Here is a 104,253-nt window from a genome sequence, read left to right as displayed (position 1 = left end):
GCGAATAACCGACGGTCTATTTGTAATAAAAACCTTGTTTCCTTTTTTCTTACATTTGCGATCGCTTTTTGCCAAAGCTTTTGTCGAAAGCAGAACAACTTGTTTCTTTTGGGACTTTTTTAGGCGGCTACCAAGCATAAACATGAATTCTTTTCTGCAGTACTTGTTAGTACCAACATTTAGTTTTTGTTTCATTTTTGCTGGTATGCCTTTTCGGTTCAGACGTATAGTACCAGTCATATTTGTCTGTTTTGAATACAATTCTCTGGCAAGGGGGATGGACGTAAAATAATTATCAATAAAAACGTGAAACTCCTTTTTTAATAAATTGCCCATTTCTAACAGTTTCATAACAACATTATGGCCTAGCCCTTTTGCAGTCTCTTTGTTTCCATTACCCTTCGCTCCCTTGTAACAAAATAATTGTAAGCAGTAATTCGATACACTATCGCAAAGGAGCCACAATTTTATCCCCCATTTATGATGATGTTTATTGGGCATGTATTGCAATAACTGAGTATGATTTTTTGTATCCACCAAGCTCTCGTCAACTGATATATGTTTCATGCGGTGTATAATATAGCTTGAACACTTTATTTGCATGGTCAATAATAGGGATGAATCTACTGCAAGGATCATAGCCAGGCTGTTTAGGTTTTGGTAAATTTTTTACATCTACCAGATGAAAAAACCTTAGAATTGCCTCAAAACGATTCCGTGCAAACATTTTACTAAACCAGGGAACATGTTGGGAGTCAGATTTTGACCAATACATGTCAATGGTTGGTTTTCTGTTCAATCCCATATTGATAAGTACTGCCAAAAATCCTTTTATTTCTAGATAACTGACCGGTCTCCAAAGTCGATTTCTGGCTTGGGGACCCAGTCTGTTGTTATTCTGTTGAATGAAGTTTCTAGCGTAATTATTTGTATGAGTAACTATCAGATCTAAAAACGCTAAGGGGAAAAACAGATCGAAGTATGAGATGGGAGGAGAATTTCGATGTGGGCAATGTTTTGGACCGGGATTCTCTTGGTAGCTAAATATATGAGCGAATCCGGGGTCATTGTTCTCCAAAATATCGGCCCACCCGTCACTTTCGTGATTAGAATCTGAAGACGACTCACTCAAACGATGATCGTCAGGAAGATGGCCTCGTCCTCGTCTTTGCCCACGTCCTCTTCCACGTCCTCCAGTAGCCCGTAAAGTAACTGCAGGAGAGCCGTTGTTCTCAGCCAAGTCATCATCCTCATCAGAAGACGATAAAACTGACCTATTGACTTCACGACTTGTAGCTACATAACCAAGGAAACGTCTAGGCCTACGATCGCTATTTGGGTCGAATGAAGGGTCCTGGTCCGTATCATCGGCCTCACTCACACTTGAATAGTCAGTTGATTGATCCGGAAGCTCGGTTGCTGAGATATTTACATTGGAATTATTTACAGATCTATTTACACTATTGGTTACACTTGAGGTAAAATCCCCAATTCTCAAAACCGATTCATTTTCATCACTGTCATTTTCTGATGCCGAACTCGGGATGACGTTCAACTCACTATCACTAATATAGTTAGGGTCGTGAAGGATAACGTTTATAGTACCTTCACTTAATGGTGATCGACTCATAATGGAAAAAGCACAAAAAAACACGACGCAACTAGAAGCAGCGACAGAGCATGACTAACAGGTTAGGCGGAAGGAGGCGCGCGCAGTGTAGCCACCAAGTGTGTCAAATCAGCTGAGTCCCGCCAAATAATCAGCTGCACATCAGTAGACATTTTTACCAACTGACTAATGTAACTGAACACTACTACTTTAGTTCCTCATAAAACTATTTTATAGTTTAAATAGTATCTAAATGTTTATTTTCACCGTTTAAACATACTTTTTCTTGACGTCCGATGTAACGGACGTTGGCCTTTTTAGCGTGGTTTTCAGACGTCCGATGTAACGGACGTTGGCCTTTTTAGCGTGGTTTTCGGACGTCCGATGTAACGGACGTTGGCCGCAAAAGGGTTAAAATTCATATTTGATAAGTATTTTACTAAACTATTTTGACAAGACAAGCTTTTAAACCTTCAAAACATTAAGTTCAAACATCTTAAAAGTTTTTATTAGTTACAAAATATTATTTTTAAGCAAATCGAATAGCCAATATAATTCCTAATTTTACATTTTCATTATAATCGGCGACCGATGTACTTTTAACGTCAACTTTCATTATATTGAGATAAAATTACTCTAGTAGCGGAGTAACGAAATAATTCCACGTTCGGCTCACCACTGAGCACCGCTTGCGCTTATGACGGCTGTCACAGAAAGAGCTTGCAATATGTGTACGAGTGTGCCGAACCTGGAATTATTTCGTTATTGCTAGTTGCTACAAACAGAAAGTACTCGGTACAGGTACTCGGTAATGTTTCAAATATTTTTACGATGTAGATGATTTACACGTCTAACGCCGTTCCTGGTACAAGGTACTCGGTTAGCAGTAACTGTATGTATTCATGGCATGATTATACACCACGCTACTTTTTGTACTCGGTTACTGAAAGTACTGGGTACAGTTAGAATTCATAAGAAATAGCTAGAACTAACCTCTTTCGTGGTCACTGCTTGACGGTGAAATTAAAATATGTAATGTTTTGAATAAAATTAAACTGTTCTAGGTGCAGAGTTGTGTATTTTGTAATTTAATATTGTTATACAGTTTGAATGTTTATATTATTTGAATATGATTGAGTTCAAAGTTATAAATCATAAATATTATTTTTAGTCGAGATTAAACTACTAAGCTATCGAATAATTTAAAATAAAATGTCCTGGTATGAGGGGGGGGGCAGGTCCCGATCGTCACCGCCGTCGGTGCACTACTGCGTATAATTACGAGTGAATACTGGTGCTCGATAATATGCATATCCTGAACTCAGGGATTACAGGATTGAAGTTTTTGGGAGAACTAGAGTGCGAAAACAGTGACATTCTAATGAATATATCATATTTTTGCGGTGTTTAAGAACAAGGCAACACCATCGTGTTTTTGCCAATCCAACAGTTGGAACCGTAATGGGCGTATTGGCCATGAGTTTTAGTTGGACGTGTTGTTTTTTTTATTTCGAGCGTAAATAGTTTAATCACAGTTGAAAAGGGCAAAACAGATTTTTTCCCGTGCATCAACGTAAAATTTTTCTCCTCTGAAACCCTAGGGAAGATGCAATGGAAGTGGATATAAAGTATATTATTACAAGTGTATCTTGTTCATGTCATTACTTTGGAATACTCCATTAGGTCCTCATGAATTTTATACTCCAAAAACATGTTTTCATTCCTACAATAGCCTCCCTCTAAACCGACCATGACCAAGCAAAAATGGGATAACCCAAAAGTCGATTAAACCGTAGTCAGCAAAAAGCATCCCCAGAAAGGTTAAAACCATAGCAGCAATTCAATTGATTGTATAAAAATGCAATATCAATTATTATATTTATAAACAAACTTAGTGTATGTCGTTGCCGGGGCGGAAGTCAAATCCAGTATGTCTTCCTGCAAAAAGTTGATTGATCCGAGGGCGGTAAGAGGAAGCCTACTAAAAGCGAATATTGGTAGTAAATAAAAATTTAGCGTGCCTGTTAAAGCAAGAAACTCTATTAAATCGGTTTCAAGGTTTTCAAAATTATTCATTTCCGATGATTTTGTTTTACTAACGGGGCTGACATCGACAAGGTCTCTGAAACCACTTAGATTATTTTCTAACCAATCATAGAAAATATCAAAGTATGACTGAAAGTGACAATTTTATTATTGATGTTAATGATTGTATCCTTTAGTAGTGAAATTTCGTTTTTCCCTCTTAAATTCATCTTTCACTACATCAGGTGACTCTTTTGCAACCAACTTTAAAGTTGAACTGGTCTGCAAACTCTAATGAGCTTAAAGATCTTATTACTACATCAATGTTGCGTCAGCAAAGTAATTTTTTAAACTTCAACACCCATATGAAATAAATGCTGTGTCATATCCCATATCCTAATTTTAGTTATAAATAAATAGGAATGAGAGTTTGAAGGACATTGCTCTGTCCAATCCAAAGTACTGATGTTGTAGGCACATAATAAACAGCATTTTCAGTATTTCCGAGATTGTAAAAATTTCAAACTTAGATCATTGCATTTTAAACACTCAACATATTTTGTTTGTATCTCCTTTAAAAATGAGAAAATTGTAAATTTTAAGTGACAAAAAATGGAGGTTTTTGCCAATCACAGACCACTGTGCGCCGCTGATATGCCACGGTGGTTAAGCTCGATCTAGGAAGCCCAACCTTGGCAGTATTCATTAGGACTCTTACATTTGAGTGATGGTTCAGAGTTCAGGCAGTGCGGATCGCTCAGCTCTTATCTCTCTCTGTGTCCCTTTGCAGGGTTTTAAGTTCGCGATACTGGAGTTGTGTGTGCGTTAACTATCGTAGTTAGTGGATCACTTGGTGGAGTTTTAATTTCGGCAATTTGTCTATATTTTTATTAATTTGTTTGTTTATTTGTTAATTATGTCGAGTTGTGGCGTTTGTGTGAAGGCCGTCACCGGTAAACACCTAAAGTTGTTGTGTGCTGACTGTGGGGGCGTTTGTTTCATGGAAACTGTGTTAACATGAGCAAAGTGGATATCGAGACTCTCACTAATGAGGACATCGCCTGGAGGTGCAACCCATGTGCTGCAATCCGACTCGCAGTATGAGACTGGAAGTACAGGCTGAGCAAGGTAAACTGTCACTTGAAGATGTCATGCAGGCAATCAATGAAATAAAATCTGACCAGAAAAGTAATAATTGCTGACTTCAATAAATCACATAAGAGCCTTGACACCAAGCTCGCCGAAACTGCTGCTATTTTGAGGAGCCAGGTGGATGAAATGAAGAAGTATATAGGGAAGGGATGGAGAAGTTGGAGGCGGAGAATAAAGCGTTGAGGAATGAGATTGCTGCTTTGGAGACAAGAGGAACCGCGTAGAGGAACAAGAGATGTACTCCAGGAGGAACTGCATCGAGATCCAGGGCATCCCCTGAGGAGCCTACCGAGACTGTCGACGACGTGGTTGACATCGTGTTAAAGTTGGGAAAGCGGTTAACATGGACATCAACGCCACGATAATCGACGCTTGTCACCGTCTGGGGAAGAAGAATGATGCGGCTCGCAGAGGACCCCGTGGCATCATTGTGAAGTTTGTCCGTCGGCTTGACAAGGAGGAACTCCAGAAGAGGAAGCATCAGAAGAGGGATCTCTCAACGCGGCATCTTGGAATGGCTATGGGACTCCACAATCTACCTCAAACGAGTCACTGACACCTTCAAGGAGGAGGTTGTATGCGCTCGCTCGTCAGGCGAAAAAGGACAAAGGGTACAAGTATGTGTGGCACCGGGGAGGAAAAGTTTTCCTAAGAAAAGAGGACAATGCACCTGTCATACAAGTATGTAACCAGGCTGACCTTGAAAGGCTTTAGTACTATTCTTGTATTGTAAGTATGTATTTAATTATTGATTCCATAACTTTAATTTGCTGTGTAATTGATGAAATTAATTATGAATTTTTTTGTGACATGTATTGTAATATTTTAGTTTTAATTTTTCTCTAAAGGCAGTCCAAAAATTTTATTAATAATAAAAAAAATTGAACTTAATTAATGATACTAGTTTGTGAAGAGATACATTGTTTCGATAGAACTTTTATGGTTATTCATCAAAATATTCGCAGCATGAGGCATAAATTTGATAGCCTGCTAGTACACCTAGCTTCTTATAAAAGACGACCCGATTTTATATTCCTTTCCGAGATATGGATTAAAGATTCCGAAGCGAATCTGTACCAAAATTAAATGGCTATACGCTATTTTTAAAATGTAATAATAAATATAGAGCTGGTGGAGTCCGCTGTCTATGTTCATGACTCGTTTTGTTAAAAGTGTAAATTTTATTTCAACTACTAAAGTATTTTCAAACAGCAGATGTCTTATCGTTCTCCGTTAAAAATTGATTCATATGAATGGTTTTTTATGGCTATATACAGGTTGCAACATTATTCTATTCCTGCGTTTTTATCTGAGCTACAAACATTTTTAGAAAATGAACTAAAATTAAAAAGAAGTGCTTGAATAATTGGTGACATGAACATTAATTTACTAATCAATAGTAGTGCAGTAGACGATTACGAAATGTTGATGGCTAGTCATGGATTTGAGCTCGATGATCAATGAGCCTACAAGAATTGCAGAGCGTTCTGAGACATGCATTGATCATGTTTATGTTAAACTTGCCTGCAAAGACAAGACAATGATCAGTGCTGCGGTAGAGCATGCTCACATAACCGACCACTCGCTGACAGCCGTGTGGGGGGTGGGTTGAGGGGGGGCGCCCCTCCTCACACCCGGTCCTCGAACAGCTGATAGCACAAGTAAACAATACCGCATCAACTATAAATATCTTAACGATGTTTCTCGACCAAACTGACTGGGCACAAGTGTATGGAACGGAAAACGCGTCTGATGCTTTTTGATAAGTTTTATGATTTGTTGCAAGTTGCGATTAGTGCAAGTAAAGCTGAAATTGAACTAAAGAAATAAATGTGTTAAGTTGAAACCTTGGATCAACGATGGAATCTGTAAGCGTATCATATTTAGAAATAAACTGTTTAAGAGATTTAAAAAGCACAGAAACCAACAAGGTGACAGGTTTAATATTTTTTTCATTCGCTTTCGAAATAAACTGAACAAAGACATAAAAGAGCTAAAAAATGCTTATTATAAAAATCTGTTTGAAAAAGCAAAGGTAACCCAAAACAAAACTTGGAATATTTTTAAATGAAATAACTGGTCAAAAAAAGTAAAACAAAATGGATTATTCATTGGAAATAGGACAAAATGAAATTACTAGAGATCCTAAAATAATAGCTGATAAATTCAACAACTATTTCCTAACGTTGTTGATAGCTTAGCCGACAGTATTGAAGAACCGACAAATTGTGAATTTTTGCCTTATGCCGGGTCATTCCCTAAGAATTACGAAATGCGTTCTATGTTTCTGGAACCTGTACTCTTACAGGACCTGCAAGACGCTGTCAACTCATTAAAGAATGGCAAGTCTCCCGGATTAGACGGAATTAGTTCAACTTTAATTAAACACACATTTCCTAAAATTTGTTATGTTCTTTTATTTATAGTAAATTTAAGTTTTTCAAACAGGAGTTTTTTCCGGAAAAATTGAAGTCAGCAGTTGTTATTCCGATTCACAAGAAAGGCCCCTCAACAATTTGTAGCAACTTCCGCCCTATCTCTTGGTTTTCTACCATATCTAAAGGTCTTAGAGAAAATTATGAAGCGAAAATTGATTAATTTACCTCACTTTGACGGAGTTTTTTAGTCGCAATCAGTATGGGTTCAGAGAGGGCGTGAGCACCGAAACTACACTTTTAAATTTCATTGGATTGATATCTGAGGGACTTGACCAAAACAAACATGTTAGTGGGCTGTTTTTGGACATAAAAAAAAAGCCTTTGACACTGTTGATCACGGAATATTATTGGGAAAAATGTTTGACTGTGGGATAAGGGGAGTTGTTTTAAATTGGTTTCAAGATTATTTAAAATCTAGAAGACAGTGTGTAAAAATTAATGGAGTTTTCAGTGCAATGGGTGAAATTAAGTGTGGTGTACCTCAAGGATCAGTTTTAGAGGCCCTACTCTTTTCTTAATTTACATCAATGATCTTTGTAATGCTAGTCTTCAGGGTAGTATAACTTGTTTTGCTGACGACACCTGCTTTGTGTTATTCCAGCTCCAGCTGGGGTGATATAGAGCTTGCTATGAATGTTGATCTCAAAGCGCTAAAGTGGTGGTTTTGTAAAAAAACAGAATGGTTCTTAGCCCTGAGAAGACAAGTTTATATTAATTTTAGTTTAAGAGGTCAAGTGCCTTTTGACGCCGGTGCAATTATTTATAAATGTTTTAATTGTTTTTGCAATAATTCTATTTGCAATCTATCTTGTAAAACCGGTTGCAGAAGCAAGTGAAGTTAAATATCTAGGCGTAGTGTTAGACAGAGAATTAAACTGGAATAACCACATATTAGTATTGAAATCTAAATTAAAAAATTATTTACGAGTTTTTTTATTTTCTGAGGAATTTTTGTGACAAAGAGATATACGTCTTTTTTTATTTTTCAATTGGTAAACAGTCGGTTAGACTATGGTATTTCGTGTTGGGGAGGCACTTACAAGACAAAGCTACAGCCTATTTTGAAACTTCAAAAACATTTTATTAGAATTATAGTAAACAAACCTAAAACTGAAACCTCATTCCCTCTATTTGTCAGCCTTAATATATTACCTCTAAGATTTATGTTTGTGTACAAAACTTTAAAGTTGTTCTACGATAAGAGTGGAAACCTAACGGATGTTGACATTAATGAGTATAGGTTTAAAACTTCGCAATGCAAATAACTTTAGAACACCTAAACCACAAAAAACATTTTTTTACTAAAACTTACTTTTTTTAGCCCCAAGAATATTTAAACAAAATTCCTAATGAAATAAAATTTAAAAAGTCAAAATTCTGTTTTTTGAAGACATTAAAACAATGGTTGTTTTCTTTCTGCGACATTGAGGTTTTAATTGAGGTTCAGGAATAAATGAATTAAATTTTCATTAATTTCCAAGCATGGTCCACAAAATTTACCCTGAAATAGATTCCAGTAGCATGTATTATCTTACACATGATTACAAAAATTTCAATAAAATACTTATAGGGACTTTTTTCTTTTTAAATTTAACTGTCTGAACTTTTTATTTTTTTATAGTTTTTAATAATATAATTACACAGTGTCCTCTAAACAGGCTTGCCTTGGAGGCCCTAAAATTTTCTCAGGATTAAAAATATTGTTTTATATGTACATATTAAAAATGTTATTAGTTTTTTTCTTCCTCTAGTTGTGTATTTTGTTAGCTTTTATCTGATGTATACTTTAATTAACATTCATATTGTAGTTGCTGTAATGTACATAGTAGTTAAGACTTAAACAATTTGGACAAAGGTTTTTTTTTTAGTTTGTATAATTTGATATTTTTTTTTCTTCATTAAGGTCAGACCTGGGAGAAGTTTTTTGTTTGTTTTTTTTTTTTTTTCACGCTCTGTAACTACTGTATGTATTTATGTTATCCTGAGAAAATAAATTTATTCTTATTCTTCTTATTTACTTATTCGGTTATGATTCAATTTCTTTTCGTTATAAACATGTTTGCCAATGCCATAGAATCTTCTAGAAATAAAATTAAACATTGATTTTAATATGGCAATATTCATTACCTGATTGGTTGGTATAACTTTCTTGTGTTACGATTGGGAATTTCATTAGAGGTGGAACTCAATTTGGGAGTATTCCTGGAACAGACTGTCACTTATTGGCAGAGTATTAGCGAAGCTTATCACTTGAGGGGTGGACAAATTTTCTCTTCTGTCTTCCACAGAATATCTTGAGAACAAAATGAGCCATAGATTTGGTATTTTATAAGAAACTTCATATCTACACGAACAGAAGATCAAGTTAAATTAGGGTGCATGTATCTACATGGGATTTGACTCAGAGTTAACAAAACCTAACATTTTAAAGGATATATTGAGAAACAACTGAGGGTTGAACTATAAATTTGAAATTTTGCATGAATATAAACTTCAGTGAACCCTTTTAGGTGACTTACTCAAACGTATAATACAGTATTAAGGAAAGTAAACATATTCATTAGTGCACATTCTCCATAGCTGCATGCACTTTATTAAATCGTGACAAATGCTTTTATAATAATTTAAGAAGTTGTTTTTTTTCTGTGCAGTGTCTGGCTAATAAAATCTGTTTGCCAATTTGTAGAAGTTTTGGTTCACATTTCTGGACATACTTTTTTAACACACAATATTTAGTTGATAATCCAACCCTCCTCATAAAATATGAGTTAATTTGTTTAGTCTCCAGATGAATCTACTGTGCATCTGCATACGATATCAACTCTCTCCACTCATAACAAATACTTATACTAAACTATGAACAAGTGTTAGGAAGTTTGGAGGTGTCGTTGTTACAAAGCAGATATTTATTAGAAAAATAAAGATTAAAAAAAAAAGCAGAATGGACGTGTTATACACGGTGAATTGGGATGAGGGGGGGTGTTTCACCAAAATATGGTCTTTCATGGGTTGCTTCTATCTCGGGTTGTGCTTTTTATAATCAATTGCAGATATAAAAAAGGAAACCTAGGAAATTTTGTGTTCATGTTATACCTCTAGATTGAAAAAAAAAACAAAAACCTGTGAACTCTTAGTGTTACATGGATCCCAAAATAGGGCAAAATCTCAAAATGTTTTAATATGATTCTCGTAAGACTGATAAAATAAAATCTACAAGTTCCAAAAAGGATAAAATTGGGTATTTGCATATTCTGTCTCAAAACAGTTTGAAATGAAAATATTAAAAGTGTTGGTGAAATGTCTGCTGTGTTGATAACCCACATCAAGCACTGCTTGGTCTAGCAGCACATTAACTCTTTCCTGGCAGAATTACTGTAATGCACTACCAAATAATTAATTCGGCAGGTCTGCCACATACAAAAAAATCATTCAAATTTTTTAATGGTTTACTTGTCATATATTGTTGAAAACCTTAATAAATTATCTATGATATTGTGGAACTATAAAATTTATTAGACTTATGAGGTTACAGTAAAATAAATTGTAGATTTTTATTTTTATATAAAATTGAAGTTAATAGCTTTGAATATACGATAATTGTACTGTAATTGTACTGTAATTGTATTCTTTGTATTAATTGTAATGTTCTAAGTTTGTTATTATTGATCTATGATTTTAAAAAGTTTATAGGAATTTGGACATTTGTCGTCGTTATAACAACTATTTTGTCATACATTGTTACAAGGGTTTTAAATTATGTATAACAATATTATAGATAACGGTGACGAATGTCAGAAATCCTGTGATTGTATGCTAGTTTAAGTTCAAGATATAAATGTAAACTATTTGTAAAATCTTCACTAATATTTCTGCACGATGGCCCAGGAGCCAGTGGTTTTGTAAAAATGAATGTCACACTGTCAGTAGAATACTGTACTAAACCTTCAATATATTACTCCTAGGTAGCAGCATAAAAATTTAGTGAAAAAGAAAAACAATACTGTGAACTTATTATTTAATTTGAAGTGTAAAACCAGCATATGATTGCAGCACAAAGGGAGTGATGATCAAGTAAAGTAAGGGGATTCCAGACTACTGAACCACCAGGCTCTCCGGCAAGACCGGGAGAGGGTTAAAATGAAACATTACATTCAACAGTAGACAAGTAATGCCCCAATTACGAACGCTCGTACAAAACTTTCTTGTGTTTAATGAACTGTCATGTTGCCTTCAATGAGAACTTCTCTAAGTAATCATAACAAAACTGAAATGTTTGTATTGCAAATATCACCATAATCAAGTCCAATAATACGCACATTCTACCAGCTTCTTCTTATTGGAATATAATACTTAATTTATAAACAAACACTCCAATAATTATTAATTATTTTCGTGAGGCCTTTTGTGTGCAAGGAACACATCATCAGACCCACATAACCACTTTTATTTCAGTTATGTGGGTCTGATGAGTGTTCCTTGAACAAGAAAGGCCTCACAAAATTAAATTTAATAATTATTAGAGTATTTATAAATTAAGTCCAATAACACGGGTTAAGTGAAAAAATGAGGCGAATCACTGATAGTAAAATTTAATTTCCATTTCTTTAAACATAAAAAATTACTTTTCAGACACCTGCAGTTTTATTTTAGTACACAAAAGATGTTTGAAGTATATAGTGATGCGAAAATACATGTTTATGTAACTGTAACCATAACAACAACAACACGTAAATAAGTATTTTATCAATGTAACCGAATACAACACATTGTTTTTAAAGTTAAGTTACAATAGCGGGAAATTCAGTAATTAAGTCTAAGTTAGAACTTTTGTAGTGTACGCACATATTTAAAGTTACGCTAACTTAGTGAATTATTTACATAACTGATTTAAGAACTTTAGCACTAAATTATACGAGTACTGATAACCTCATACATTTACACAATATCGAAATCTAACAACCAATTCCATCTTTACAAGAGAGATAAATTAATGACATCAGGAAGGAAATGTAACACCAACAACTAGCAAAGGATTTTCACAATCTAAAGTACAAAGTACATTATACATATAATCAATCTATTTCTTTGAAAATTATTATTTCAAATAAAACACCTGTTCACCCATTGCGGATCCAGTTAATCTAGCCAAATGCCTTAGCTGGACTTTACGTTGCTTTGAGTTTGATTGTCGAGGCCGTGAACACAGAGATGGTGCAACAGAGTTTAGGAGGAACAAAAAATGTGATTCAGAGTCTATGGAAGCAAGGCCAAGTCTTATGATATTCAAGGGAGACAACCAGCTAAAGATTTGCAAGCAGGAGGCAGTGCAGACATTGAATCCGGATATGGATCAACACGGTTTAAATCAACACAAGGTTTTGTTGAGTGAAGTTAGTGCAGGGATGAAGAATTAAATACTCATGAGGTGACATGGCAAGAGAGATGGTGGCTCTAATACGGGGAAGTTGATATAGGACTTTAGGAGGCACAGACACAAGGACAAAGAAAATTAAGTTAGTACTGTAAGAAGGTTACAAAATAAGAACAGAAAAGGTGGACAATAGTGATGGTGACACAACCTTAATGTTTATTATGAGATATAAATATATTGTTTTAGTGACTTTCTCATACGTCTGAATTGAATAATATATGGGAGATAGGGCAAAAATAATAATAATAATAAAATTGGTAGAGACTTAAATTATTCAAAACGCGACCTCATTTTAATAAATATTAATTATTTTTTACAAAAAAAATTATTTGGTATGCATTTTTCAAAAGGCATGCATATTTGTGAAAATTTATTTTCAAAGAAAATGAAACACAATACGTGTTTATGGAACTAAAGTGCATAATTTGGGTAAACATTCCGAACATACTTTATAATATACATGAAGACGCTTTTAAGTATGTGGACTACAACATGAGGACAAAAAGGTAAAACAGGTTATTATTCATTTAGTGGGAAGGCAGTGTGGAGGGGGGAAGGTAGACTAGATTCAGAAAAGAATAAAAATGAGGAAGGGGAGTAGAGTTGGAAAAAGTGAGATCAATAAGTTTAAGAACACTATATATTTACATGTAAATACTATATATTTGCTATTTATTTACATGGCCTATCTCAGTATGACAGAAATCTTGCCAGCACAATCTATTAGAGAAATATGGGAATAGTTGAGTAGATGAAACACAGACTGTTCGATGCACGAATATTACGTTATTGAACACCTAGTTGTTCTACTCAGCACAAGAAACTGGTTAATCATCCGCAATGGGTTAATTTGTAATTATTTAAAAGCAAATATTTGCCAATCTTTAAACAATATTTGAAAAGTCAATTTTTTATCGACTCGTATGTGATTTCCATAACATTTCAAACTGGATATAGCTTATAACAAAATAAGGTTCATTTGTTAACCCTTCGACCACTGTAGACGAGAATACTCACAAGCAGAGCACTTGCCATCATCTCTACTCTTGAGTATTCTCGCATGCACTATCGGTGTTCTGGCATAGTCACGTGAGCTATCTTGTTCTGCTATTCAGCTATCTGATGTGTGTACCGAAAGTTCAAGCGAGATCTTGTGTGGCAGGGGGGGGGGGCTGGTAGGTAGGAGGGGGAGGGGGTTATCGGGAGGGGAAATACTTGAGTAATACCAAAGTGATATCATGAAAGTACTAGAACAACTTGATGGTGTGTATAAAGTTATTTGTTCATATATTTGATTTGGCTTTGATGAATACTCATACTATATTTCTTTGTGTGACCGTGAAAAAACACGCATTTCTACTTGAAGAGAACATGGATGTATGTTGCAAAAAGAAATTGTATCCTAATCAAAATAAATAGGCCAATAGTTTCAAAAATCGTTTAACTTTTTTGAGGTTAATTAAAAATAGACTAGAAAATAACTAACCAAATAGTTATATACAACATATATGGTTACCAAATGTGAATGGATGAAACGATCGCGGCGCCACAACCATTTAAAGCTAGTTTGGCTATGAAAAACTCAGCGCAACTGGCTCGGCTGGCTGCACAATCTACAGTGGTGAAAGGGTTAATAAACCTCTTAATTCCTATATAAATTTAAAATTTTTCATTTTCAATTTTAACAAAAAAATTCAACATACTTTCCCATATAGAAATTAATATATATTTACAGAGATTCATATACAAACTATACAACTAGAAGTTCGGAAAACAGTAGAACTGTCGATTTGCGTTAGAAAAGTGTTTAACTTTTCAGGAAATTAGGACAGAAAAGAGAAGGAACTATAAACCTAATTAACAAAACACACCATCTAAATAATTTTACAACATATTTTAAAAGTTAATAATTTTATACTATAACATGAGCTTTTCAAGCTTAGTTCTGTACAGTTGTGCTATTAACCAGCACAGATTCTCTTTGTATCACACAAACCTTACAATACTGTGCGTCTTTTCTGTAGCCTTGAAATTAATGTTCTCTATTATCTGACAATAAGAATAACAGATATATGAAAAAATTTTGAGTGCTAGGCCGATTTCAACAAAGAGTATTAGATACTCAATTGTGTCGTTCATCTCTCTAGAAATGTGTTGTACAGCTATTGGACAAGGAATATTGTTGGATGACCAGTAATACCCATCAAGGAAGTTAATACAAGTGGGAAAATGTATATATTGACAAGCCTATATACCAATAAGTAATTATATCACTTTTCAACGGAACTTGCAAAATATCATCCTCTTTATAGCTTCTATATCTCATTTGCTGACTGCAGACTATTTTTGCGTACCGGTTTTATCGCTTACAACTTTGCCAAACTAGAAAGGGTTTTACTTCTCCAAAAGAGGTCAATAAGAAAATTGACTGGATTGGAGATATGTGATAGCTGCAGAAAAACTTTTCAAAGGGCATGTAATAAATGAGAAGTTATTTGATTTTGGAGACAGAAAGTTTTGTTCTTTCCTTTAATGTTAGATCTTTAGTTAGTTGATTTTCTATGATTCTAAACCCACTTTCAAATGCTGTATTCTATTGTTTGCAATTTATGTGGTGGCAAATGTCCATATAAATTTTGTTACCTAGACCTGCCATTCAAAAATCTTATCCGGATGATTGGAAATCTAATGTATGTTTAACTTTATCTGTTCTTCAAGAGAATTTCTCTTCTGTGACAGATAAGGCTGTTCATTTAATACACTGTCTAATATAAACATCAAATTAAGTTCCAAAAGATATTTCCTACAATGTTGTCCTACTCTCCTTTGTCAGGTGTAATACATGGTAGATAAATTTCCAGGACTCCATGCTATTAACTTAACACCATGGTACATCTCTATAACTCTCTGGATAGAGGAAGCTACGCCAAAGTCAGAGGTTTTAGATTTTAAATATGAGGACATTTGAATTACAACATATGGTGATGGAATGTGAACCAAAATTGTGAGAAATCATGAATTTAGGATAAATTGAATACTCAAACGCATCTTTCATCTACAGAATAAATTTTCAAAAATTTTAATTAGGCAATGGCATTTATTACTCCGCTGGAAAATTTTGAGCTACAGCTAGTTAAAATCCATCTGTTCTCAGATTACGCTTTGCTACTTTTAACCCTGTATTTTAATACATAAGAAACAAGATAGCTGCTTGAATTTGTTGTGATATGTAATAATAATTAATGTCTATACGGTAATGAACATATTATAGTGAGTTTCAAATTATTCTTAGATTATTACAAAATTCAAGTTAATAATAAAAATGTGAAATTAAACCAAAGCTGTGGTTTTTAGAAGAGAATCTGTTACTTTATAAATTTATTATAAGTAAACATTTTAATTACAATTGTATCACAAATTTTAATTACTTATTTCATACTCATGGGTGATCAGTATTACCAATTACCACAGTTTCTATATATCAATATCACTCTGTTGCCTAGGCAGAATTCAAGGACTGAACAACTATGGAGGTATTCAATAGGCCTGAAAATGATTACTTGGGGAGACTATATGTATTTACTATGCAGAGTATTGTATAAACCAGTGATCTCACATGATTACATAAAGTAGGATAAATTACTCCAACTTCTGCGATAAATAGTAATGACGGGTTGTCAGACTGTGATACAACAGTGATCACACACCAACACATAGTAGTTAAGGATTAAATACACAAACTGTAACATTTAACATGGAAACAAGTTTACTTCAAACATATACAAAACAACAGGAATAAAACACAAAAGAAGCTTAAATTAAAGTAATGATCTAAACCTATTTCAAGGTTTCAGTGGCAGGATGAATTTTACGGCTAAACTTACAAAAGCAAAACTTTGCTTATCATGTCATGAAACTAATAAATGCGTAGTTAAAGTTAAAGTTTTAGGAATATCCAATGGGAATTTCTTTACAGCAAATGCTGGACTAATATTCCACTATTTTCAATTAATTACTTGATTTTTTCAATTGCAAAATAACATGTTTGAGATTAATTTTTGATTATATATTAATTATAACACTAACAGCGAATTTGGTGCCTCAAATATTTATGCTGCATAGCCCGTGTGATCGGCATGTTATGCCATGCACAGGAGGGCCTCGACCAGCTGTTTAAACGAATGTTTGGTTCTCCTTTAATGCTGTGTGCAGACAGATAATATGCCTGCAACCTTCCATTCAATTTATCCACAAATTTTTCTAGAAGTGGTCAGAAATGAATGTGAATTTTGTTCGATAATCAGTGATACAGCAAACCTCTGCAGATTCAATTGAAGATTCTGCCAGTCGATACTCGTTTTAGATATTGTTTTAAGGTTTCGGTGGATTTGCAATTCGGCATTGATATAACACCAATGTAGAAATTTTTTGTTTTAGAATATTTAATAAATGTAAGCCATATTATTTTATACTTGGTGTTTATTAAAAACAAAAATAAATTTAATGCAGTGAGAACTAAAAAAACTATTTAACAAGTAAGAAAAGAGGCCCTTGAAATACTCTATAAGAAACTTTAATGTGATATATCAATATTTATTCACAATATCGTTCTTTATTTTTCAAAACTTTTAATTGATATTAAATTGACATGAGTTTACGCTTCCGCTTTGTTGGACGTTGTCCTTTGCCGTTGGCAGTTCTCAAAATTGTTTCAAGTCTCATGTTGGTTCGCATAGTTTGTTTTGAGAGTTTAGCCATATCAAATTTTGAAAACTGTGCTATGCCTCAGCTCAAATGGTCCATATGTGTAAAATTTGGTTTTTGTGGTTAAGCTTATAGTTCTACATACTCAAAGTCAGCAACATTTTGTTTTTAAAATGCCACCTCCTTAAAACTACAGGACTTGAAAATGCATGTTTAACACAACTTGCACAAAAATTATTTGAATGGGAGAAAAAACTATGATAAATACGGTTAAAATCTAGATACTTTTACGAACCAAGTCACACATGTCCACATTTCAAACTGTAGAAAAAGTTCTGAGGTCAGTGTCAGCGATGTGAACTGAAACGGATCTGAACTGTGGTGGTGGATGTAAATATTGTGTGAGGTTTGATTGAAAATGAGCTGAGCAGGGCACAGCTGTAGGTTCAGGAAGTCCCATTATTTTTATCACACCATACGTTTAATTAGATTTACATTTTAATTACTGTTGTAAACTTCACTTTAAATACAATGTGGTAAGACAATTTAACTCAACTCTTATAACGTATTAACAAAACAATAAAACTATTTCTATAAACTGAAATTTAACTATAAAACCATTACGATTTCATAAATAAATGAATGTGATAATTTATTTAATACAGTAGAAATTAAATTAAACAAGATTGGGGGTTCTGCGTACATAATGCTGGGTCCACTGATATTTATTTACATACAAAGCTTGTTTCCTTTCAAGCTCCTTTTTCAGACGGAGAAGAGAAAAACAACAATTTAATCAACATCCTGAATCTGTTATGCTATCTATGTTTTTATGAATCCAATCTAACTTTCTCTATCTCCTGTATCTTTGCTACATGTATTTGAATTTCTACTTTAGTTAAATGATCAAAGTGGTCCATATCACTTCAAGTCAGATAAAAATACATTCTGTACTCTCATTGGTTCTTTTAGTTATAAAAATCTCAAAGAGTACATTTTGTTGTTTTTTTCTTTTAAAATTTACATTTGTGGACAATCTACATATCATATTGTATGTACATAGAAATGAACAGGATACAAAAAATTGTTAAATGAATGTAGATTCAAAACCCAGAAAACTAATTAGAAATTTGAAAAATATGAAAGATAAATCCGTTGACAATCTGACATTATGAAGTTCTAGAATAATTTGATTGTGGGAGTCATCAGGTTCTCACTCACTTGGGAACTGTTGATGGTTTAGACCAAGTTCCTGGCAGTATTTCTGAAGTAATAAGCATAACACAAAATAAAAAAGTACAAAATTTTATACAATTTTTATACACATACTTACTATACAACTTAAAAAAACTCATTGGATTAACAAAACAATACTTAAGTAATTTCACCGTAATGGTTTTCCTTCAGGTTGGAAGCTGGGCGTCTTTATCATTACCAGTTTGATGACACGATGACTTACCAAAAGTGATAAAAATTGCCTCTTAAGAAAACCAATAAAAGAATAACTCCTACAGTCTTCATGTGACTATCTTTAAAGGTATAAAAATAAGATATTTGTGAATGGTTCAGATTTAAGTATGGTGTTTTATTACACCAAGTGATGGGTCGTTTTGAACTTTTTCAAAACAAAACCTTCTAAAAAAGGTGATTCTTTGGCTTAGTAGGGAGTGATGGAATTATTGATGATGCATGGCTTTAGTGCTTTTAACTATAAATATTGCACTATTTACAAAAATAATTGACAAAATTAACTGTAAGGGTATTTGGATTTTATAGGATGGGAAGAGCAAGCTTACCTTCACCAGATTGGAAGGATATTCCTTTTCTTCTTTATAGAGACAACGAAATTAGATGTTTCCTGCCCACCGGCCCCTTTATAAACTCCAGAAAGATTCAATTTGGTTTCCAATGAAGTGTTCAATTGAATCTCTCTGTGGTTGTCCAATGATCACAAAATATCCCATTTTGTGTTTTCTATTTAATCTCTCTATGAAGAAGAAGAGAAAAATCCCTCCAACCTGGTAAAGGTAAGTCTGCTCTTCCTATCCTATAAACAATCTAAACCAGGCTTTATGCTCTATTTAATCATAAAAACCTGTAAAGGGTATTCATCTATCGACCATTCTTAGTAAGCAACAGTGTTCCTTGCAGAACTCAGAATATCCAAGAAAACATTCAGGTAATGCAACAAACAATGAGCTTATACAAGAATAGAAGGGTGAGGCAAGAGAACAAATATCAAATAACTGGTTAACGACCCATCACCACGATTAATTTCAGTCTGCAGATAAACACGAATAAGAGAACCATTAATGAAAAACTCCTATATCAAGTACAGAAATAGAACGTCACTTTAAGTGTCTGTAGCAGCATAAAAATATCACACATCAAGAAAGTTCTACTGTGTAAAATTTCTGTACAAAATTGCTTAGCATTAACGGCAGGGCATACACTGCTAGAGCTAGTGGTACATTTTGTGGATTTTCAAAATTTTCCCCAGTCTTTGCTTTGCTGTCGCCATGCCTTTCTTTGGTTTCCGATCTGAAACAGAAAACTGATGTCAAACTGTGCTCTTTTGCTGATTTTTTAATACGTTAGTTTTATTTGTTGTCACTTAACATAAAGTACGTCACTATACACATCTTCCTACTAGGTTGATTTCAAAGGCAATGGCATCAAGAATCAAGAATCAAGAATCATTTTATTGTCGTCCCACATTACAATGCCATGACAAAGTCAAAGAAATTAGATAATACTAGAATACTAGGTTTAGCACTTATGGTCATAAGTACATGTCAGAAAACATAAAAAACTAAATTAAAATACAATGTCAATACTGCCTGATAACATCTCATCAACAGAATAAAAAGCTTTTTTCTTAAGCCATCTTAAAACAACATTTTTAAAAACTTTACACGTAATATCTCTACAGCCTAATGGTAACTTATTGAAGAGCTTTTTCCCAATATACAAATACATTTGCTGGGTTTTGGTGAGTCTAACATATCTTAAATCTAGAAGATCTTGGTACCTTGTATTATATGAGTGACACTTCTCAGGTTAAAAACATCTAGATTTTCCTTTACATATACCAAACATTGAAAGATAAAAATACACGGCAAAGTAAGTATACCGTGTTCTACAAAAATAGGCCTACAAGAATCACTAGTACTGACATCAAAAACTGTGCGTAAGGCCTTCTTTTGACATAAAAAAACCTCATTGGCACCACTTGAATTGCCCCAAAGTAGGGCACCATACAAAAGGTGGGAATGAAACAGCGCAAAATATGCCTTAGTAACTATGGTAGAGCTAGTACAAATTTTAAGTCTTTTCAGTAAAAAAATTACTCGAGACAGGCGAGAACAAAGAGCATCAGTATGACTTTTCCAAGTAAGCCTAGAATCTAAATTAATTCCCAGTAACTTTATTGATTTATTGTCAGAGTATTTCCTTAAACTAAAAACAATATGCTCCGTCTTATCCTCGTTAACATATAGGCAGTTGGCATCAAACCAGAGGTAAGACCTTTCCCTCATATAATTTATTACTACAGAATTAATGTCAGATAGCTTATTAGAACACATTAGTGTGGTGTCGTCAGCATAAAGAACACTCTTATTAGGTACAAAATTGGGAAGGTCGTTGATAAAAACTATAAGCAGAAAGGGACCCAGGACAGAACCCTGGGGAACCCCACTTTCAACCCTTCTAAGATCAGATCTTTGATCACCAACTTTGACCAACTGGGATCTATCTAAAAGATATGAGGACAACAGTGACAACTCGTTGCCTCCAAAACCATAGTAGCTCAATTTCTCAAGCAATACCTGATGGGGCACAGTATCGAAAGCTTTGCTTAGATCTAGTAATAAAGTGCTGGCTTCCTCACTATTTTCAAAGCTATTCAAGATAAAGGATACAACACTTTCAACAGCTTTAACAGTAGACAGATTTTCTCTAAAACCAAATTGGGCAGATGAGAGCAGATGATTCTGCTCAAAATAACATTCCATCTGAGACTTAATGATACTTTCGACCACTTTAGATACAACAGGAACCAGCGCTATAGGTCGATAATTACTAATATTAGATCTATCCCCTTTTTTATATACAGGCACAGTTAGAGTAAGTTTCAAACAATGTGGGAAAACACCAACTGCGAGTATCCAATTAATAAGAAAAGTGAGGGGATACAAGATTACATCTATTATTTTCTTTAACACAAAGTTGGAAAGACCAAAAATATCTTCAGATTTTGAATTACTGAGCCCAATAACAGTTTTAAAAACATCATCAGAATTCACAAAATTCCATTTAAATGGCAGTAATTGAGGATTCTTTATAACACTAGACTCTAAGATATCGATGGCACCAGCTAAATTCAAGTTAACGGCATTATTACCTTTTACATTATTAGAAATATTTACAAAAAAATCATTGAAATCACTAGCAGATATAGGAAGCTCTGTCTGTAAGTTTTTCTTAGGTGTACGCCCTGTTTCCAGATTAATGACGTTCCAGGCAGCTTTACAGAGGTTACGTGATTCCACGATATAAGCATCGTTGGCATTTTTCTTAGCTAGATCTATTTGTTCCCTATAGAACTTCTTAACCCTTCTGTGGATTTCACATAAGGCAGGATTGCTCTTACATCTACTATGACTAATATCTAAAAATAGCCTAATCTGCTTTAAAACAGGAGTATACCAGTTTTTAAGTTTGCGATTATTATTTACAGTATTTTTGGCCACTTTAGTTTTAGTAGGACAACAATCATTAAAATTATGTTGAAGGACCTGCATGAAACAATCAAAAGCCACTTCAAGGTCATTTGAAACTATCACTTCAGACCAGTCAATGTTACCCAATCTGTACTTAAATCTATTAATACTAACATCATTTAAAACTCTAAAACTATACACATTTTTTTCACACTTATCAGCTGGTAAAGCGGTACACGGTGACAAATAAGATAAATCAATATTTAACAACAAACCAAGATGATCGGAGATGTGAGGTTGAACAGTTTTACATGTATATGAAGAAGGGTGGAGATTGGAAATGAAATTATCCAGACAAGACTCCAGCCTGGTGGGAGACAGATTAAGACAAAAACAATCATAAGATTTTAGTGCATTAAGAAACTTAGCTGTATTTAAGGTACTCCTATTGGGGTCAATATTTATGTCCCAGCGATAACGACCTTATATTTAAAGAACTTAGGACTATTGCAGACAAATTCAAGAAGTTGAGACAATCTATCAGTAAAAGTTACAATACAAGAGTCAGGTGTGCGATAAACAGATAAAATCAACAAATTAATAACACTAAAAGAGATCATAACCGCTTCAAATTGTTTCTCTTCACAGAACGAATCAATATTTACAACAGAAAAAGAATATTTAAATGAACTTCTTACAAAAATTGCAGCTCCGCCATATGGAGTAGATCTACAGAAGCTAGCCGCAAGTAGATAGTCCATAGGTGTATAAAGTTGTATTTCGTCTTCTATGCACCAGTGTTCATTGACACAAAGAACGTCACAAAGTATGCGACTGTTAAAAACTTCAAGTAAATTCACCTTGTTCTTTATACATTGCATGTTAATATGCGCAAGCACAGTCTCAGAACGTGATTCAACCACCTGAGTAGCGGCACTCAGGCTAGGCCTATGACAATTAACTAGGCCGACTGAGGATTGGGTGACTATAACCCCGGGTTCGTTAACTGTCCTGACTCTAAAAAAGAGGGTTCCACTAAAGAACTTTTACGAGAGAATCTAAACTTACTTACATACGTCCCTGTGGGCCAGAAGTCCGGATCATACATTTTATCCCAAAGGGATAGGGGCACTCCAACTTTAAAAGAACTGTACCCAGGATACCTATTCTTCAGTTTAATAACCTCATAGTTACAAACAGCATAGTCATTCAAATACTGTCTCAAAGCATCACATTCCACGTCTTCAGCAAATCTAGATACAAACATATGTTTACATTTTTCTACAACTTTTAATTTATCATTAGTCACCACAGCACGTCCCGTAATAAACATTGATTTGTTCCCCTCAGATCTACGCTGTTGTTTCTTATATTTCTTGGACCTAACCTCAATAAAGTCATTATTTACACCCTGATTCACGGTTTCATTTTCATTGTCCCCATCCAAGTCGATCGCGTTAGCCGGTATGACAGAGGCAGAGACAGCAGAACTAGATGCAGAATTACCTTGCACAGCGAAAGGCTGTACAATTTCATCATGTAGCCCCTTCGGCGAGTTCCTTTTTTTTTCTCCGATTGGTAAGCTCCACAGCCTTTTTGAGAACGTTTTTTTCCCTTCTGACTGGCATTCTATTACTAGAAGCCAGTGGCCGTGAAAAGTCTGAAATTTCCAAGTTTCGACTAGCAGACAACACGTCAGAGTGAACTACTGCATTGGTCAAATTGCGGTTAGCGACATACATAACCTTACTAGTTACAGAGTTATTGTTGTCAATACCACTTGTTATAGAGGATGAGGAATCGGCATTCTCATTTATAGATTTTAAAACACTTGAATAAGAGGCACGATTATTTAACAGAATGTCACCAATAACCTCAGAATGATTATTCACGGTAGAGGCTAGCTTAGTATTTTCGGTTTTCACCATGTCTAACTGCTTGCTAATTTCACTTAAATTGTTAGTCAGATCAAAAATCTGATCAGTCAATATCTTGATATGAATAAAACATTCACAAGGCCCATTTTCTTTTTCAGAATCACTAGGCGGTATACTCACGTTACTAGCACACTGTACCGGTTGAGGCTTACACTTGTCACACGTAAAATTGGACTTCTCACCTTTAGAAAAGGAAAAATCTTTTTTAGATTTTCCCACACACTCAAAATGATACCAATTTTTACAATTACCCTCACACATAATTTCTCCAGTGTTTCTAGTAACATTTTTCGAACAGACATCACATAACGTATTCTTATTCACCGGCGCCATCTTGATCACATATGTCATAACCTCATCCTCCCAAACTTAATATTTACACAATTCTAATCACTTTCAATAATTTAGAGTTATATTCACAGGATCATAACATTTGCGTACTAACTGGTACAAATATTGGTATAGTTAAATTTAGATTTATAGAGACAATTAAAAACAAACCTTTAATCATAATCTGTTTAAATTACATGAATAATTCTTAGACACAAAAATCCAAATATACAAATATAAAAGTTGTATTTTTTTCCTATTGATTTGACCATACTACATTTTAAAATGTTTTCTCAAACACACTATTACAGTATTACATAGTACATTATTAATCTGAACTTAAAAACACATGTCATAATCACTACAAGTGAAACAAACCATTTTAATATTCCAAGTAAAAGGATATATTGCACTGCATGTAAAGAAAGTGGCTATTAAAAAAAGAGTGTCCCGAGTTAAAGCAGGTCCAGTCTGAAAAATGATGTTCGAACCACAGAACAAAGTTGAAATTAAAATATTTTGTAGCTTTAATTTCTTGTCGTAGAAATATGGCACACTCAAACGCATTTGAATTTTTCTTGTAAAAAGTATACTTTTTGAATTTCAAACAATGGATTATAAAAAAGGTTTATGATTCTTTCTGAATAACTAATAAAATATTGAATAATAAGCATTTGGATGTGTATTATTAGCACCTTTAAATGAAAAAAACAAGGTTTTAGGAAGAATATATAAAGAAATAAAGTTTATTGACCAATCCCCAAGTAAACTTAAAAAGGTAAGAAAATTTATAGCTATTCTAGTTTCTATGGGTGCTAAAAAGTGAATGTACACCAAACTTCTTATCTTTTGGACTAATAGTTGCTAATTTCTATGAGCATTATTTCTTCAATTGACACTAAATTTAAGGGTTTCCTTGGTAAGCTAAGCATAAGTTCGAGACTACATTCAGTTCACCCCATTGTGATCATGGTTATGAAACTAAAAATTTATTTTCAGTTCTACGTTGAAATATTAATTATGAAACAAATTAAATTCTTAAGATTAATATTTATGATTAAATACCTCTCTTCATCTTTCAATACTTATTGCTATAGAAGTCCAAATGAGTAACCAGATTATGACGAAATATATTATAAATGTTACTTATTAATAAATTTGAAAATTGTTTGTTTTTTGAAGGTTTTCATGTTGCTTTTAAATATTATTAAAGGCATTTTGTTACAAAAATGCATCCATCAGAAAAATTTAACATTTGAACAAACAACAATCAATAATGTTTTCAATTTTATTCAATGCTACAAATGATGATGCTTGGACTTACTTTTAAGATCTATTGTTACTGGTCTGACGGAAGGAGAAGGCACGGCACTGTGCGATGACGACGAGGATGGCTGTTCTATGGCGACGGGCAAAAGCTTGGGCTTCTTTCTGTGGTATGGCCTCTTGGGTGACTGCAACATGACAACAATTGTCATAAGAACCTTGCATGGAACATTTCCATTTGAATTACCTAAAATCTAGATGCGAATATTTAAGCTTTAATAAATTATTATATTTAGTTTTTGCTTAATTTAGGCATCGTTTGAAAAAAATACTAAATATTTGCAAGACATTTGAACACATATTAAACAAAAATTGTGACATTAATCTTCATCAACAGAGGGACCACTCTAAAAGAGAAGTATAGAGATATAAATATACCTTACATTAGTGATATGGTAAAGCTGAATCCCATAACTCGAATCCAACGAATCTTCAACAAAGATTTGGATTCAAGAATTGATCAAAGAGATTTGACAATCGAACCTTCAAAGATTCACCGCAATATTAATAATTGGCTGATTGGCAGTTTGCAAATTGCTGATTGCAAAAATGGGTTTTTTTGTAATACTTTGTGTTTAAAACCCATAGATAGATAACCTAATTAACAATATGAATGAAGAGTTTAGCTCCAGTTCCACTTCCTCTTAAAACAGCGTCTGGAATCAGACTCTAGTCTGATTAAGAACTCTACTCACCTGCATTAAGAATAAGGTGAACTGGAGCTAAAATAAACATTCACATTAAATCAACCCTTTCCACCCTTCCTACATTGTGTCTAATTAGCAAATTATCGTACTTTTGTAAAAATCTTTTGCTTGTAGGTAGTATTTTTTATATATTTATAATTATGAGCTGCTCAACGAGAAACAGACTATCAATAATTTTTGTTTACTACATAATTTGTGTAATTGTATGAATATTTCTTCTAAAAAGTATATGTATGTTTATATCTCAACATTATTTTATTATGGCTAGAGGTGGTATGAAACTTATCTAACATTTTAAGTTAAAAATGTGTTTTACAAGTGATACAAATACATGCCCATATGTTTGCAGACATTCTGGAAGCCTTATGTAATCTATCGAAATTACAGCAGAGGGTAGGACACATTTATTTCATAATTTTTGTACTTGTGTAAAACATGTCCTCTAAAAGAGTATTGTATGTGTGTTTATATCTTTTTTATCAACATTTTATATCATGGGTGAGGGTTGTTTGAAATTCTTGGCTGACCACTTTTACTGGCTAGATTTGTTCAACGATACCAAAACAAAACCATTCAGCGTATTATTATATTCTTACTTACAAATAATAAAAGAAGTAGTATCAAATTAACAATCAATACACAAGACAATTTGATAAAAGTATTGGAATTCGAATTGAATTATTTTGTATGGATCCATTCCTAATTCTTTCATTTGGAGCATCCTGTTTTCTAGGTTCGGAATTTCAGCAACTCTGTTACTCAGGTGTCAGGTTACCTTAAAAGTGGAGAGCAAGGCATAAACAACCTTAGTTAATGAACAATATCCCCATAACAACGACAAACACCAATTTGAGATCTATTTATTTAAAAAAGTTATTTTTCTCTTCTGATACAAATGAAACAACTTGCTTCCTAGAGACACAACAGATTAAACAATAAAAAGACAGTAAAAATTATATAAGTGACATTACTGAGTGAGGTTCTTTGCCCGGTTTTTTCTTGATGGATAAGTATTTTTACATTGTCAGAAATAGTTTTTTGATATAGTTTTGATTATATTTGTGAACATGAAGTTTTTTTATATAAATATATTAACATTTACTAATTCAGCATAAAAAAAACTGAACATTTTTCATATTTTAGATGTTATAAAAAGTTTTGTCTTCTCTGTGCGTAACAGTCAAAAACAGTTTTTAGAATATTAATTTTAAAAATTTCTTAACACTTTACATTCTTTGTACGTATAAGAATGGACTATGTAGTCTTAACTTCACCTAGTAGAATAAAGAGTTCATTCCATCACCGTGTATAGGTAAAGCTAATTTTAATTCATTTTATGTAGTACAATATATGCTTCTTACTAAAATGCATAATACATACTGACCTGCTTAGTAAATGGTTGTACAATTATCTATTATACATATTATAATCTAATATAATATGCCCGGTTATGGCTGAAATGCGTGTCAGTTGGAGGGTTCAATTATTACCGGAAGGCCAGCTCGCTTGGCGGCTGCTGCTTCAAGTCCTTTTTCTACCGATTGCTTCTTAGCTCCTTCTCGGCAAGGTCGATCAGTCTTGGGAGTCACGTGGCCAACCCTGGCTTTGGGGTTCCATGCCTCGTCTACCTTCCGCTTACCATTCCGTGATGTCCTCTCTACCTCTTCATCATCTGACAAGTCTAGTGATGGGTATACTATAAACAATCACATACAACCAAATTTAAAGAGAAATCTATATGAATTAATATACATTTTTATATAACATGCTCAAAGTAAAGTCTGGGATGATATAACAGTAATTGACGAAGACTTTAATCACAGAATTAGTTATTATTTGAGTTCTAAATCTGTGCTGACACCGATGACTACTCACTGAAATCATCATCTTGGTGGACTTTCTCCATGTCTTCCACTTCCTCTACAGTAGGAAGATGGTGTTTCTTTTTCTTGGAGCGTGGTGTGCTGGAGAGACTGGAACTGCTCTCCCCACCACCGCCCAGGTACATCCTGCTGATAGATAACATGCCTGCGATGGCTTCTCTCGTAGACGGTGATGTTCTCCCAGTCCTGAGTCATATATAATTAGTTAGAAGTCTCCCCTTGAAGCACTTTTGTACGAATATCACAGCTAGAGTTTTGCACCTGCTTTTATGAGTGATACAGAAGAAAGCAATAAAGGGGTTATGGAAGACTAAATTTCATTGTGCCATTTACGAGTATATAAATTTATTGTGATAGATTGGATGTTTCTTTAAATTTGAACTTAACATCCTGTCTTTCTTCATTGATATGTACTAGTAGACTGCACACAAATGATGAGGCCTATATACATTTTTTTTTATTTAAACAGATATTAATTCTTATATTTTGGGATGGTTCAGTAGCTAGGGTTTAGCTAGGTGAGGTTTATCATTAGTTATGGTATGTCTTAGTCTGGATCTAAAAGATGGAGTACAAGCCTACATTTGATAAAAACCAAGCTTTTCTTTAAGATTTAAGATGCTTTTTTGTCCTAAGATACACAAGGGTGTAATAGACATAGCCAGAAATGTAATAATACACTTTTAAAATACCAATAATGACTATAAAGGACAACAATGTAAACCTAATCTAACTTTAGTCCGTCAATTGGTTGAGTATTTGTGTCATACGCTTGTTAAAAGCCTACTAGAAACACACCAGAACTCACCTTTACTAACAAACAAAATGCTGTTTCACAAAATAAAAGATTAAAGATTTTACAACCCTGTAAAAATTATTTTTGCCAGAGCAAACTACAAGTCCTGGAAGGTCACCATATTTTTCCACACAATACTTTCATAATTTATTAGTTTATGATCTTTACCATTAACATTAAATTTTATTTTTACTGTTTTACACATGATTTCTGTTTACATTAACTGACGTAAAATCTGATCAGTTGTACATGCCTAGTGGAAATGATGTAAACTTCTAAGTTTTGTTCATATTGATGATCCAGAACTACATAATTTTTGCATATACATGTCAATTTGACAGTCATGCTCATCGAGTTAATCTTAAATACTGACATTTTCCAATATAGAGTTTAATATGAACTAATGTTATAATGTTATATAATGTTAACTTCACCAAGCTGTATCGTTATACCCAGGATAAATTTTTTCAAGACCTTTTTTCCAGTATTGTGCCACAACTCGTCTTAACTCAATTTCCAACATGTTGACTAAGCAGATATCAGAAACAATAATTTAATTTAAGAGTTTGTCCATCTGAAGACAAATACTCACTCTAAATCTTCTATTCTTGGACTCTCATCCCTTGTGTAACCAGAAGCTTTCAAGAGTTCATCGATGCCATTTTTTGGTAAATCTGATGTGACGTCCACAGAATTCAGGTCTTCTGTCTTGATTCCCTTTAGGTTCATCAGTAAATTGTCTGAAATGTTACCAAAAAAATCATTATAATCATTTACTTCAGTTGTCATAAAAATGTTTTAAACGTTGTTTTAACCAAACTTTGAACTAATGTGAAAGATTTATTGGCATTTTATTTCTTAACGTACTCATGAACATTTTCTTTATACCTCATTAAACAGCACCAGGTTACAATTAAGCTCTAGTTTGTCAAAACACAGCATAATTATTGTTTTGAAATCTCAATCTCCTCAGGTAACAAAACCTTAATATTTTTTCTTCAGGGACAATAATTTGGAAAATGATGTGCACATGACAGATTTTGTATGCAGTGATGTAATTCTAACTTTCTGGAGTTTTTCAAAATTTAGGATGAAAAGGAAAGTATAATTTTAACTTTATGCCACTCTCACTATGAAAGTGGACTTGTTTGCACGGTATCTGCCAATAAAAATGAAGGAGATTACTTCCCAGGTTAGCCGACATCCTTTGCTACTGTAATGTTTCTATGCACTGCACCATTAATGTTATTAATTTTAAAAGGAGTGAAATAAGACTTGAACAGACTTTGCAATTTACACCGGCGGAGCGGACACAAAAATACGTGGTGTTACATGGTTGCTGGAAGAGCATGGAGTGAAAGAGAAAGGCTTTAGTTTGTTGGAGAGGGATGATGTTTTTATGTGATTGGTTAGTAGGCTCGTGTGACTTGCTCCGCCAATGTAACGTTTATTAAATAACCAACCAACATAATTGATGAACCAGAAATATAAATGTTAATAAGAAAAATATTAATACATATAACAATACATTACATTTCCTCCCTCTCAAGTTTATAAAATATTTTTACATGATACAAAATTTTAAGTGCATTTGAAAATTCTCCGATGAATTTACTGCAAAGTACATTGTACACAAACACACAATTTTATAACATTTTATAGTCTAATATTTTAACATAACAAAAAAAATTTGACTTTACTGCAAGTTACTTTTACTTTAACACACATTTGTTTTTTAAACATAAAGGCTTTTATTTAAACATGAGTATGAAATTAAACAAAATAATACTAAAGCATATAAGTAACAAAACATTTGAGTAACTTATGAAATATTGACAAATTAAATAAAATCATGAATATTTTCAAATTCAGCTTTGATACGGGTCGACGATCTCGTACTGGGTATCCTTGTTCCGTATTTTGGTGTTGTCGAACAGCTGATGGTGATGTCATGGACTGACGTAGTGGAGAGGAAATAGCCTGACGGGAAGAATGAGATATTCTAGGACTGTGGAGAGGGGTGGGGGAAGGAGAGGTACCAGCTGTTTCAACCATGTGATCACTGTCACGACCACCTTGACATTTGGGTAACAACAAGTCATGAGGATTAATGTTACTGTTTACCTTACTACTGACAATTGATTCATTTGGCAAGGCTATCAATTGATCAATATGTTGTTTCCGGATAAAGCCATTTTGTAATTTAACCAGATAGGAAACAAAATAATGATGACCTGTTATAAACTCCTAGCTAATCTCAAATGTATATGTAATTGACTCAAAGGTATCTGTGACTTAATCAAATGTATCTGTGACTTACTCAAATGTATCTGTGTATGGTTAGCCTGGGCCCACTTTACTTTGATGCCTGCAGTAGACTGCTCAACAGCACCTGAACCCTTACTCCATCTTCTCTTCTTGGGGGATTCATCTATTGTCAAACAGTCCTCATCGTCATCACCAGCGTAGTCACTGTCATCATGAAAGTCGTAAATAGACTCGGTCTGGGGTGGCTTTGTTTCTCTGAAAAGAGAACATTTGAAATAATTTAATTGTACTATATAATCAACTATAATTATACTACAACACAATAGAAGTTTACGAGCCTCCAGTTGTTAAAGACACTTGAAATTTGTCATGCTTAGTAGTTTAAGTAAGTGAATTCAGAAACTTTACCACAATGTTAGATAAAAAAATGTATGTTCTAATAAAGTTTTTGAATTTTGCTGCAATGTTTGACTTGTGGATTTAAAATATATAGAATCATTAGGAATTAAAAGTACAGCAATGAAAATGGTTAGTATTATATTGTTCGTGTTTATGGAAAAAACTTATTTTACATCACTTTGTGAATCTTCATTCTGAATTTTGGGTGGCATAAAGAATTAGCATGTTGGCTCTCTCTTTCTAATATTGGCAAGAATATTTGTAGGGGAAGGTCTGATGGGAATTTCATAATGGAACGATATTGCCACAGTTATTACTATGAGAACTCTTTAGACACAGTAGTTGCTTGATCGACTCATGGTGAAACTACTGACCAGTCAATGAGAATGTTCTCGCTCTAGCCACAAAGAAGATCGAAATCATCCTTCCCATTAGACAGAAGATGGAGACCGTTACTTAGGTCTGGTACACAGGAAAATTATGAGACAAAGAGCACTGGAAGTATTTCAGCTTGAAGGTAATCCAAGTTCACGTTTTGGAGAGTTTTATGACCTAGTAGAACAAGCAGTGAAAATCACTGTTTCTTTAAGCCGCCTTAAAAACATTGGGATGACTGAGGCAAGCAAGCGCGTGTCTATTAAGCTTTCCTTGCTCCTGTATGGATGCAAATATTCTGTTCCCCCAGAGATCTATGATGTTCTTCGGACAGATAGCGCTAACTGGATAGTATCTGAACCAGTTGTGTTTGTAACCTGTAGAGGCTATTCACACAGATCCGATTGCTATCAAGAGAAAACAAGTTTGTAAGGAAACCTTGAAGCCCAACTATACACAATGGAGGATTTGCAAGAAAGTAAGAAAGATAGTGATAAGACATGAGAGATGGATGAACTGGCAGATTGGTCAGTAACCTGTAAGAGAGGGTGGTTTGGGAACTGAATTCTTACATGCCTACCAGCCATGGCTATTTTTGCCCACCTAATCGAGATTTTTTATTATTTCTTTATTCAACCAACATTTACAAATTTGCAATTCGCCTGAAACTCCTTCATCAGAATCTTTCGTTAAGAAAATTGTCTCTGAACTCTGTATATGTACAGAGGGCTCTGATAACAAATAAAGCAGAAGAAAAATACTGAAGTGTTGGTGTTTACCAACCTGATAGAACAAATAGCAACAGCATTCTTCTGAGAACACATAGTACCACCCTCCTGAAGTAATGCAAAAAGCAGTGCCAAAAGAGAGCAATGAATTGACTGTTAGGAGTTTTAGTGAGCACCTACCCATTCACCAGTGCTATAATAAGAATGCTGACTGTGGATTAGCATTTCCCCTATAGAGAAAATAAGCATTTAAATTACTTTTCCTTCATTTTTCTAAAATACAAAACATAATGTAATAATAATTTAATGAGGGGTTTAACGAAGTTAGTTTAAATTATGAATTAACACACATTTTGGGAATTTGAAACTTGTTGTATGAACATTCCAAACAAAAGCAAGCTTAAAATGTAAAATAACCTTAACCCTTTCCACTCGGATTTTTTTCACCAGTCTGCCCCCTCAGCTCGTATTTATTTTAGCATATTTTCAGTAAAAACCCATTTTTAGCAAACTGGAAGTCAATAAAGTATATAGATTATTATATTGTTATTGTTATTATTATTATTAATAATTTTATTTTATTTGTAATTTATAGCATAGAGATATAAAATTTGATACTTACACTAATAATTTTATATTTTAGCACGGTATGGTATCGTTCAAAACACTCTGCAGGATGAAGACCAGTATTTTTTGAACAGGTTTTACAATAGTAAAGTGTTTCCTTTCTTCCTCTGGCACCTTTCTATTGCTACAAACAGCACAGTCTTTAGATTTTTTTTTGTTGGATGAGCTGGGTGTTTGTTTAGCCTTTCTTCTTTTTGTACTGATATTGAATAAGGACGACCCCGCTTCAAACTCATAGGGTTACGGACATGGCCTACAAGTTCAGTGATGAGGATTTATCTGAAATTCCTGTGTTGAATAGTTTTTTCTCCATGGTTTTGTTCATTCGTGTTTAACAAGAGAAAGCTATTTACTATTCCCACTTCCAACATCCAGAAAAATAGCTTTCTCCACCATTTCAGAGATTTACGGGAAAATTTGTAGGAAGCAATATAGTGGTCTGCTTGGTCCAAGCCACCCATATATTTGTTATACTGACAGATAACTGTTGGCTTTTGTATGTTTATTTGATGTTCCTTGCCTCTTCATTCTAATTCAGCAATAACTTCTGAATCAGAAAGAAAAGATGTACTTGTTAACGACATATCGAGTCACTAATGCGACCACGTTTGAAAATTGGTTAGGAAACGTGACTACAATGACAAAGCAAAATAAATCAGCAGCCGACAAATCGTAGTTCAGCTGTCATTTATTAGTTCCTGAGAAGTGAGAATGCCGTGCGATCACAGCACAAATCGGAAACATCGTAGTCCGCCTACAATAAAGTAAAGCTGACGTCATTGCAATGTCGGATGGCGTCCGACATACGAGTGGAACGGTAAAATAGCAATGTCGGACGACGTCCGACGCATGAGTGGAAAGGGTTAATTAAAAAACAATATGAGTGAAAAATATTGAAAACGGTTAACATATTGAGATACAGGTATTATTTTATATACTAATATTTCATCTGAATCATGCAAGAGAAAATCCTAACATAATTAGAAACCTAAATGCCTTATAATAAATAGTATCAAATTACAACGGAAACAGGTTATGACACATCTCATAGTAGAAAAAATAGACTTACGGGACGTTGTCAAAGGGGGTATGAACCGGTGGGCTAGTCGACGGGACGTCCATAAAGGGATGTTTAACTTTTTTGGCGAGTTTCACTTTCAACCCGCTGATCTCAGACTTCATCTTGACATGCGGTGAATGATCCATGGCGATGATCCAGGACTTATTCTCTGTGCCCAACTGTGCGGGTTGCTCACTGCTTTCTTCTTGCTTCAGCTTGTTCTCACACAGTGGAGTCGAGTACGGGTACATCACGGGCTTTGGCAAAGTCAGCTTCAAAGGTGGCCTCGATATTGGTTCTGTCTTCAGCTGGATCTTTTTATTCAGCATTTTCAGATTCAGTTTGATAGGTTCCTTGGGTTCCATTTTCATCTAAAAGAGATAAAATGTTCTATCAGTACTCTGAAACAATTTTTGCTCTGACCAAGCGTGACAATTTGTAATCAATTTTAACCCATTGACCAAGACTAATGAGATATTTTCTTTATAGCATTGTTTGTAAACGATTTTTTCAAAATAATTTTTTAATAGTGTTTGCTTTTTTTCTACCAATATGTTTTCTGTAGACTTTTTCAGTAGGCAACTGTGAATGGAAAAGATTATACTTTCAATTAGCTATATTCAATTAGAAATTATTTTGTTATAACGTTACTTACATTGAGTTAAATCTGAAAATACTTAAGTTGTTACTATATATAATACTGCAAGTTTCTAAACTTGGTTTTATGAATTATTTTGATTAATGTAAACTCAATTTGTTTTGTTAGAAGTCTTTTGATTGAGCAACAAGTAACTTATATTCTTTTGTGAAATGGTGTTTCATTGTTTTACTATAATGATAAGTTAGGTTATAATGATATTAATAAAGAGCAAAATTGTATCAATCCATATATTTTTTATAAGACAGTTCATTCAACAATAATAGAGCCACGTGAAGTGATAAAAAGAAATCACTTGGTGATTAATTTGTTTACGTCACATATTGAAATAAATTGTTAAACAGACAATTTTTGAGCAAATTTATAGATAAATAATTTGAATTAAAAATAATTCTTCTTTTGTAAAGCGTTATATTATGTCAAGTTACAATAAATTAATATATGATTAATAATGAATTTTTAAAGTAAAAGATAATATTTGTAAACCATACATTTTGTTTTAAAACCGTTTCAATTAGATTCTTAGCCACAGACAAAATCAACTAGGCCAATGGGTAAATAAGAGTAAATATACTACTTAACAATAAGGAACACTAGTACAAGTGCTGAACATTTTCTTTCGTTGAACAGGATCTCTCCACCAAATTTCACACTAACTAGAAAAAAGAACAACTTAGAAGAAAAAGCAAATGTACAACGACTAAATAATAAAACTGTTACGATAGGAGCAGGAAAACTAGTGATAGTGTAACAAAATAAAGCCAAACCAGACTTAGCCCATGTTACAACGGCAACATGCACATATTCTGCTTAGTTTACCTGCTCTAAAAGAATGCTGTTTTGAGGTTGAGAATAGTCCACAAAGTCTTTGTTTACCGGTTTTTTCTTTTTGCGTTTTGATTCTCGCTCGGGTTTGGGCGGGTTCAGGGAGTTCAGATACCTCTCGGCGTGACGAATCTCTTTACTCAGATCTTTCAACAGTTTTGGTGCATCGATGATGGATGGAATCTCTTCTTTACGGCTCTTGTTAGTCTGAAAATAAAAAAATATCGATTCATGATACTTACTCTGATATTTCAACTCGTTACACTAATAAAGACTCGATTTTAGTCTAAAATTCTGAAGATGCAATAATTTATAATATCGACATTGATATTACAGTAGAACCCCTCATATCCGGCCTCGGTTTTACCGCACCTCGGTTTATATCCGGCCACTTCCCGGAAGCCAATATCGAAATTTATTTACCACGGCTTGCAGACGCGCAGTTGCACGCACTAGTCTCCCACGACTCTTGCGTTATTTTGGTGTATCTATTTGTTTACATTTTCCTGTGTTGTCCTCAGTTGAGCTAATAGGTTTAACCTGTAAACAGTTCGTTGATTATTTCCAGTGCGGTTAGTACAGTACAGTACAATTGTTTTGTTTCATCAAGTGCTGTGTACTGTAGGTTGGTTTATCCGGCCGAATCGTTATCCGGCCAGGGGCTCGGTCCCGTGGTGGCCGGATATGAGGGGTTCTACTGTACAACTAAAAACACTTTTTAACAATAAACATAATAATATTGTATCCAAAAATCTTCTCTATTCTAATCACATACAGTACTAGAGTTCTATTACTTTTTATTTTAACTACTGTAGTTTAGAAATAACAGATTTTAAATTTATCTAATCCAATTAATATGAGTCAAATTTAAAACAGAAGCATTCAAACTCTTATCAAATAAATAACTCTTCACAAACTATTAATTTCTACACACAGGTAAAAACACATAAGACCACCAAATAATTTCCAGTTATGACATCAAATTGATGAATACAATTTATTTGACTCTAGAACTTACAACTACCACAGTTGTATCTATTTAATGTAGACTCTATAAATGGTCACAACTACATAATTATGAATATCCTTCCTGATGTTCTTCAATATTGTGACGTTACAACTTGTTTCATAACAATGTGACATCTACAGGTAATCACGCATTAGCGTTTCGTTGTAGGTTAAAATAAAAAACACATATAAAGTAGTAACACAGTTAGAATAGGATTTTATGCTACAGGTTGTCACTACTGACCGATTTCTATACAGAAATCTGTCTCTCTCAGTATCACACACACAAAGGCAGAGTTTGTGCTGAGCGCTGCGTGTATAATCATCTTGTGAAAGTGTACGTTATAAATTGTTGTGATTATGTGTTTAGTTTACATAACTAGTCTACTGATAAAACAATTTGTTATAGATTTATTTGGAAAGCCGTTGTTCTGTTGAAGCAATTGCTAACCCTAGATTGTGACACTGCAACATTCATTTTGCTTCAGTGTGATAACTATAATTCATCATGATTCATTATTTAAAATTCATAACTTTACCAAATAATTGGCATGATATTGTGTAGAACGAGGCCTGTCCAAAAAGTATCCGACCGCCGACCAGTAGGCGGCCGCGGCGTAACCGATTGGTTTGAACCGGTTATTAGAGGGGAGGGGTGAGCCTACTCCTTCCCATATTAGGCATTGAATACGATCCGGTCACTCAGTGAGTCACAGCACTCTGTTCCGTACAGTACTGCCGTGTGTGTGCGTCGCATTTCAATATGACTGAACATGTTGAGCAGCGCATTTGCATTAAATTTTGCCAAAAACTTGGCCATTCAGCATCAGAGACGATTACTATGATACAGAAAGTTTATGGTGACGTGTCTATGGGCGATACACAAATAAAAGAGTGGTTTAGGCGGTTTAAAAATGGCCGCATATCTGTGGAGAGTGATGACCGATCTGGCAGGCCTTCAACGGCCAGAAACGCTGAAAATGTTGAACGTGTTCATGCAGCAATCAATGAAAATCGTTGATTGACTGTCCGAGAGCTGGAAGAAGATTTAGGAATACCAAAATCGTCAGTTTGTAACATTTTACACGAAGATTTAAAAATGAACCGTGTTTTGGCAAAATTTGTTCCTCGGCTGCTGACAGAAGACCAAAAGAACTGTCGACTTGAAATTGCACAGGACAATCTGGATTTGATAAAAAGTGACCCAGGGCTATTTAAAAAAGTTAATACTGGTGACGAGTCATGGGTTTATGGCTACGACTCTGAAACAAAGGCTCAATCTTCACAGTGGAAAACTCGCAAAGAGCAACGGCCGAAAAAAACAAGACAAAGTCGAAGCAATGTCAAGACAATGCTGACAGTTTTTTTTTACCAGGACGGTGTTGTTCATCACGAATATGCTCCAAGAGGCCAGACAGTGAATAAGGAGTATTATCTTGAGGTCCTAAGGCGGCTACGAGATGCAGTGCGAAGGAAACAACCTGAACTGTGGACAAGCCGTGACTGGATCCTGCACCACGACAACGCACCAGCTCATTCCTCAAATCTTATTCAGTGTTTTTTGGTCAAACACGACATCAACCAACTACGACAGCCTCCCTACAGTCTTGATATAGCTCCTTGTGACTTCTGGCTATTTCCGAAATTAAAAATTCCTTTGAAAGGAAAAAGATTTGAAGATGTTAAACAAATAAAACAAAATGCGACAAAGGACCTGTTAGCCATTTCGCAACATGAATTTAAGGAGTGTTTCCGGAATTGGGAGGAGTGTTGGAATAAGGTAGTGGCTTGTGGAGGGGAGTACTTTGAAGGAGACAGATTGCCGTTGCCGCAGAGTAACGTCAGTTCATGCCAGACGTAAAGGTCGGATACTTTTTGGACACACCTCGTACATAGTTATAATTTACTATGCTATTTATGGCCTAATTAGATTAGATATAACAAAATTTCCAAACATGTTTTTATAGTGACTCAATTCTTTATACTAAGGATTTTTAGTTTTCCACAAAACTTTTGTGTTATTTCATTTTTGTATTTTTTATGATTTTTTAATAAAGGCCGGAAAATTGCCTGAAATGGGTACACCAATAATGGATGTTTGCATGGCCAGAGCACTAGTATTAATATTTCTTGGAACTCACTTAGAATGATTATCTATGGCGGTGAAGGTGTGGAGAGTGATAAAGAGGGGATGGGGCAAAAGAAGTTTTTGAAAAACACAAAAATGGGGTTAAATGTACACATAACTACCTACACTATGAAAACAGCAGAAAATCAATTCAAGGTCAATGACATGCTTGTTTACAATGCAGTAACAGAATGAGTGACTCATGAGTCACGACACAGAGAGCGGTAGCAGATGGCGCATGGCGGAACAGTAACAAAGGGCTAGTTGACATAAAACAAATGGAAAAAGATGTTAGAACCACCTCGTAGATCAAGCACAACAATACAATCTTCGATTTAACCGGAAAAACACGAGTAGCATATATACGCCTATAGCACTTGAGGAACTGAAGAAACAAAATTATGGACCACTCACATCTCTATCTTGACTCCATTGCTTTAAAGTTATAAGCAGAGCCTTGACTCCCACCAGCAAGTAGGCTGGAACCTTGGAGGCTTCATCATTAATCATCTTTAGCTCCTCGCACAGACGTTTGGCTGCATACCAGTTGATTGTCTCAAACGCAGGAAACCTGAATCTCTCAGGTGTGCGAATCTTCTTTTCAATTTCATATATTCTGAAACAAATCGTTATGAATGAATGCACTTTATTTATAAAATATTAGTTGAACTAAAACCAATATAAGAGCACATTCTTTCAAAACTAGTAAAACACAAAAATGTTTGTGACATTCATCAGGAAAACTTTTACGATCTTCAACATCCGGTCTACTGCTGAGGTATGACGAAAATCAGTGACTTTTAGTAACATTACGGTGCCTTTTATAACAAATTTGGTGACATTTAACAGCATTTTTGAAAAAAAAAACCAACATCTTTATAGAGTGGTATTTCAGGACATATTTCATTAACCCTTTTAGGACCAGACCAAAATTTGACATGTGCAAAGAAAATTTTTGCGTTTTTCTGGCCATGCTCCAAGAACTGTGCACATTAAAAATGTGTGATTTTTCAAGCGTTTGAGAGAAAAATCATATCTTCAGAACTAATTACTGTACAGATTTGTTTTTAGGCTTAAAATGTTTATAATTAAATTGTTCATTGTGAAAAAATAAATTTAAGTCATTATACAGCAAAAAACAGTTTGATTTATCTGTTTATCAAATAAAAAAAAGAAAAAAAAGAAAAAAAATTGAGTTTGATCTTCAATAACAACCAAAAATAAGAATAAATTATCTGTGGGAAATGGTATTTATTAGTTCTACATATAATTCTCTATAACTGTACAAAATTTGAAAGCCCTGGAATAAAAAATAAAAAGTTTGTAAATGAATTAAATTTTTCTGTAACACTGGTTAAAACACACTTTTCAGCATTAGCCTAACATACAAAACCTTACAGGCTACTAAGGATATTATTCGGTACTTTGGGATTATACCGACCACACCATTATGAAGAACACAAAAATATACATTTATAGAAACAAACATGATAGAACGAAAAAACAACTCTTTAATTACAAAATTACAAACTTACAACGATTATCAATTGTTAATGGGGTCAGATTCCATTATATGCCCCCAACGCTTAAACTTTTTTCAATGAACTTAGAACGTTATAAAACGATGTAGTTGAGTAACATAACTAACATTCCATCAATCAACAAGCATTTCCAGGTATTGTGATCGGTATTGTTGTCGCTGTTATCTTATCTTTCTCGAGAATCCCGATTACGGCAGGCCGCGCGGCATCACATGATTAAGTTTTTTGCACGGTACATAAAAACAAGTTTAGTGTGTTTTTTTCACGGAAGTACAACAAAGCGACGCACCAGCTGAACGGGCGGTGAGACTCTGTAATCATAATCCTACTAGACCGCTCGACTTTGACCTCTGTCTGAGGATGGGGAGGGGATTGCAATAAGACTATTCCTGTTTTATATTGACAAAATATTGTTCTACGCTAATCTAGTAATCAGTAGAAGCAAAATGTCAAATAACGATTCATGTCTGGGTGTGGCCGGTATAATCCCAAAGTACCCTGACAACATTAAGATGCAACATGGCAGTAAAATATTTTTTTTTCACCAAGCTGATGATTCCAAAGACGTTTAAAATTTGATATCTTAGTAAAAAACATACATGGAATAGAAAAATAGTATATTTATTCCATATAGAAGATTAAAATATCTCTTAAAAAATATGAAAAGTCTGCCGGCGATAAATCAGACGACTGGTCCTTTTCGCATAGTACGCCGCCGGCGATAAATCAGACGGTTGGTCCTTAAAGGGTTAATTAAAGTGGGGCATATGCATAGATTGAAAAAACATTTTTTACAACAAAAGTCTTATCTTAATGTGTGTGTAGGCCTAGTGTTCAGCAGACCAAGTAATTTCAATACATAGCAATACTTCATTTCATAAATTCAAGACATATACCAACTAAAAGCAAAATATTATTGACAAAAGTAAAACCATTCTTTAATCTGGTAATCGATCTATGCCTTTTCATACATAAACTACAAATAGTCTACAAAACATTTTATTTTCATAAAAAAAGGAATTAATATCCTTTACAACTTTTTAATTAGTTATAGAATAGATTTGAATGTTATTTGTAATTGCCATTAAATAATAAGAAATTTCTATAACCCCATAATATTCACCTCATATCAAAGAATTATGAGTTGAACTTTTTTTAATATAGGGTTTCTTATACAAGAAATTTAGATAACTAGATATAAGTCACCTAGTAAAATAGGATATCTTTACTTTACTTTCCTTTTTAGTTTAAATCACATTAAATAAACAGTACCTAATGTTAAAATAATAATTATATTTACATGATTCCATACCAAACCAAATAACTAAAAACTGATAGTCTGAGGTATTTCTTTCAGCACGGGATCATATTTAACAAACCTCCAAGACAGGCAAACAATAAAAACGCAATAAGGAAATCCATAGCAAGGTGTACCCCATCGGGCGCATGATGCTCTTTAAAAACCCAGTATGTACCTGATGGGGTACATGTCATCGTGAACGTGTTAAAACCTCATATTGATAAAACAAATTCATTTTATCTACAAAACATATAAACCACACAATGAAACAAAATTAAAGCATTGAGTGTGATGGATTACGGAGCTCATTTATTTTATTATGAAATTAATTGATTTTAGAATTGGTGGTAGAAACAAGAACTAAATAGATGGAACTGAATCGACATTAGTTTTAGGATTAACAAGTGTAACTGAATAACAAAATATTGAATGTAGCATTTGAAAACCTGTTGAAATAGTTGAGACACTCACTGTAACTGCATGGGGATGTTGAGGCTGTGCAGGAAGTTGCCACCAAACACCAGAGTGTCCACGGGTGTGAGCACTGCGTGTATCCAGCCTGTGGGGATCAGCATGGTGTGGCCGGCCTGGACGATGCAGCGATAACAGCAGTCCACCTTGCATAAACACATGTGTTCAACAGGTGCATAACAGGTGTTTTCAAACCTTTTTTACTCAAATAAGTGGAATAATATTGTATCTCTATCATGTACGGGGTGGGCCATAAGTCAGTTGTCACTAGCAATCCTTAGACTTTGTTTTTCCTAGCGTAGTAGTTGTGAACTTGACTAAGTCAAACACTAGCAGTTTGAGGTTATGTTTGTTTATTGTCGATATCTGAGAAAGTATGAATAGGAAATTAACAACAGAACAGCGTGTGTTTGTTTTGCAAACATGGTGGAAACATGATCATAATTATAGTGATGTTCGTGATTTGTTTGTGGAACGTTTTCCAAATATCCAGCCTCCATCTCGACAAGGTATGATTAAATTTAATGTTGAGCATTTGAAGGAACGAATCCAATCAGAGTTTGAAAACTTACAGTCCAGGAACATTTGCGACAAAATTTGTAAATCTGTGTTAAAAAGATGCAATCTTTGCTTAGAACAGCATGGAGACCACTTTGAGCATCTTTTATAGGTTCATTGAATACTACATGTTTTCCTGTATTAATAAATTGTATTTGTACTACATAGTAAAATAAATGTATTTGTATTTTCGCTTGTTTGGTATATTATTGCACCAAATGCATTTTTGACAACTGACTTATGGCCCACCCTGTATTCTAAACTTTGACAAAATTATTGATACAAGTACATTAATGTAAATTGTGAACTTTGTTAAGACAAAAAATTATTGTATCTGTTTTCAAATTTGTTTTTTATTTATAAATATGTTTCAGCGGTAATTTTAATTGTTTGAATTTTAAATGTTAGTATTGAAGGTCTTTTGTCACACTGTTGGTACTTAACTTAATTGCTTTTTTCTTCCTGTTTTGTGTATTTCTATTTGATAAATTGTGTATTTTATTTGATCACTTTTCAATTTTTAACATTAGAATAATGTCCATCTTCAGATCACAAATATATGAACCACTTAAAGGAAAATAATTTTATTGTAATATAGTTTTTATTCATAGTACATGTTTACTATGTTCATGAAAATTTCTATTGTACACTTGTGTATTTAATGACAATAACGCTTCTTGATTTTATAATATTTTCAAAAATGTTCGAATAAGTGAAAATCTACAGGGTGAATAAAATTTATTGATACCTTTTATTAACTTATAAACTCAGTATACATCTGTGGGGTACAAGACTGCACTTTTCGGTTAGTATCACAAGATTGCCCCTGCCTCCAAAATACCTAATTTTGGGCCCAACTCAAAAATTTTTTAATGTAAACCCCTGTCAAGATATATATTGTTGTAAAGGTCTTTATGAAAGAAGATATTAACAGTGACACTTAGAGGTTCCTACCTCAAGCCAGTACAAAATGGCAGCTAATTCAAATTTTTAATATTTTGAATCGGAAAAACAATCAGTATCAATATTCATTGTTTAATGGCAAACAAAACCCACAGTAACATTCCTAGCAAGATTTGACCTGTCTCCAGACTTATTAGCTAGTTTAATTCAAGAGAATGTGTATAGTATTCACAAAGTTAAGAAGTTAAATTTACAAACATTTCCACCTGTAATTCCTATTTGTTTCAATTTTATAATTAAAAAAACAAATAATAGATTCAAACGAGCAAATGGCATAATTTTGTTTATAATTTGTCATTTTAAACAATTTTAGGCATCAGGTTATTTTAAATTTGAATTCTTTACCACTTTACACTAGATTGTAGTAGCAACTTCTTAGTTTCACTGTTAATTTTCTTTCATGAAGACCTTTAAAACGATGAGTAACTTGATAGGGGTTTACATTTAAAATTGTTAAGGAGGGCTCAAAAATATTTTATTTTGGGGGCAGGGGCTGATACTAATGATACTATGCGTCTGGGACACAGGTGCAATTACAGTTGATTTATCTTCCTTTTTGTGTTCAATATGGCCATTTAAAACAATCAATTTTGCCACCTCTGAGATTCAGTCTGGAAACGCCCCGTATGAAAATGACTGCTATAAACAGCGTTTACTGCATAATTATTCACTTACTTTTATTTTAATGATTTCCTATATAGTATTACCAGGGTGCAATAATTATTTTACATTACAGTCAGAGGAAAATGTAAATAAATCACCTGGTCACCAAAGAAGGTTTCGTGCTGTGTACTGGAAGTCATCCACCGTTGATACAAAGAGAGGTTGGCCAATGTTGGTTTGATTAGGTAAAATATTTTTTCACCCTAAAAAACAAAAATTATAATCCTATGAATTTAAAATGCTTCATATCAAAAGACAGGCATAATAAGTTGGAAACTAATAGGAAGACACTCATACCGGGCAGAACACAAACTACATTCAGTTGCTTACATGTAATTAAATTGTTGATAACCTGCCATCACTTGCACACTGATCTGTTCACACTGGACCAGATTAGTCTATTCTCAACACGCGGTTTGATTTGGCATTTTCCCCTTTTAATTTGTTTGCCACATTGTAAGGAGTTGATATACCTCTCCCACAAGCTTTAAGGGAAGGTAATGTTTAAACTATTTTAGCTTAGGTTTTATAACAGCCATAAAGCTAATATTAAGACAGCATGTACAATTCTTATATCAATTATCTTATTGAAAAGTCAATATTTATTAATTATGGATTAGTTCATGTACGTTATTACTACGTACCGTGTAATTAGTAAATTATCTTTAAGTAAATCCTTTTATTGTATTTATAATTTTTGTTAAATTTTATAAATTTTGGTATACATAAAAATACAATAGCTGTTTTATTAGATGTCTTCTTGTGACAGTCAATCTAAAAAGCACTATAAATTGAAAACATGGATGAATAAAAGGCATTTAGTTTTATTTTTAAGAAATAGGGGATTTTTTGTATCATATTACCATACATAATATTCCCTCAATGGTTGTAACTCAAACAAGCATTTTAATCCGTTCTAAAGCACTCAGAACACTCTTTCAGGCCTACTTTTTACTTTTTGTAGAAGATGTAATCAAAAACCTCATCAAATCTTGAATCCATTATTAATTTTTTGGGGGGTGACGGGAAAGACCCTAATTTCCCTCAGATACCTTAACACCGAAGAATGGCCCTGTTTTGCTCTTTAAGCTGGTATCTAAGGTTTACAGAAGTTCGGTTCATATATAAATCAATCATGGATATTAATAACTGTTTCTGTGCTGCAAAAAGAAGAATGGCCCTGTTTTGCTCTTTAAGCTGGTATCTAAGGTTTACAGAAGTTCGGTTCATATATAAATCAATCATGGATATTAATAACTGTTTCTGTGCTGCAAAAAGAAGAATGGCCCTGTTTTGCTCTTTAAGCTGGTATCTAAGGTTTACAGAAGTTCGGTTCATATATAAATCAATCATGGATATTAATAACTGTTTCTGTGCTGCAAAAAGAAGAATGGCCCTGTTTTGCTCTTTAAGCTGGTATCTAAGGTTTACAGAAGTTCGGTTCATATATAAATCAATCATGGATATTAATAACTGTTTCTGTGCTGCAAAAAGAAGAATGGCCCTGTTTTGCTCTTTAAGCTGGTATCTAAGGTTTACAGAAGTTCGGTTCATATATAAATCAATCATGGATATTAATAACTGTTTCTGTGCTGCAAAAAGAAGAATGGCCCTGTTTTGCTCTTTAAGCTGGTATCTAAGGTTTACAGAAGTTCGGTTCATATATAAATCAATCATGGATATTAATAACTGTTTCTGAGCTGCAAAAAATGTTAAAATTGTCAAAAATTAATAACATGTACAAGCTATGATTGTTATGAATTGTGCAATTTTATTTTTCATAGATATTTAATTTGACAGCTAGTATTTTTTTAAATTTTATATTATAGCATAGTAATTTTTAAAATAGCTTATATACAATAATTTTATAATCAACAACTCCGATGAACCCATCATTTTAAAACTCACTAGGTGTAAATAATTTATAGGTTTTTCTTTTATATCATATGTAATGGAAAGACCAAACAATACTCTGATCTTTGGGAATTTTCTTTTTCACCAAACTTTGGTCTATAATCAGATAAAAACCTCTTGCCAATTCAGAGAGGTACGCCATAAGGCTCGGTTTTAGAACCAGTCCTATTTATTTTATTTATACATTATATGCCGCAACACATACAAGGTGGCTGTACCTCCCTAATGTATGCAGACGACAACACTCTGATGTTGCTTGAGAAATCAGAAAACATGCTAGCAGTGGCCTCTTACAAAGCTCTCAACACAGTGTATGAATTCTGTTATGGAAATGGTAAATCCATCAAAAACCAGCCAGGTAGCATTTGGGAAAAAAACAGCTGAAGTACCAGTCATCCCATGTTAAGATAGCATTATTTCTGGGTATTAAAATAGATTAGGATATGACCTTGGCACTACATGTTGACAACATCAGCAAAAAAACTCAATACAACTCTGTATGTCATAAACAAATAAAATAATTAAGTAGCAAGGAAACAGCAAATACAGCATATTTCTCAGTTTTTCAACCTCATCTGAAGTATAGATTAGTTGTCTGGGGTGGTACATCAGCAAAAACCTCGGATTTATGCTATTAATAAGCTATTAGTCTTGGCTGGACTTCCAATGCCTAGAGAGCTGCAGAAGAGCTTTCAAGAACCTAAAAATTCTTGCAGTTGCTTCGTTGTACATCCTAGAAGTAATAATGTATATTGATAGTGAAGATTTACCAAGAAATAAACACATACACCATCTCTACAACCTAACAAACCACCACCTAACTTTGTATGAGAAGAAACCATCATACATCGGAAGGAAATTTTTCAACCACCTTCCACCAGAGCTGCAATCAAAAACAGGCAAAGCACTGAAGACAGCATCGACCGATTGGCCGGTTACCTGCCCATTTTTCACCCTGGAAGAATTCCTGAGAAGATCCCTATTATAGATATGATAAAAAACATGTAACATTACTTTAAATTATGACACCATCTAAAACATTTCAAATTAGTAAAATCAATGTCGATCTAAAACCTATAGTTTTAGTAAACATTTTGTATAATTTTTATGTCACCATTTATAAGCTCTATGCTTATAGAATAAAAAAGATCTCTATATCTCTGAAAATTTCATGATTTGACACCAAAGGGATCCATCTTGGAAGTTTATATCAGTTTTTACATCTATTACAGTCTAATAGTTATGTTGGTTCAGAGTTGCCAGAACAATTAATAAGTCTTGAGTATTCTCTTTCCAACGATCATTTTCAATATTTAAAATAAATGATGAACCTCCATCCAAGATATTCATTCTAGAACCTAGTCTTTGCATGCAAGAAACTATGCAAGCTGAACTTTGTACTTAGTTATGTTGAAAACGGAATAGTACATAATTTAGAGTGAAATTCAAACAGTAGGAAAAGAATAATCAGCCAAAGAACTGTATTGCTCCTCAACAGTAAGGGCAAAATTAACCCTCTCCCGCTCGCATTGTTTCCAGGCGCTCACGGTGCTTCTAACCTCAATTAATTCGCTCTAACGGTCGCACTCGGTCAAAATACGCGGCACCTCTACTTACACACGTTCTGTCATTGTAATTAACTATAATTATATATATTAATTGTTTTACTATATATTGGTTCAATGAAGTTGATTGTACGAGACCAGGGAGGGGGCACACGGACAGCTGGGCGCCGGTGGCACGGGGTTGTTTGTTGCGCAGTTACTTGGTGAAGGTCATTGTCTGGCTCGCCGTCACTGCCACTGCCACTGTTATCACTCCGAACTACATCCTCAATGCCACCAACCACTTCACAAGGCTCTGGTACATCACTACACTCACTTGAATCGTCGCAATCAGTACTAATAACGAGATCGATTTCATTGTCACAAAGTGTACGACTACAACCCGCCATTGATTCCGCACAACTAATATAAATAGCAAAATAATGGAATAAATCTATTGTAAAAGTAAAGTAAATGGTCTCCTGATAGCTAACAACTCGTAGTAGTACAAAATATTGCTACTCGAGAGCAGCACTTATCGGCTCTAGAGGGTTAAGCAGTGCGTGCCGATCTGTGCCGTTTAAGCTGCAGTGGCTATGTGGTGGCCGTGCCGATTCATGCCTTGCAAGCGGGAGAGGGTTAAAACACTGAAGTTATAGCTGACAACATAACTGGTGAGATGTTTCCTTGAGGAAGATTTGGACAAGTTTGCCCGCCCACAACATAAGGAGTCTAAATATTGCTTGAAACTATGTTGAAAATTAGTTTATATTATATTTTCTCATGTGAAAATAATTTTATGTTAATAGCACTTACTTTCTGGATATACTTTGTAAATTTTATTAATATTTTTATTTGTTACTAGTTGATGGAAAAACCAGCAGGCCTACCTTGAAAACTACTTTCTAGAGACCACTGATTGAAAAGACACATGAAAGTAAACATTTGTTCACATAATTAGAAATTTTCGATTGCACTGCAATCTTTCAAACCAAGTAGAGAGCATTCAAGTTGTCTGCTCACTTTGGGTGAACAGACAACTTGTACGTAGTTTTCAAGGTAGGCTTGCTTGCTGTTTTGTTATCCCTGGTTTTCAGCCCTGTTAATTAAATATTTTTATTTTAGCGGTACTAAGCTGCACATATTAGATGCATTGAAAACTTACCCTCAGGACATGGTACCATACCGAAGTTCCTCCAAAATCAATGTGGAAGTCTGTGTAGGAGTCTTTTACTCCAATGAGACAATACTTCTGTACCTCTGGACGTTTGCACACCGTCTGTAGAGTGCCAATGGACATGGGCCACACCGTGTTCACCCAGTCTAACTTGCGCGCCACTAAAGGAGCTTCCACCAGCTCACTCAACCTGCAGTTTAATAGCTCAATCAAGAGATGAATACGGTAAAAGTGTTGATTCAAAAAAAAAAAAAAAAAAAAAACATCATGAGCGTCTTTATTCAAATGAATATATCAGGGACTGGATTATACTAGACACTTCACTGTCATTTAGTATTAGGACTCGTCATCATGGTTTCCCATACAATTAATGCTAAAGTATTCGCTAATGCTCAGCCAAATCCCATGGAGTGACATGCACTATCATAAACCTCAGTGCTGCCAATATACAAATTAAGATTTCTGGATAATTTCAAGTCTATAGGTCAATTTGTTTTCGCGATATTGTGCGGACAGACAGACAGAAATTACATTTTTCCAGCCCCACGAGTGAATGAGCTTTAGCCAAGAATATGTGAACTATATTTTAGTTGCTGCCTTAAGAAACAAAAAATGTCACAATAGTTAATAACATTCTTGCAAGTAATATATTTAACACATTCACTGCTGAAAAATATATTGAGACTCATCAGGAGTGCTAAATTTTTATTGCTTAAAAACATACCTTATCATGATGTAATAAATTCCAGAAACAGCACCAAAAATAATTTTAGACATCATATTTTTGGAAAAACTACGTCATCTTTTGTGTCTGATTTTTATGTAAATATTAATAAAAAATATAACAAACACAACTCTATTATATATAACCTATTCTAAATTTTGAGTCAAATTATTTATTTTCAATTTTAACAACTGTGTAAAAACCTACATAAAAATATAAAACATCTAAAAATACCAAAATAGATAAAAATTACGTTTCACTATAGTCAAAATAGTTGTAAGTAACTATTATTATATTGGTTTGGTTTTTATTCATTAAAAAAAATTATCAAATAAAAAGTAGCATCTTGATTTGTTAAAAACTTTTAAAAGCTGTCAGAGTAAATTGAGGTATTAGTATACTTCATTGTATTGTCCTCCCAATAAAGGCTATGTTGATCCTGTATTTTCCTCCCAATAAAGGCTATGTTGATCCTGTATTTTCCTCCCACTATAGGCTATGTTGATCCTGTAGACACTTGAGCATGTTAAAAAGAATGTAGGCAACAGTCAAGCTTATTTTAACTGTTCAAAACCAAATCACTTTGAATAACATAGCTAAGTAGTAGTAGGTTAGCAAAATTGCAACCTACTTGGTAGTGGAGAACTCCAGGCTGATGAGATTCAACACTCTTTGTCTCATTGGATTGTTGAAGTAATTGACAAAGTCACATACTCTCATTCGGATGTCGGCTTGGCGAGCGACATCAATCACATCCACTTCTCTGTCCGATCCTGGAGTGAAACAAAGAAATGGATGAACAAACGTTTTAATTAATGTACGTTTTGACAGATGATATCACAATAATATCATTGTTCTGTTCAGGTTATTCCATAGATGTGTCGGTCGAATGAATTGAATTGGACCATTGCATATGGCAGCATTCTAGAAAACTTGAAGTTTATTCCAACCAACTTTCGGAAATACATGAACCAGTTTCAGGATTCTCCCTCAGTTCCAGCTGTCAGTATTAGTAATATTTTATAATAAGTAATATTGTTACTGGTGTTACTTTACTGTGCTGTGCACAAAATTTGGAGAGTGTTTAACATACATATATTTTGATAAAGACCAGTAGCACAAGAAATCTGAGATGGTAAACACATATAAACATAGGAGTTTGTAACTCCTCTCAAATTGGGTAATATCATTCAGTCAGCCATTAAGAACCTAAAAAGTTAAGTTTGTGGGTGACAGTATTTCTTTGCTTAACATCAAAGGTATATCAATATCATTGCTCCTATGCTTACGTCATTTTTCACCTAGAGTTTATTAATATGAAAATTTCTTTCCATCTAGAAAAATGTGATAAAAATGTACATTACAAACAAGTGCCACTGAACTCTAATTTTAACACTTTTAGTGCCGGAGAATAATAAAAAAGTTTGTTTGAAAAATACCAGAGATTTCTCTCAAGGTACTGCTGAAAAAAGCCCAAACTATTTTAGTATTCTATAAATTTTAATACAACATCCATAAAATAAAAACGGTTTTAGATAGGCTCTTAACTTCTATTTTATTTTCTTTGCAGCTAAATTGTTTAGTTAAAATATGCTTATACTGCTAATTTATTATACAAAAAAACACGAACGGTACATACAAAAAGTTTTGTGGAAAATGTTTCCAGTTTCATATGCAAAATAGCTCTTGAAAAAAATCTTTCCTCAAAACAACTGATACTATGTACAAAAACTAAAATTGTAAACAAAAACAAACCACAAATTATTTTACTATCCACAAAACTGTAAAAATAACACTACTTTTTTTGTAAATTGAGTTTTTACTTCTTCTCGTAAGCCTGATCTATACACCCCCTACACAGGCAAAACTTAAAGCTCTGTTATAGGAAGAAAATATCCTAAAATTTGGTAAGGAATACCAAAGAAATGTATTGAAAAATATGGGATTTAAATGGCTCAGAACTCAGTCAAAGCGTAAAATAGTAATTGAACAGACTCATGTAGTAGGTTGGTGAGCAAACTATTTACGCGATATCCAAAAACTGAGACATGAGAAGAAAAATATAGTGTACATAGACGAAACATACGTTAACAAGTCGCATGTTAGTGTTGGCAGTCTCAATCCGAAATCAGAATAACGAAAGATGTTTGAAAGGGCCCAAGATTATAATAATTCACGCTGGAGGTGAAGCAGGATTTTTTCCAAATGCCTTAAGAATATGGCAACCTGCCAGTAAGGAGAAAAAAATCAATGTGTCTCTAGTCTATCACAATTATATGGACCATAACAATTTTTCAAAGTGGGTCAACGAACGCTTAATTCCAAATCTCCCTGAAAAAAGTGCGTTTGTTATTGACAATGCAAGCTACCATAACAAGGAAGACTACATATAAACCAAAAAGTGCGACGTTACAGGCCGAAATCCAAAACTATTCACCTGGCACGGTATTGAGTACCCACGACTATGACCAAGGCTTAGTGTTAGTCAAATCTGCTTGTGTGACAAAAAAATATTCTGTTTATACATTTGTTATTGATGCTGGACACACTGTAGTTTGTCTGCCTACCTACCATGCAGATCTGAGTCCAATTGAGTTAGTGTGGGGTGATATTAAGGACAGAGTCGCTGAAAACTTTACCAAGTTCAGAAAAGACAGTTATTTAGTGAATATCCAGTTGTGAAATGGTGGAAGTGTTGTGAGCACGTCTATAAGATAGACGATGCATAAAAGCAGACAGAAGATGTCATAGATGAAGCAGTGGATACATTTATCATCTCTGTCAACAACGACTCATCGAGTTCCGATGACGGCACCGGCAGTGATGGTCGATTGCATTTTACAATTCCACCAATATTGATCACAGCGCAACGGGTAACCATCTTTTATTTAACAAATATAGAAGTAGATATACATATTATTTTTACCTTTCACATTGAGTTAATTTTTCAATGTTTTTATTTTTTGACTCAGTTCATTAATAATAAGGAATTTTTTTCTCTAATCAGTGAAGGCCATAGGAAAAGATCCACATTACTTTGATTAGTCCTACCCTGTCTACATAATCTGTTTAGAATGTTTGTGTGCTTTTTATGTGTATGTGTGTGATTTTTTTATACAGGATTGTGTTTGTTGTAAATGTATGAGTATATGGGCAGTAATGAGCAATAACCTTAATTTAATGTATCAGGAACCAGGAGTCCTTATCTTTTAACATAATAAGTGTATGGACACATGTATTTACATTTATGTGTCTTTTGTTTTAAAAATTTGTTGTGTGTAATTATTTTCTATTACTATGTTTAAGAGGAAATAGGAAAAGAAATACCTTTGTACTATTATTAATTAATTTCATTCTTAAAATAAGCCATCATTAAAATTATAAACAAACATAAATAGATTATAAACCCGGCAATCTCACAAATGTATAATCACAGCCATTGCAACGGTAACTTACCAACAGAGAAAGTAAATTTTGTGCTACAGCTGATTTGATTTTCATTAAAAAATGTTTATAGATAAAATATTAGGAAAATATCATAATATTTGTAAATTTAACAAATTATCTTAGTAAAACAATGCAAAACAACTAAAATAGGCCTGGCATCCTTCAATAATATTGGGTAGAAAATTCCTGGGATTATTGGAAATGACTTAATTTTTGGCCTAGCGCTAAAAGGGTTAAATAGACAAAGGTTGGCTAAATTGTTTTTATAAACATTTAACACATTGAACAGGCCAAAAACCACAAATTGATGTTTATAACTAATAACTTTTATAGAAACAAATGTGGGCACTAGCTTGGAATTTTAAAATATAAATTATGTTAGCATATAAGTATCATTTTTGTTGATCAGCTAGTTCAATAAAAAATGTTCTCAGAACATCTTTTCCGTCATCAGACTACATAGTACTATAGTAGGATTTTGTTTTGGTCAATTTATTTCTTTTATTAATTTTTGAGCTTACCGACTAGAGCTTCTACATCTTGCACAGTGAAGTATTCTGAGGGAACTCTTATGTCCAGGCCATCTTTTTCTTCAACCATTATTGGCTGTTCAAAACCATTTTGGTACAGGTGTGCCACTGTCAACTGGGAACCCGTCAAACGGGTTACAACAGGATCTGCACTGCAAGTGTAAACATACAGTTTAATACACAACACTCAATAGCTTTGCGTGTGTGAATGAAATCACCTTTAAGTGAGAGTGAGACACTTTATAGTTACATCACAAAGTATTGTAATTTCTTCAGAATTATAGAGGATAACTTAAGATATTAGATTTATTTTTTATTTGTGGGCTTTTCGTCTCTAATATCCTTTGGGCTCAGGAAATAAGACCCTCAGCAGTTTTTCCTGATGTTAAAATAACAGGACAGTTCAGCCAAATGTGCTTCGCTGATTCTTCTGCTTCTCCATAGAATCTGTACTCAGTAGTCTGGCTCTTGAATCTATCGTCATCAGAGGCTTCCGAAGAGAACTATGTTCTGTTAGCATTCATTACAACTAGGTCATGAATTGGCTAAGAGGACTTAATTTGGACTTAATAATTCATAGCTCCAGGCCATCAATTATTCTAACAGGAAAACTGTCATTCAACTGGGAAGAAGTTTTTTTTATCATCCAGTCTTACAATGTAAATGTTGAGTTTACACCTTCTTCTTATTGCAAAAAATTGTAGTCCAGTCTTATATTTGAACCAAAATTGAATAAAAAAGAATAAATTGCTTCATACCCTGTATAGTAGATTTATTAAAATTTTATTAAGTGAAATAAGGAGAGATGATGAGGTCAAAGCAGTAGGATAACAGACTTCATGAAAATAGAAAGATAACAATTGTAATAAAACTAATTTTTTGGTAGTTTTACCTGGGAAAGTGCCTTGTCTTCAACTCTTGGATGAACACAGGTGTTCCAGTCTGAACAGGCTTACTATCAGCATCTTTATCTGTGTAGTTGTGCCGGTGCCAGTTGTTTTGTTTTTTAACTGAAAAGCAACACAAAGATCTAATGAGCTACCAAATTAAACTATTTGTATTTTTCAACTATTAAACACATAAATGAAAGTAAACATCTACTCATGGCTATTTATTAATTATTGACAAATTCACCATTTACGATAGTCTCGGAAGGTTGTCCTCTCAGCTCACCAGGCCACGCGCAGTGCCTGGATGTGTTCTGCGTCACTAGTTGACGCTTGCGTAACCATGTAAGCCACTTTAACTCGGATTTAAATGGCAGTATTTGTCCTTCGGCTCTTTAAATGACTGATGTTTAAATTAAATTCCCAAATAACTTATAAAATTTATTAGCTTCACGGTTTAAACTTTATGGATTGTTTATTAATTATTTGCTTTTAAACAATCCAAGTAATATGTAACTTAAGTTATAGCTTGAAATGTTTTAAAAGTTCTTTTTTTTGCAGGATAAAATACAATCAATCAATCAAGCATTTATTGTCAAAACACAAAGGGTATAACAACATCATCAGTTAAAGGATAACAACAATCTACACTAGCCTATAATTATTAAATACAAATACATTTAAAAAATTCATAAACTCTTTAAATAGCCTACATGTTTTCTTTATAATATCAAGAGTAAAGTTTTTGTCATTTTGCAAGACATAAATAAAACAGTGAATATTTTGTTTAATAGGCCTAGGCCTAATTTAAAATTACAGTTTAGTGGTCCAGGTGTAAAATCAACTAAAAATGTATAAAATAGTGATGCCAAAGGACTACAATCAGGTTAAAAGTTACCCTATACATCAAAGTACTCACACTATATAATAATTTTTCAGTTAACCATTACTTAATAGTGGTTTTAAACCTGTTTAGGGACCTGACTCTGACGTCCTTAGGTAATACATTGAATAACTTAATGCCCTGATATACAAAGCTGCATTGAGTGCTAGAGTAATTACATCTATTTGTAAAAATATTTAGCCTATTCCTTGTTTCAAAGCTATGAACATCAGCTATATGTTGAAAAGCATAGAGGCTTTCTTATAATGTACATCAGTGTAGAAAAAATGTACATCAGTCTCAAGTAGGTCTCCAGTATCAACAGAATAAAAGCTTGTTTCCATATTTTGAGCTTCATCTCCACCAAATGCACTAAAATTTTATTACATTGATAGATACACTATAGCAGCTACAGTGACACTGACACTCAGATAAAAAAAAATTCTGAAGGATGTTTACTATGGTATGTGCTGCAAATAGAGAAATACTGACATAGTTACTTATTTGGCCAGTCACAACTGGAATAGGATTAAGTGTTTTAAACTACGTAATACAGTGAGCCATAGGTAGTGGCCTGACAAATTGAATAGTGGACTATTAGGTGTAGCCCACCGAGCTGAGGGACAGGACTTGGTCATAAATCAACAACTTGACTGGCCTGAGGCAGAGAACAGCGATGGGCACCTTTATGACCAGGCGAAGTGAGAACCCAATCATATGAATTTAATGCCAATACCAAAGGGTTAAATAAATAGTTATATATAGTTATAATGTTTATAAATAATGTATGAAAGGAACATATTATGAGTAAAGACAGCCTTTGATAATAGACGTGCAGTGTAATTCATAGGAACATAATGTAACAAAAATAACCTATGTAATCCAAAACAGAAAAAACTTAACAATAACAAAGGCAGCAAATCAAATTAACATTTATAAGGAGCAATAACAATAACAGTAATTGACGCAGTGGTAATAAGTCAACAGCACAAGACGGACAAGTATAACCAGTGCAACTTATAGGTTAATTACAGTAGAAGGATCTTGCAAGAACTTATGCAGAAAAAAACAAAAAGGAGAAAAAAAAGAAGACACAAAAACCAATGTGATCCTCTAGACCAGTGGTTTCTCAACCTTTTCAACGCTGCGACCCCTTTTTTAGGTTGAGAATTTTGGCGACCCCCTTCTTGTAACATCGTAAAGTTAAGCCTTTGTATGCAAAAAGACAGCAATAATTAGTTTTAAAAAACATAAAAAAACACTATTCAAAACTATATAAAACGTTAGTGAGCACTAATTTCTTAATAATTAATAAACGATCCGGTAATAAATGTAACGAAAGTAATTTTAATCATTTTCAATTCTTCAATATCAAAGCAGGCAAAGACTAATGCGCAGTGTATTTACAGAACTGATGCGTAGTGTATTTAAAGCCGCGGAGACAGCCTGACATGGAGCTGCGCGCGCAGCCATCGCACGGCGCAATTCGTCCTCCGACAAGCCACTGTGCCAGTCGACTGCCTCGACGTCTTGAGAAATAGTGCGTACTTTGATCTTCAAATTGAACACTCAAGTTTTAGTATTGATAATGGATAAGTTTTAAAAAAAAAAGCTTCATGTAGCATAAGTAGTTCCGAAGTCTCAAAACCAAAATGCCGAAAGTATGATAATGCATATCTACAGTTTGGTTTTACTGAACTTGAAAACAAACCTCAGTGTGTTATTTGTAGTGAAGTTCTATCAGTTGAAAGCATGAAACCTTAAAAAAATGAAGCGTCATCTTGAACCTAAGCATTCTGCGCTGAAAAAAACAAACCAGTCGAGTTTTTCCAGAGAAAAACTGCTGTCCCTTCGCAGTGAACAGGTAAATATTAAAAGTCATACTGATGTTAGCAAAAATGCCCTCAAAGCTTTCGTACGAGGTAGCGCTAAAGATTGCTAAAGTGGGGAAGCCACATACCATTGCTGAGGAATTAATTATTCCTGCCGCAATCGATATGGTTTCAAATATGATTAATCCTCAAGAAGCTGACAAGCTAAAAAAAATCCCACTATCAAATGACACTGTGTCACGACGAATATCAGACATGGTGAAAGATGTTCAGAACTAGCTAAAGATGCAAATAAAAGAACGCACGTTTTTTCGATTCAATGCGACGAATCAACTGACATTGCTAACTGTGCTCAGTTTTTTGTGTTTTATTAGGTATGATTGCGGTCACTCTATTAAGGAAAATGTATTATTTTGCAAAATCTTTGCCAGACCATGCCACAGGTGAAAGTCTTTTTAAAGTGTTCAATGAGGCAACTGAACCATTTGAAAATTGATTGGAACAAATGTGTTTCAATTTGTAGTGATGGTGCAAGAGCCCTTTCGGGTTAAAAACAGCGGATTGATTGCCAGGTTGAAAACGTTAATGCCAAATGCAAACTGGGTGCATTGTTTTTTTACATAGACAAGCTTTGGCAGCTAAAGGAATGCCGGATGACTTGCGTCAAGTTTTTGGCTGAGGCTATCAAAGTTGTTAACTACGTCAAGAGTCGACCATTGCAGAGTAAATTACTTGAAAACTTATGTGAAGAGGTTAGGAGCCCAGCACAAACATTTGCTATTCCACATCGAAGTGAGATGGCTGTCCCGGGTAACGTGTTGAGTAGGCTGTTTTCATTGAGATCAGAAATGTTGCTTTTTTAATGGACAGTAAACATGAACTTTCCCATTTTTTTCAGCGATGAAAAATGGTTAATAAAGCTTGCTTACTTAGCTGATATTTTTTCTCATCTCAACATTTTTAACTCATCCCCACAAGGACCAGAAACAACTATTTTGTATGCTCAAGACCGAGTAAATGCATTTGTAAGAAAACTTACTCTTTGGAATACAAGAATAAAAGATGAAGACTTTGAAAATTTCCAACTTACTCAAGAATTCAAGGAGTATGTCTCAAGTATTGGTGACACATCCATTGACACATCATCTCTCTCATTACTCATATCATCACAACTTGAAGCCTTGATAAAGCAGTTGAATGATTATATTCCTGTTAAAGATACAAGTGGATCTGTGTGGATAACAAAACCATTTTCCCGAAAAAGGTGTTCAAAAAGCTGAATTGAATTGCTGGCCTCCAAGATGAACTGATAGATATATCAAGTGATCAGTCATTGAAACTAAACTTTTGACGATGTTTGTCCCGACAAGTTTTGGCTAAGTATAAAGAAGGAACACCCAGAATTGACCAAAGTAGCATTGAAGATTTTTATACCTTTTTCTACTTCTTACAATTGTGGAAAAAGGATTTTCCACAATGGTGAATTTAAAAACCAAATCAAGAAATCGTTTGGCACTGGAAAATGATATTATTTTGTGTTTGACAAAAATCAACCCAGACATTCTACAGTTAGTTAATACAAAGCAAGCTCAAGTTTCTCATTAGGTCATTCTGCTGGACTTTAAAAAAAATGTATTTTTTTGCAATGTATTTTGTGTAGTGTGCCTTTTTTTAGAATAAACAAATTTTGTCTCACAACAATAAGGCCTACGTTTACGATACAAGCGGCGCGGCAGGCACCCATCATTTTTAGCAGCGATGTTGAGTCATTTATACCTCCATTTGTTCCTTTTTGTTAATTATAGTTGTATTTTAAAATACTATTGATTAATTGTAAATTGATTAAATATACTTATTGTATTTAACAAGCGGACTCAACTCAGTTTCTAAATAAGTACATTGGTCGCTTCATTTGATATTCGCCGCTCATATGGTATATATGGCCTGAGTTTTTTTCGTTTTTTTTCGTTTATCACTTATCTCGCGGGGACCCCCCCCCCCAGACCCGTCCCGCGACCCCCATAGGGGTCGCGACCCACCGGTTTGAGAACCCCTGCTCTAGACATACCACCAAAGCAACACATGCTGTCAAACACATATGAGCCTTCAAAGGCATGTTAATGTGTGTGTAAAGTGCTTCGTCATAGAGTACAATTTGATAGCGAAGATTCAAGATTTTATTCATCATTAAACATACAGTGATGCAATAGATTTCGTCAATAGCAATATAACACAATTTTACTTTTTCATTGTTTGTTGCATTCTGTTTGTAACTACTATATTTAAGTGCTATATGTTCTACTATATTACATCAACATTTATGAAAATATAAACATTTAACTACCTAATCTGAATTTAGCCTCCAATTCAAAATTAGTAAAAGATTTTGTTAATTTACCATAATCAGTAGCTAGATAGTCGTCAACCTTGTAAAAAACTTGTCGCTTTAACCATTTTTTCAAGCAATTTGTGAATGTATTAAAAGTGACAGTGTGGGCGGATTGTGGAAATTTATTGAATAATGTTTCATGCAAAATATGCTGTTATTTTTGTGTGTAAGTCTAGCAGGTGGTAAATCTAGGGCATAGTTATTTCTAGTGTTATAATTATGTATGTCACATCTAATTTTATATTTATGCAAATTTTCTTTTATGTTTATTAGACAGAAATATATATATATATGAACATGGGAGTGTCATCATTATTAATTCTTTGAAAACGGGAAAACAAGATTCACGATTGTCCAACCCTTTTATGATCCGTAGAGCATATTTTTGCCATCTAAAAACTTGTTCCATATAAGTACTATTTCCCCATAAAGTAATACCTTATACAATCTGAGAGTGAAAAAAAACATAATACGCATTAATCAATATATCACCACTAACACACAGTTTAAGTTTTCTTAGAAAATAAGTGATTCTAGATAGCTTCTGCATAGATATTGTATATACAGTATACATCCAATTTCAAACTGCTGTCTAAGTATAGGCCAAGTAGTTTAATACTCTGCCTCAGTTAATTTAGTTACTGACAAAATAATTGATTCTGTCTTTTTTATTTATACTTAAATGATTTTTACTGAACCAGCTCTCTGCAATATTCATTGATACATTCTGATATACTTGCAATTTTCCAGTATCTTTTCCATTCCAAACTAAAGTAGTATCCTCTGCATATAATACTGATTTGCATGGTATATTACTTGGGAAATCATGTATATGGTCATATCAAACTTAGGAAATAAAAAAATAGGAATGGTCTCAAGACAGATCACTGGGAAAACCAGATTTAATTAATAGAAAATTAGATCCATCATTATTTTGATATACCATTTGTTTCCTGCTACACAAGTAGGATGTCATCAAGCCAAGTTCTTTACCCCCCAAACATTGGAATTTAAAAAAATAATATTTCATGAGAGACACAATCAAAAGCTTCGGTCAGGTTAATCAGAGTAGCACATTTCAATATTTATCTTCAAAACCGCTCAAAACATAATTAACAACACATTCAATGGACTTAATTGTATTCAAGCCTGGTATAACACAAAGCAAATTATTATTTACAAAGAAATTTTATAATTGATCTTTAATACATGCTCCTAAAACTTTACTTATTACGAGGACTAATGATATTGGTCTGTAACTTGTTGGATCAGACTTTTTTCCTTTCTTATAGATTGGTATTACCTTTGTAAATTTTAACACATCTGGATACACACCTTCAGCTAAAGCTCTATTGAACAAGAAAAACAAATGGCTTAAATAGTAAACTATGATTCAAGTAGAAGTATGATTCAAGTGACAATACTTCTTTAGAAGAAGTCAGGGTTGTCATGGGAAAAGGCGACTGCAGCAGCAACTTCAACTTCACTTCTCAGTATGTTAAGTATAGGATGTTGGTCTAAAATGTTGCTGAAATGCTGATCTGGAATGGGTTCTGGGAACAGTGATGTTGTCACCCAGAAGTGAGAGATAGCCTACATACTCAGTGACCAACTTGAACAGAAACACAAGATCAGAGATCTTCCTTCTAGAACTCACGACACTGCAGACCACAGGGAAGTAGAACCTATCCAACCAGCTTCCTGAGATACATATATCCCAATAACACTCTAAGCACTCTTGTGAGTAAGTATGCACGTTTTCTAACTTCCTAATGTGATCATTTTGGTAGAGTGACCAAATCAATGAAGTCATACTCAAGGATGAAGCGAACAATGAACATACAGCGTTGTACATACTTGTACATACAGCGTTTAAGGAGAATGGAGTTTCCTCATTTTAAAAATGAAATCCAAACCTCACCATCCCACTTGGTAGCATGTATAATGTGTTCCTTATGGGCTCAAGGATAAAGTTATTGTGCTCCATAATTTTCATCAATGACATAAGAAAATTACAGTTTTTTATTGCCTCGACTGAAAGTTTATACATGACATTTACACAGATTGAGGTCCATTGTCAATTATTACGCATCAATTAACATTGAATTCTGGGAATGTCATTTATAAAAATACTGAAAAGGAGAGGACAGATGACTGGAAAAGGCTTAACCCTTTGAACGCCGATTTAAATTTAGCATTTTTTCAGATTACGCTCATTTAAGGTGAAAAAATGAAAATGAAAATTCCTTAAAGCTAATTTTTTTATTCATTCATAATGACTAATAACACACACAAAATTTTACAATAATGTAATACTTGCATTAAAATAATTATATTTTTTCATAACAATGGAATATATAAATAAAAATCAAATTCAGGTTACAGAGTAATCATAAATGTGATGAAGAACATGAAAACATCCTCATTATCGTCACTGTCAGTATAATTGTTTAAAAGAATATCACTAATATCATCTTCATCCACATCATTATAAGCACTAGAAAACGTAGCATTCAAAACTTTAGCAACAAAATCGTCATAATCAGAATCGTCTGGGTGATCAGCCATAATTACACAACAGAAAAGAAACAATAAAAACTTGATTATAACACCGAAAACATGGTAACAATAACTTTTTACAACTGTTTGTATAAGGAATGACAACGCAAGAGCACTTCCCAAAGGCACAATGCGTGCTCCATTGACAGTCGGTAATGGCGGATAGTATCGTCATTGGCGTACAGACGGGAGTGGGAGAACAGCTGCCAGCAACAAAACAATTTATTGCTTACCTACTGCGGCCAGCTGACAGCTGCAACTGGATTATTTGGTCAAGCCAGTACATTACTTAGTATTGTGGCTTATATATTGAGCTTATAAAGTTCAAAAACAGTAATTAAATATATTTTTATCGATCGGCGGATTATTTCGTCTTTGGCGTTATAAGACCTAAAAACATCGCGGATTATTCCGTCTACGGCGTGCTAAGGGTTAAATTTTGTACCAAGAATCTTCACGCCAGTTCTTATTAGACAAATAGATGTTAAGTCAATTATACGGTACTCCCCAAACTCCATAATACTAAAGTTTGGCCATCAGCAGTTTATAATTGACTCTATCAAAAGCTTTAGAGTAATCAAGATTGATACAATCAACCTGAAAATATTGTATAAAGGCAGATACAACAAACTCATTTATATGAAGAAGGTTTGTCACAGTTGAACACACACAAAAAACACTGTTGTTTCGTGTTGTTTTGGAACCATAGTATCATTGAAGTGAAAGATAAGCAAATAAATCCAGGACAAGCCTTTCAAACACTTTTGCCAAGCTAGCTTGGACTATTATAGCTCTATAATTAGTAGCCTCTTCTCTATTGCCATTTATAAAAATTGGCACAACAAAGCTTTTTTTAATGTATGGGGGAAAACATCTGCTGTTAACAGCACCATGAGTAGCAATGCAGAGGAGTACAATATTTTAGTATCATTGATGGGATATAATCAGATAAGCAGTTTCTTATTAACTGTACAGCCGATATTGTGTAGCAAAAGACACTCTGATCGACGCCAAAGTCAAAGACAGGGATCAGCATACCAGTACTTCTGAAGACTAAAGAAAAAACTTTGTACTTATCAGATGAGTTGATAGCCACAATGCCATTAAAAATAATTTAGAAAGCGATTAAGTGGAACTTTTAAAGAATTAACGTGAGATTAGAAAGAATTTATGTTGTTTGAAATACTACTCCTTGAACTTTTTCAAGTAATTGAAATGGCTACAAAGTGTTATAAAAAGTGTTATACCAAAATAATATTAACATTTTACAGTTAATATTAATTTAGTAGGAGATATAAAGATTGTTTAGGTATGATATTGCCAAATTCCCAATATTTTACAAGCTAAATAAAGCGCTACTGTTGTATCATCACAAGAGATCTCAAACTCTCGGCAGCGCTTACAAGCTAAAAGTCTACTGGTTAGAGTACTCAATTAACAGTCTTTATACTTCAAAATAATAAGCTATAATTTTGAAACTACACTTTGTAACAGAAAACGAAATGAAGATTCTGATGAAATTTTTCATAATACAATATTTTTTAATATTTTATTTTAACTTCTAGTATAAGAAACTAACACACAATTTTAATCTGGAATATTATGTGAGTTATGAATAATAAGTTAAATAAAAAGTTTTTGCTAAAGCATATTATTTACTTAATATATTACAATTAATGCAGGATTCTGGTTGGGATCCTTGCAGCTAGTAGTAACAGACTCGTGCAACACACTAGTATATTAGAACCTATAGCGTCTTTTACTTAATCCTTTTAATGGCATAACAGGATATTATTTCATTAAAGGACACTCTTGTTTAATCTTAAATTATAAAAAAGTGCACGTCTCATTGGAACAGTGGATTATAATCTATTTTTTGGCCAAGTAAAGGGTGAGTGCAGGGTTTGCCCAAGGACGAGTGTAACTGAGGTAAACATTGCAGTCCAAAATTTCATTGAAGAAAATCAGCGCATAACTCTGTTTGAAATCATTGAGCAACTCAATATCAGCTACAGGAGTATCCAACGTATAAGGACAGAAGACTTGTGATATCACAAAGGGTTCGCTAGATGAGTTTCACATCTTTCACCAGAGGATCACAAGATTTCACCGGAGGTTTTGCAGTAGCTTCTCGATCGATTTCAACAAAAAGGTGAGACTTTTTTTAATCCCATCGTTGCCAGTGATGAAACTTGGATGGAACATTGCACACCAGAGTCAAAATAGGTGAGTACATAATGAGAGAATAGACAGTTAGAAGACACCGGCAAAGGCAAAGACAAGGTTGTTTGCTGGAAAGGTTATGGCACAACATTTTTTTAATGGTAAGGTGCCTTTAAATAGTGATTTTCTCCATGATCAACAATTAATGCAAAATATTATTTTGAAGTACTGGATGCCATGCAAAATTATCATTTTGAAGTAAAGGGAAGCAGCAATCAGCCAGAAGGGTCATTCTTCTACTTGACAAAGCCATGAGGCAAAAATTGGTTGCATTAGGATGAGAAACACTGAAACATCCACTCTGCAGCCCAGACTTGTCATCTTGTAACTTCCATCTTTTCGACTCCTCAAAGAAGTGCTTGGAGGCTAGTAAAGGAAACAAAGCGGTGGAAGCGTTTCTGCTCCAATAGCTAAGAGAACACACAAGGAACTTTTACGATGATGAAATAAAAAAGCTTCCAGTCAAATGAAAAAATGTACTTCAAGGGTGGGTGAATATGTAGAAAAATAGTATATTTTAGTTTGAGTCAAATAGACTTTTAATTAATAACAAAAGTCCTGTTTTATATTTTATACACCCTCACATTTATGTCATAAGCAAAAATAACTTAAAGCAAACATATGCTACTGAATACTAAAGTAACTCACACAGTGAAGGTCCGCAAGTAACTTCACACTGTGGGCAGTGGTATTTGTCCAGATCGTATGAGACATATTCATAGACTCCGACACAGCTGTAACAAAAGTTTTACTTCTTTCAAAATTCTTCAAGTAACATCATAAACTCTTTTATACATATGTTTTAAAAACAAAAGGCGGTACAGGAACTGGAAATGTGGGGGTGAGACCATGCAGGGAGCTGGTGGTCGTTATGGGTCCTTACTAGTTTTTCAGGCGGAGGTCTCAGCCATTATGGAATATGCTCGTGAGAATCTTCGCCTGCGATATACAAGTAAGAAGATCAATATTTTCACGGATAGTCAGGCAGCACTGATGGTGCTGGACTCTTGTGTATTCAAATACAAACTTGTCTGGCATTGCTATCAAGTCGTTTCTTCCCTTGCCAGAATCAACAATGTAACTCTTTGTTAGGTTCCTGGTCATAAGGGGATCCCTGGGAATGAAAGAGTTGATACCCTGACCAACTGGGGCTCAGCATCAATTATGACAGGCCCTCAACCGTTCTGCGGTATTCCAAGGTGTGAATCCTTTGGGGCTGTCTCGAAATGGGTTCGCGCTTAACATGATAGAAGGTGGAGGTTGCATTCGGGCATGAGAATGAGCAGAATGGTACTACAGTCACCTTCCTCTAGAGTGGCGTCTGACCTGCTCTCACTAAATAGATCAATGTATTCTCAGGTTATAGGTCACCTGAGGAAGCATCTTCACAGAGTCGGCATCCTTCAGGAGAATCCGCTCTGTAGAATGTGTGATGAACAGGATGAAACTGCCGAACACTTGCTCTTTGATTGTCTTTCAATAGCAAGGGAGCGGTATGCCATCTTTGGTAGTTTGGAAAAGGGTGGTGAATTTCCCCAGGAGGACCTGATAGGTTGTTTTCTGCGGTTTATGGAACTGCTGAAATCATAGACTGGTAGGCATCATGGTGTGCTTCTGGGGTGCGCAAAAGGTCCTCGAGGCCTAAGCGCATGGCAGTTGGCCGCCCCATAGAAGAGAATGCACAAAAAGATTATCATTGCCCGAGAGTGAGAATTGACACTTACTCCTACAATAGTAGTGCCAATCTATCAGATTGTTAGATGTTTGAGAGCTACCAAGGTATCCATAACAATGAAAGACTGCTTAATCATAAATATGAAAATATCATTAAAGGACAACATGAACACAACATGCATAACATAACGCTTAATCACTAGTTATCAACTAGGAGGGACTGTATAGGGGTCCATCCTAATTAACAATAATTAGTAATATATCAAAACACAACAAATAGACTACACAATAAATAACAAAACAATAGATTACGTCATTTAAATAACAAAGATAAGTAAACAGGTCATTAATTAACAAATTACTGTATTCAAATTTGCTGTACCAAAGATGTATTCTTAAAAAAAAGAGAAAAGTTAAGTTAAGTCAGTTAATTGAAATTACTGAATTCTCAAAAAAATAAAAATTATCTTTGTTTTAAATTATTTGAAATAACCAAACAGCCTAATGAAATTCAGTAGTTTGCGCTTTAAAACAAAATTTACAACTAGCATATACATTCTCAATTGTATAAAACTCAAGATCAATTGGTCTCAAAAACTACAATAGATCCCCTAATCAAGTTTACACAACGTTTATAGTTTCTTAGTGAAAAAGTATGACCCAAGAATTTAAATGAATCATAATTTATTTTCAAATGTGTTACATGCATACAGTGTAAAAACTTAAATTCAAACTCCTGAAAACATTAAATAAATGTTACAAAAATCCAAATTAATTAGTAATTACATAAGTATAGTTAATAACATACAACTATGGAATTGTATATTATTAATGTACAAGAGTACTTTTATATTTGAGTAAAATATTCTCCATATTTCAAGTATATTTACCCAATATTGTTTAAGATATTTTGATGAGGTAATATAATGTACTATCCAGGTTTTTCACAAATTCTCGCGGTTGGTTATGAAAACATAATAAGAAAGTTGTCTTGAACGTATAAGACTCATGTAGGACAATAATTGTAATTTGAATCTTTTAACGATTCAGAATGCGATTAAAATTGACATTAAAAGTATCGTAGTTTTTCATAGATATTCATGATTAGGCCATGAATGGTACAGTGATTGGTCCATATGGTAAATAGGTTCGAACATACATGTAACTATCAGGTGGTTAGATCAGACAAGTTTTTGTTCTTTTTCTCTCAAGATCAACAACATAGTTGCCGTAAATAGCATAAGTACAAGTATGATAAATTAAGATACAGGATGGGTAGGTTAAAAATAAGATAGGTTATAAACGTGCAACAGTTATGGTTAGGTAAGTTTTTGCTATTTTTAAACGGAAAAACATAAAAAGTATGGAAGATATAATGCACAAGCACCTAGATTTGTCACGTTTTAATAGTTTTTAACTGATACAGTACAAATAATTTTATCATTAATTGAATTCCATTGTGATACAGTAATTGTTCAAAATTTGCACAATAGCAGAAACAATTAGCATGTCCTCAACACAAATATGCACCGTTTTAACACGTTCACTGCAGCCAGCACTAAGTTGGGCCACTCAGTTTATTGCTAAAGATTGCTTCATTATGAGCCCAACTTCTGGCAGCAGGGAATTTATTGCTATTGTGATACCCAGCTTGTTCATTAAATTTTTGTCTTCAGTTTGTAATTATTTCATTTTCCTAGTATTTTCCATGCAGATTTTGACTATGTTCCATAGCATGATGTAACAACTATTATTTATTTGGCAGTGTTTATATATATATATATATATATATATAAAAAAAAGACTAAAAAGCGATAACAAAAGGAAGCGATAACAGCAAGAAGGAGGCCACTTTGTCCTTATCTACTTTTTGTTATTAGGCTATACATAACTATGTATTATAAATAAAAAAAGTTAAAGTCGACATTTATGAGCGCTCACATGGTCTGAGCTTGAATTTAGGCGCTATCTTGAGGAACGCATTTCTTTTTTGCTGAAGGCACCACCGAAGCTGACATCTGAGCTTATTTCGGATGCAGGGACCCCAGCGTGCTCCATTCTGAACTTTGACATTTTGTTTCCGGGTCATACTGGAGCACCCACATTTCATAGCTGGTAATAACGTTGTCAATAAAATCATCTTCCTGGACGAAGTCCAAAATTTCTTGCGATATTTCCAACCGCGACAGTTGTTCCTCGCTTAAGATTTTCGGCACCAGCTTTGCACAAACTTCGCCTCATCGCAAGACCCTCTTGTTATAATGGTGTGGACGGTTCCCACTGAACGGCCGGTTTCCTCAGTAATGAGCCTGATGGTTAAACGCCTGTCAGAGTCCAAAACTGTTTTCACTTTGGCCACCTGAGCATCAGTTCAAGCAGTTGTCGGGCATCCGACGCAGTGGTAGTCTTTGACCCGGCCTTTCTTAAACATTTTGTACCACTCAAAAACTCTTGTGCAGCTTAAGACATCATCCCCATAAGCCTGTTTATTGAGTTCAAGGGGCTTAGACGCGGATTTCCCGAGTTTAAAGCAAAACCTCACAACTTATTGTTGCTAGATGGTTCGCTCCATGCTGGTGCGATGACACCATAAAAAATCACACGTCACCTTCTGTCTAAATGCAAGCCCGCAGGCGACTGAATTATAGTATGCCTGAGTGGTGGGGGACCCCTCTGCCGAGGCCAAACGGTCGAACCGCCCTTCCCTGCTCCATAGAGGATACAATGAACCAGTTCCGATACTTATTTTATTTGATTTACATGCTATAAAACAGGATTTACCCTAATAATATTATAGCAGTTCACGAAAAATTAAAAAACAGACATCAGTGGCTTGAGTTATAGCTCAAGTCCATAGCACAATTCTTCACTTTTGGCTTTACTTTACTTTTCTTACGGTAACTAGTGTAATATCATAAATATACTATAATAATAATTTAATAAATATAATATAATAACAATGTAATAAAAATAATATAACAATGTAATAAATATAATATAATAACAATGCAATAAATATAATATAATAGTAATAAATAAATAATTAAACACCAACCCACATAGAGAACAAAACAGCCCGGGGCGAAACCTATGGAGAACGTTGACCTACGGATCTCATGACAACAATGGCTGAATCTTTTTTTTGAAAACATTCAAGCTGTCATGGTGAATGTCAATGTCGGACCCATCCAAGAGTATTGTATTATAAGACCTCATCCTCAACAGAGGAAAGAATGCACGCGTCGCAATGCGTGAATAGGGCAAATGAAACAAACATTTGTTCCTGCTGTTGAAGTTGGGCACTCGATAACTGAGGACTCCCAAACAGTTCGCGTCGTCCACCCGACCCCGCACCAGGCCCCAGAGATACACTTGCGCCAGGACCTGTCTCCTCCGACTCAGACTCTCCAGCCCAAACATTTCTAACAACTCAATGTATGGCACTAAATATGTATATATATTAAAGCATTTATAATATAAATATCTCAAAAATCTTTTTTGAACTTCTTCAATCAGTTCTTCGTGAATTAAATAAATTTAAATCGGATTCCATACAATGACGGCGTTCTCAAGTCTTTATCTGACTAAAGATGTGTATAATGTGATAAAAGACCTGATGTTTTTAAAATTGACCCCATGTCTTATTATAAACCGCAACATACGACTAGCTGAATTGACACAATTTTCTATGTGACTGGAAAATGATAAATCACTACTAATTACAACACCTAAATCTTTTATTGAATTAACTCTTGCAATTACTTCGCCATTTAAGTTATAATTTTTTATTGTACAGTTTTTTGACCTGGTAAATGCCATCACATGACATTTAGAGACATTAAATCTCAATTTATTAAGAACGCTCCAGTTATTAACATTATCTAGGTCAGATTGTAATTTTTCCGTGTCATTTACTGAGGATATATGATAAAAAAGTTTCAAATCGTCCGCAAATAACAGAGCATTTACAGATTTTACAAAGTCACACAGATCATTGATCATTATTGTAAATAATATTGATCATTATTGAACAAACACTGTATATGAATATTTATAACATAGGCTAACTGTAATATAAAATAAAAATATGATTATAATCATTGCCTGAAATGAACTAAAATAACCATAAGGCCTATAATCCAGATTAGACAGGCAATAACAAAATATGGATATTTCCTCATAAAATCAAAAATATATTATTGAAAACGATCAACTACAAAATAATATAAAATTCAGATAGCCTACTGGTAAAAAATATATTGCTATGTCAACTAATTATATACTTTTACAGTTAAAATGAAACATTTAAATTAAGATGTAATCAAGACAAACAACTCAGCCAAGTAATAATTTCACTACGAACAGATATTTGTTAGTTTATAAACAGGTAGGCTTATTGTCATAAAAACTGTACACCAAAATATATAGTCTACTCATGAAATCAGTTTAACTCCTTTGAATGTAGTGATATATGAATTGTGATGATGTGTCAATTTATCCAAAATAAAAAATGTAACTAAACATGTGTGCATCACATCAATATTATTTAGGCGATTGCCACTTGAAAGGTTATAAATAACTTCTTTTAAACGTCACCATGAAAGACGGGATCTATTGATAGATTTAATGATTTTAAATAGGACTTGCTACGAACATGCAAACTAAATTAATATAAAACCCCATGATCGAGACTCAAGTCATCAGAAAGCAACAAAATGAAGGAAGTAAAGTTAAAGTTATAACTACCAATAAATTTATAACAATACCAATTAGCTACTTGAAAAAAATACCTAACAAGCTAGGTCTAAAGTCCTAGATGTTCAAAGGCTCTATTGATAATCATGTGACAAGTGAGAAGTGTCATGGCTAACCATCAATAGGCTATACATAAAGGTGACAGTGAATTGGCGGGAAAGATAGATAGCTCGTGTATCTGATTAGTGATTCCCACAATAGGAGCAATAATAACTGTGGTTATAAAACAGAATAACTGGTCACTATATCATGGGTGGAGAATAATTGATTTTAGGATAAATTTAAATAAAAGTAATAAATGTTGCCTAACTAGTTCACATCCAGTATTATATATTTTACATGTAAATGCAAATCATCATACAAACATTAACTGGTAAAGACTACCCTATTGAAAGCAAATAAGAGTATACATTGGTTCTCTTTATTAATGACAGATTTCAGTTGGGCTTGGCATGCCCTAATAGTCATGCTGGCCATGATCATTATGACCAAGTCTTCAATTCTATCATAATGATTTTAATATTGTACTTAGTTATACAGAGACAATGTAAAGACATTCAATCTTTAATATTAATGAACCATCATCATTTAGGTCACAGGTATGATATTAATACATATATCAATCAACACCTAGGCTATAGATCCAAGGGTAGCTTAAATACAAGGTAATTTCAAACACACAAAACCAACCTGCCATGATACCATTCCCTGCAGTTGTCACATTGTATCATAAATCTTCGTTCATCGTAGGGCTGTCCACATATACAGTATACAACTTTTGAGCTATCCATTTTCCTAAATTAAACTGGTTGTACACCTAATCCGATGTAAACACACCAGACTCAAGACTGACGGACGACAAATTGATGAACGAGTCGGCAGTTAACAATCATTCCATACCTCTATGCAAATTGGTGACACAACAGAATATATCGTATAACTATAATACCTGTTGTACAGAGTGATCAACTACTGATTATTAAACGATAACGCCCAAACATAAGACACTTGAGGAAGATATATAAGTCAATGGAACATACTTTTAAGATAATTAAAAAGAGTTAGGTGATAAGGAATTGCCCCAACTTGAAATGCCAATTTGTTATTAAAACCAACTTTGACTAGTTTTCATAGGAGTTAAAGTCTAAAAGAGGGTTTCTTCTGTATTTGTATTTAATATTACTTGTAATGGTAGGTGTTAATTGTATTTTTTTCGATTTTTCAATATGATATATGTATTTGTACACGTATAATTGAATGTTTGATATAAAATATCGAATAAAGATCTCAATATTGTGTTAAAATAATTATTTATGAATCCCAAAGTATTACAATTCAATCTATCAGATCGTGAAATACAGTGGATATCAATCGGTCGCAGCCTTTCCTGCACCGTTTAGAAGTCACAGGATTGTTTGGGGTCCGTGTTGTTTGCCATTTTTATTATTGATTGAATTCTCTCATAAAACACTCAAAGATTTTACTTTTTCAGATAACACTAACATTTATAATAATGTGACTTCCTAACTTTATTGCAAATATCTAGAGTCCGAGCATGGTACTTTCATAACAAAGTAGACCTGAGCGTGATTAAACGTACCGTGCTTTCTTTCACCCACGACAGGCTGACATGGTGACTTTCAAGTATTCACTTAGAAGCGAACCATCCAGAAAATCTTCAGTGATTAACGCTATTGATGTAATAACGTCATCAACATTGAACCATAGTAGCCACCTGGATTCTATCTGCCGTAGACCAAACTCAACTCTTGGTTTTATCACCAGAACTTCGAAGGATGGGGTTTCTCCTGAAGTATTGAGGACTGTCAGATTGATCGACAAGAGAAGTTTCCTCAAAATCCTTCCAAGGCATGCGGCTTCCGGCATGTTGATGTGACTGTGGACGAAATCAGACAACTCTTTAGAGTTAAACTTCTGAGTGCAAAATTTCCGGTTTTTTTTGCTATATCTCAGATGGGTTTGAAAAAATCTTATGAAATACTTTTCATAGTAAAGTTTGTGTAACTGCAAAGGTTCAAACAATTACACGCGCACTCACCTGTGCACAAACTCATATACTTGTATTTTACTAATCTAGGGTCAGATTCCGTTATATGCCCCCAACGCTTAAACTTTTTTCAATGAACTTATAACGTTATAAAACGATGTAGTTGAGTAACAGAACTAACATTATGCCCCCAACGCTAATTTTTCATTTACGGATGATTATAATGAATTACAATCGGTTACTAGCTAAGAAAAAAGGGTACTTACGTATTATATCGACCACACCTCTACATTTCTCCAAACACGAAAATTCAACAAAAACAAACATTACCAAACAAAAACTAAACTCTATTGAAAAAAAAACACAAAAACTTGTTTTTATTCATGATCACACTCCGCCAAAAAATACGAGTGCCTCCGGCCATCGAAAGAAAACATCCCTCGAGATAGTACCTATCAGTAAAATATCAAATTCTAGAGGGGCTGATCAGAAATATAAATTGAATTGTAATGGAAAGGAAATAATTATGTACCGTGCAAAACACTTAAATAATCAAGTGATGCCGCCCGGCCTGCCGTAATCGGGATTCTCGAGAAAGATAAGATAACAGCGACAACAATACCGATGGCAATACCTGGAAATGCTTGTTGATTGGTGGAATGTTAGTTCTGTTACTCAACTACATCGTTTTATAACATTCTAAGTTCATTGAAAAAAGTTTAAGCGTTGGAGGCATATAACGGAATCTGAACTAATCAAGAATTTGGTACAGTATCCTGATTCGATTGTGGTGGTGGCCGCTCACTATACTGCAGCTGATAAATATTTTAACTGGAGGATTAATTAGTAGTTGAACGGGCTAACATTTATGCCTCCGACCATCAGCGCAAGCAGCAGTTCTGTCCCGCGGTGATGAGACAAATGAGAGACATCGCTCAAGTTAAAAACTATCAGTAAAATATCAAAATTCTAGAGTGTCTAATCAGTTATGTATGGGTCTCTTGAGAATCTCATAAACTGATGGACTCTTTGGCGTATATGTAACCTGATTTTAAAATATTTATGAACATTATATGGTTTGTGAGCGCTTAAAAAATTGTTGTGAAAATGAACAAAAGTCTAAATGAAATCGTAAAAATTTGTTTTAGATTACTTTTGTAGCGTGTTAAACTAAATATAATTCAATGTTATTTATTTTTATACTGTGGATGGGCCGAAGCTCTTGCTTGGAATTGATTATCATATTGGAACTTTTTAAGCTTGACTCGAGTATTATTTGTTGGAACGTGAAAATCTTATACTCATTGTATAATCCAAACCTGCAGTGTTAGCTCAGCGACCAAGACATACGATAGACTGGCAATCCCTATACATAACACATTATGAGAGTTAGGGCCGATCCACACCCACTCATAGATCCCATCGGCGGAACCTGTGTTCTCCGCTGGCATAAATTATAATTCGCGCCGTTTTATTAATACTGTTTCAACATACAGTTAGAGTTGAGATACAATTTTGCACTATTAAATATCACGATATGACCACGGCGATGGTATAAACAAAAGTAGATAGTTATTTAATAGCTTAGTAGAAAAATATAAAACCAAGAAAATACATTTACATTTAAATGTTGATCATGAAAACGATAGTCACATATTAATTTTTTATTTATTGGTCAGGTGAGTTTTATCAGCGGGAAATTTTGAGATGATAAACTATATTTTATGACACCGATTTTTTATAATTTTAGGAATGATTTGTTTGCTCAGAATGGAAGTGGAAAAGAACCGCAATTTAAGGGATGACGCCCTTTATTGATATATTTTAATAGTTTAGTCTCACACTAATAAAACATGCGGTTTTCAAGGATTTAAGGAAGTTGAATTAAAATCTAAAATCATATTTATTCAGTCGTTAACATGTACCGTTATTATAGTACATATATTAAATTTATATGGAGCTAATACTTCGTAAATCAAAACAACTTTTCGGAAATACTTGATTTATTCCGCGATTAAAGTTCACTCAAAATTTGACAAAGTTTACAAAACTTTAGATTCGATTTTCTTCAAAACTTCACACAATCGAACAAATATAATTAAGAGTCTGATCAAAAAAGAATTAAAATTAAAATGAAACTAAAAATGTATACTTCTTCAAAAATGGTTTAAATTAACAAAATAAAATAAAAAGTTCTCTTCTCAAAATATTCAAAAAATCAATATAACACAAAACTTGATACTAACTTTACGACCAAAATTTAATTCACAATACTTCAAAAAATTAATTAATTCTCAGACTCTGTAAGATGGGAAACTTTAGAAATTTTAATTACAACAGTATAAAAATAAAAGATATTAACTAAACGCTGGTACGGTACTTACTACTTTGAAGATTACGGAGGCTGATAGGGATTTAATACGCACTGAAGAAAAATTAAATACTTGAATTAAATTTACACGCGATAAAAGAATTACTCTAAATCCCAAACTATAGGGTTAGAGGAAGAGCTGCCGCTTCTCAACAGGACGTGTGCACCTTCTCGTGGAAACTCCAAGACTGCGCTCCCTCTCTCCACCCAATAGGTTCGGAACGTATCACCGTAGATAACACGATCAGCTGATTGACCGGTCTCGAACCAACAAACAATGTCCACGCACCGCGTCTAGTTAACAAAGAGCCTACCTCCTACCGCGATTCAGCATAAATAATTACGACTACGGTACAAACGTATGATTTTCATATGACAATATGCAGCTTTTCATAGTTGGTAGTTTGACAGTTCTATCACAAACATAGAGTCGTAGACAAATTATTTTCAAGTGTTATTATTCAAGTGCTAGTATAATAATATAACAAATATTTAACCCCAAATATTTATTGTTTAAAGCTACGTCAGAAAATAAAATGTCACCTATAATCACAAAAACCTTCTTGTATATTATAAAACTACAATTTAAGCTGAAGTCAAATTCACGGCAAGGTTAGAAACTATAATTTTTCTCCAAAAAATACATATTTATTCATTGATATGTAATAGGTTATTAATAATATAGTAATTTTGCAAGCTATAATACATTAAATATACTACAAAGTGATTACCTCTCAATATAAAATATCGAGTAGAGTACGTTAAATTGTGATATAAAGCTTTGTGAACGTTTAATTTTAAATAAACAGTATTGTGTTATGTATATGTGTTCAAATTACCATATATTCGTGTTTAAAGTAAGTGCTTGGAAGCGCTATTAGGCTATATTATGATCTAAATAGCCGTTTTTCCTATTTTGCGGCGCGGCTTCCGAAATTCAACACTCAAGCCACAGCTGATAACACACACAAGTTCTATTTTTATTGACTCCTGCATTTTATAAATAAACACGCCATAGCTAAAAATACATTTTGGTTTGAGGCTAAGCACTACTGCTTTTCTCAGAATAAGGTTTCAAAAACAATGCGAAAGTGGTTTGATGTTTCTATGGCTCTACTAAATTCAATTTAATGTTTTATTGCATAAAAGAACATATAAATTGCATCGCAATCGTCATGACATTTAAAAGTTAAAATTTTGCATTTATCGCTACAGAGGGTCTTATTCAGACTTACAGTTTTTCATTCACCCAAATTCTCGTTCATTACATAATTTTCCCACTCTAATGACTTGGTCAGCAAATTAGGTGGTCCACTAATCGTTTCCCATAAACTCGTTTGTTCTATAAAATTCTTTCGAGATCAGCGCGGTTTTCAGACGAGTTTTAAATGACTTAGGCATTATAGCATTTTAATTGGATTTGGCAATTTGTTGACAGAATGAACTCCTGCCTGCAAAGGCAATCGTTCATAAGCCACCGTCCTGTGTCTTCCAGTACGGTAGTTATTCCTGCCTCTAGTGTCATCAGAGTGTACGTCACTACCTCTTATGACCTCGCATTTTGATTTGAAAAAAGAGATGCTTCCAGAATACAAAGGCAGGGAAACGTCAACAGTTTGAGATTTTTGAATACTGGTCTGCACGACTCTCTCTGTTGAAGTTTTGCAATTATTCTAACTGCTTTTTTCTGCAGGGTGAACGTTCAATGAAAATGTATGTTTGCACAACCTTCCCACAAGATCACTCTGTACGAGAGATGTAGGTAGATTATTCCATATACGCAGTCATCAGTACCTGAATTGGGCAGTATTTGGAAAGCTGTCTCAAAACATAAAAGCCTGAAGACAGTTTTGAACGGTCATTGTCGACGTGAGAATTCCATGTCAGCCCTCTATCGAGGTATATCCCAAGGAATGTAGTCGAGAGGACGTGTTCGACTTCAGTTTCATCCAGCATGACTGTTGGATTCCAATGTGAGTCTGTATTTCGCAAACAAAATTTTATGAAAGATGACTTTGATGGGTTTGTTTTAAGATTGAGCTCGTTGAAGAGCTAGATTGTATTGTTGATCTCTGTGAATGTCACAATTTCCAGTTTTGGGATTGATTTTGAGTTGAAACAGAGTCGTGTCATCTGTGTATTGGACTATTTCCCCTTGATTAAGCGATGAGCCAGCGTCATTGACATACAATAAGAAGAGAAGCAGACCAAGTATGGAACCTTGAGGGGCTCCACAGCTCAGGCACTCCTTCCCCCGATTGCATATTTGAAATTTTGCCGAATTGTTTTCTATTACTAAGATACGATTTGAGCCAATCAAGAGGCCCTCCCCGTATCACGTAATATTTTTTTAGCCAAGGTGTAATGATAAACGTAGTCAAAAGCCTTCGTTAAGTCTAGAAACACTCTTATTGTGCCTCTTTGACCTTATGTCCATTTACTATCGAGTCAACTAGACGCACAACTGCGTCTAATGGTGGCTTCCTACTTCGGAATCCAAACTAGTTTATTGATAGCAGTTTGTGACTCTCCAAAAAATTCTCGATCCGAATTAAAAAGGCCTTTTCAAATATTTGCTGAATGACAGCAAGATTGAAATGCGGTAATTTTGAATGGAACACGAGTCACCTTTTTTGAAAATTAGGGTGACTTTGGATGTTTTGAGGGAAAAGTTTCAGAGCGTTAATTAAGTAGGTCTTAGAGTGGCTTCAGCAAATGATTTGAGCACTGTTTTAGAAGCCAAGTTGACACATGATTCAAATAATTCGACTTTTTGGATGGAAAATCTCTTATTACTCTGGTAATTTCCTCCTCTGTGACCGTAGGCAAAGCCATGGAGGCTGGTGGGCTCCGTACTAATGGGGAGGGGAACGACTGGGTCTGACGCGGAGTCCTTGGTCACCTCCAACCGAACAAAAAAGAATTTGTTGAATTCATCAGCGACCCCGGTGGAATCAATAACTCCCTCCTTTCATATGTGTCATATGCTTTAACAGCTCTGATCACCTTTCTGTAAATTCGTTTTTAATTTTTTTTTTATTCTAGGTTTGCTGAGTGCTTGGAAATTTCTGAGAAACAATAATTTCCTTCGCGAAATTAATATACCTTTGGAAATCCATACGCACTTTAGTGTTCTCGGATTTTGTTGTGTTATTTTTAAGGAACGGCTCACGTTCAGGTGAAAATTAAACGTTTATTCAAAAGATTCAAATTGCTGTTCTACGGGGTCATCGAAATTTATAAACTCCCAACTCTCCCGCGAAAGCAGAGAGTTTAGAAGCGCGATGTTTGTGGGCCTAATGTTTCTGATTGTCTTTTTGTTGATTGGATCCCGTTTTAACTCGTGACCTTTGTCTATGGTTTGTTGGCCGTGATGGTCCGAGATGGCTGTGTTGATCACTAACACCTTACATTCAGTTATGTTGGTGACGATGTTATCGATAGCTGTCGCCGAAGTGGCGGTTACTCTTGTCGGTTCCTCTATTGGCCAGACGAGACCGAAATATCTCAACAAGTCTGCGAAGCGTTTTGTCATAGGGGCGTCCACATTTAAAATGTCGATATTGAAGTCGTTTATGATAATGAAATTTTGTTCTTTTCTTGTCATGTCTGTCAATACATCTTCAAATTTAGAAAAAAACCTTCGAGTCCGTATGGGGTACACTCCAATTATGAACAATTGAGTGGTGTTTGTTTGTACGTTTACCCCAGTAATTTCTAAGTGTTTGTATGTTGTCTCGTCAAAGTTGTAAGAGGCAAACGAAAAGTTATTCCGCACAAAAACTGCAACCCCTTCTCCTTTGCCTAAGGTTCGGCAATACATAACTACAACACAGAATTAAACTACACAAAAGATATTGCTATTTTAACGGTTACAACAAACAACTTATTGACAACATACTCCACAAATCAATCAAAAGAAAAGTAAGAAAATCTAGAACAACATTACTACCCCATGAAGATAACAAACAAGAATTCATCTGTACATTATACAGTAACGTTTCAAATCAATTACAGAAAACTTTTGAAAAGTATACAAACAAATCTGTCACTTATAAAACAAACAACAAATTATCACATATACTATTAGGAAATCCCAAGGACAAAACCACGTTCTAAAACAAATTAGAAATGTATGAAATTAAATGCAACGACTGTGATAAATTGTACATTGGTCAAACAAAAAGGAACATTACGACACTATTCAAAGAACACTTTACATTTTACAGTAGAAATGAAAAATCTGCTATTGCGAATCACTGTATTGAATCTGGACACACCATCTCTATTAAAAAATTTAAGATTATTGAAAGAAGTTACTAACGCAATATACTTAAATGCTTGGGAATCATTTTACATTAACACAAATCAAGAAAAACTTATGAATAATGAAGGCGGACCAATTCAAAATTCAATTCTACTCTCATCTTAATTTATAAGAATATTAAAATGTAATTCAGTTTAAATATTTTATACTGCCTAATCATATATCCAAATCTTTTACCACATGTTTTTATAATATCTATTATTTAGAAAAATGTAAAAAAAATTAATTTATGAAGTTCCTGATGATGGAATCATTGATTCCGTAAGACCTTGGTCAAAAATAAAAGTTATATTGGAAAATGTGTTACTCATTTATACCAGTGATAGTAAAGATAAGCCTTTTACCAATGCTCCAAGGTTCTACATTTAATTGCAACTTTAATATTGTACAGCGAACAATTTGGAGTATAAATCAGAAAATGCTTAGAGTATCTCCTTCGAACTAGGAGAACTTCAAAATGAAATCTAATTTTCTAATTTTTGCTTTGCGATCAGTAGACAGGCATGACGAGCCAGCTGTTATGTTGGCTGACACAATGCTGGAAGAAGTCTACTGCTCGAAATTCCTGGGAATATACCTAGATCTAGGGTTGACTTGGAATAATCACATCGATCACGTTTGCTCCAAATTGGCCTCAGGCATTTATGTTTTGAGGTCTCTAGCCAAATACTGCCCTATTCAGGTTCTAATGATGGCGTATTATGGCTTGATTTACCCCCACCTCACTTACGGGTTGGTGTTGTGGGGAGCTTGTGCAAACAATCAATTTATGACAGTGTTCAAGCTGCAAAAACAAGCGATCCGCATTATCACTCTGTTGAAATTTAGAGAGTCGTGCAAGGAAGCCTTCAAAAATGTACAACTGTTGACGCTGCCCAGTCTCTACATCTTGGAAACAACTCTGTTTTGTATGTCTAAATGTACCATGACGAATGACCGAGACATACCGAACTGGTAGACACAGAACGGTGGTTTATGAACGCTTGCCTTCACAGGCAGGTGTTCATTTCGTCAACAAATTACCAAATTCAATACAAAAACGCTCCAACGCCCAAGGTGTTAAAAACTCGTTTGAAACGCTTTTTAGTGTCACAAGCATTTTATAATGTAGACGAGTTTTTAGCATATGATTGGGAGACCACCAATTAAAAAGACTGACTGAATTCGTCGCTGGAAGCAGTCGCGTAGTGAGGATTTTGGCGCCATGGAGCGACTCAGTCCCTGGCGCCCCTTCCCCAACTTTTTTACCTACATGATCAATCAGTGCCGACAGTTCACCTCACTACCGTAACAAACGTCTCTTGGCCATCATTTCATCAGCAATGTAAGGCGTCTTTGACCAAACATCATTTTTTTTATAATAACTTACATTCTACTATTCTTTATAAAGTTTTGTTCCTTGTAAGAGACCTAGTTTACGTGTATAGCAATATGTATTTAAATCTCAATTCAATTCCATAGGCTTTGGAATGAAAGTACAAATTTCAATATATTTAATATATATGTATTGAAAACCCTAGTTTAAATTTGAGTACATTATCTAAAACGTGAACATAGTAGTTAAATAGTTACAAAACCAACTCGCATATTACTATCTTAACTAATCTTCTTTCGTGACTTCATGCTAGCAAACTGTGTTATTGTGTCGTCCAAGTTGATGTGCCTGGCTCTGCTGCGCTCTATAGATATGGTTGCTAAGGCACTCAGACGTTCTTGGGACATGGTGCTGCGAAGATAGTTCTTTATCAGTTTAAGTTTTGAAAATGATCTCTCTGCACTTGCAGTTGTAACAGGTAGTGTAAAAAAAATCAAACAAGCATTCACAACATCTGGAAAGCTGGAACCAACTTGAGCACGCACTATTAAAGTATCTGCAAGATCCCTTATACTTCTGAGTTTTTCCACGTGACTTAAAAAACAAGTTTTTAGCCTTACAAGCTGTGGACCTAAGTTAAGGGAGACGTCATCTTGGTAGTTTAATATCAAAATTTTGCTTGATTCTAAGATTTCTTCATCACTTGCTCCAACTAAAAAAGAAGGCTTCAGACATTGGAAACTACTAGTAATGTGAGTAACAGCCTCAAAACGCTCTGTCAGCTGTGTTGTGATTATGTCAAGGCTACGGTTGAACACCTCAACCCGGAAACGTTTCTCATTATCTTTAATAGGGTCATCAACTTGCACTTCATCAAACATTCTTGTCTTCTTTTTTGTTCTTGAGTCAGTGAAATGTGGTACAACTTTCCATTGCAAACAAAGCTTAGTTGCATCTGCTTTAACTGTTTGCCACTCATTCCTAAGTTTGTTAATTTTTGTTTTGAGATTTAAGAGCATTTGTGTTGCGTGTTCCAAGTCTTCTTCGGTATTTTGAAGTTTTTTAGAAATTATGTCCATAGTTTCAAGCAACACACTTTCAATAACTATCAATATTACTGTAGGAAACTGCTCAAAATATTTCAAAAGTAATTTAGCTTGGTTTACTTCTTCTTGGTCTTTACCTTCTAACGTAAGGAAAGTCAGTACTTTCATTATGTCAAAATAACCACATCGAAGAGCGTCGACGGCTTGATTTCTTGAAGTCCACCTTGTTGGACACACTTTCTTTAAGGTTTTTTGTAACATAGCCGACTTAGTCAACAGTGCCCCATCTTGATATAGGTTTAAAAAATACATACTAAAGACTTTGAACATTATCAAAAAAGGTTCTGATTTCAGGAATGTTTGATACTGAATCGTTGATTACCAAGTTAAGGGCATGAGCACAACAGTGAATATACTTAGCTGCAGGATTTTTTTTTTATTCTTGCTTGAAGGCCTGAATATATACCACTCATATTAGCGGCTCCATCGTAGCCTTGCCCTCGAACTTTAGATATATATGAATATTTTTCTATGATATTGAAAACAACATTTGATAAGTATTCTGATTTCTGGCTTTCCACTTCCAAAAAGCCCCCGAACGCTTCTTCTATGACTAGTTGTACTGGCCTGTCGCCTTCGTCAGTTTTTATCTTTATATAACGAAACACTGTACTCAGCTGGTCGGTTTTCGCTATATCTTGAGTTGTATCAAAGATAATAGACACATAGGGGCTTTTTTCATTTCTTCCTTGATTTCTTTTTTTATCTCTTTGGAAATGAGGTTGATCAGCTCATTTTGAATCTGAGGACTAAGGTAGTTAACACTACGTTTTGGTAACTTAATTAAATCTGCAAGGACCTGGTCATATCTTGATAGCATATGTATTATATCAAGGAAATTTCCTTTCGATTTAGTTGCATCTTCATCGTCATTACACAATCTGTGCTCTCTCAGTGGTAAGTCGTTTGTAGCTAACGTAATAATGACGTCCACCACTCGCCTTAAAACTTGTCTCCAGTAATCAATGGTTTTTTTAATCTCCTCCAGATTCTCACTATCAACTGTTAGGCCTAACTGCCAGCGATAGTATATTTCACACGCAATTGCATGACTTCGAATCTTCTTCATGGTCTTTTATGTTTCGACCTAAATGTGCTCAATCAGACGTACCTTCCGAAAATCTTACATCAGTATAGGCCATATTGAAAAGCCAGCATGGCTGACAATAGCAAACATTGAGGATGTTTGAATAGCATAACCAATTACGTTTTATTCTCAATTGGTTTTCTTTATTCTTTTGAAAATACCATTTCTCGTCAAATCCCCTATTTTTATTTCTCCCTTCTGATTCTTTTGGAAATGGCCCTTTAGGCTGATGAGGGCCTAATTTTAGTATTAATTGCCGTTTTTGTTCGGCTGTAAGAGTGTTTTCAAAATTACCCTTATCAGAAGAACTTATAACAGCTGTTACATTTTCTTTAAGGTTCAACTCGCAATCGGTACCTTCAGCTTTAACTAGGCCTACCTTAGAAAAAGGTTCCTGAAGAAGGACGTGGTCTTCTGCATCTTCAGGTAAGCCTACAGGTGTTTGCTCCAAGTCCTCATCGCTTGTAGGTACTTGTGAGCTACAAGTGGGTTCTTGAGAAACTGCAACTACTGAAGTGTCCCTCGAAAAGTAAGTAGATAACTTCTTTACATTCTTAAGTTCAAGATTTTCTGCGTGACTTTTCTCTAACCTTCGTTTCCGATACTCAGCACCACTTAGTTTTTTTGACATTATATACCAAAGGTACCGTAATAAATAAACACCACACAAATCACATCACAACAAAATAAATAATATAATCAATACTTTGCACTAACGCTAAATCTGCAATCACTACGCAAAGGTAAATTGAAGTAAGTCAATCACTCGGTGGGTCTGTACGGACGCCTTTTGTCTCAGCCAAGGTCAATGACAGACTGACTGACACAAAGACACTGCGCGGCCGTGATGCGCGTGGAAGGGGCGCCCGTTTTATCTTCCATTATAGAATGTTTCGGCAATAAAAATTTGATTTGATTTTATTCAACTGGCACATCGTCATAGTCACAAATATTTAGCTTAGACTACCCGTTTTATACCAATAGCGCAGAGACGGATTTCCCACTACACACATTAGGCCAGTGCCTAAGAGCGCCCACTTTGTGTTTGGTATATTTCGCACATTAATGCCAAACAAACGCTAAAAATAGCTAAACAAACTATTGCACTGGTTATTGGCGTATTTTCGCTAATAGGTGTGAAGCTAGCGGCACCCACTTTGTTATTTGCATATTTCTCACATTAATGCCAAACAAACGCTAAAAATAGCTAACCAAACAATTCCACTAGTTTTGGCATATTTTCGTTAATGGCTGCATTACCATTTTTTGAGTTTCTTCTGTCAACAATTTACTATTATTACAGGAACTTATAAATAAGTAAGTGTGTGTTCATTTAATTTATCGTCACGTTCTGGTTTAGAGGTTTGTATGTATTTAAATGATGTTTCAATGGTTTGAGTTCCTTGATGGATGAATATTTTACCCGGGTTATTCGCGGATTTAATGTGATTTGCAGGAAACATTTCGGTTGTTTATTTAAGTAGACGCTGATCAGACTCTATGGAATGGTCTAGAATTATTTTTAACCGTTCTTGAAATTACTTTATTACTTCTTTTAGTACTTCATTCCCCTTCATGATATTAGATCTGGACGGTGTTGTAGGCAGTGATGGTGTCGGTGTCGAGTGAGGCCGCAGCGCAGTGTGAAGGTGTGGTATCGGGGCAGACGCCGGCGACAAGGCGGTAGCAGTCTGGAGGTGCGAGGCCGGGGCAGACGCCGGCGACAAGGCGGTAGCAGTCTGGAGGTGCGAGGCCGGGGCAGACGCCGGCGACAAGGCGGTAGCAGTCTGGAGGTGCGAGCCGGGGCAGACGCTGGCGGTGACGAGGCAGCAACTGGAGATGAGTAGGCGGACGGCGATCGCAGCGTATTTGTAGTCATAGGGCTGAAGTAGTGTGTTTTATATTTGTGGTCGTGTTTCTTCTGTTTTTGTCAGTATAATAATAAATAACAATGTTACACGAATTAAAATTCCCAAGCAAAAAGTATTGTGTACAAAAAGTAAATCCTTAAGAAACATTTATATATAAATAATTCTTCATTTTTGTTTACTGTACACAACTTTCAGTGTTATTTTCAGTGTATGATTTTTGTAATCGAGGTCATCATAATTAATAATACTACTACCATTCCGAATCCGTTCACTACAATCTCTATTCAATATGATGTTGTTCTTGCCCATTTATTTTGAGTCGTGCTCACTTTTGCTACCCATATTTTATATAAAAACATTAGGTGTTCAAATTAAACCGTGTGAATGTACTCCATAGTTATCAAAATGAATATCTGACGGTGAACGATTTTTGGCTGTCAGGGAGCTTAAGAGATTAATATTAACAGGTTTAGTTAGGCCTTTAACTACTAGGACACCAGATTCCAGGAATCAATACGTACACAACAACAGATTAAAATACATTTACTGAATAAATTTTAATAGCGATGCAGAGTTAATTACAGTTCCGTATATTCATGCCCACTCACACTAATTTTGAAAGAAATTCAGAAGGGATAGATTGGAAATTAAATAAAAAGTCAACAAAAATTAAGTTAATGATTATAGTAGTATATTAATTGTGTAGTGCTACAGTTTTTTTTTACATTTATTATTTATTTAAAAATTATCCTTAATCTTAAATGTTGAAATATTAATCTTTGCGCGGTCTCTGACTCACTTTAAACATCATAAATCTCGTATTTGTCAATACTTCACTTTTAAGTAAAAAGAAGTAAAATTACACACGACCATTTTATAAAGCTATAGCCCATTTTTTACTCCTAAAGATAATATTGGGCAAAAATTAATGGTTAATTATTTATACCTAGAAAATACCAATTATACTTACTCTGGAACTAAATGGAACACATTAAAACTGTTCCTCTGTATATTCCCCCAATAATAAGTGACACCTCGTAGAGTTCGTCGTTTAATATTACTACGGGCAGTTGCTCCTTACGTAGTAATTTCAACCTCCTATTTGAAGGTTAATTAAGGTATAGCGAGCTGCCATCTGCATCCAACTAGGGATGAAAGGAAAGCAGCTTCCAAATAATATAAACGAGCGATTACTCAGTCATTCTAACCTGAATATCACTACATAGTGTCAGCAAGAATATATAGTTTGCCACACGACGTTTTTAGTATGAGAACGATTTTTCAAACGCTTAAATTCAAAACTTTTCTTACATAATATATTTAAAATTGATACAGAAATACATGTTAGTATATTTTATTGTGTCATATTGATCTATACTGTGATGAAATTCATAATTTTCATGTATTTAAAATACGATTAACAACTCAGCCGTTGGCTACTATGGGCGCTGATGTCGGGCCCCGTCACAATGTCTCGTGCACGTTTCCATGGGTACAAACCTTCACTTTTACATTCGTCAGTGAAGAAGTTTCAACCTAAGGCAACTTTCAAAATATCAGTTTTTTGCATTTTCTACAATTACCGATGGTTGTTTGTTTGAAAGGTCAGAACAATCTGAAAATCAATCAGCTATTATGAAAAAATATGTTTAGTAGTTTACTTTTAAGTCTGTCAATTATAACGTAAAATGTTTTCACTTTAAAATTGTCTCTCCCTGTAAGGTGACACGTTCCTAAATGTAGTTTCTAGTCTGTACGTGCCATTAAAAATACCAGAAGGTCCATTTCGTGCCAAAGATTTTTAACACGGGTAATTCTGATAAAAACGCAGGACTTACATTTCAGTTTCCCAGTGTTCACACATGCTTCTGCAAACATCTGCACGATATTCCACATTTAATCAGATACAATCTTTACAGTTTTACTTGTATGTTACACGGTTAACAGTGTAACATACATCGTGCTGCAGTGAAGCACATTCACCCGGGTTCCAGTATTGGCGTAGTAAGTACTTTTTCACTCAGTCTTTATTGAAATTAAATCATGCTATTGCTATTTAAACAAATGTAATGAATATATGATTAACATATGAACAACTATCGTGCAGATGTTCGACATCAAAATTTACTTAGAGCCGTATCTCCACACTCTAATCAGAGAAACAACTATGTTTTTCAACACAATGAGTGTTGGTAGTAAAATTTAATTTTAAAAACTATTATTTAATTGTAATATGCCTTATTGTACTTAATTTTCTTCAGTATTACATTTTCTACAAGTTTCTCTGTAAAAATGTATGGTTTTACTACCTATTTAAAACATTAATTGTACGTTAAACATGAAAATCGTTTTTCGAATGCTCTTTTTTGTGCTTTACATAGTACATCTTAAACAATAAGAGGGATACAGTTATGGAACAAATTGTATTCAGTTTATCATATAAATAAACCGTTAGAAAAACTGCATTCGATCCTCTTCCCAAACTCCCAGCAAATGATCATTTAACCTCGTGTACTAAATTGTTGGTGAAATCTTTTGTTGGCCATTACTCAGTAACAAAGCAACCTATGCTTATATAAACTTTGTTCATTTATTTTATAGTACAATAAGCTGAGAAAGTGCCGGTAACACTACCCGAAGCACCATGTATACTACTAAATTAAAAAACCGTGCATGCCTTCTGCAGTTAGCAGCATATGTGATCACTAAACTCAAGTTGAATGAATTTGCACCACATAGAACATGTATATTCACTGGATTTTGTATGGATATTTAGCATATCCACCAGATATCCATTCTATACATATCCACTGTATCCATTGGTGTATTAGTCTTCAACAAAAAATACACAGGATACGTATTTACCCAGCTATATGATTCTTTATATACAGTAAAACTATCCACCGTGTACGCAATTTCTAGAATCGGGTTTCCACAATAGTGTGATATACAGCAAGAGATTCAGCAAAATGATATTACAGTACAAGCTATATAGCTTACTAGTATATAGTGTAACGGATATGACATTATTAGAAAATCTAAATTCATGCGGATACCAAAATATTGGTAATTTTTTAGTATGGTTAACACGTACTCACCTACCTTTAACGTGGCACTCTAGTAAGTCGGAAAGGAAAGTGTAAGAGTAAATGTGAGTACGAGTAGGCAGCCAAGGGGGACGGCTCGATTACTCCACTGATCGTTGGCCCAACGACCCTATTTGTTTCATTTGTGTTAAGTGTAAATAAAGGGTCGTTGGCCCAACGAACCTTATATTTTTATTTACTGGTATAGGTCGTTGGGCCAACGATCAGTGGTGTAATTGGACCATGAATTAATATTAAGCAATAATATTTAAAGGGGGTCGTTGGGCCAACGAACCTAAGTGAAATGAATCGTACGATGTTCAAAAGAGGGCCGATTACACCACCAGGCGTTGGCCCACGACCCACGCCGCTACATTAGCTCACTTCAGCGGCCAGAGGGTCGATTAGTCCACTGCTTCATTCTCCTTCTCCTTATAAGTCCCCTTGCAAGGCAATGTTTTACTTTTTTAGCACTCCAGTTAATATGTAGTTTTAGTGTTGTTCTCGAGATACTAATATATGTAGAAAATATGTCATAACTAATAAAGTAACCACATATATATTAAATACTAAAAATCAAATATATACATATTAGTAGGAGTATGTACTATTATATTAGTATTAGTACTCGCAAATGCTATTATGAGATGACATTTTGTTTTTATCATTACCTGTTTAATATTTATATAACAAGGTTGATATAAAGTATAAGTAAGTGGTTTCATATTTAACCAAATATTATATTATTAAATTTCGTTGATAGTTATATTTTGAATGGTTAATAAGAAGTCGGTAAAATGTATTGAAATCCCGTAAACGTAGTTAGACGCATATGTTTTACAAGTTTAGGAATAATTATAATAGTAATATCATATAACATCTTAACGCTATTTCAAACCCGATTATTTTTCATAACAAAATGTATTGAGGATTATTTTGCATCTTAAAAACCTATTATTGTAAGATTTCTCAGGGTTCATAATCCTTAATATCATGTGAAAATTAATAACAGTTATAACTACAGTTAGAAGCGTTATTTACATATTTTATGGTGTTTGACATTTGACACAGGTTATTAACATATTATTACACAAGAATGCAATTTTAAACGAACGTTATGTATAGTTCGATAGATTAACCACTTTCACTTAAAAATATTTTGTAATCATTTAAATTTGAAATCTTAAATCTTTGGAATAAAAAATTATAAAATACAAATAGCATAACAAGACATACAATGGAAAAATATAACACAAGATTTATACATATAGAAGAAAATATAGTATTTGTCGATTACTACATTGCCTGTGACATAATAATTAAGGCTGACTAAGGTTTTGAGTAGGACGTTATGGTGTTAGCTGAATTATTCAATTAATACAATTTAAATAATTTCGATAAGACAGATATTCTTTTGAAATAATCTATAATGAATAACTTTTATAAACTATATCAGGACTCCTCCTAGTCCGGTCAATTTAGACATTGACCCTTGCAAAAACTCCCAGAAAGCTGAAATTTTGCATAGGTGTTAGAGACACCATTGTTATGAAATTGTAAAAAGTCCCCATCCATCCCATGTCTGCAAATTTTTTTATTCAAGGTCAAATTTCACAAAAATAGGTTTTTTAATGTGTCAGTGAAACGGTTAGTTTTATGAAAAAACTTGTCAAACAAAAATTGTACATCATACAATTATTTATAAAAAGCTCCTTATGCTTTTTTTCATAAACCTAACCATTTTTTAGATAAAACAATTACAAAATTTTCTTACGCTGTATTGTCTATAATATGAACACGTTTCCACGCCACCCATGAGGTAGTGTACCTAGCGCGATTTTTTTAATGTGGTTTCCCCGGTAGGCCTATTCCACAGTCTATTCCAGTAAAATTTAATTAATGTTTGGTTATTATTCTTCTTTTTAGTCGTTGCACTCTTGTTGGTGTGGTCGTTGTCGATCAGGTACATGGTTAGTGTTATGAAAAAAAGTATAAGGAGCATTTTTGTAGATAATTGCATGGTCTACAATTTTTGTTTGACATATTTTTTCATAAAACTAACCGTTTCGCTGAAAAGTTCAAAAAACCTATTTTTGTGAAATTTGACCTTGAATAAAATGTTTTGCAGACATGGGATCGATGGGAACTTTTCACAATTTAATAAAAATTGTGTCCCTAACATCTATGCAAATTTTCAGCTTTCTGGGAATTAATGCAAAGTTACCCCTATTTGTTTGCTAAATTGACCGGACTATCCTTAATACAAACACTTATTCATTGATATAGAAAATAATTATGCAATAAATCTACACTATTTAACGATGTGTTATTGTTTGACCACAATAAATCGATACTGGAAGTATATGAGATATAAACTAAATAAAAATATATATTTTAAATGATCAAGAATTAGTGCAGATTGTTTATACCAGTTTATTAATAAAAATATTTCTATGAAGTATAAAAATTTTATATTTTGCTTACGATACGTTGATACATTTTCTTCCATGCATACAAAACAATCAGGTAATAAAGTTTTATTTGTTAAGCCTGACCGTTATTTGGAAGCAACGAAATATATAATTTTATTTTAAACATAGGTATGTGGTAAAAGAGAATTGGATACAAGCAAAATATAAACATCAACTGTGATGTGTGTAAACTGTTGATGGTTTTTGAAATATCAAGCAAAGAGAATAACAACATAATAACAGGGTATAAGCAATTTAAAAAATATTACAGATTTTAAAAGAAAACTGAATTTTAAATTTAAGAATTATATCAGATTATTGGTTTTAATATCATACACATTGTACATTTCTGACTACTACATTTTAAACTCGATTTAATATTAAATCTGCTCTAATCAACAGTTAGACCAGTGTTGTAGTTTAAATTAATGAAATCGCCGATTTTGTTTTTATATACAAAAATTAAGTAATATATAATTCTTTTAAAAGCATTAATTCATAAACTGGCATCAACTGGTGAAAAGATTGCAATGCATATATAAAATTGTAATACTAATCTTAGAAATAAAATGATAGACGTTAATTTTTATGGAGAGGCTGGTCTCTTTCGAATCCTTATTCTGCTCTTCCTCATGTGCCATTGGCCTTTACGAGGATCTTAACAAAGAGTATAACAGAAAGAGTCGATACAGTACAAGACCCACAGACTGGTTTAAAATCTTACTTCAGTGTATCTTGCCATTTGAAAATAGGTGTCGGTTTTGTTTTGAATTGTTTTGGAAACTAAGGATTTTAGGGGCTGACGAAGCCAAACGTATTTTTTTGTAATTACGACATCTATCAACGGCAATCACTGATGTCAATTGTTATTCAAGACAATTATATGATTCAAAATATAGCAATGGAATGTTTTCAAACAATTGAAGTGGTTGTGAAGTTCCAGGCTTTGTGCTTGAGATTGGACGAATGAAGGGAAAGACTTTTCAAACCAGCCATAGTTTAGGTTATTGATCTAAAACTATTATTATGCCCTCGTTCCCGGAAGCCAGCTTATCCGTGTGGCCTTACACTTACTTCCTGGTCTCTGTGCTGTTGTCTTGTCTTCTAAATCAATCTGCTCTTCTTCGTTTGATTGACAGAACATGTCGTCATCACAATTTATTGGTGACTAGGGAAATACTTCAGTTTCTTCGATAAACTGAATGTGGTTTAATTTGTAATCAAGTCTATTTACAAATTTTGCTTATAAAAATGTATTTTTAGTTTTCATAGTGGTTTCTCATAAGATAAATATATAAACATGTTTCTTAACGCTCAGGCTAATCCCATGGCATGCATCATCGAACCAATGTCCCTTATGCAGAAATGAGGATTCAAGAAAAATTTCAAGTCAATAGGTAAGTTAATCCTCAAAACATTTATGCACCCACTCCCATTGCCATGCAGAGGAAGTTGTCCAAAAACATTTATGATCGTGAACTACGCCCCTTATCTCCAAGGGAAAGGGGATTAAATAATTATCGTCATTTATCCCAAGGAATCCCCATGTCAATTTGTGTTAAAATCCATGGGTCCCTAAATCCTCTAGGATTGTCGTAAAGAAATGTGGAGTTGGCCCTAGAACTTCGTATCTGTAGTTCAACATTTGGACCATGCCAGTGTTGGGTAAAATCTAAGGATCAGAATAGTATTGTTCAAATATGGATTTAGTTAGAAGGATTTACTATACTTGAAATAAGAAATAGGTTTATGATGATATATGTGTATGTGACAATAGTTCCACATAGTTCGGTGCCTCGTAACGAGGGTTGTTGTTATTATAAAGACAGTTTACTTTGTAATATTTTAAACAGTCTATCAGTTATATTAAATAAATACACATCTCGTTAACCTATATACAAGTTTTATTATTTAATAGGCATCAACCTAACCTTTTCCAGATCAGAAAGTTAAGTATTCAGATCAAGTCGAGGTCACCAATATAGGAAAAGATTTGGTTGACTTCTATTAAATAACAAAACTTGTATATAAATGGTAACGAGATGTGAATACAATTGATATACTGTTCAAAATCTTACAATTTAGACAAAAAACTGTCTTAATAATAGCAATCCTCGTTGCTAGACACTGAACTATGTGAAAATAAGGCCACATGTATATTATTTTTTATCCCTAGGTCTATCCTATGAACTATTCCACGCCATGTATTTATATTTCCACGTAGTATTTTATGTTGGAGTAGCAAAATTAACTGTGCATTGTACTGTATTTAGTTATTTTAAACGTATATTAATTTGGTATAGTAATATTGTGTCCTGATATGAATTTTATACAGCAGAATGTTACATTAAACTTTATATAGTACTTTCTGAAATGTGTAGTTGACTTACTGGGCAGATCTCGAAACGCATTGTATCGTATCAGGCAACTGTATGTGATCTTTTGTTAATTTAATTATCTTCATAATGTTCTGAATTTATTGTTGTGCTAATAAATACACACTTGTCGTTTTATACATTAATTTAAAGAGAGTAACATACAAAGGTAACATTCGTAAACAAAACCTTCAAGTTTGGTAAAACTATGTAAGATACAACATCGTATTAATTAGTTTATTTGTCTTCACAGTAATACCAATTACTTGATGTGTTAAGTATAAAAATATTTATTACAAATTTCTAAAATCAACAGTGTTACTCCTGTGTCGGCCAGGTGGACATACGAGTTAGTTATAACTGCGGCTACTAGGTGCGCTGACTTCTGTTTTAGTTCTGCAGTGAGCCGAGAGGTGTGGTAGTGTTTTGCATAGTTCCGCTGTCCACATAAATAAATTATATATTTTAGTATATTGAATAAATAATAATTGATTGCTTCAAGGTAAAAAAACTGTAAAAAATAATAGAAATCATTAGTATTTAAAATAGTTGTGCACAATGTTATTCAAATTATATATTGTAACAGGAAAAAATGAACAGGAAAAAATCATTTTAAAATTAAAAAGGGTAGCAGAGGCCTCCCACATCCATGACTTAAAATCTTTCAATAGTAAAAATCCTGAAAAAATAAACACCACCTTGTCAAATCAGTTACAAGCCAACAGTCAGAATGTATCTTTAAAATTCTATAGTGAAGCAGGATCACAAACACATGATGCCTCCACAACCCCAAACTCCTCTTCTTTCTTGATAGAGCTTACTCAGCTGAAGAAAAGGCAAGATGAAATGGAGCAAACAATCAAGATGCTACTAACATCATCAGCAAATTCCTTAAAAAAGCTTCCAGACAAAGAAAAATACACAGAGCAAAGCTCTAAGAAACGAAGAAACACTTGTAGGGGTAAAAATGTGTTTAGCATCTCCCTACAGGTTGCTAAGGCTAAGAACAATGCAAATAATGCAAACACAAATACCCTAACACACGACCTGAACCTGGAAACACGGGGCCACAAGACAGCCGAAAGTATCAAACCATCTCATTTGACAAAATCTCTCAGTGACAAAATCTTAAGTGGTGCCACCGATCAACTGGTAGAGAACAGCCAAGACACCATAGATAGAGATAGCCAAACATCAACAAATGCATCGCCCGCTTACAAAACTTCTACAGAGAACCCCAAACCACTGACAGAGAACTACAACACAAATACAACGGAGGGAGACAGACAAACCCTGACAAAAAAACTGAAGATAAGTGAGTCAGACCAACTGACAACTAACAGCCAAGCAAACATAACCGAGGGAGACAGACAAACCCTGACTAAAAAACTGACTATTTATAAAACCTTGACAAAGACTTCAAATGAGCTGACATCGACTGCACAAATGGACACAATAGCAAAAGGGGAACCAAATCTCTTGACCAAATTGACTGAAAGCAGACCAAAAATTACAGACAAAATGCTCAATGACTCACTTAGTGATGATGATGAAACGGAATCATCCGAAACAAGATCGCTGACCGGAAAATACATCTCAAACTCATCAATCAACACCAACACTGGCCGCATCTCCTACTTAAACCAAGAGGATAATGCTAAACTTAAAGCAGTAAAAGCATTTGCTTTCCCCCCAGAGGAAACCCCCATATTGACTACTCAATACATATCTGACTCAGACCTGCCACAAACCTGTGGAATATATTTCCTCGATACAGATCATGCAGATTCTTTTAGACCCTCATCCCTCTCACAAACAGAACTCACTAAAATTACCCACAGGCTTAAAAATAAAGACACATCTTTCAATAACTTTATCACAACACTAGACGAGCAGGGAAAAGTACACGTTGTAATATGCTTCTCGACAAAACAAAAGAACTGGAAGAAGAAACTGTTTCGCTTTTTAGAACTAGCAAATGACTGTATAAAGTTCTCCGTACTCTTCTCAATACAACTGGAAGAAATCTTGGAAGTGATACAACTAAGCCAATCCAGTATTAGAGAACTTCTTCAGGTCATTCTCCAATACTCAAGTAACGCATACCTACACCGTCTGCGCCTATACACACAAGACAAGAAGCTCAAAAAAGTCATAGACGATATCCTGGACGACACAGCTGACAAGAGTCAAAGAAAAATCGCAAGACTCTCTCCAAAGACAGACGAGCCAGTATACAGCACTTGGAGAACAGCTCAAGGATCTCTTCCACAACCAAACACATACAAAACTCCTAATCCAGCAACATCAAATCGAGTCGACTACATGCATGCTGCCATGGAAGAACAGAAAGAACTGTGGAGATCAAAAGAAAGGGAAATACTTGAAGACCTGAGTGCAGTATACAAAGAATATGATGTAAGCCATCTATACAAAGAATCTGTTACCCTGCAAAATTTCTGTGAAAAAACAAAGAATAACTACGCCATTATTAACCTACAAACGGGGAACTTCCTAACTGAAACAGATTCAAGAAAATCCTACCAATTTGGATTTGATGGGGCGCGACTCGTAAAGCTCTTGAGAAATGAGCAAAACAAATACACAGCCAGCCCAGACAGTGCTCTCACCAATAGCAACATACTAACATCTGACGACACATACATCCTAAATGACCTTAGACTCTACAACAGTGTTAAGAACACAGATATCCCCACAACCCCTGGTATCAGACTTAACCTTGTTCAAGGAGTACCAGGATGTGGAAAAACAACTTTTATACTTCACAACTGCAGACCTGGCGATCTCGTTTTGTTCCCAACCAGAGATGCAGCCCTGGATTTCCGCAAACGCTACAATGACTTACATCCAGACCAGAGCAAATATGCCAATGACTCCTTCCGAACAGTTCATTCATTTCTGATTAACTCCACACTTCATCTACAGCAAGGAAATAGATATGAAAGACTTATCATCGATGAAGCACTCATGTTACATGCTGGAGAGATCCTGTTCGCAGCCAACCTCGCTAAAGTGCCTGAAGTGATGCTCATTGGGGACACTAATCAAATCCCATACATAAACAGAACAAACCATGAAGTCAAGTTCTACAAAATTACAGACATAGCGACTATCTCAAAAGTGCTCAACATATCCTTCAGATGCACTAGAACAACCACAGCCCTTCTCTCAAACTACTACAGCCAGGGAATGAAGACAACAAGTCAGGCTGAAATGGAACTGAGTCTCATAACAGCGGATAACCTCAAAAACCTCCATCAAATCCTAGAAAAAGACAAATACACGTGCCTTGTCTTTAAACAATCAGAAAAACGTGAATTGACTGCACTCGGCTACAAAACAGCAACAATCCATGAATTCCAAGGAAGACAGGCCAAAGACATAGCACTAATACGCACTTCCAGCAAACCAGAAGACATATATGACTCACTTCCTCACTGCCTAGTAGCAATAACAAGACATACCAATTCCTTCATATACATCACACCAACTAGAAAGGACACACTAAGCAAATGGATTATTAAGGCAAACACTTTTAACTCAGCTCAACTGATAGACTTCTTTATAGATATCCCTTACGTACAACGTACGTCCAAGGAAAGAAACAACCCACATCTACAATCCCAAACTGACCAAGAAACCTTAGCAAGGCATAGTGTAGAGCACCCCTTGGAAAATACACCACAAGCCCATTTTTTAGCCACAAGCCAGTTTCCTGTAGAAAAACACAAACGCAAATCCTCAACACAAATCTTCCTGAATTCATGCCTCAAAAAAGCCAAGAACAAACTAAAAGTACGAGACCCCCTCAACAAAACACTCAGACATCTCGTAACCACCACAAAATCACCCTCATACATCAAAACATAAATTGGCTCTCAAACAAATTAGATAGGCTGGCCCATTTCCTGAATGAACAACGCCCAGACCTCATAATAATAACAGAACATGGCATCCCTGAGGAAAATCTACAAAACATGTGCTTGGAGGGGTACTCCCTGGTCGGAGGCTTCACAAGGAAAGCCCACAAAAAAGGGGGAGTACTAGGGTATGCCAAAAAAGGACTAGAAAATCAAATAATACTCTTGAATACAAGCGGACCCGAGTCTGAATTGATTTGTGAAACAGCGTTATTTCAAATAACACTAAAGAAGGAAGTAGTCAAAGTACTTGGAGTCTACAGACCACCAAGTGCAAACCTGAACAACGCAATTGACATTCTACTTGACCAACTTGAAAGAGCACTGCAAACGAAAACTAAAACAATCCTAATGGGAGATGTAAATGTTGACAACCTTGTGGCAAACAGTGACAACAGCAAGCTCGAAGAACTCCTCTCCTCCTTTGACATAATCAGAGAGAGTTTACCACCTACACGAATCACTGCTGAATCTGCAAAATCTATTGACTGGATCTGTACAAACATAGACACACAACTAATCCAAACAGCAGTAATACCATCGGGACTCTCTGATCACACGGCGCAAAAAATTACAGTTCAAACAGAGAGAAACCATCTCCCACTGGAAAATGAGAAGAAGAGAATATTCAACAAAAAGTCTACAGATCGATTCAAATCAAGCCTACAGTGCCAAAACTGGGATAACGTACTCTTAACAGCCGACGCCAACCAGGCCTACAATAGTTTTCATGAAATCCTACAAGTAACATTGAATAATACCTGCCCACTAACAACAACAAGAAGAAGACCACTTAACAAGAGAACTCATTGGAATGACGAGTGCACAAGGCTGAAAAAAGCATACATCCAAGCACTGGAAAGAGAACAATGTACAGGGAGAGCTGAGGACAAGATCGAAACAGCAGCAAGGAAAAAAGAGTATGACCTAAGACTCAAGCTCCTCAAACGAGAGCAAACAGCTGCTCACATAGAACAGGCTGACAACAAGCCTAAAGCTCTGTGGCAAATTATAAATAATGAGCGAAACGCAAAACCTAACACAACCAGAGAATGGAAACTACAACTCGACAATGGAACAACCCAAGACCCAACAGACATTGCAAACTGCTTCAATAACTTTTTTGCCACAGTAGCGGAAAGAACACTCCAAACCCACCATAACAGGCTTAACACCCCACAAAACGAAGACCCATTGCCAGAAGTAAATTATGAATTGCAATTTCGACCAGTAACCCACAATGACATAAAAAATGCCATTAACTCCCTGAAGCCAAAAACTTCCTCGGGTATAGATGAAATATCAGCAAAACTGACGAAAATCTGTGTAGAAGAATTAACCATCCCTCTGGCAGATATCACAAACAAATCCCTCCAACAAGGAATCTTCCCAGATCTACTAAAAACCGCTAAAGTCTATCCAAAATACAAAAATGGCGAAACTACCAACACTAGTAGCTACAGACCCATCTCACTTATCCCGACTTTCTCTAAAATAATAGAAAAGGTAGTCCTCGACAGGCTACTCCTCCACCTAGAAGAGAATAACCTCCTCACAGGCCAACAACACGGTTTCCTAAAGGGGAGGTCAACCGCTACTGCCCTGATACAACTTGTAGAACATGTAATCGACGAACTAGAAGAGGGAAACACTGTAACAAGTTTTTTCTTAGATTTCAGTAAAGCCTTTGATTGTCTCAGTCATAACAGACTACTCACAAAGTTAAACACCCTTGGAGTGACTGGGACAGAGGCTAAGTGGTTCTACAGCTACTTATATGACAGGAAACAGCTTGTGGAGATACAATACACAGAAAATGGCATCAAACAAAAAATCAAATCTGAACCCACCACTGCGCAACGAGGAGTCCCACAAGGTTCAGTCCTGGGCCCTGTGCTGTACCTCCTCTTCACTAACGACCTTCCTGGCTGTTTGGAGGACAACTGCCATACAGTAATGTACGCCGACGACACAGTGCTCACACTGGCCAATAGATCAGCAGAAACACTTACCAGAAACATACACACCACCCTCAACACTACTAGACTATATTGCACCACAAACGAACTGGTCCTGAACGAAAAGAAAACAGTCCAGCTAAATTTTACCACAAAAAATAAGAACAACACCAACATAGCATTACCGGGCATAGAATCCAAAAATAACACCAAACACCTTGGGGTAACTATAGACTCCAACCTGGCCTGGACAGCCCACATAGATCACCTCTGCAAGAAGCTCGCCTCCAGCACCTATGTCATAAGGAGGTTAAAACAAATAAGTAGCCTGGAAACAGCAAAAACAGCATATTTTTCTTTATTTGAATCCCACCTCAGGTATGGCATAGCAACCTGGGGGGGAACAAGTAATGCCAACATGGAAAGGCTCTTAATACAACAAAAAAGAGCAATAAGGTGTCTTGCAGACATTGCCCCACAAGAAAGCTGTCGAGATGCCTTTAAGGAGCTCAAGATCCTCACAGTTGTGTCACTCCATATTCGAGAAGTTGTCCTACATGCAGTCACCACAGCACAGACCAGACACAGGGACATACACCGCCACAACACTAGACATGCTGCGAACTTCACGCTGCCACCTCACCACCTCAGTCTATATGGGAAGAAGCCATCATATAAAGGTGCAGCCTATTTCAACCGTCTGCCAGAACATCTCAAGAAAGAACCAATCAAGAGGCTCAAGAATCAACTAACCATATGGCTGCAAGAAAATCCTTACTACACAGAAAAAGAATTTTTTAACACCTGAACCTGTTTTTAAAACACTTTGTATTGACACAATGTACTGTTCTCTACGAATATGTCATTAAAAGAATATTGTCTATTGTCTATTGTCTATTGTCTAACCGTAAACGTAGACCCTCTCGATTTCATAAGATATTATTGTCTATTACAAGTACCTCCCCATGCCCTCACTTTATTCGGTGTTTAGAGATATTACAGTACTCTTTAATTTAATTTTTAGAAGCTGCTGACCCGACACCTTAACCTAGGTGCGGGGAAGCAGCTCATTAAAATTAATAAATGACTGAGAATGGAGGAGGTTGATTGGTTATGCTCAAACTGTGTCAGAGCGTGATACATACCAGCACATAAGTGTTTAACTAAAATTCATGGAATTGTCAACCTGAGTAATTGATAGCTTAACTGGAGAGATCAAATTGAGGATTATTGTTTACTAGAGGTTTACAGACAAGTTTGGAAACTAAAAATCCACTGTCTCTTTGTAAACGGCTTAAAGAAAGTGGTCTACAGGAACTTTATCCATATGTAGAAATATTACTGAGGATGTTTCTCTTTACTTAGTGACGAACGCATCAGCTGGGAGGTATGTATCAAAATACAAACAGCCTAATTTAATACTTAAATTAAGTTTATTTCACTATGTAACACAGTTATATGTTACATGAAAGTGAAACTATTACGTAACATATTATTTACTGTGATTAGTAACATATTTTTAGAAATAGCATATAAAACTAATATCATATGTGTTTTACTGTGAATGGTATCGTTATTATAACCTTCGTTATTCGCGTATTTGTAACGCTTTCAGTGCCAATAGTAGTAAACCCTCTGCTCCCTGTACTGTCACAGAGCTAAATATTGGTACTGTGAGGGTTAATAATAACCTAATCGCCAGAATTGTTACTAATTATTGGTTTCTCTCAATGCAAAAAAACATCATCAGCAATACGCGTTTTGGAGATTTAAGAAAAATATAAAAAGATAAAAAATTTACTTTTAAATGCTCTGTGTAATACACCATAAATAATGTATTGAATCAAACAGAACATTTCAAGTTTTGTTATTGAAAGATCTGTAAAAAATAAATGACAAAATAACTGCCTGTTGTTCTGGACAGTATATAAAATGTATGTTAATAAAAATTCTGTTAAAATCAGTTAAAACTTTCCATTCTACCCGTTATTAAAAGGAAGTTTTTGAATATCATTATAATTGACAATTCAATTCAAAGGTGGAATTTCCATAATTGATGGAAACATTCTTAGAAGTAATAAAAATATCATGGACTATATCTCTCTTTAAAATATTACACGGTAAAAATATATGAATATGTATTTAAGTTAGAACAATTAGTTGATTGATTCGAAGTTCTAATAAAATGTACATACCTGTAAACTGGGGTCTTTTTTCAATCCGGTAGATAAACATAAAAATAACAGAAACGGTTGAATTGTATAAGCTTGTCCTATTTTTTTCAGCTTTAAGTTTTTCAGTTCTTGATATAAAAAACAACCATTAGGGACAAAGCCGCAGCTACATATTTTTCCAGGAGGGGCAAGCCCTAAATTTGCCGCCCTTTTCTACCACTCCAACTTTTATTTGCTGCTTCTAAATCAGCATGTAAATAATCCAGAAGTACTTAATAATTATTATTATATTTGTTAATATCAGTTACCCACGGCCTCGCACTCAAAATTCAAGATCTAAGGGCGTCCATCTTAGTGAAATAATTTATCACGTAATATAATGGAATCTTATGACCATTTTTTCACTCAAATGTAGTCATATTAATTATGTAACAATGGAAATTGATGCAAAATACGAGTATATTAGTAAAATATGTAGCAATCGGCAATACAGAGTAGCCACCTGCTGTTTCTCTGTTGCGTGGTTCTGTAACCTAGCGGAAAAAGTATCAACTGCTTCTATTTACAAAGAAGAGTATGGAAGAGTATTGAGCTGACAGGATTGTTTTGGAAAACGTTATAAAGTTTTTTGGTGTTTTAGAACTTCCTCATCTAAGGTAAGTGTTATGTAATACTTACTACCGCTATTTAAACATTATATTATCAGTATTTAGCAAGTCACAGACCTCAACATAACATTTAAATCATGAACTAGCATGCTGAAATGAAAGTCACGAAAGAGCGTCAGAAAGTAACCGTTTCGCCAAACAATAGGTTATTTTTTATAATAAAATAAAAATGAATATAAGTATAAATATACTATGCACTATAACCTGTTTAATTTCATCAGGAGAAATAGTTTCCAAATAAAAGAGGAAGATGCATCAACAGTCAGAGATGCAGTTACCATGACAAGAAGCATTGATGTGGCCAAAAAGAAATTGAAATTAATTAAATGTATTTACTTTTAGTGGATACAGGGCGAGCTAATTCGTTCACCTGGTGGCAAAAGCTCAAGTTAACTCAGCCTTTTTTGTTGGCCAAAGAAAGACCTTATACAACAGATTGTACTGACGACATCTTCAGAAACGCTTACACCCTAATATTAAGGATTTTACCAGATATATTCTCACATAATTACTTTAGAGACAAAATAGAAAATTAAAACCCTAAACTAGTTCATATTTCTTTCAGGAACATAATAACTAGAGTCATACACTAAAGTATTATATAGATGTTAAATATTTGAATAGCAGATTTAAAATTTTAGTGATATTGTATGTGATCTTTTGTTACTATTCATAATAATACTACAATAACGCATCTGTTAGACAAGAAATTTTGTTAAGGAAAAACTTGTAAAACATTTATATCCTTCTGACAGGGAATGTTTTACTGCTACAAATGATTTCTTGTTGGTAGTTGCATAGTTAAAATTAAAATTAGAAATTTTACTAGGTATGTTAAATTTATAATAGGGAGAAATGTTGCTTGGAATATGATATTAGGGGCAAACTTTATGAGAGATGTTGGATTAGTTATAGATTTGAACAATTATGAATGTAATTTTAAATTTATAAACAATTTAAATATTATTAACAACATTAACATTTTTAGTAAAAATGAAAATATCCAAATTGGTTGTTTTAAGGATAGAGTCGGATTTGTAAGCAAACGTGATATAATGTAAAACCTTAAGGAATATGCTTCTGTATCTTAGTTGTAGTGGAAGTTATAGAATTATTTTTACTAAAATAATCGGATTTTTTTCTAAAATACTTCTGAAAATCGTACAGCCTTTTTAACGGTATTATCTCCAGGTAGATCAAAGTATGATTTTGCATTAAAAACTTCATGTCAGAATCAATTGTAAAATACATTGAATAAGTTTCTGTTTAGCTATTTACTACCATTTTTTTCATATTCGAATTTTAAAGAGAGATATAACCCATGATATTTTTATTATTTCTAAGAATGTTTCCATCAAATATTTATTATCAGGTCTCATTGCAGAAAGGTATGTAAAGAGGCATACCATTTTCGATTGAACAAATGAATTTGTTTGAATATGTTGTTTAAATATTCCCTTAATCGGTGATAAAATCTCGACGTTAATTAGGTTTTCGTTTTTAAACATTTCAACCGTTTCAGATCTTAATTTTTGTAATACATAACTTATCGGCAGTTAATGTATTTTTCATTACTAAATAGATTTTCAACTTTACAAATTTACTTTAATTCCCGTAATATTTCTGTATTATACATATTTTGGTAGTTATTAATTTGATTTTCTTAGGGCTAAATTTAAATAATTTAATTAATTCTCATAAATCTTTTTTTTCCAAATGAATCTATGAATAATTGTCTATTATAATGATATTCAAAAACTTCTTTATAATAATGGGTAGAATGAAAAGTTTTAATTGATTATAACAGAATGTTTATTAACATACATTTTACTTACTGTCCAGAACAACAGGCAGTTATTTTGTTAATATTTTTTTACAGATCTTTCAATAAAAGAACATGAATTAATATTAATAATATTTTACCAGGTTATATATTTATTTCGTATACACATGTAGTAGGACATATGAGTTAGTTATAACTGCGGCTACTAGGTGCGCTGACTTCTGATTTAGTTCTGCAGTGAACCGAGAGGTGTGGTAGTGTAGTGCGTAGTTCCGCTGTCCACATAAATACATTATATATTTTAGTATATTGAATAAATAATAATTGATCGCTCCAAGATAAATAAACTGTAAAAAACAATGTAAATCATTAGTGTTTAAAATAGTTGTGCACAATGATATTCAAATCATGTAATATAATCGTAAATATAGACCCTCTCGTTTCTATAAGATATTATTGTCTTCTACAAGTACCTCCCCATACCCTCACTATGTTGTTTCATTTTGATCAAAATTAATTATTATTTGGAAGCTACTGACC

At 34.3% G+C, this 104,253-nt stretch overlaps 1 protein-coding gene across 2 annotated transcripts; it reads right to left on the bottom strand.

The window, feature by feature from the left end:
• Positions 1–11,797: 11,797 nt before the first annotated feature.
• LOC124369880 (histone lysine demethylase PHF8-like) lies at positions 11,798–72,053 on the bottom strand. 2 transcript variants are annotated; one of them, XM_046828018.1, is made up of 17 exons: positions 71,863–72,053; positions 65,392–65,477; positions 54,863–54,980; positions 53,962–54,122; positions 50,625–50,766; positions 49,258–49,459; positions 44,733–44,837; positions 42,451–42,596; positions 39,553–39,754; positions 36,054–36,209; positions 34,529–34,890; positions 31,383–31,585; positions 29,655–29,802; positions 28,259–28,452; positions 27,874–28,079; positions 25,675–25,804; positions 11,798–19,900 (listed from the first exon to the last, which is right to left on the bottom strand). In XM_046828018.1, the coding sequence occupies exons 1-17, from the start codon at positions 71,961–71,963 to the stop codon at positions 19,821–19,823; spliced, it is 2,742 nt and encodes a 913-aa protein (XP_046683974.1). In that variant the 5' UTR covers positions 71,964–72,053; the 3' UTR covers positions 11,798–19,820. The 2 variants fall into 2 exon arrangements, with proteins under 2 accessions (XP_046683974.1, XP_046683973.1); XM_046828017.1 differs by having other exon boundaries at positions 35,997–36,209; positions 71,863–72,052.
• Positions 72,054–104,253: the final 32,200 nt, after the last annotated feature.

This window comes from Homalodisca vitripennis, chromosome X (genome assembly GCF_021130785.1).
Source record: "Homalodisca vitripennis isolate AUS2020 chromosome X, UT_GWSS_2.1, whole genome shotgun sequence".
NCBI classification, from domain to species: Eukaryota; Metazoa; Arthropoda; class Insecta; order Hemiptera; family Cicadellidae; genus Homalodisca; species Homalodisca vitripennis.
This window is presented reverse-complemented; position numbering and strand designations above follow the sequence as displayed.

What these genes read in the sequence shown, in the direction of transcription:
- LOC124369880 (XM_046828017.1), bottom strand. Translation starts at nt 71,963, where the DNA reads ATGGATAGCTCAAAAGTTGTATACTGTATATGTGGACAGCCCTACGAT. An exon ending in AACATCCCCATGCAGTTACA is followed by an intron (nt 39,755 to 42,450) that starts GTGAGTGTCTCA and finishes GATTTGTTTCAG; the next exon opens with AATATATGAAATTGAAAAGA. An exon ending in CCACCAAGATGATGATTTCA is followed by an intron (nt 28,080 to 28,258) that starts GTGAGTAGTCAT and finishes GATTGTTTATAG; the next exon opens with TATACCCATCACTAGACTTG.